The sequence below is a fragment of the Phocoena sinus genome, chromosome 2 (assembly GCF_008692025.1).
Source record: "Phocoena sinus isolate mPhoSin1 chromosome 2, mPhoSin1.pri, whole genome shotgun sequence".
Taxonomy (NCBI): domain Eukaryota; kingdom Metazoa; phylum Chordata; class Mammalia; order Artiodactyla; family Phocoenidae; genus Phocoena; species Phocoena sinus.
The window spans coordinates 89,564,053-89,705,166 of NC_045764.1; the positions used below are offsets into that span (position 1 = coordinate 89,564,053).

At 48.8% G+C, this 141,114-nt stretch overlaps 5 protein-coding genes and 3 non-coding genes across 15 annotated transcripts; 5 read left to right on the forward strand and 3 right to left on the reverse strand.

Annotated features, from left to right (window-relative positions):
• Nucleotides 1-35,880: 35,880 nt before the first annotated feature.
• TRNAH-GUG lies at nt 35,881-35,952 on the reverse strand. The gene has a single exon. It is a non-coding gene; the product is annotated as a tRNA-His (tRNA).
• A 677-nt stretch (nt 35,953-36,629) lies between these two features.
• On the forward strand, nt 36,630-36,701 carry TRNAH-GUG. Its single transcript has one exon. It is a non-coding gene; the product is annotated as a tRNA-His (tRNA).
• Nucleotides 36,702-38,158: 1,457 nt separating this feature from the next.
• Nucleotides 38,159-38,230, forward strand: TRNAH-GUG. Its single transcript has one exon. It is a non-coding gene; the product is annotated as a tRNA-His (tRNA).
• A 6,588-nt stretch (nt 38,231-44,818) lies between these two features.
• Nucleotides 44,819-64,488, forward strand: SHF (Src homology 2 domain containing F). Of its 6 annotated transcripts, none has more exons than XM_032624907.1 (7): nt 44,819-45,316; nt 53,926-54,067; nt 56,662-56,871; nt 58,281-58,421; nt 59,668-59,839; nt 59,983-60,102; nt 63,721-64,488. In XM_032624907.1, the coding sequence occupies exons 1-7, from the start codon at nt 44,819-44,821 to the stop codon at nt 63,905-63,907; spliced, it is 1,470 nt and encodes a 489-aa protein (XP_032480798.1). In that variant the 3' UTR covers nt 63,908-64,488. The 6 variants fall into 6 exon arrangements, with proteins under 6 accessions (XP_032480798.1, XP_032480797.1, XP_032480799.1 ...); XM_032624906.1 differs by lacking the exon at nt 63,721-64,488 and adding an exon at nt 61,686-61,999; XM_032624908.1 differs by lacking the exon at nt 63,721-64,488 and adding an exon at nt 61,807-61,999.
• Nucleotides 64,489-66,431: 1,943 nt separating this feature from the next.
• On the reverse strand, nt 66,432-85,574 carry LOC116748576 (dual oxidase 1-like). The gene is given in 23 exon segments (XM_032621711.1): nt 66,432-66,893; nt 67,570-67,698; nt 67,849-68,004; nt 69,142-69,300; nt 69,549-69,781; nt 70,192-70,237; nt 70,239-70,346; nt 74,354-74,481; nt 76,264-76,307; nt 76,570-76,632; nt 76,634-76,657; nt 77,474-77,484; nt 77,695-77,885; nt 78,108-78,210; nt 79,246-79,336; nt 80,751-80,847; nt 80,996-81,056; nt 81,438-81,604; nt 81,703-81,904; nt 82,059-82,247; nt 83,014-83,150; nt 83,344-83,442; nt 85,517-85,574. Coding segments are annotated over 23 exon segments (2,619 nt in total). The 3' UTR covers nt 66,432-66,770.
• Nucleotides 85,575-94,485: 8,911 nt separating this feature from the next.
• On the forward strand, nt 94,486-98,886 carry DUOXA1 (dual oxidase maturation factor 1). The gene is given in 9 exon segments (XM_032621712.1): nt 94,486-94,632; nt 94,952-95,009; nt 95,678-95,812; nt 96,067-96,089; nt 96,091-96,281; nt 96,531-96,724; nt 97,425-97,489; nt 97,491-97,623; nt 98,813-98,886. Coding segments are annotated over 9 exon segments (1,020 nt in total).
• DUOXA2 (dual oxidase maturation factor 2) lies at nt 98,710-102,219 on the reverse strand. Its single transcript, XM_032623539.1, has 6 exons — nt 102,073-102,219; nt 100,932-100,989; nt 100,503-100,637; nt 100,030-100,243; nt 99,457-99,671; nt 98,710-99,101 (listed from the first exon to the last, which is right to left on the reverse strand). The coding sequence occupies exons 1-6, from the start codon at nt 102,217-102,219 to the stop codon at nt 98,908-98,910; spliced, it is 963 nt and encodes a 320-aa protein (XP_032479430.1). The 3' UTR covers nt 98,710-98,907.
• A 75-nt stretch (nt 102,220-102,294) lies between these two features.
• On the forward strand, nt 102,295-120,650 carry DUOX2 (dual oxidase 2). Of its 3 annotated transcripts, none has more exons than XM_032622972.1 (34): nt 102,295-102,425; nt 103,341-103,411; nt 103,699-103,788; nt 104,036-104,200; nt 104,799-104,986; nt 105,141-105,342; nt 105,441-105,607; nt 105,989-106,049; nt 106,198-106,294; nt 106,738-106,828; nt 107,103-107,205; nt 107,692-107,855; nt 108,390-108,565; nt 108,767-108,885; nt 109,248-109,385; nt 109,588-109,701; nt 109,900-110,102; nt 110,398-110,583; nt 111,375-111,600; nt 111,680-111,773; nt 113,371-113,558; nt 114,079-114,148; nt 114,572-114,655; nt 115,186-115,364; nt 115,522-115,752; nt 115,913-116,012; nt 116,719-116,768; nt 117,065-117,192; nt 117,444-117,597; nt 118,851-119,083; nt 119,307-119,465; nt 119,817-119,972; nt 120,123-120,251; nt 120,528-120,650. In XM_032622972.1, the coding sequence occupies exons 2-34, from the start codon at nt 103,342-103,344 to the stop codon at nt 120,648-120,650; spliced, it is 4,638 nt and encodes a 1,545-aa protein (XP_032478863.1). In that variant the 5' UTR covers nt 102,295-102,425; nt 103,341. The 3 variants fall into 3 exon arrangements, with proteins under 3 accessions (XP_032478863.1, XP_032478860.1, XP_032478861.1); XM_032622969.1 differs by lacking the exon at nt 102,295-102,425 and adding an exon at nt 102,680-102,915; XM_032622970.1 differs by lacking the exon at nt 102,295-102,425 and having other exon boundaries at nt 103,342-103,411; nt 113,371-113,562; nt 114,062-114,148.
• The last annotated feature ends 20,464 nt before the right edge of the window (nt 120,651-141,114 follow it).

The window sequence follows — 141,114 nt, forward strand, 5'->3', positions numbered from 1 at the left end:
CTGGCATTGCAAGTTAATGAATTTAGCCTTTTTCTGTGAATAGGAAGAGGCAAGAGTCTGGGTTTATTGAAATTATTCCTTTGATATGAACCTTAACAATCTAGGGTCAGTAACCTGTTTTTTTCTACATCCTGAATTCCCTCCAGGTGCGCCATCAGGAGCAGCTGCAGTGGCTGATGGCTTGATGGCCTCAACATCCTTTATTTACTATAATAAAATGGCTGGTGACATTCTTTGTCCACAGCACCCTCTCTTGGACATAAATCTGACCAACATTTGGTAGGCATTTCATGACCAAGTTTGCCCCACTACCCTAGGAAGGCTCACTGCTGGATCAGGTGAGGATTCTGTTGATAGGCCACTCAATGTGCTGGGGTTTCTTTGGATTAGACCCTGTTGATAATCTGAAATTCTCTGGCTCTCTTTTCTTACTAGTCTCTTATAATCCAGGAAGTATTTTCCCTTGTTGCTTCTTCCCATATCTAGAGTTGCTCTATTATAATTATTCTATGTAGAGATAAATATATGATCAACTGCCTCAAGATGTTTAGCCAGTATATTTCAGAAAAAAGTCATAACATTATAAACCATATTTATCAGTTCATTCAGCCCCAGGTAATTAATTCCTATTGATCTGGATGAAGTCATCATGTTTTTCATTAGAGTTTTGCAATTTCTTACCTAGTTCAGTGGTATTGTAAGCAGATAGGCGAGGGGGTCCCCGGAGAAAGAGAACCAGGTATGGCTTTCCTAACATAAGAGAAGCCATTGTGGGCCTAAGTCAATTTGTGGTCTAAGCCTGGCCACAGTGTTTGCCCTTAAACATGTCTCAGTAATTAATGATCTTAAGGGAAGTGAGAGAATACAGGAACAAAGGAAAAACAGTCAAGAAACAATAGTTCAGGGATAAAATAGATCCTAGTTCCTTCTCAAGGGATGTACATAACAATCTGATACATATCTTTGAGTTCTGCAGGAACTAAGGACCCCACCCAGATAGAGGATGGAATGATGATGTTGACCTTTTCTGATTTCAATCAACTGAAGATTGGACTCTGTTAAACTCTGCCCAATTCTATGCTGAATTCTCCTCTGCTCAAGCCCCTTCATGAATACGCGTACACCACCCAAGCCCCTTCGTGAATATGCATGTACCCTTAGCTTAAAACTTCCCCAATTTTGCTGCTTGGGGAGACAGTGCTTTGGAAAAGATCCCTGATGTTCTCTCTACTTGCTGCAAGTAATAAATCCTTCCTTCTCCCAGTCTTTGGCTTGGTTGTATCTTTTGGCTCAAGAGGCAAACACAGTTTTTTGAGTAACAGTATGATCTAAAAGTTATCAGAGGGACTTCCCTGGTGGTGCAGTGGTTAAGAATCCTCCTGCCAATGCAGGGAACACGGGTTCGAAGATCTCACATGCCGTGGAGCAACTAAGCTGGTGCGCCACAGCTACTGAGCCTGCGTGCCACAACTACTGAGCCTGCGCACCACAACTACTGAAGCCCTCATGCTCTAGGGCCTGTGTGCCACAACTACTGAGCCCACGTGCTGCAACAACTGAAGCCCACACGTCTAGAGCCCCATGCTCCGCAACAAGCACCATGAGAAGCCTGCTCACTGCAATGAAGAGTAGTCCCCACTCACTGCAACTAGAGAAAGCCCGCGTGCAGCAATGAAGACCCAACACAGCAAAAAAAAAAAAAAAAAAAAATCTGCAGAAACTATTTTAGGTGGACACACCCAAAACATAATTATTCCTAGAGTGCACATTGAAAATTCTTACCTCATTTATCTTTATTTTATAACTTATGAAAATATCATCATACCAAAGTTAACTTTTTTCTTTATTTTTGCTGATAAACTCTGCAATAGAAATAACATGAACTTACTGACCTTCAGTATACCTAGGTACAATAAAAGTAAGACATGTCTATATTGATTAAATCAACAAGCTTAAGCTAGCTTTAATACCAGATATTAATTTAATATTAATATTTCCTAGATTATGTGAACCTGAAAGTCATTCTGCCCTGCTTCCTTTATATTTAGAAACATTTAATTTGTAAGCACTTACTTTTAAGTCAGTTAGATAGAACTATTTTATAAATTTAGTTTTGATAATATTTTCTGGAGGTAGAGACATCTCATATGTATAATGTACATACAGACATATAAACAGACAAAACTAGAGATCTCATATCTTCACTTTAACACTTAGTTATGAATCAGGTATTACAATATAAACTTACCAGTTTGTAAATAACAGCTGGAATAAGTTAAATTTGTTTACTCAGATGACTAAGGCTTTTACTATTTGTGGAAAAGACTTTTAAGATTTGTATTTGTCCTTGATAAACCATTAAGGAGGCTATGAATCATTTCTGATTTGTAGAGATTTGCAAGACAAAAACAGTTACTTTTCATTCTCAAAAAAACTGGTCTGCCACCTAAATGATATTAATGATATTAATGATATTAAAAGATTGACTTGCCCAGCTATATTTTCTTTAATTTGCCTTTTTGTATCAGTGAGATGATCTCCAACTAAACTGAAAATTAAGAGTTCTGGGAATTCCCTGTTTAGAATCCCAGTCTATTCAACTGACTGCCAAATGTTTCTGAAGAGTTGTTTTATCAAGCCGGTTTTCTCTAACTTAACTGCAAACACAATAAAGAGCTCCATCTTAGTCATTTTCAGAGTGAGACTTCCTTTAATTCCCAATTAAGTAAGTACTTGTAAGTATACGTTTTGTACGTACATAAACCTGGTTGGGATGTAAGTTGGAGGCTGACAATCTGTCGCTCCTTTTTCTTTTAGTTTGAAAGCTTTGTTCCCCATTCCAAAGTTGGTCTGTTGAGAAAAAATCACTAGTGAAGATCCTGCGGTGGGCCAACATACTGTTTGTGAGCTTAACTCCTCTAGGTTTCACTCTAGAGTCCTTTCAGCCTGCCATTTCAGTAAACAAAGGATGTTGAGGCCATCAAGACATCAGCCTCTGCAGCCACCCCAGCGGTGCACCCTGAGGGGATTCAGGATGGGAAAGAACAGGATACTGTTCTTAGGATACTGTTCAAGCCCAGACTCTTGCATCTTCCCATACATAGAAAAGCGCTAAATTCAAAGTCTGGCTTTCTTTAATTAGCAGTAATCTTTTGATGTTCTGACTACCTGTTTTTTCTTTTTTTTTTCTTTTTCAAAAACTCCTATACGTCCTGGCTCTTCCCTTACCTCTTCAGAACAATCCCTCAAAGCTATCTGAGAAGCTATATTATCCTGGGCTTATATCCTCAGTAAGGCTACCGAATAAAACATAATTTTCAACTTTTGGGTTGTACATTTTTTTTTTCAGTCAACACATGTCAATAGTTATATAAATAGTTTAAATATACCAAAAAATACAGAGATTGTCAGATTGGATTTAAAAAAAAAAAAGCAAGGCCCAACTATATGCTGTCTATAGGAACCCATTTTAAATATAAAAACACAGAATAAAAGTAAAAAGATGGGAAAAGACATATCATGTTAACACCAAAAAAAAAAGGCTGGAGTGTCTATATTAATATTAGAAAGGTAGACTTCAGAACAAAGAATATTGCCAGAGATAAAGAGGAACATTACATTAATGGAAAGGAGTCAGTTCACCAAGACTATATCACAATCCTAAATGTGTATGTGAAACCACACAACTCAGATTGGGACTTGAACACACTGTCTTTTAATTGAGGTCACACAACTGGTCTCAGGACTTAACAAAGCTCAGGTTCTTTATGTCTCATCACAGAAAGAATTCAGTGAAAGACTAAGTGGTAGGTAAGAAGTGGATTTATTTAGAGAGATACACATTCCATAGACAGAATACAGTCCCTCTAAAAAGGCAAGAATGGCTTTGGGACAAACACACTCCAAAGACAGAGTGTGGGTCATCTCAGAAGGCAAGAGGCCCCAAAATATGGGGTGGTTAGTGTTTATGGGCTGGGTAATTTCATAGGCTAATGAGTGGGAGGATTATTCCAACTATTTTGGGGAAGGGGCAGATATTTCCAGGAATTGAGCCACCACCCACTTTTCAGCCTTTTACGGTCAGCCTTGGAACTGTCATGGTGCTGGTGGGTGTGTCATTTAGCATGTTAATATATTACAATGAGTGTATAATGAGGCTCAAGGTCCACTGGAAGTTGAATCTTCCACCATCTTGGACCTAGTTGGTTCTAACTAGTTTATGTCACATCTTCAACAGCTATGTCATTCTTTTAAAGGTTGTGCCCTGCCCCCTTCCCTCCTGTTTCATATGGACTAAATAATGTAGCTTCAAAGGATACAAGGCAAAAATGGATAAAACTGAAAGGAGAAATAGACAAGTACAAAACTATGGCTGGAGAGTTTAATACTCTTCTCTAAATAATTGATAATATAAATAGAAAAAAACATGAGAAAACAGATCTAAACAACATCATCAATTTACTTGACCTGAACTATTTAAACATTTCACCTTACAAGTGCAGAATATACATTGACTTTAGGAGTATACAGAATATTCACCAAGGCAGACCATATTCTAGAGGAAAAAAAAAAAACTTGGAATATTTAAAATAATTGAAATCATACAAAATATATTCTAAGGCAATTAAGGAGTTAAACTAGGAATGTTTAACAAAAAAATACCTTGAAAGTCCCCAAATATTTGGAAATTAGACAAGATAGTTGTAAATAACCCATGACTCAAAGAAGTCACAAGGGAAATTAGAAACATTTTAATTGATCAAAAATTTAAAATATCAAAATCCAGGACTTCCCTGGTGGCGCAGTGATTAAGACTCCATGCTCCTGATGCAGGGGGCCTTGCTTCGATCCCTAGTCAGGGAACGAGATCCCACATGCATGCCACAACTAAGAGTTCACGTGACGAAACTAAGGAACCCTCGTGCCACAACTAAGGAGCCCACTTGCCGCAACTAAGACCCAGCACAACCAAATAAACAAATTTGAAAATAAATAAATAAATAAAATTAAAATCTATGGGGGGGACTTCCCTGGCAGTCCAGTGATTAAGGCTTCGCCTTCCAATGCAGGGGGTACAGGTTTGATCCCTTGTCAGGGAGCTAGGATCCCACATGCCTCACAGCCAAAAAACCAGAACATAAAACAGAAGCAATATTGTAACAAATTCAATAAACACTTTAAAAATAGTCCACATCAAAAAAAAAAATCTTAAATCAAAATCTATGGGATGCAACTGAAGCAGTACTTATATTAGAAAACAAACCCACAGCAAGGTCTAAAATCAATTATCTAAAACGTCACCTTAAGAAACTGGAAATAGAAGAGTAAATCAAACCCGACACAGACTGAAGGAAATAATTAAGAGCAGAAAACAAGGAAAGTGAGACCAGGAGAAAAAAAATATAAAGAAGATCAATGAAACGAAAAGCTTGATTCTTTGAAAAGATCAATTAAATTGATAAGCATATAGCTAGAATGGTGAAAGAAAAAAAGAGAAGAAACAAGTTACAAATATCAGGAGTAAGAGGGGACACCACTATAGTTCCTACATACATTAAAAAGATAAGAGAATAATAAAAACAATTCTATGCTCACAATTTCAAAAATTTAAATGAAACAAATTCCATGAGACTCAAAACTGCCAAAGCTCACTTCAGAAGAAATAGATTATTAGCATAGTCTTATATCTATTAAAGAATGTACACTTAAAAACCTTCCAACACAGAAAACTTAGGCCCAGATGTCTTCAAATATTAAAATTCTACCAAATATCTAAGTGAGAAATAAAATATTGCCTGCCATATCTGTAAACAAAGGAATGCACAGTCATCAGCGATTGCAGCCACCTCCAGTGATGAGCTGGTAAGCCCTGAGGGAACTCAGGATGAGAACATACAGGATACTGGCCCCAGATAGCTGAGGTGCATATCAAAGGAATGATTTCAGAGAGCCAGGACTCTTGCATATTCCCATAGAAAAGCGCTAAATTCCCTAACTTGAGATATCTGGTTTTCTTTAATTAACAATAATCTATTGACTTCCGACTATAGCTCCCCCCTCACCCTCTCGGAGAAGTTTCTCAGGGTTAATTGAGATCCTGCCTCCTGGGCTTGAAGTCCTAAGAATGTCCACCAAATAAAACATAACTCTCAACTTTTAGGTTGTGCATTTTTTTTCAGAGGACATAAGGAAGAAATAATACCAGTTTTCATAACTCTTCCAGACTGTAAAAGAGGAGGGAACACTGATGACTCATTTAGGAGGCCAGCAAAACCCTGATACAAAAACCAGATGGTAACATAAAAAAAAAACTACAGATCAACATTCCACATGAACATAACATGAAAAAAATCCTCAACAAAACACTAGTAAATCAAATCCAGCAATACATAAAAAGAATAATGTATAGTAAAAAAGTGGAATTTATCCCAGGAATGAAAGGCTATTCAACATTTGAAAATCAATCTAATTTACCACATCAACGGACTAAAAATGAAAAGCCACATTATTACCCCTGTAGATGCAGGAAAAGGATTTAACAAAGTTCTATATTTGTTTATGATAAAAACTTACAGCAAACTAGGAATAGAGGCAACTTTTTCAATCTGATAAAGAAGGTAAACAAAAAACCCTACAACTAGCATCATTTTTGATCATGAAAAACTAAATAAACTTTTTCTCCCTAAGATCAGGAACAAGAATGCTCTCACCACTCCCATTTAACAACATACTGGAGGTCTAGAGAGTACAATAAGACAAGAAAAGACCTAAAAGACATATGGATTGGAAAGAAGAAAGAAAATTATCTCTATTCACAGACAATATGCTTTTCTACATAGAAAATCTCAAAATATCTACAAACAAAACAAAAACAACCAGAACTTATAAGAGAGTTTAATTAGGCTACAGGATACAAGATCAATAAATAAAATCTACTGTATTTCTACATTCCAGCAATGAACAATTGGAAACTGAATTTTAAAAAGAGTACCATTTATAAGAGCACCAAAAAACATGAAATACTTAGGTTTGTTTTATTTTACTTTATTTTTATTTATTTATATTTTTATTGGAGTAAAATTGCTTTACAATGTTGTGTTAGTTTCTGCTGTACAATGAAGTGAATCAGCTATATGTATACCTATATCCCCTCCCTCTTGGACCTCCCTCCCACCCCTTTCGCCATCCTGTATGCTGAAAACTATAAAACCCTAGTGAACGAAATCAAAGAAAACAAATAATTGGAGACATATTCTATGTTCATGAATTAAAAGACTCAATACTGTTAAAATGTCAATTCTTCCCAAAGATTTTAAATAAAAATTGACAAACTGATTTTAAAAGTTATATGGAGAGTCAAGGAACTAGCACAGTCAACACAATTTTGAAAAAGAACAACAAGATGGGAAGATTCATAGTACTTGTTTTCAAGGTTGTTATGGACTGACTGTGTCCCTCCAAAATTCATATGTTGAAACCATAAGCTCCAATATGATGGTATTTGGAAATGGGGCCTTGGTGAAGTAGTTAGGGTTAGATTAGATCATGAGAGTGCTGTCTTCATGATGGGATTAGTGGTCTTATAAAACGAGGAAAAAAGAGAAGTATCTCTTTCTGTGTTAGCACAAAGGCCATGTGAGGATGCAGTAAGAACATGGCTGATTGCACGCCAGGTAGAAAACTCTCACCAGAACCTGATCATGCTAGCATCCTGATCTCAAACTTCTAGCCTCCAGAACTATGAGAATATAAATTTCTTGTTTAAGCCACCCAGTCTATGGCATTTTGTTATGGCAGCCTGAGCAGATTAAGGCAAAAGCTTATTATAAATAGACAGTAATTAAGACAGTGTGGTATCAGAGAAAGCACTGACATATAGTTCAATGGAATAAAGAGTCCAGAAATAGACCCACAAGTATATGGTGAATTGATTTTCCACAATGTTGTAAAGGCAACGCAATGTAAAAAGGATAATGTTTTCAACAAATGGCACCAGGACAATTAGGTATCCATATGCAAAAAAGAAAAATTAATGTCAATTCATAACTTGTGCCCTATTTTAAAAGCAACTCAAAATGTATCATAGATTGAAATCCAAAATCAGAAACTATAAAGCTTCTAGGAAAAAAAATAAGAGCAAACCTTTGTGATCTTGAATTAGGCAAAAAAAATTTTACATATAATGTCAAAAGCACAATTCATAAAAGAAAAATTAATAAGGTGGATTTCATCAAAATTAAGACCCTCTGTTCTTCAAAAGACACTATAAAGAGAATGAAAAGATACACCACAAATAGGTAGAAAACATTTGCAAATTACATATCTGATAATGAACTTATATCCAGCATATATTTAAAAGTCTCAAAACTGAATATTAAGAAAAAAACAACCAAACAACTTGATAAATGGGCAAAAGACTTAGATCTTTCACCAAAGAAAATATCAGATGGCAAAAAAGCATATGGAAAGATGCTACATCATTAGTCATCAGGAAAAGGCAAATTAAAACCACAATGAGATACCACTATACACCCATTAGAATGGCTAAAACTAAAAAAAAAGAGAGAGAGAGAGAGAGAGGAAAAGGAAAAGAAAGAAAGTAAAGAAAAAAATTGGTCTTCCCTGGTGTCACAGTAGTTAAGAATCTACCTGACAATAAAGGGGACACGGGTTCAAGCCCTGGTCTGGGATGATCCCACATGCCACAGAGCAACTAAGCCCATGCGCCACAACTACTGAACCTGCGCTCTAGAACCCACAAGCCACAACTACTGAAGCCTGTGCACCTAGAGCCCATGCTCTGCAACAAGAGAAGCCACCGCAATGAGAAGCCCACATACTGCAACAAAGAGTAGCCCTGGCTCACCACAACTAGAGAAAGCCTGTGCGCAGCTATGAAGATCCAACGCAGCCAAAATTAAAATAAATTTAAAAAATAAATTATTTTAAAAAAGAAAAAAATGACAATACCAAGTACTGATGAGTTTGCAGAGCAACTGGAATTCTCATACACTGCTGGTGGGAATGATCTCTACAAGAGTATGCAAAAACAAAATACAAAAATCAACTATATTTCTATGTACCAAAAAAATGAATTTTAATGAAAGATACTTTACCATACAATTTTTAAAACAGTGTATCTTCAAATACTTTTCTGTCTCCACCAACTATTCTCTCTTTCTGGGACTCCAATTAGATATATATCAGGCCCTTGAAGATATTCCACAGATCTCTAATACAGTGTTCTCTCTCTCTCTCTCCTCTACGTTTCATCTCAGATAGTTTCTATTGCTATGTCTTCAAGTTCACTAATCTTTTCATCCTCAGTGTGTAAACTGCTATTAATCCCATCCAGGGTACTTTTCATTTCAGATAGTGTATTTTTTTTATCTCTAGAGGCTTAATTTCAAACATATCTTTTTATAATTTCTATTTTTTTAATATCTTCTATTTCTCTCCTCATTAAGCTCATTACTTTCTCCACCTTCTTGAACATATTTTAATACATGTGGGATGTATTAAAATACTTGTTTTAATGATTTTGTCCTCTAAATCTATCATGGGTCATTTCTGTGTTTTTTCTATTGATTGATTTTCCCCCTTGTTATGAGCCTTATTTTTATGCATTATTACATAAAGTAAATTAAAAATTTTTTAAAGTAAGATGGTACTTTAAAGTCAGATGACAGTTAATATGAGTTTTACATAGTTGGGTGCTGTATTTTCTGTATTCCTTTAAATATTTTTGGACTTCATTCTAGGCTGTAGCTAAGTTATTACTTGGAAACAGCTTGAATCTAGCAAGTCTTGTTTTTTTCTGGGTTGTTATATAGGTCCAAAACAGCCTTTAAAGGGACTTCTCTGGCAGTTAAGACTCTGCATGTCCACTGCAGGGGGTGTGGGTTCGATCCCTGGTCAGGGAACTAAGATCCCACATGGAACTAAGATCCCACATGCCGCGTGGCCAAAACAAAAACAAAACAGCCTTTAAACTAGGACTAATTTGGCTCTACTATGAGGCAGTCCTTTTCTGAGAACTTTACTCAGTGCCCTAAGAATTAGGAGGTCTTTCCACTTGGGTTAATAGTTTCCCAGTTCTACGTGAGCTCTGAGGATTTTTCTGCCTGCTCTTTTCCAGTTCATCCTTCTCAGGCCTCATTGGTTTCCTCACATGCATGTCCTTATCAGCTTTCTATTACTCTCTCCTCCTCAGTACTCTGCCCTGTGAATTCCAGCCACCTTGAACTGAACTCTGAACCCCACGAGATCACTGGGCCCTTTTGCACTTCTCTGAGCTACGGCCTGGAAACTCTCTCCAGGCTACTTAAGCTGAGACAATCATAGGGTTCATTTTATCACCCTTCGTTCAAGGATCACCATCCTGTGCTGCCTGCTGTCCAACAGCTGAAAATCATTGTTCCATATATTTGGTCAGGACTTTTTAGTTTAGAATGAGAGAGTAAGTCTGGTCCCTGTTACTCCATCTTGGCCAGAAGTGGAACCCTCTAAGTAATATCTGAGTGCCTACTAATTGTGCTGGATGCAGCCTTAGATGCTGAGCATACAGTAGTGACCCACACAGACAAGGGTCCTGTCCTCTGGGAAGAGGCATTTTAACAAAGGCCTGTGAAGACAAGTATTGGGTTCTATAGCAGGCATGGATACAACTGAAAGGTCTTCACTTCTACCTTCCAGGATTCCAGATCTAAAGCTGTAGCTGCAAACAATAGCAGATTACACTGGAGGGCTGAGCGGAGGGGTAGAGCTGGAGCAGACATCTATATAAAAAAATGTTGCCTGTCATTTTGTAAATAGAATGGTAGTTGGCCAAAACGAAATAGCATTAGTTTAAGAGCTAACATGGGTAACTATAGTGCCCATTCAATAGAATCCTAAATTGAGTTAATTCATGTGAAGTACTTACTTAGCTCAATGCTTGATGGGGGCTGCTTTTCTACTCACTTCAACTCAATTTGGCAAATAATTATGGACAAAACCACAGCTCAGAGTAGTGTTTGGTGCCTTTTCTCCCACTCCTATGCAACTTCTATTATTATTCCTACAGTCTTCTGTCCCCAGATGCAGAATTCTCTCCAGAAAAATCTACCTTATTCAAGACCAGCTACATAATTTGTGGGGCCCAGTGTGCAATGAAAATGTGGCCCTCCTTGTTCAAAAATATTAAGAATATCCAGATGTTGACAGCAGGGTATTAAACCAAGCACAGGACCCTTCTCAGAGTGGGCCTTATGTGACTGCCTAGGTCACACACCCATGAAACCATTCCTGCTCCTGTCTCACCTGCAGACAAATTCCAGTCTCCTCTGTGACGCCCTCAACCATCTGTTAGACAGACAGAAAGGCTCTCCAGCAGCCCAGTAACACAGTTAGCACAAACAAGCAAACCAATCAAAACACTCATCACTCCCAGCTCAAATGCACAGTGCTTCTCCTAGTGTTGTGACACAGCAGGCATTTAATAAACACTGTTGGATAATAAATAATGAAGAAGATGGAAGAAATCATGCCCTAAGGAAAGGAGCTAGAAAAGCTTTGATCACCAGGATTTTTCCGGCACCCATGCAATCTTCCCACGTGGGTTATCTCTTCTTGAGCTCTAAGGATAGGTCTGCCAGGGTTCATACTGTGCTAATGTCATTTAGCAACCTTTGGAGAAAATGCAGAAAAAACTTTGTTTAAAATGAAGAAATTGGGGCTTCCCTGGTGACGCAGTGGTTGAGAGTCCGCCTGCCGATGCAGAGGACATGGGTTCGTGTCCCGGTCTGGGAAGATCCCACATGCCGCGGAGCGGATAGGCCCATGAGCCATGGCCGCTTAGCCTGCGCGTCCAGAGCCTGTGCTCCGCAACAGGAGAGGCCACAACGGTGAGAGGCCCGCGTACCGCAAAAAAAAAAAAAAAAAAAAAAAAAAGAAGAAGAAGAAATTATATTTAGAGGAAAGGCAGAGAACCAACAAACTGAAAATTTCAACTTTCTAATCATTGGCTGAGCTAATGTTAAGAGGATATACTATTATCTTGTTACCACCTAATGAAGAGAACAGATTTGGAAATTATCCTGCTTCCAAGAGGGTGACTGAAGAAATCAAAGTTCCAAGGAGAAGAACTTCTAGGCCCTCCCATTCCTCCCTTGCTCAATTCCATCCAGCCTTGGTGCCAGTCAGGGTCATAAAATAGCTGCTGTCTGGAGGGGTGGAGCAGGTTATCTTGTAGAATCTTATAGATTTTTAGAGGAAAATGGACCTTTAAGATCTTCCTATTAACCACAACTGAACTGACTGTGGGTAATGCCAGCCATCAAGCTGCAAGCAGCTGCCTGGTGAGCATGGTGTAAGGACCCTCTGCTCTGCTGGTGGTGTACTCAGGCCCTCAGTGAACCCGACAGCCTATTACACACCTTCCACTTCATGGAGATGACATCCAGTCCCTCTCTCTAACGGTGACCTTGAGAAGTCTCCCCTCATTCTCCTGTCTTCCCCAAAACCTTTCCACTTAGATGATCCACTGATGTCTCAGCACTAATTGTTCTAAACACAAAATTACAGTTACAAAATTACAGTTGTCTTCTCAGATGCCATCTCCTCCCAAATCCCCTCTGTTACTCACTAGGAAAAGCATTCCTTTTACTTACTTTTCCCCTTCTGTGCCCCCAGTGGTACTTTCCTCACTTGGCCCTGTGTAGAAGTAGTCATGTGTTAGAGCCAGGTATAGAGCTTGAGTTAGAGCTAGGGCCTTTGTTCCCTCTAACCAGAGAGAAGACCTTGTGAAGGAGAAAACAAGACATGGAGTAGGGTGCAAAAGAAAGCATTTAAAGATCCATTTCTTCAATGTCACAATTTTTGAAAGGGTTGACGCTGAACACCAGGCCATGTGAATTACTGGGGACAGTTAAAATGGCAGGTTTACAGACTTCCCTAGCAGTCCAGTGGTTAAGACTCCATTCTTTCAATGCAGGGGGCATGGGGTTTGATCCCTGGTTGGGGAACTAAGATCCCACATGCCCTGCATTATGGCCAAAAGAAAAAGGCAGGTTTAGGGACTTCCCTGGCAGTCCAGTGGTTAAGACTCCACGCTCCCAGTGCAGGGGGTGGGGGTTCAATCCCTGGTTGGGTAACTAAGATCCCGCAGGCCGCACAGTGTGACCAAAGGAAAAACAACAACAACAAAAAGATCTTATTTGGACTTCCCTGGTGCCTGGTGGCTAAGTGGTTAAGAATCCGTGCTTCCATTGCAGGGGGCAGGGGTTCAATCCTCGGTCAGGGAACTAAGATCCCGCATGCTGCGTGGCATGGCCAAAAAGAAAAGTTGCTTTCAACAAGGACCTACTGTATAGCACAGGGAACTCTGCTCAATGTTACGTGGCAGCCTGGATGGGAGGGGAGGCTGGATGGGACTCCCTGGTTGGGAGTTTGGGGGAGAATGGATATATGTATATGTATGGCTGAGTCGCTTTGCTATGTACCTGAAACTATCACAACATCGTTAATTGGCTATACCCCAATATAAAATTAAAAGTTAAAGAAAAAAAGGCAGGTTTAAAGGGGTGGTGATGACTAGTGTTTTCCAAGCACCTCCTTATTTTTTAATGTCTTGTACATCCAACTATGATTTATTTTTTGAAATGTTTGCCATTTTTCATGGAATTCTGCTGCTTTTTAAAATTTTGCCTATGAGAAATTTAAGGTCTTTTTCTCTCTAGCTTTGTCTCCCACACGGGTTCCTTTCTGCGTAGTGAGACACTAAATGTGTGGAGGGTGTGGAAATAGAGGAGGGAGATGATAAATACCCTTCCGTTCTGCAGCACTAGTCTTGGCCAATTCAATGACCAAGTGCTGGATAACCTGCTTTTTCAGTAAAGAGTTTCTAGAAATACCTAATTGACAGATCAACCAAATGTTATCTCACCACAGAAAGCAGAGTGAAAATATGGTTAAATCCTAAGGAATTATAAACTCTCCGCCCTGGTGTTAAGGAATCCTATTCCTAAAGATTCTTTCCCAACATCCTGTTTGTAATTTCTCTATCTCTCTGACTCTACTCCCTTCCTCTTTCATCTCTCTCTCTCTCTCAAACCCCTTCCTCTCTGTTTCCCACCTCTCCTACTTAGACCTTGCAGTGCTTTGCCTGAGAAAGCTGTGATAGAGAGAACTCAAACAGCCTCGGGAATGCCTGCGGGGGGCCTCCTCAGTCCTTGCAGAGTGGAGCTGGTGACTGAGGCAGACAGTGCTAAGGGCGTGTTTGTCACGGAGCAGGTGGATGAGCAGTCAAGGCTTTGTGATGGGAATGGATGATGCTTGTGGAGAACCCAGTGAGGCCCTGTGAGCACGCTCATGTGTTCTAGAGATTCAGCATTAACAACTACCTCCCACAATTAGTCTTACAGGACTGTGACTGGAATCTTTCTTCTCTATTTGCTGAACTTCTTGGGAGACTTTTAGCTTGGGTTTTGATTAGAAAAGTCTGACCTCTAGTATTCCTTATTGATTTATAGTTGGCTAATTATTTTCCATGGTGGACAAAGTCTAGGAAAGTTGATGTTGGTTTCTCACTCGTGACCCTCCCCCTAGATGCTCTAACTATATCCCATTGGTAAAAGTCTATCCTTGTTTAGAAAACAAGTAATAAGAAAGTAATCCTTGGCCAAATTATTTGTTATTAACCACTTCAGGGTTTGTCTCTTTGGGTTTTTGTGTGTGTTTTTTGGTTTTTATGTGTGTGGGTTTTTGTTTGTTTGTTTGTTTTGTTTTGTTTTACTTTTAAGGCAGGATTAGAAAGATTTGGAGTCAGAAGCTCCATGAGCAAAGTGACCTCATGCCTTTGGGGAAAGTATTTAACTTTCTTGAATCTTGATTCTGCAAAATGGAAGTGATGATAACTATATCTGCCTACAAGATTTGGAACCTGCCTACTAAATGAACAAAAGGAAAAGGAAAAAAAATTTGTATAAATGGTAAGATGCTCCCAAAATTTTAATAGCTGAAGTATAAAGATCCTAATATAGATCCTTTGCTTGTTTTTTAAAACTATTTTGCTCACTTATCATATTTCAGGCATTACTCCAAGCCTGAAATGCATTTCATGCATTTTCTCATTTAATCATGACCACACACCTTTGAGGAAAGTACTGTTGCTATCCCAGTTTTCCAGATGAGGAAACTCAGGCTTAGAGAGATGAAACAATCTGCCAAAGTCCCAAAGTAACCAAATGACAGAGCTGAGTTTGCGCCCAGAGTCCTTGCTCTTAAACATGACTCTCTACTGCTCATCCTGCCCTAGCCTCCCATGCCTTCCTCCTCTCTTCCTATTTTCTTTTTTTTTGGCCTTGCTGCATGGTGTGTGGGATCTTAATTCCCCAACCAGGGATTGAACCCGCGTCCCCTGCATTGGAAGCTCAGAGTCTTAGCCACTGAACCGCCAGGGAAGTCTCTCTCTTCCTATTTTCATGCCACCCATCCTTTAAGATCCAACATAGATGACTCCCCGTTTTCCTGAAAGCCTTTGGACTCTATTTCAGTCCCCAATGAATTCACTGTCCTTTTTTACTGCCTGAGCTACTCATATGTCAATCACGTGGCATCGTTTATATTTTTCTCTAATATTGCTGTTTGTCATACTGTTTTTTAAATTGTAGTCCAGAGGGAAAAAAGTTTGTATAAAAGTAGCAGTAGAATTCCTCATTGAGAATTGTGGGGTTTTTTGGGGTTTTTTTAGCAAATTATCTTGAGTGGCTCTTTGGCTATGAAACTCCGTTAGAGCAAAGATCCCAGCACCTAGCACGTAAAAGTTGTGTAAAATTTATTTGTTGAAAAAAATAGAAGCTCCTAGGATATGTGCCTGGATTGTCTGGAGCAAAGGAAAGTGAGAATGTATTTTATTTGAGAAATGTAAAAGCACTTAGCATAGTGCCTGGTACAAAGTAAGCATTCAATAGGTGGTGTGTCTATTTTGTCCTACTTAAGTAATATAGCATGAATTATTGGATCAACCTAGGAGGAGCAGGTAGAAGAGGGCAGGAGAAGAAGGAAATGGAGCAATAGGGTGGTTGCTGGGTCTCTATGTAAAAAGTGGGCCAGTGAGGTCTTTTCAGGGGCAATTAGGGAAAGGGACATTTAACATTTGCTGTACTGAGCTACAACTTCACCTTCCTTCCCTCAAGTCTTCAGTAAAATCTGCTACACATACAACTCGGTGCCAGTGATGCTTGGAGAATTCAGGAAGCCAGATGGTGTTCAGGGCTGCTGGGGTGGAGGTGGGGGCAGGGATATGATATTGAAAAAAAAAAAAAAAAAAAAGGCAGCCCATCCAGCAAAGTTAGAAAATTCAGCAGAAGTGTGCAAACAGAGCCAGAGACAACAAGAAGAGAGGCCCCAAGAATTCTCAGAAATATTGGGAATGATGGTGATTATTCTCACTCTACAGGAGATGGGGGTTCAAGACAATTTTATTTAAATATTAAAGGATGGGGGTTCCCAGTAGGCCAGAGGGCTTTGGGGACATCCAAGTGGCTAACACTTCAATCACATGTATACTGTTATCACTTGGTTTAAGTTATATCCCCTTAGCTGTATTGTAACCTCATTGGAACCTCTCTGAGCATAAATCTTGAAGCATTTCAAGGTGACAAGGTATTGCACTGAATCTGTATGGCTTTTTTTCCTTGCATGGATTACATTCCTGTACATTGACACACTGGATCCTGGCAATAACTCTTTGAAATAGTACAGCAAGTATCAGTGTATATCCCCTATCTTCATAATAGGAGAATGCAACCTTAGTGGTGACTGCCTGGGAGGTCTTGCTGAAGCTAGGCACCCAGGCACCACGGGCCCAGTCCAGACACTGATGAGGTTTTGTCAAGCTCCATGTCAGAGCACTGAATGAGCTCAGTGGAACTTGACAGAGGCCTTTAGGGGGGAGAGAGAAAAGGCTCATACAAAGCATGTCCTAATGTGATTACCAAAAACTCAGTTATTATTAATAAAAATAGTTAACCTTTAGGGAGAGCTTACTTGGTTCCAAGCTCTGAGCCAAGGACCTTTCATGCATTATCTCACTGAATCCTCCCAACCTCCTCCAAGATAATGACTGCCTTTTTTTTTTTTTAAATAAATTTACTTATTTATTTTTGGCTGCGTTGAGTCTTCATTGCTGCACATGGGCTTTCTCCAGTTGCCGTGAGCTGGGGGTGCTACTCTTCGTTGCAGTGCATGGGCTTGTCATTGCAGTGGCTTCTCTTGTTGTAGAGCACGGGCTCTAGGCACGCGGGCTTCAGTAGTTGTGGCACACAGGCTCAGTAGTTGTGGCACACAGGCTTAGTTGCTCCATGGCATGAGGGATCTTCCCGGACCAGGGCTTGAACCTGTGTCCCCTGCATTGGCAGGCGGATTCTTAACCACTGTGCCACCAGGGAAGTCCGATAGTTACTGCTTTTTAAAACCCCTATTTTATAAAAACCAGGACTTAGAGAGGTTAAGCAACTTGCCCAACTTCTGTTAAGTGGAAATCTTAGTTTTGAATCCAGACAGTTGGGTATTTCTCAAGGAGAATCACAAACTCCCAGTCGGTAGGTTTCAAAATTTCCTTGTCTCCCCTAATCAGAGGGTGCTGATAGGAGCATTGTAGCTGGAGCACTGATTCAGCCCCTCAGTTCACATCTCCTCAGGAAGCTTCTCTAGTTACTGATAAAGCCTTCCACAAGCAGTGAAGCAATGAAGATAAGTATAATGGCATTCTCCTGAAGGGAATTAAGGCAATTCTGACAGTAGGGAAGGGCAGGGGGGCTGAGCTAGCTTTGAAGTCTGCAAACTCTGCCTGTGATTTAGTCTGTGCGTCAAGTTCTCAAGAACTTTTCCAGTCCTGTTGACTCCATGGCCTAAAAGAGTAGGACCTGCCTGTGAGAAAGATGGAACAGAGTGGTTGCTACCATCTCCTCGCTTCCCTCCTCTCCTCGCTTCCCTCCTCTCCTCTCCACCTCCGCAAGCCTTTCCCAGGAAACCATTGTGCATATCACCTGAGAGAAGGAGAGGGAAATGGGGTCCAACCTGGGTCAGACGGGGGCGTAGAGAGGAGGGGCCATGTCTGAGACATGTACTAAGGACAGCACAGATAAACAGGAAGCCAGAAAAAAGAGTCTTTGGAGGTAAAGGCCCCTCTCTCTTTTTCCTTTTCTCCATCCTCTGTCTTCCTCCTCTCCAGCCTGATCAAAATCTGTCCTCAGGAAAAGACCTGAGGTTGGCTGCTTCCCTGGGAACCAAAGTCAGGAAGTAACCATATAGTTTCTGTGCTCTGTAAAGGGCTTTGAAGAATGGTGAGCAAATGAGGGAGGTAGACTTTGTCTGATTCAGGATTACTTCCTCGGTGCCTAGATCATTGCCTGGCTCTTTAGTTGTTGACTAAATGAATATTGGAGGCCAGGAAGTCCTTCTCAAGACCCTAAAATTGAACACCTATTGGCCCCAGGCTGTGGACCTGTGGGCCACAGTTGTTAGAGCTTCTGAGCAAATGAACTTCTGATGCTGAGAGATAGGCAGCAGAATGTGTGAAGGGAACACTAAATACTGTATCACTACATGTACCCAGGGTGCCCTTTTAGCTCCTAGCAGAGATTTATAAGCCTCACCCCTGCCTCTAATCCCTGCTTCCAAAATAGTAGAATGCTGGCTCTACCATTGGAGGACATGCCCCCATCTTTCTGGGCACAGAGCAAGGGGTCTGGATTAAGCCTTCCCTGCTGCTAATGTGCTGAATTGTGTCCCTTCCCCACACCCCCCACCAAATTCATATGTTGAACCCCTAAACCTTAATGTGACTATATTTATAGTAAGGAAGTAATTAAGGTTTAATAAGGTCATAAGGGCAGGGCCCTAATCCAATAGGATTAGCGTTCTTATAAGAAGAGACACCAGAGTGGTCACTCTCTCTCCACCATGTGAGGACAAAGCAAAAAGGTGGCCATCTGCAAGTCAGGCATGGAGTTCTCGCCAGAAAATAAATTGGCCAGCACAAATTAATTTCTGTTATTTAGCCACCCAGTCTATGGTATTTTGTTATGACAACCTGAGCAGAACAAGACACCTGCTTCCTCTATAATGCTTCAAGATTTATGCTCAGAGAGGTTCCAATGAGCAGACTTACCTTCTAGGCCCACTCTTACCCAAGCCAAATTTCTTCCTGTTATATATCTTTTATTTCACACAAATGGACACAACACTGCTTTTTCTCACACTCCATTTCTCCTTTGCCATGTCTTAAATATTAAGTCACAAATGAGGCAGATTCTGCATGACAAGAATGCTTTGAAGATCCAGGTATACTATGAAGCCCTGGTGGTACAGAGAGTCTTCTGTCTTAGTCTGTCTTTGTCTCAGGGTCTCAGCATCAAGGAGGTGGGCTGGGCTTAAGATGTCTCCATTAACTCTGGAGCTATACTTCCTGGTTTCAAACCCAGGCTCTGCTAGTTACTGGCGATGAGGCAAAAGCATGTTTGAAATAAGGATGTTAACAGTATCTATCTGAAAGGGGTTTTGTGAGGATTAAATCTAAAAAAGAAAAAGATGTTTCCATTAAAATGATCATGTTACTTTGCGGTAGGAGGATAATATTGTTAACACCCTTCAACAACTTAGTAGGTCACCTGGCTCCTTCTGAAGGGAACTGGATAAAGAGATATATTTAATTGGAGGAAAGAAGGTTCAAGAGCCCTGGGAGGGAGAGTTTAGGAACCAGAGCTGGTGTCTACAAGAGTATGAAGCTAAAATCAGCAAACCAGGTTGTTGACTTGATAGTTTTTCCCCTATTTCCCAGAAGATAGAAAACTACAATAAAGTACTTGATGCTGGCAAAGCATAATCCTCAGCAAAGGTTAATAAACTATTATAAAGCATTTAAGATAAGACCTTAAATGATTAATTGATTATCTTAGAAATTAAAGAACAGGGCCCCAGGGTATGGGACCTGATTAGAAAGTTATACATTTATATGTGGGGGGGGGGCAGGGTAGGAAGATGGTAGCAGGAGGGTACTCTATTAGAATAGGCTGAAGAGGGAGGGGAGGAGTATGTAAGTTGGCCAGAGACAGGAGGTGGGAGAACTCTGTTGACTGACAACTGTACCTGTATCACTGCCATGTCTTGGGGTAGCCATAGTGCTGGACATTAATCACAAAGACTACTGCCCTTTCCACACTGATACACAACCAACTGCTTAGGAGGGCACCTAGAAAGAGACCACTGGAAACATAAGGATTTTTCTATGAAATTGTTAGGAAGTGTTATCAGACTTATTTTCTACATATTTTCCAATCCCAACCTTCTGCGTCATTAAAATGTTGGGCCTTTGCAACCTTGGAAATGTCTTAGGGTCAGTCACCAGCTGTTCTGTAGAATTTCAAGATACTCTGTTGTCAGGAGGAACCAAGATGGCGGAGTAGAAGGATGTGCTCTCACTCCTTCTGGTGAGAACACCAGAATCACAGCTAGCTGCTGGACAATCATCGACAGGAAGACAATGGAACTCACCAAAAAAGATACCCCACTTCCAAAGACAAAGGAGAAGCCACAATAAGACAGTAGGAGGGGTGCAATCACAGTAAAATCAAATCCCATAACTGCTGAGTGGGTGACTCACAAACTGGAGAACACTTATACCGCAGAAGTCCACCCACTGGAGTGAAGGTTCTGAGCCCCACATCAGGCTTCCCAACCTGGGGGTCCAGCAACTGGAGGAGGAATTCCTAGAGAATCAGACTTCGAAGGTTAATGCGATTTGACTGCAGGACTTTGACAGGACTGGGGGAAACAGAGACTCCACTCTTGGAGGACACACACAAAGTAGTGTGCGCATTGGAACCCAGGGGAAGGAGCAGTGGCCCCATGGGAGACTGAACCAGACCTACCTGCTAGTATTGGAGGGTCTCCTGCAGAGGCGGGGTATGGCTGTGGCTCACCATGGGGACAAGGACACTGGCAGCAGAAGTTCTGGGAAGTACTCCTTGGCATGAGCCCTCCCAGAGTCTGTCATTAGCCCCACCAAAGAGCCCAGGTAGGCTCCAGTGTTGGGTTGCCTCAGGCCAAAAAACCAACAGGGAAGGAACCCAGCCCCACCCATCCACAGTCAAGTGGATTAAAGTTTTACTGAGCTCTGCCCACCAGAGCAACAGTCAGCTCTACACACCACCAGTCCCTCCCATCAGGAAACTTACACAAGCCTCGTAGATAGCCTCATCCACCAGAGGGTAGACAGCAGAAGCAAGAAGAACTACAGTCCTGCAGCCTGTGGAACAAAAACCACATTCACAGAAAGATAGACTGGATGAAAAGGCAGAGGGCTATGTACCAGATGAAGGAACAAGATAAAACCCCAGAAAAACAACTAAATGAAGTGGAGATAGGCAACCTTCCAGAAAAAGAATTCAGAATAATGATGGTGAAGATGATCCAGGACCTTGGAAAAAGAATGGAGGCAAAGATCAAGAAGATGCAAGAAATGTTTAACAAAAACTTAGAAGAATTAAAGAACAAACAAACAGAGATGAACAATACAATAACTGAAATGAAAACTAAACTAGAAGGAATCAATAGCAGAATAACTGAGGCAGAAGAATGGATAAGTGACCTGGAAGACAGAATGGTGGAATTCACTGCTGCGGAACAGAATAAAGAAAAAAGAATGAAAAGAAATGAAGACAGCCTAAGAGACCTCTGGGACAGCATTAAACACAACAACATTCACATTATAGGGGTCCCAGAGGAGAAGAGAGAGAGAAAGGACCAGAGAAAATATTTGAAGAGATAGATTATAGTTGAAAACTTCCCTAACATGGGAAAGGAAATAGCCACCCAAGTCCAGGAAGCGCAGAGAGTCCCATACAGGATAAACCCAAGGAGAAACACGCCGAGACACATAGTAATCAAATTGGCAAAAATCAAAGACACAGAAAAATATTGAAAGCAGCAAGGGAAAAATGACCAATACAAGGGAACTCCCATAAGGTTAACAGCTGATTTCTCAACAGAAACTCTACAAGCCAGAAAGGAGTGGCATGATATACTTAAAGTGATGAAAGGGAAGAACCTACAACCAAGATTAATCTACCCAGCAAGGATCTCATTCAGATTCAATGGAGAAATCAAAAGCTTTACAGAGAAGCAAAAGCTAAGAGAATTCAGTACCACCAAACCAGCTCTACAACAAATGCTAAAGGAACTTCTCTAAATGGGAAACACAAGAGAAGAAAAGAACCTACAAAAACAAACCCAAAACAATTAAGAAAATAGTTATAGGAACATACATATCGATAATTACCTTAAACGTGAAAGGATTAAATGCTCCAGCCAAAAGACACAGGCTTGCTGAATGGATACAAAAACAAGACCCATATATATGTTGCCTACAAGAGACCCACTTCAGACCTAGGGACACATACAAACTGAAAGTGAGCGGATGGAAAAAGATATTCCATGCAAATGGAAATCAAAAGAAAGCTGGAGTAGCAATACTCATATCAGATAAAATAGACTTCAAAATAAAGAAAGTTACAAGAGACAAGGAAGGACACTGCATAATGATCAAGGGATCAATCCAAGAAGAAGATATAACAATTATAAACATATATGCACCCAACAGAGGAGCACCCCAATACATAAGGCAACTGCTAACAGCTCTAAAAGAGGAAATTGACAGCAACACAAAAATAGTGGGGGACTTTAACACCTCACTTACACCAATGGACAGATCATCCAAAATGAAAATAAATAAGGAAACAGAAGCTTTAAATGACACAATAGACCAGATAGATTTAATTGATATTTATAGGACACTCAATCCAAAAACAGCAGATTACACTTTCTTCTCAAGAGCACATGGAACATTCTCCAGGATAGATCACATCTTGGGTAACAAATCAAGCCTCAGTAAATTTAAGAAAATTGAAATCATATCAAGTATCTTTTCTGACCACAACGCTATGAGACTAGAAATGAATTACAGGGAAAAAAACGTAAAAAACACAAACACATGGAGGCTAAACAATACGTTACTAAATAACCAAGAGATCACTGAAGAAATCAAAGAGGAAATCAAAAAATACCTAGAGACAAATGACAATGAAAACATGACGATCCAAAACCTATGGGATGCAGCAAAAGCAGTTCTAAGAGGGAAGGGTATAGGTATACAAGCCTACCTCAAGAAACAAGAAAAATCTCAAATAAACAATCTAACCCTACACCTAAAGGAACCAGAGAAAGAAGAACAAAGGAAACCCAAAGTTAGCAGAAGGAAAGAAATCATAAATATCAGAGCAAAAATAAATGAAATAGAAACAAAGAAAACAATAGCCAAGATCAATAAAACTAAAAGCTGGTTCTTCGAGAAGATAAACAAAATTGATAAACCATTAGCCAGACTCATCAAGAAAAAGAGGGAGAGGACTCAAATCAATAAAATTAGAAATGAAACAGGAGAAGTTACAACAGACACCACAGAAATACAAAGCATCCTAAGAGACTACTACAAGCAACTCTATGCCAACAAAATGGACAACCTGGAAGAAATGGACAAATTCTTAGAAAGGTATAATCTTCCAAGACTGAACCAGGAAGAAATACAAAATACGAGCAGACCAATCACAAGTAATGAAATGGAAACTGTGATTAAAAATCTTCCTACAGGGCTTCCCTGGTGGCGCAGCGGTTGAGAGTCCGCCTGCCAATGCAGGGGACACAGGTTCGTGCCCCGGTCCGGGAAGATCCCACATGCCGCGGAGCGGCTGGGCCCGTGAGCCATGGCTGCTGAACCTGCGCATCCAGAGCCTGTGCTCTGCAACGGGAGAGGCCACAGCAGTGAGAGGCCCGCGAACCGCAAAAAAAAAAATTCTTCCTACAAACAAAAGTCCAGGACCAGATGGCTTCACAGGTGAATTCAATCAAACATTTAGAGAAGAGCTAACACCCATCCTTCTCAAACTCTTCCAAAAAATTGCGGAGGAAGGAACACACCGAAACTCATTCTATGAGGCCACCATCACCCTGATACCACAACCAGACAAAGATACTACAGAAAAAGAAAATTACAGACCAATATCACTGATGAATATCGATGCAAAAATCCTCAACAAAATACTGGCAAACAGAATCCAACGACACATTAAAAGGATCATACACCATGATCAAGTGGAATTTATCCCAGGGATGCAAGGATTCTTCAATATACGCAAATCAATCAATGTGATACACCATAGTAACAAATTGAAGAAGAAAAACCATATGATCATCTCAATAGATGCATAAAAAGCTTTTGACAAAATTCAACACCCTTTTATGATAAAAACTCTCCAGAAAGTGGGCATAGAGGGAAACTACCTCAACATAATAAAGGCCATATAAGACAACCCCACAGCAAACATCATTCTCAATGGTGAAAAACTGAAAGCATTTCCTCTAAGATCAGGAACAAGACAAGGATGTCCACTCTCACCACTATTATTCGACATAGTTTTGGAAGTCCTAGCCACGGCAATCAGAGAAGAAAAAGATATAAAAGGAATACAAATTGGAAAAGAAGAAGTAAAGCTGTCACTGTTTGCAGATGACATGATACTATACATAGAGAATCCTAAGGATGCCACCAGAAAACTACTAGAGCTAATCAATGAATTTGGTAAAGGTGCAGGATACAAAATTAATGCACAGAAATCTCTTGCATTCCTATACACTAATGATGAAAAATCTGAAAGAGAAATTAAGGAAACACTCCCATTTACCATTGCAACAAAAAGAATAAAATACCTAGGAATAGGGCTTCCCTGGTGGCGCAGTTGTTGAGAGTCCGCCTGCTGATGCAGGGGACAGGGGTTTGTGCCCCGGTCTGGGAAGATCCCACATGCCACGGAGCGGCTGGGGCCGTGAGCCATGACCGCTGAGCCTGCATGTCCGGAGCCTGTGCTCCACAATGGGTGAGGCCACAACAGTGAGACGCCCATGTACCATAAAAAAAACAAACAAAAAACCTAGGAATAAACCTACCTAGGGAGACAAAAGACCTGTATGCAGAAAACTATAAGACACTGATGAAAGAAATTAAAGATGATACCAACAGATGGAGAGATATACCATGTTCTTGGATTGGAAGAATCAATATCGTGAAAATGACTATACTACCCAAAGCAATCTACAGATTCAATGCAATCCCTATAAAATTACAAATGGCATTTTCTACAGAACTAGAACCAAAAAATCTTAAAATTTGTATGGAGACACAAAGGACCCCGAATAGCCAAAGCAGTCTTGAGGGAACAAAACGGAGTTGGAGGAATCAGACTCCCTGACTTCAGACTATACTACAAAGCTACAGTAATCAAGACAATATGATACTGGCACAAAAACAGAAACATAGATCAATGTAACAAGATAGAAAGCCCATGGGCTTCCCTGGTGGCCCAGTGGTTGACAGTCTGCCTGCCAATGCAGGGGACACGGGTTTGTGCCCCAGTCTGGGAAGATCCCACATGTCACGGAGCGGCTGGGACCGTGAGCCATGGCCGTTGAGCCTGCGCGTCTGGAGCCTGTGCTCCGCAACGGGAGAGGCCACAATAGTGAGAGGCCCACATACCGCAAAAAAAAAAAAAAAAAAGATAGAAAGCCCAGAGATAAACCCACACCTATGGTCAACTAATCTATGACAAAGGGGGCAAGGATATACAATAGAGAAAAGACAGTCTCTTCAATAAGTGGTACTGGGAAAACTGGACAGCTACATGTAAAAGAATGAAATTAGAACACTCCCTAACACCATATACAAAAATAAACTCAAAATGGATTTGAGACCTAAATGTAAGACCAGACACTAGAAAACTCTTAGAGGAAAACATAGGAAGAACACTCTTTGACATATATTACAGCAAGATCTTTTTTGATCCACCTCCTAGAGTAATGGAAATAAAAACAAAAATAAACAAATGGGGCCTAATGCAACTTCAAAGCTTTTGCACAGCAAAGGAAACCATAAACAAGATGAAAAGACAACCCTCAGAATGGGAGAAAATATTTGCAAACGAATCAATGGACAAAGGATTAATCTCCAAAATATATAAACAGCTCATGCAGCTCAATATTAAAGAAACAAATAACCCAATCCAAAAATGGGCAGAAGACCTATATAGGCATTTCTCCAAAGAAGACATACAGATGGCCAAGAAGCACATGAAAAGCTGCTCAACATCACTAATTATTAGAGAAATGCAAATCAAAACTACAATGAGGTATCACCTCACACCTGTTAGAATGGGCATCATCAGAAAATCTACAAATAACAAATGCTGGAGAGGGTGTGGAAAAAAAGGAACCCTCTTGCACTGTTGGTGGGAATGTAAATTCCCAGCCTCTAATGAGAACAGTATGGAGGTCGCTTAAAAAACTAAAAACAGAATTACCATATGATCCAGCAATCCCACTACTGGGCATATACCCAGAGAAAACTATAATTCAAAGAGACACATGCACCCCAATGTTCATTGCAGCACTATTTACAATAACCAGGTCACGGAAGCAACCTAAATGCGCATCGACAGACGAATGGATAAAGAAGATGTGGTACATACATACAATGGAATATTACTCAACCATAAAAAGGAACGAAATTGGGTCATTTGTGGAGACGTGGATGGATCTAGAGACAGTCATACAGAGTGAAGGACGTCAGAAAGAGAAAAACAAATATCGTATATTAACGCATATATGTGGAACCTAGAAAAATGGTACAGATGAACCGGTTTGCAGGGCAGAAATTGAAACACAGATGTAGAGAACAAACGTATGGACACCAAGTGGGGAAAGCGGCGGGGGGCGGGGTGGTGTTGATGGTGATGAATTGGGCGATTTATACACTGATGTGTATAAAATTGATGACTAATAAGAACCTGCTGTATTAAAAAATAAAATAAAATTCAAAAATAAAAAAACAACTAATACTAAACTTTCTTTGTGTTATTTGTATGGAAATATGTTAATATAAATGTTTCAGACATTGCATGAAATTCCTAAAAATCTTATATGTTCTGGTATAATGTTATAAGTCATAATTTTAGTTATTACTTTAAAATGTATATCTCAGAAATAACTAAATTTCCTTGTCAATTGCATTATTATGAACTTTCATCGAATCTTTAACCATGGTCATTTTTAAGTCTTTTGTCATTTACAGACAGTTCTGGGTGTACTCTGATGCTTTTGCAAAAATGTTCCTATAAAAGGGTTTCATCTTCAAGGAATTCGTGGAAAAGACTCTGACAAGTACAGGTTTCTGGTAACTGACTATACTGCTGAACTGAATGAATAAGCATTTTCAGAACTCTAATGGAAAACTGATGAATTCATAAAAGTGCTAACAAGAGATCAAGATGAAAAATGAATTAATTACATGGGACTGAGTGAACTGATGAGGATGATTATAATTTTTGTGACTTTGTTTGAATTTTAAAAAAATGTGATGTTAAAAAAAAAAAAAAAAAAGATACTCTGTTGTCTAGTGGCTGAGCCTTCATTGCCTTGCTGGTTTCCAGGAAAGCAGGCCCCTAAATCGCTCAGCACAGACCCAACAATTGTTTCTTTAGGGCCCATTAAAAATTGCTGGGGTTTGCCCTGCCAAAATAGCCATTCATATATATCTGAATAACTTATGAATATGGTTTATATATAAATAAAGCATTCCAACAATTTTCTTTTCAAGAGTCATGAAATCTGTACTAAGGCCTTCTGAGACCCAAGCAAATTAATGATAGTATTGTTAAGGAAACTGCCCACCCTGGCCAGGCACAACAATAAAAGATTTGCTTAAGTCTCCCACCTCAGGATGCTTGAAAAGAACACACAACCAGTGAAGGGTCCAAAATCAACCCAGGGAAAACCCACGAGGGGCCAAGAAGGGGAGGAGACACGAGTCCATAATATGTCTTGCCAACCTCCCAGAAACCCTCACGATGAAAACCATTGTGACTGAGAGATGCGCGCACCACCAGGAAGGGCCCTGAGCCGGACCAAATGAAGGCACAAGCAAGATGATTGGCCAGAAATGACGTGGAAAGCTAACCCCGCCACCATAAAACCTGAGACTGCAAGTCACAAGGCAGAGCAGTTCTCCTGGGTTCCCTTATCCTGCTGCTCTCCACTTGAGCGCCCCTTTTCAATAAAATCTCTTGCTTTGTCAGTACGTGTGTCTCCTCGGACAATTCATTTCTGAGTGTTGGACAAGAGCCCACTCTTGGGCCCCTGAAGGTGTCCCATCCAGTGACAGGATGACACTAGCAATATATACAAGGACAGAGATTTGTAAAATTCAGTGGTAAGAAGAAAAACAATTTTATTCTGGACCTTTTAGTTAAATCATTGAGGTGAAGAACGAATATAAAGAACCTTCATCTTTAACAAAGGACCAGCCTTTGTTAAAGAATCAGAAACCCCTACTCCTTTTGGGGCATGTGGTTGTGAGCTGTTGAAGCAACCTGTTAAAGGTAGAGCCAGCTTCAGTTTCCTGAGATTAAACCAGGCTGAAACTAGGTTTACAGACAGCACAAAAGTCAGGTGCAGGGCCTCTTGTCTCTGTTGTGGAGCTACGCCTTGGGGAATTATGCCTTGGGTCAGTTATTAGCTGTCTCCTATAACTACTTTGTTTAGGGTAATATTATTTATAGAACCTTGATTAGATAAAGATTGAGAATTATAAAATATTTAGGTATTCATCCAGCCCAACTCCTTCATTTTACAGATGGGGAAACTGAGGAAGCTAGTCTCTTCAAGGCTATTTGGACTTAGACTAACACTCTCCTCAAAGTTTTTCCAGTGTCTGCCGAGTTCTAAAGCCACTTTCACATTCTGGGTTTTTGTTATGGCAGCGCCCCACCTCTGGTAACAAAATCTGTATTAATTATCTATCACAGTGTAACAATTACCTGAAAATTTAGCAGCTTAAAATGACAAACATTGGGTATCTCACAGTTACTTAACTCAGGAATTTGGAAATGACTTAGATGAGTGGTTTTGGTTCAGGGTTTCTCATGAAATTGCAGTCAAGATGTCAGCCAGGGCTGCAGTCATCTGAAGGTCTGGCTGAGGCTGGAGGATCTGCTTTCAAGGTGGCTCACTCACATGGCTATTGGCCAAAAATCTCATTTCTTTAATGGCTGTTGTGGCAGAAGACCTCAGTTCCTCACCTCGTGGGTCTCTCCATGGGATTGCTTGAGTGTCCTCTTGACATGGCGGCTGGCTTCCTTCAGAGCTAGTGATCTGAGAGACAGCAAAAAGGAAGCGACATGCACTTTATGACCTCATCTAGAAAATGAAACACCAACACTTCTACTTCATTCTATTTGTTTGAAGGAGTCACTAAGTCCAGCCCTCAGTCCAGGGAGGGAAATAAAGCTCTACCTCTGGATGAGAGGAGTATCAAAGAATTTGTGAACATATTTTAAAACCACAACAAGTTCTCTCAGAGCATTTGATATAAAGAGAATTAAGTGGAAAAGGAGTTCTTAGTAGCTTTGATGATATGGTAAGAAAGGAATTCATCTAGACTCAGTCTGAGGCTACTGAACCAAAGAGCAGTCATGACACAGAAGTATTTTGACTCTGAAATTTATGAGGAAGTTGGGAAAAGTAAGGGTCAAGTCAGTTTGTTGCAACCTGTGCATGTGTTTCTCCCTCTTAACTTAAAGTTACATTTGAATTTGCATATCCACATCTCAATACTAACAATATAGTACATATACATAAGGGTAACACGGATACATCTATTTTCATACTATTTGACTACTGTAATTCTAGAAAATATTCCACCCTTGATATTAGAGCTTCTCTCAAGCTTCACATTCATTCCCTTCATCCAACATGTCCATCCCCTCTGAGCTCAAGAGGAAACACGTTTGGGTGTGATGTGAGGGAAGAGCCTCTCCCCCTAGATTAGTCCCCAAGCCCCAACGTCAACCACCAGACCAGGGGGCTGAGATCCTCTTCTATCTCTCCTTTGAATTAAGACTTTTGTCAATAATTACCCATTTACACCTCACCTTTCTAAAAGGAAGATGCGATTATGTCCCTTTTCTGCTTAGAACTGGAGATTTAAATGGTCCCACAATGCTTATAAGAGAGCCTCTGTGCATAGAACTATATCCAATCTCCTGGGATAAACCATAATGGAAAAGAATATTTTAAAAAAGCATGTCTCTATGTGTGTAACTGAGTCACTCTGCTGGACAGCAGAGACTGCCACAACATTGTAAATCAACTGTGCTTCAATTAAAAAAAAAAAGCCTCTGTGAATTCCTGACACTCTATCATAGCTGCACTATTTTGGAGAACAAGCATATAACTTTCAAGGGATCCCCAAAGCAATAAGTTACCACAAAATGTCAAGATCCACCAGCCTCCAGGGCAAAGGCCTGTCTCAATAGGGGCAAGAGATTCATCAATTTGGCTCCACCCTTGCTCTCTATTAAGAAAAAAAAATGTTTCCTGCCGTTCCAGTTCTACAAGGATCAGGCCATCAGCTACTGCAGTTGCCCACTGCCAGTGTGCCCTTAGGGGAATTCAGGATGAAGAAAAACAGGAAACATTCTATGCTTTGGGTACACTGGCCTTTAGATAGTTAAGATGCATATCTAAGAAAAATTTTCAAATGGATTCAGATGCTTGTATTTTCCCAGACACAGAAAAGCACTAAAGTCGCTAACTTGAGATACCTGTTTGTTGTAATTAGCAGTAATCTTTTGATGCTTGACTACGTTTTCCCAGCAAAAAAGTTTATATATATCCTGGCTCCTCCCTTACCTCTTTGGAGCAGTTCCTCAGAGCTATCTGAAAGGCTGTTTCCTGGGCTATAGTCCTCAGTAAGGTCCTCAGATAAAACTTAATTCACAACTTACATTGTTCAGATGTACAGAGTACATCTCCATCCACTCTCCCCTCCATATCTTATGTCACAGCTTTATCTTTCCCTATGCTGTTTGTTCACACTTCCTGGCCTTTGTTTCTGCCTTTCTCTCTGCCTAGAATACCCTTTCCCCTTCTCTGCCAGGAAAACTACTCTGCATGCCTTGGAACCCAGCTCAAATGTCATATCCTGGAGGAATGAATGATTTAAGTTCCAATATACTTTGTATGTATATAGCTGTAATTACTTCTTCACTCATCTGATTAACCCTGCACTGACATGATCTCTAAGAATGTTTTATTCGAATTTGTATCTCCAAGGCCTAGCACAGATCATACTAGGGACTACTATTTGTTAGGTGGGTGGATAGGAGTTAGCCTGGACCATTGCCTGACAGAACAGGGACCCTTCTCCCTCTGAGCATTTCTCTGCAGAACCACTACAAACTGAGGACCATCTCTTCTCAGTCTGATGCTTTGCTCTCCAGGCTCTGTAGTGAGCTTTGTACTTTTAGATTTCACTGACCAGTAAAATTTCAAAAGTAATTTTGGAGACCAAAATAGGATTGCCAGTTTTTAATTTTTTCAAATTTAAAGACTTTAAAAAAATTATTATCTTTTTCAAAAGTCACTATAACACCTCAAAAGTAGGAAGACCATAACCTTAGCCTAGAGAATAGTTCTTTGAATTAAACACATTTAGCCTTTTGAAAAGCCTACCACATCAACCTTATTTTTTCTCATTCCATGATGAAAAATTCATCCCTGTTTTGTCAGCTCTAGAATGTTTGGAAACCACTGATTTTGACCTTTGCTTCTGAGAGGTGGCTCCTGCAATCTTCTTGACTCAAGAATGAGTTTTAGGCCTCATGACAGGAATAGTCCTGTAGGATCTTCCCATGGCTTTTTCTTTTGTGGGTGTAGAGAGAAGTACCTGGGAAGAAGAGACCAACTAATGTATATTGAGCACCTCTATGCTAGTCACTTGGCACGTATATGAGGTGCACATCTCAGTTGACAAACTCAAGAACGCAAAAAATATGCAATTTTACTTCTTTGCTTACCAAATTTATTATCTATCCAAGTACGTTCGACCTAGTGACAGAAATACGTCTTAATTCAGGGTCCCCTCCTCCCTTTCTTTCCCTAGGGGTTGCATCTCTGATCCAGGGGACTGATTTAGTGTGTCAATGGGGCTGGATTAAACTTCCCAAGGTCTTAAGCACTGAAAAAATTATGTTGCCTCATATGTAACTGAAATTTTTTTAAATAATTATTTTATAGTTTATTTTTTCCCAACAAGTTCTGGGTTTTTTTTTTTTTCTCCTGAAATTGATCACTTCACTGCTTTTTATTCATTCAAAAAATTTACTTATTTCTTGGGTGGATGTTTTGTTTTCCTTGTGCCCTTGGCAAGTTCTTGACTTACCTATGGGGTCATCTGGTCCTGCTCATTGGCCCTCAGCATCCACCTGCTTGTATTGGATTATATTGCAGGTCCACGCAGGTCACCACGGAGTCTTCCTCACGCTGTCCAAACAAGACTGCCTCATATCTGAAGGCTCTTTATGACACATGTGGGCCACTCTGGGTGAGAGTTTATCTTTTTAGTGTAAAACTTCCATCCCTATTAAAAGGTAACACTTACTATTATCAGTCATCTTACTTTGTACAGACAAAGGAGCTGATGGGGTACATGGGTAGATAACAGGCAGGGAACAGGATGACACTATATCACGTTATTTTCCATTGGCACACGTTCTTTTGTTTATTTTTTATTTAACATTCCTTTCTGATTACTGCACTAGACTATCGGTCTATGAGAACAACCAATCTGTCTTATTCATTACTATAACCCCAGAACATAGAACAGTGCCTAGCACATAGTAGGCTGTTAGTAAATACTGTTGATCAAATGAACGAGAATGAATGAGATAAGGACAACACAAAGAGGTAGAAGGGGATCAGAATGAGGGTGCTGGAATTGCTGAAAATAAACTTCAATTATTTTACAATTCTGGAAGTTTATGTTAGCTCTTCCTTGGAGAGTCTCCTTCCATTGCAGCAAGAGATGTCTCTTCTACAGCATTCCTTGTGTTGTTTTCTGGCTGTTGCCTGTGGACTAGCATTTTCTTTCAGCTGGAAAATAAACTATTTTGGGCAAAAAGGATCATATACAGCTTTGCAGCTCCCCATGAGGTACAGCACTTTAAGAGCTAAAATATGCTAGTTTACTGAATGAATGAATGACTGGAACTTGAGTCCTAAATATCCAGAGACTCCCTGAGGAATGGGCTCAGTGTTATAGGGACTAAATCCAAGGTGGTACCTTCTAGACTAAGTTTTATCCAGCCTCAGCATTCTACATCCACTTCCTGGGGTGCAGTACCTCCTAGTGGAAGTCCAGGGCTGCTGCCTCCTTCCTAGATGCTCCCAAACATGGGCCCTCGGTGTCTCCCTCCCAGAACTCCATCTTCTTCTCAAAACCTCAATGTCACCCTCATCAATGAAGCCCAGTAGACGATGAGGCCCAGCAGACTCAGGCAGGTCCTTTCTAGTAACCCCAAGTACTCACAAGGTAAATAATGAAGGGCTGCATCAGAGCCAGATAGTTTTCTAGAGCAGACCAGCATCTCAAACTTTAAGGTGCAAATGAATAATCTGGAGAGAATCTTGTTAAAATGAAGGTTCTGATGCAGTAGTTCTGGGTTGGGGACCAAGATTCTGAATCTGAACTAGCTTCCGGGTGACACCAAAGGATGCTGGTCCAGTCTGTACTGCACCCTTGTGGTGACTGGCAGCTACAGCAGTAGCAGCTCCCAGATGTACCAAGTCTGACCAGCAAGCCACGGGGTTGATCATTTAAGTAAACGCTCTGAAGCTTATGAAGTACATTTCTCTCCTTCAAGGTTTGTCCCTTGAAGGTTTGCCTGCCTCTTGCCTGGTGCTGAGACCCTAGAGAAAAGCTCCGACCTCCAGCTGGAAGGGTTAGGGGAAAGGACACATTCCCTGAATCAGAAACTGCAAAACGTGGTTTAAATCAAGAGGTCAAGGGGAGGGAGCTGACTGACTGCTCAGAGGGTGTCCCAGAGCAGCAGTCTCTCATCCCAGGCCAGAGTCTCTAGCTCTCAGCTTTGTCAGCCTGGAAACTCCATTTTGTCAGTACACCCAGAGATAAGCAGACTCAAGGGAAATGAATCATACCAGCCAGACTCTTAAGAGTCTAAACCAAATGCCAACAGTAAGAAGAACAAACGTCAACTAATCAGAAATTTGTTCAGAGCAATACTTTCCCTGCAGGAATGTCTACGTGGGCTGGCAAATCATTACCAAAAGTCTGTTTGGGGGCCTGAAATCAGAGCAAGGGGAATCGAGTGAGCGACCTGAGAAGAGGATATTATGACATTTTGATAGCTGGATGCACCCATCTCCATGGATAATTGCATACCTGCCAAGCAGAAGTTAGGAGAGCACCTTCCCCTTCTGTTACTCTTCCTGCAACTGGGAACTTTCTGTTCAGATTTCTTTAGTGCATTCCTGCCCTCAAATACACTTCAGTTGCCTTGGATGGATGTGGATGGCTAGAGTGGGTTACCTCCATTGATGTATGTTTGTAGTTTTTATTTTCTTGGTTGACTGTTTTTACTCAAAATACTCTTAGGAAGTGATTGCCCCAGAATTTCTCCCCAGATTCTGAGAGCAGCTCATTGCCCAGCACTGAAGCACCAGCAGGAGAGGAATGGGGGTTGGAGGGAGGGCCATCAGAGAAAAAGCTGGATCCTTTCCTTGCTTCCCACCCTGACATCTTATTCTAGGCTACAGATTTTAAAAAACTTCAGTACAGTTATTTGGTAAGCGGTCAGAGGAACAGAAGTTGTCACATTTCTGTTGGCTGGTTCTTTTTTTGCTGGTGATGTTGATTTTCTATACATATAACACTTAAATCAGTGTCCAAAGTCTGGCAATTTCTCAGGCTCACCTTCCTTCATTCTATTCTCTCATGGTCTGAGCTGTCCTGTCGGGTGGCTTTAAAGTCATCAAACTTATGGAAGTGGGAGTGGGGAGACCTGGAAAATTATAGCCCTCCACAGTTTCTTGCTTTACAGGCTGTTCAGTAAGCCTTTGTTGACAGACTGTCAGTAAACGGAGCACAACCCCACTGCAATGTCCATCTCTCCCAGGAATGCTTCCTGACTTGCTGTGCCACCCCCAGGTTCCCTGGGAGAAGCTGGAGAGGCTCATTGCTCACTGAGTCCTATCTCATTCCCTCCTTGACAGTGATACAGCCGCTGCCAGCCACCTGAGAGCCAAATCCAAAACATATTTCCATTTTTGCCTAATGCCTAAATGACAGACCTAAATTTGTTGAGTCTAGATTTTTTAAGTGCTCATAAAACAAAGTAACAAATAAAATTTGCTCTAAACCTGAGGCAGATTAGGAAAAATCCTCAACGAGAATAATCTCACCCAGGAGGCTGTGGAGATGGAGGCCACAAAGTCCTCTTTCGCACCGTCATAGTGGCTACGGGAACCAGCACCTCCAGAGCAGTCAGTTTTCACTCGTCACACTGTATTGTCTACTCTGCACTCTTCTAACGCTTAATAAATGTTTGCACAGTATTCCTATAATCCCTGCACTCCAAAGTATTGACGTTTTAGCGAGTGTGAGAGCTTTTTAGAAAACCCAGTAGATGACTTCACCATTGACAGGGGCCAAATGAGGAAAGATAATGAGTACAACACGGAATAACCTCCCCCAAATTAAACAATCATACGGGAAGGAAGATGACGATTGGCTGATTCACTGAAGACCCTGCGTTCACCCTTTGCCGCGTTATAATTTCGGCCCTGACCTAACGTCAAGCAGCAGCTGGGGCCTAACCGCCGAAGAATGTGGCTTCCGGAATCTAAAAAGGCGGCCCTGCCGTGCCATTGTTCCCACAATGCCGTGACTCGGATTCGAACCGAGGTTGCTGCGGCCACAACGCAGAGTACTAACCACTATACGATCACGGCGAGCTACTGGGACGCCACGAGAAGCGGATCATTGAGTGTCGTCCTCGTATAGGTGGCTGCCGCTCTCGCCTTCCCAAGCTGCTCACTGTCGACCAGGCTCCTCTGGCCCTGGCGCCCAGCCCGAAGTGGAGTAGGGGCGCCGTGGACGCCTGGCCGAAGTCTCTGCTGGTCGTCCGCACGACCCGTGAAAGAGAGGACATGAAAGTCCTCTGCAAACTAAAGGACTCCTAGGAGGCCAGGCCTACGTCCGGGACTCTCACGCAGCCTGTACGAATGTGAGGCCCGGGGGTCGCCCGAATGGCGGCGCTGGGCCCCTATCACACCCACCGTGCCCTGGCGCTCACGCTATCTGAATGGTCTCTTGCTAGGAATGGGGCCGCCTCTTAAATTCCACAAGAAGGAAAATCAGTTCGGACCCAGCCGCACAACTTCCTTCGAGATGCGGAGTAAAGGGAACTCGCAGAAAACACACGCCTCGGTAATGAAGCAGTGGGATCTGGCGGCCCGGTGAGTGCTTACGGATATCTAGAAAGCAAGCGAGCAGTGCGCCTGCGTCCCTTCAGGGAGCGGCGAGGTTAGAGATGGGCGGGAACCAGCAGTGACATGGCAAAGGGGCGGGGCCGTAAACAGAGAAGAGCTTAGGCGAGAAAAAAAAGCGCACCGGTCCCCAATAGCGCGCCGTGATCGTATAGTGGTTAGTACTCTGCGTTGTGGCCGCAGCAACCTCGGTTCGAATCCGAGTCACGGCATTGCGAGAGCAGTGGCACGGCAAGGGGTCGGCTTTTTAACGCTCTCCTCCATTTTTATCTTCTGTTTGTAATAACTTCCTTGAAAATGGATCCCAATCCCCTTGTGACAGTTGGAAACAATGTTTACGCCAGGTCTAGCTAAATTGGACTTAGGAAGCATATAGGCTTCCGCTTACCCTGGCCTACGCACGTTATCCTGCCCAGCCCAGACAAAGCACAGAACACTCACAAGGCCAAGAAATGTTATAATTGACATATGTACCAATGTCCATAGCAACACTGAAAACGGGCTCCCAATAATAGGAAGAGAACGCTTCGCAGAGGAGGTGACCTTTGAAGTAGCTCTTAAAGGCAGAAAGGGAATTTGTCAAACAGCCAGGATTGTCAAGCAACCAGGATTATCTCGTGTGCTAAGGGCTCCAAAAGAAACAATCATAATTCCTCTTTGTAAGTCTTCTCTCTTCCCCACCACGCCCACAGGCCCTGGTCTGACAGGTAGCAGGCGCCTCTCAAGGACTTGTTGAGTGAATGAAAGCAAGTAACTAGGGAATGGGAAACGACACTGAGGGAAGGCCACAGGATGAGCTGGACAAATTTCCCGCAGTCTCGGGGGTGGGGATGAGAGGCGGAGGAGTGAGAGGATTCTATTCGTGTTTAGCAAGATCCCTCTGGCGGCTCTGAAGGGGGGCAGTGACTAGAGCAGACAACACTGAAGAGACCGGTGGTCTCTCTGCATTCACTTGTTAGAACCAGGGGTATGTTCTCATTTTAGCAAAAAGCCACTGCCTACTGTGGACTCGGCCTGGTTCTAGGCGCCATGGAGACGAGAGCACTGAGGTACAAGAAGAAAAATCAGACCCAGTCCCTGCTGCGCCCAGGGACGCAACAGAGGAGGGCACCGGGTCCGGCGGGAGCCCTGCGGAGGGACGAGTCAGGGCCGTCGCGGGAATAAGAGAACAAGGAAGCGGGTGCTGGAGGCGGGGAGAACGGCAGGGTGTGTTCACTGAGTCCCTTCTAAGTGGACTGCCCAGTTCTGCGGGCATCTACATTATCCGTAGAGAGAAGCCCTGAGGAGCGCACCCCGGCAGGTTTGGAGTCGCTGGAAGGGTCTCCGGGACAGAGGAGATGGGCGTCCTCCAAGGAATGAGAGTTACACAGCTTGTGAACACTCAGCTCCGGCCAGTCCCGTCTATGGATGCCCAAGTGGTACCCCCTAAACTTTTACATGGAACCCACCCTTTCCCACTGCATCATCCCCACCTCCCGTGGCTAATGGGCCAAAACAGGAGAGAACCAGACCAACTGACAAGAGAGCAATGCGCCTGCGCATTCTCAGACCCGGCCTTAGGCCGGAACCCGCCCCATAGGTGGACCTTTTGGTGACGTGCAGAATGGGAAGGCCTTTAACTGTTGAAGACGACAATGAGAAAGGGCCGCTGACAGGTCCCCGGTAGCTCGCCGTGATCGTATAGTGGTTAGTACTCTGCGTTGTGGCCGCAGCAACCTCGGTTCGAATCCGAGTCACGGCATTGTGGGAACAATGGCACGGCAAGGGGCTTGTCTTTTCTAATTCCTTTTTTTCCTCCCCAGCCCATAACACTTTGTATAAATCGTGACTCATTTTTTAAAAATGAAACGCTGCATCTCTCTCCTCTGAAAACTGAAACACCTCTATGATCACCACCTTCAGTAATTCTCATTTAATTATCTGAATACAGCTTTAGATCAAACAGTTGTAACCCCTTACCTCCTGAAAATAAATGGAAAATCAGTGTCTAAATCATTCTCCTACACCAACAAAACAGCGCCCCTGTGGCCTTGCGATTTTTTTCCTTTTCATACATTTATTTTAAAAAATGGTGTATTCATTATCAAATAGAGAATACATATGCACAAGCCAGTGAAAAGTGTCTCCCTCTCATTGTTCACCCTATCTACCAATTATTGCCAGTTTCCAATATATTTTTCTGTGGCAGTCTTTGTATAAATAAATATTTATATATGTATATATGTAGGCAAATATATTCCCCCCTTGCTTCTTGCATAATACAGGTGACCTCTTCCCTTCCTCCTCACCCTCAGAAGTCGGACCTGAAGTGTTAGATTTGCATTGGTAGACAATCTCCCTTTACAGGAAAGAGTATACATACCCAGGGGAATCTCCACCTGATCCAGTCCTTTTTCTCCCCAGGCACTGGCTCGCAGCTAGGGAGGGTGGGACACTATTTGGGATGATAAGATAAGGGAAAGGAATTCCTTACTGTGCTTGTAAAAAACTTTTGGGGGCCTGGGCTCTGCTGGGAATCAGCCCTATTTTTATTTCAGGTTGGAAAGTCAGGGAAGCCTCCTGGGTTTGGAGTTGGGAAGAGGGACTAGACTTGATAGTTCATTTGGAGACCCTCCACTTCCATCTCTTATCTTATTGTCAGGATCCAACTTAAATCACAAACCACTAAAGTTAGAAAATTCAAGTTCATTGAAGGCAGAACTGAATCCTACTATACTTGTGTTCCAAGAATACAGCCTCTCCATAAATATTTGAAAAGAGGTTGCTTGAGTCCATAAATGAGAGAAGTGGCCCGGTTTTCTTTATGGTTGCATCTGAAGTTGTATTCCTGCAACACGGAACCATGTTTTGTTTTGTTTTGTTTTGTTATACATTTATTTATTTATTTTTGGCTGCGTTGGGTCTTCGTTGCTGCGCGTGGGCTTTCTGTAGTTGCGGCGAGCGGGGGCTACTCTTCGTTGTGGTGCGCAGGCTTCTCATTGCAGTGGCTTCCCTTGTTGCGGAGCACGGGCTCTAGGCGTGAGGGCTTCAGTACTTGTGGCTCACAGGCTTAGTTGCTCCGTGACATGTGGGATCTTCCCGGACCAGGGCTCGAACCCGTGTTCCCTGCATTGGCAGGCGGATTCTTAACCACTGCGTCACCAGGGAAGTCCCCTATGTTATTTTTTAATTTTTTTAAATATATTTTTTAAATTAATTTATTTGGCTGCATCAGGTCTCAGTCGCGGCACGCGGGCTCTAGAGCGCGGGCTCAGTTGCCCCACAGCATGTGGGATCCCAGCTTCCCGACCAGGGCTCGAACCCTCATCCCCTGCACTGGAAGGTGGACTCTCAACCACCGGACCACCGGGGAAGTCCCCCCCCCCCCGCCTTGTTATTTTATATCAGACAAATAGAAAACACGGCCCAAATGAAGCTCCATTTACATGCAAAATCTCTAAGAACAGAGTGCATATATGAGTATACTGGGATATGTTTGTCCTCTCAAGGTTGTGGACAGAGATGGACCCAAGGCAAGGCTGGAGAGCAAAGCCAAGGGCCAGACTTAGAAGACAAAACCAGAAGGAATGGGAGCTCAGGATGGGACTGGGCATTCAAAGTCAAGCAAATAGAAGGGAGGGACACCCCACTTAGTACCCAGTAAGAAAAGTGAGCTCTAAGGTCTAAGTGTTGGAACATGCGAAAATTTAGGAGGTTAAGGGAGGAAGAGAGGATTTGCCTTAAGAGAAAGGAGAACAGTGTCATTTTAAGGAAAGTTTGGGAGAAGACAGTTGCAAGCACAGAGGAGGTCAGCAGACTCAGGTGCTGCAAAGGAGAAAGAGGAATGAGACAAAATAACTGGGCTTAACATTTAGAAGTCGTTGTTGACTTTTAAAACTTTCTATGAGAGCAGATGGATAACGTGTATCAAGAGTAAGAAAAAAATGTACACTCTTTGCCCCAACAACTCCACTTTTGGGAATCTTGTCAAAGGAAATAATCCTAAACTTGGAAAAGTTATCCACATAAAGATGTCTGTTACAGTTATTTAGAAGGGAGGAGAATGGAAATAGCCTAAATGCTCAACAAATAAAGTGATGAGCTAAACTGAGGTATGCTCATTTGATGAGATATTAAATTGCCATTTTTAAAGTACAAAGTCAGTTTTAAAGTACCATTTCCAACTAAAAGGAGTAAGACTCCCTTAAAAAAATGACTGGTTACATTTTGCAGCAGGGTAAGTACAAGTTGAGTCTGGAACATCTTGTGTGAGAATGCAAGTAAGTGTTTAAAGATTGGCGAGACCAAGTCAAAAGAATGCAGAAGCCTCTTGAAGGGGCTCCTGCTGGCCCAATTTGGGACAGTTTTGAGCATCAAACAGAATGATGATGGTAATGGATTATATCACATTGAATTTTTTTCAAAAAAAGAGTTTTTGAGACCATGGGGAGGGGGGAGAGGGAGGGAGGAGGAAGAGGAGAAACTCTTCTTTACAGAAATGAATGCCAGATAACAAATGCAGGGACTTCCCTGGTGGCGCAGTGGTTAAGAATCCGCTGGCTGCCAATGCGGGGGACGTGGGTTCGAGCCCTGGTCTGGGAAGATCCCAGATGCCGCGGAGCAACTAAGTCCGTGCACCACAACTACTGAGCCCGTGCTCTAGAGCCCACGAGCCACAGCTACTGAGCCCGTGTGCCACAACTACTGAGCCTGTGCTCTAGAGCCCACGAGCCACAACTACTGAGCCCGTGTGCCACAACTACTGAAGGCTGTGTGCCTAGAGCCCATGCTCCACAACAAGAGACGCCACCACGAAGCCACCGCAATGAGAAGCCCGTGCACCACAAGGAAGAGTAGCCCCCGCTCCCCACAACTAGATAAAGCCCGTGCACAGCAACAAAGACCCAACACAGCCAAAAATAAATAAATAAATAAATAAATTTAAAAACCCACAAATACAGAATGACAGAGTCATCATTTTGTGATCCCCAGTGTAATAACAAATGTAAGCACAGATCATCAATGGAAGCTAAAACCACTGGGTAAAACATGTTGGGAGCTAATAGTCTTAGGTTATCACACCACAACTTACTTTGTGAAATTGTGAAATGGAGAGATCTGATGGATTCCGACTTAACCAAGTGATCAAGCCTAGCATCACCAATGAAGGACAAATGTGCACTATTGGCTGGCCCGCCAGTGTAACACACTAGAAAGTCCACAACATCCCTCATGTAATGGTCTTTTAAAAACTGTCTAACCTGAATCTAATCATGAGGAAACTATGGAAAAATCCAAAATGTACGACATTCTACATGACAACTGCCCTGGACATTTCAGAATGATCAATGTCATGAACAACAAACTAGCAAGAAAAAAATGGGGAACAGTTCAAGATTTAAAGAGATTAAAGAAACAAACAAGTGCAACAGGGGAAGGAACCTTGATAAATCCTGAATCAGGACAAAAAACAAACAAACAAACAAAAACCCCAACTATATATATATGACATTTGGGGGGAAATGGAAAAAAATTAATGTAGACTGCATAATAGACAATACTATTATGGTAATGGTCTAATGGCCCCATGCAAGAATTCCTTATTCTTAGGGAATGGCTGCTGAAGTATTTAGAGCTGAAGTATCATGATACCTGAAACTTGCATCAAATGGTTAAGGGGAAAAAAGTGTGGAGGGATAGAACAAATGTGGCAAAATGTTAAAAAGTAGTGAATCTAGGTGAAGGCTATACAGATTTCCACTGTACTTTCTTTGAATTTTTCTGTAGGTTTGAAATATTTTGAAAAAAAATTGGAAGAAAATAAAGCTTACATAATAAAAATGGGGAAAATATGCAATGTTAAGTGGAAAAAATAAGGACATAAAATTGTGTATACCACAATTATAGCTATATAAAAATACGAACAAGAGGAATGATCTTTATTCATTTCAACATTTGTTAAGCTCCTGCCACATGACAGGCTCTGCACTAAGTGATGGGAACACCCCCGGCTCCCTTTCAGAATCCTGAGTCTATGGTACAATGCTTAACATGCTTAACTGCAGGACTTTGGATATGGCAAACTCCACCCAGGTCGTAGAGGAGGCTTGCCGAGAGGGCCTCACCTCTGTATCCTTGGTTCCTAGCAAGCTTCCTGGCCCCATGAGGTGCTCAACAATGCCTGATTCCAGGAGCACACACTCTGGTGGGGGAGGAAAGTGCATTAACAGATAGTTTAAAACAAGAGTAAGTTCATGGTGCACATAAGGTACTACAGCTTTTTAATTATCATTTAAACTCTACCCTTATGATATCCTCCCCACTCTTCATGTGACTTTACTTCCTACCCTTCCACACTATGAACCCACCCCTTCTTTATGGTAGGCTGGTTCCCACCTCAATCCCTTCACTCAACTCATGCTGACCTCCTGGCTTGGAATGATCTTTCACTCCTTTGCTTCATCTGTCCAAATCCTACCCAGCTCAGGTCTACCCCCTCCATGAAGCCTAACTATCTTTTGTGTAGACTTGATTGATTCCATTCCTCTGAGCTGTCAGCAGCTTAACTCCATATTTCTTAAACATATGTGGCTTCATTTGACATCTACCATGGTAAGCACTTTACAGTTTTTAAATCCTGTTCCATCATTTCCATCATTTCATATCTATCATTTCCCCTAATCCTCACACAACAGTCATCATGCCCTTTGCAGATATAAGGCAAGTGAAAATCAGTGGCATTGAGTATCTTGCCACTGATCCTCAGAGATCTGGTTACAGCCCACAATTATTGTTGTCAGACACCTGGTGATTGAGGAGACCCTCCAATATGCATCAACTGGACAATTCTTCTAGAATTATTATCTCTATGTCCAGCTTTGTTAGTCAATTTTTTAAGCTGCACATTTTTACGATGTGCACGTTATTTTCTCTATTATACCTCATGAAACCAGACACAATATCAGATACTTCAGTATCTCCTACAGTCCTGCTACTCAAAGTGTGGTGGGAGGGCCAGCTGCATCTGTATCACCTGGGAGCCTATTGGAACTACACTGGGACCCCATCCCAGCTAGACCTACAGAATCAGAAACTTCAATTTAACAAATTCCCCAGGAGATTCGTGTGCATATCGCAGTTTGAAAAGCACTGTCCTATAACACCAAAGAATATGCACAAAGCAGAAACTCAACAAATATTTTGAGACCTGGGGCCCTGGGAATCCTAGGGTATTCTCAGTTTTGCCATCACATCCTACGCTGCTCCAGCTTTGAGCTCCCTTCCCTGTGGGGCCTCTCGTGGCTCTTCGCTCCCCCACAAGACAGATATGAGTCTAAGAGTGAGGGAGACACTGAGGTAGTGCTCAGAGGGATGCTGGTGAGGTGAAGCTGCTACCTTTCCATCAGAGTCAAAAGCAAATGTTGGCGTTGGCCTCAGGGCTACAACATTCCTGGGGAGAAATTGGTTTTATTTCTAAGACAAAAATGCTTGAGCATCCGAGCCTCTGGAGGATAAGGGGTTTATGATAGACAACACTGGAACTGTTTCTAGACTTGATTTATTGACTTGTCTGTTTCTATTCTGTCACTAAGCTGATTGGCAATGCAACCTGGGACTTGAAGGGATTCCTGTGTATATGCTTGCGCTGCCATCAGGGCCGGGTGGGAGGCGTTTGTGCAAGGGCCGTTTGCCTGTGAGGAGGGCGTGTGTGGAAACCACTCGGGAGAAGTGGGTGCCTCTAGGGAGGTGACTGTCTGTGATGTGAGATGTCTACCTGGAGTGGGTTCGAGTATGTGCACAGAGAGCAGTTGGATGGGAGGAGGTAGGTGGGGCTCCGAAGGCAGCACGCCGGAGCCGGTAGTTCCAGACACATCTTACAGAACAGCCCCTGTCTCGCCCCCACCCCACCCCAGTTTTTCCTCCCAGGATATTATTTCCCAGTTGGGAGGCCTTGGGGAGGGTAAAGGAGGGGCGGAAGGCGCCGGAGGGCCAGGAACCCCGGAGTCCGAAGACTCGCGAGGTGGGAGCTGGCGAGGGGGAACAGACGTGCACAGGTGCGCCCCCAGGGGGGCGCGCGTGGCGACACGTGGAGGATTCATCCTCAGTTCATCCTCAAGAGTCGCATTCCCTGCCCTAGGGTCGCCACTTCACTTCTCCATCCACACAGGCTGGAAGCCCCCACCCGCTCCTCTCCGCCGGGCGGAGGGAGGTCGCCTCCTTTAGGTAGCGGAACCCCGCCCCTCCCTTGTTACTGACGAGCCCCGCCCCCTCCCGCCGCCCCGCCGAGCTCCGCCCCCGCCCCGCCCCCTGCCCGGCCACAGAGCTCCCCATGTTCAGTCTGGCTGGCCTCATGTTACTGAGCGGAGCTTCTCCTGCCGGCTCCGGCCCGGGGCCGCGGGCGCAGGGGAGCGCGGGGGGCGGCCCGGCTGGATCGCGCCGGGGCGCCGGAGGTGCGGGAACCGGCCCAGGAGGGGGCGGCAGCGGCGGAGTGGCCAAGTGGCTCCGGGAGCACCTGGGCTTCCGCGGGGGGGGCGGCGGCGGAGGTGGGGGCAAGCCGGCGCCCCCGGAGCCGGACTACCGCCCCCCCGCACCTTCCCCGGCCGCGCCCCCCGCACCTCCCCCGGACATCTTGGCCGCCTACCGACTGCAGAGGGAGCGCGACTTTGAAGACCCTTACTCCGGGGGGCCGTCCGGCTCCGCTGCTCTAGCCACCCCTGCCGTTCCCGGCCCCACGCCGCCCCCGCGCCACGGCTCGCCACCCCACCGCCTTATTCGGGTCGAGACCCCTGGCCCCCCAGCGCCTCCTCCCGAGGAACGGATCTCTGGACCACCCGCCAGCAGCGACAGGGTGAGTGCCACGCCGGTCGGGGGGCTGCAAGGAGGAGAGGTGGTCGGAGGTCTGGGGCTTTCGAGAGGGACAAAGGTGGCCTGACCGGGGCCGGGCCCCTTGGCGTCACGGTTCCTGGCGGACACGATCTTAGTCCCTGACCCCGGGGCTCGGAGCCTTCATCCACCTTTGTTCAGATTCTCGACCTTCTAATTTGGGACGTGCGCCCCAAACTCTGCCTCTTTCCCTTATTATAGCCCCTGAACTAGTGACCCTCCCCCTCCCAATCTCTGCTCTCCTCATCGCAGACCCCGGAGCCTAATCGGGGAGCCTTTTTTCTAACGGGATTTGAGCCCGTTTCTCCCCAGTTTATGGCCTTTCAATCCTCTGGGAGCAGCAGCTCACTGCCCTTTGATCTCTGACCCCTCCCCCTCAGGGCAGAGCCAGCACCCAGCTCCACTCCTTCTCCTGTTAAAAAAGCCCAAGCATCCTTGGAGGTGCTGAAGCCCCAGGAAGGAGGTGAAGGCTGGCTTTCTCCCTGTGGACACGGCAAGAGCTGGCCTTTGCCTTACCCATTGGGACGGGAGCCGGGTGGACTGTTGTTCTCAGGAAGCCAGAACAGGCAGTATGCAGCTCTTCACCAAGGATGCTAACCACTGAGGTCCAGGCAGGCCCACTCCTGCACTCCTTCCCTTATCCCCCCAGGTATGCGGACAGTCAGTGCTCAGAACCTGTTGCCCAGAAGGGGCTAAGCAACTGAACCCACTCCTCCTCTCCTCTTGGCCTCCTGCTCCCTGGGTCCATTCTGAGGGTGGCTAGAGCTTTTTGCGGATCTGAAGGCTTGAGGTAGAGAGGCGGGCTGGGCATTTACTGTCTCCAAGAACATCCACTGTGGCTCAAAGGCCCCTGGTAGAGAAGACACCCCCTGCCCAACCTCAGTGCGGCCTTATCCCTCCCTGACAGCTGAAAGTCATCCCCAGGTCCCTGTAGTCCTAAATTCTAGGACGATGACTTGGTCGGCTGCCCTAGCTCTATTGTCCCTCTTCACTTACCCCTGGGAGCTTGCTCTGGGGCTGACTCCCCTCTCCTCAGCAGAGAACACAGTTTTCTTTGATTGGAGAGCAAAGTTGCTGTCTGAATCTGTTGGCTCCAGGGCTGAGGCTTTCAGCTGAGAGTGCGCGACTGTTCTGCCTGATTCTTGGGTAAGAGAGATGTGTCAGGGTCAGAGCAGAAGCCTCAGGAATGTGAATTATTTTTCCCCTAGTTCCTGCCATGGGGCATGGCTACCCATCCTGGGCCAGGACTGTTCGCCTGCAGAAGGAGCCTATGCTTTCTTCACAGGTCCTTAGGCTCCTCTTCCTAATTTTCCCCGATGGTGGTGGTGGCAGTGAGGCAGAGGAAGCATTAGGCTTTGTTCTTACTATTGATCAGTTAGTCTCCTCCTCCCTGACCACTGCCTGCTGGCATGTGGGCCTGAACTGTCCCTGGCCCTCCTCCTCTCTGTATTGTCTTGGAATGGCATAACAGGCTGCCCACCAAGCCGTGGGCTCCTCCAGGACAAGGGCCTTATCCTCATATTGTGTCTCCCAAGGGCCTGACACACTGTTTGGCATAAAGAGGGGTGGTGCATAAATATCAATAAGTCCTGAGTGGTGACTCTCCATTGCTAGGGTGACCTGAGGGTCAGAGACTCCCCTAACTAAAGTTCCCCTTGTACACTTCCCCACAGAGACCCCAAGGAAGGGGCTGTGCCCACACAACCATGCAGAAGCCCACAGCCTCTTCTCACCAAGGGCATCCATGCCTCTCCCTGGGTCGTCTCTGTGATCTGTGGGCTGCTCAGACCTTGGGGGCTAAGAGGTATCTGACTCCTTTGTCAGCTGCAGGGACAGGAATGAAATCTAGCAGGATTTCCTAGAAGCCACACAATCTGTGATTTAATGAGTGTGTGAGAAAGACTCAGTATGCCATCTGAGCTGGCCCAAGGGCAGGGATGCTGACTGACCTGGGGGCTCCCACCATTCAGAGAGAGCAGCTCCACCTCTTCAGGAGCGGAGTTTGGATCTTCTCAGGAAGAGCCCAGACTAGGTACCTGAGCCCCTTAGCCTAAACCCAAGGGTCAGCACCTGCCTGCAGAGCTCACACAGGATTGTGCCTGCTGGATGGTGAGCCGGCCTGGCCCCTGAGGCCCTGCTGAGCTGGTGTTCCTGTCCTGTGTGGCTGCTTTCTCCTTAGTCTCAGTTCCCCCTCTGCTTAGCCCTGCAGGTCCTCTTGGCTTGCTGCTTTTGAGTCTCTTCCTGAGGTGAGATGAGGCTGGGGACCAGGTTTTGCCTTGGGCTGGCTCACTTCTCTCCTTCTGCAGTCCAGCAGCTGGTGCTGGGTAGGTCAGAACCCTCTGAGAGGAGCTGGATCACGAGGTTTGATGAAATGGGTGCAAATGCTTCTGTGATGAGCCAGAGAAATTGAAGGGGAATGAGCCCAGTGGATGTAGGGGCTGGAGAGAATAGGCCTCAGACAGGACCCTGAGAGGCCTGGGGGCTCAGGACCATTAGCCTTCTCCCCGTGCAGGGCTCTGGCTGCTGGCCCACCCTGAGAACCACGGCTGCAGTTGGCAGGGGTGCAAGGGTGGCCATCTGGGCAGGCCTGGCAGGGCAGGTGTGGGAGCAGCAGGCAGGCAGGGCCTCGCCATCTGGCTGCAGGAAGACTCCCTCTTGGTACTGGGCCCTGTCTGGCCATCAGGCTATGCTCTGGCAGAGGGGCTAGAGAGCTGTGCCTTCCCTTGCTTTGCTCCCTTTTCTCAGACCTTCAACAGGAAAACCCTGATCTAATTAGGAAAAGGGGATGGGGATGGGAGAGGGGCCCTGGTTGGATGAAGCTTTGAGTAGCCTCTGACCATCTGCACAGTGTGTCCTTTGCCTCCATCATGCCAAGATATGTGTGTGAGAGAAAGAGACAGAGAATGACAGAGTGAGAGAGCAAAACAGAGAGACAGAGGTGATGTGAACACTAAGACAGTCAGGCACCCTGTATGAATTGAAACTAGGGTTCTTGTTCTTAGCTCACATAGGGGCTTCTAGGGTTCAAGAACCTCCAGAAATACTGTGCACATATTTGGGGGCATGAGCATTTTTCTGGGAAAAGGCTCACAGCTCTCAGATTCTCACTGGTGTTCACAGGGCCCGAAATATTAAGAACTTTGAAGAATAGATACTGTACCTCATAGATGGTTTTCACATGGACTTGGATCCTCTGGGCCCAAGTTTGGAAACGAGTGAACAGACAGGCGAGAAGAAGAAAGTGAAGGATACATTCCAGATGTCAGAAGATGAACAAGACATGCCTGCCCTGGGATTAGGAGGGCAGGTAGGGGCCCTCCCTGGCCAGTGTTCATTGAGTGTTTTGAGTATCATTAAGTGACACTGGCCTAGGCACTGAAAGAGACTCACCACCTAGAAGACCAAGTCCTTACCTTTTTTGAGTTTGTTTCCTTCTTTGCTTTAATTTTCTTTCATATGACTTGTGCAGAGTCTAGAGGTCTGGTTCGTTTATCTCACACATGTCCTTGGGTCCCCTGATGGAGGAAAGGAGGAGGGTTCCGGTCAAGGGATCAGAACTTTGTGGCCTGTGCTGTTGTTGGTGCCACTGCCTCTGGTGCTTCGAGGAGGGCTGAGGCCCGCAGGCCTGTCCACCCTATCCACTGCTGCCTCCTCGTGCTGCAGCACTCCCTCCCTCTGGAAGACAACTGCGGCTTGTTTGCTTGGGCAGTGACTCAGTGACACCGCAGCCCTGGTGCTCCACCCTTTGGGAGCCAGGAACAGCCGGGACCCTGTGACCCTGGATGGAGCAGCTGGCTGGGGCCCGGGACTTGGAGGGCTACCTGCAGCCTAGGTAGCCTACTGCAGCCTACCCTACTTGGAGGGCTATCTGCAGCCTGTAGGGCTTGCAGAGCCTGGGGCTCAGCCGTGTGGCTTCATAGCACCTCAAGGTGCTTCACTCTTTGGGAACTTGTTTTGTGTCTGTCACTGTGAGCTCTTGGAGGATCCAGGAATTTGTCCTTTGTATTTAATAATTGTGGACATTTACTGAGCCTCCACCTTGTATCTAGTACCATTTGAAGCAGCTGATGTGTATTAGACCAGTTGATCCTTACAACAACCCTATGAGGACAAGTCTGTTATTATTCCAGCATTACGAAAAGGGAGACTGAAGCACAGCAATGTTGAGTCACGCTTGCATGGTTTCACAGCTAGTTAGAGAGCCGAGGTTCCCAGCTGGGCAGCCTGACTCCAGACTGGCTGCCAGCTCGTGTATGGGACCTTTGCACGGGACCTTTGCACCTGCTTAGAGAAGGCCTGCAGAGAGAGGAAGTATCCACTGAGCATTTGCTAATGAACCAGGGGAAGGAGGCTCTTAAGGAAGGAATGAGAATTGCATTCTGTGCTGAGTTCGCCATTTCCTGAATGCTGAAGGCCAGCACTTGCCACCCAATCCCAAAGTGGCCTCAGACATGCCTTATAAGGGTCTTAAAAGGTTTGGTAGCATCAATTGCATGTCTGTGATGAATGTTTTACAAGCATGGCATTGCTTTGTTATTAGAAAAGGATAATAACAAATTTGTTTCACGTGAAGGAGTTTCCCTGGCAGATAAAATTGGGAAGGGCATTCTAGTAAGTGGGAACAGAAAGTGCAAAAAGTTCAATCTTGAGGAAGGTAAATATCAATAGTACACCATTTCCCAGACTGACAGACTTTCAGTGGAAAAGGGATTTCATGGTTAAATAGTTTCGAGAAATGCTGAATTAAACAAAATTAAGTTAGTCTTTTGGTTGCAGGACTTCTCAGAGCCTTTAACATGCTAAGGTATATTTTAAATCTACAAATAGAGGAGAGAAGATGCTACATTTCCCAGTTTTTCCAGAAAATCTGTGGCAAGGCAGTGAGACTCAGGAGACCTGGGTCTCTGTCTTTCTTGTCTCTGCTACTGCAAGCTGTGCACCCTGGACAAGCACCTGAACTCTGGGGTCTTAATGCCTGAATAAAAGAGATTATCATCACGGCAAACATTTATGGAGCACTGACTCCTCCTTGCCAGCCTCTGGGCCAAGGACTTTTTACATTCATTGTCCTCTACCCAGTCCTATGAGGTAGGTGCTAATACCATCCCCATTCTACAGATTAAAAAACCAGAGGCTTCCAGACATTAAATATAAACTAAAGAAATGGAGAAAAGGGACAGTGGTAGACTTTGGGTACTTTGCAGAGCCCAAATCCCGTGACATGTGTCTCCTTTGCTCCCCTGGCCTCAAAAGCCCCACGGGTGGGGTCAGAAACTCGTAGCAGGGCCCAGCTGCAGAGTGGAGGGTTCAACCAGATGGTGGGCCTGCCAGCTACCTCAGGAGAGGCCTGGGCAGGAAGGAGAGGCAAGGCCTGACAGCTGCTTTGGGAGGAGCACTGCCCCATTGAACAGGTGCAAGACCAGGGTCCTGGAGGTACCCTGCCACCCTCCTGCAGGAGTGGAGGGAGCCACGGGGCTCTCTGGGCAGAGCTACTTACCTACTAGTTTGGAAATATTTTAGCATTTCAACAGTGTACCAGAGGATGTGCCTAAATATCAGCCCTGGCTTTAGGTGCCTTCCCTGCCAGTTCCTTCCTTCTGCCCTTGAGCCAAAGGCTTTGATCCCTATCAAATGTGGATTCTCCTGACAGGCTGCTCCTACAGCCCCTACTGGTCGGTCAGGTCAGAGTTAGGATGAATGGGGATCTGAGAGTCTGTGTCACTCCAGAAGATGGAGTCTGGGTAGAAGGAGGCCTTTCGAGCATCCAGTAAATGCGCACTGAGCACCTACTCTGTGCCAGGCCCTGTGATGGATGCCGTATACAACAGTGAGCACGGCAGAGTCAGGTAGAGGGCCCATAAACAAAGTAAATCATGATAGCGCAAAGGTGTCAGAAGCCTACAGGGGCAGCTTCCCCACGCTGAGCAGTTTTGCCTCTTCACGTGACCTAGAAGCCACTGGGAAAGCAGGTCTGGTCTCTGACACGTCCTCTATGTCCAGGTCGGGTGCCCGTCCTTCCCAGCAGGTGTCTCTGCTGCTGCTCCCGACCCGGCCCCGTGGGTGGCTTCTCTAGGCGCCCCAGCCCAGGGCGGAGGCCAGGGCTTCCTGGAGCAGGGTGTGGAGCCAGGAATGGAACAGAGGAGCCATTGAGCTGCCCACAGAGCTGCCACCTGGGTGCCCATGGGCCCTGAGCTGCCACGACTGGCCCAGGACTCCAGTGGGAAGGGCACTGCCTGCAGCTCTGACTGGGCTTGCTAAGGGAAGGCAAGGGGGGCTCTGTGGAGTTGGGGAGGGGGGCCTGGGCCAGGTGCTTCTACTTATTGAGCAGCTTCCAGGGACTCATACCCCATGTTTGACTCCCCAGCCAGATTCATGCTTCCTCCTCTCCTGAATGAACAAGGCAAAGTGCTTCCTTTGTCCATTCTTCCTTCCTCTTTTATATGAACTGATTTAACAAATATTTACTGAGCACTTTTAGGTATTGGGAATTTAGCAATGAACGTGGTTCCTGCCCTCAGGAAGTTCACAGTCTGCAGGAAGACAGATAATAAAACAAGTATTTACTACACAGTGTGTTGATAGCCCAGCACAGAGGCCCTAACCAGACCTGGAGGGAGAATGGAAGGCTTTCTAAGGAAAAATAATCTGATCCAGGTAAAGGGAAAGCCTTTGAGATAAGAAAGAGATTATAGAGCTTTCAGGTAACAAAGTAACCTAGGGTGGGTTGAGAGAACCCAAAGAGCAAAGTGGAATCTTTAAATCCCTTTAACTTTGGACTTGTTCTTTTGGCACTGGAGAGCCATTGCAAGGTTTAAGGATAGCACATTTGTTGATTCAGTTACTGTTAAGTAGCTGCCACTTATGAGTGTAAGGCTGGGTGCCGACCTGGGTGGGTACCCAATGGGCTGGCTCCAGAGCCCCTTGGTCAGGTGGGTGAGACTGTGGGTGCCCGTTGGCCTGGGGTGAAGCAGCTTGGGGTAGGAGTGGATTCCTTTTCTGCACTTCCTGCAGGAAGGGGGACTCGCAGAGCAGGGTGGGGGGCTTTAATGAGAAATAGGCAGTGATCTAGAAGAAACATTTTTCTAGTGCCCACTGTGAACCAGGTGCTTACTGGAGCTGGAAGGACAGAAGTGACAAGGAGCCCCAGGCCAGTGGATGCTCTGGTGGAGGTGATGGGATGATCTGAGATGGTGGTCTTCTCAGAAGCAGGCAGAGATTCGAGGGAGGTAAAGGAGCTGGGGGTCTTGACTGGAACAAGGTGAAATGAGTAGGAGCTGAAGAACCGATGCATGAGATGGTAGGAGCTGTTGGGACACTCTTGAGACCCCTAGAGGGGCCAGTGGGGGTTCAAGGAACATGCAGAAGGGGTCTCTGAGGTGGGAAGTTTTCTTTCTCCATTTCCGCCTTGGTAGGGGTCCCAGGTCCTGTAACCCAGGACAGGTGGTCATCCCCACAGCCTCCCTGCCCAACTGTCTCCCACAGTCCTGATCTGGACCAGAACCAAAGCCTAGACCGAGAATAGGGGAGAGGCAGGAGTGGCCCCTTCCCCATGCCGCAGGCCCCAGAGCTACCTCTTGTCAACGCCTGGCAACCAGGTGTGCAGTGTTCTCCTGCCCCAAGGTGCAGTTAGCGTGCAGCGGGCTGTGCTCTGTCTCTGCCTCAGCAGGTCCCCCCACGCCTGTGCCCAGCTTGGAGAAAGGCTTTCTTGTCCTCAGCTGTGCCCCACCCCGAGCACCTTAAGCTCCTCTGCAGGGTGTGCGGCTTGCAGCCTGGGATGAGGAGGGCCAAGACCATACCTTTTCTGTCCCTGTCCTCCAAGAGCCTGGGGGATTTCAGCAAGGCCCAAACCCTGGCTTTCTCAGGGCTATCCTAAGGTGGTCTCTCTCCCAGGACAGCCAAGATGCCCAGTGGTAGCAGACTGGCAGCATGATTTTGCACAAAGGGCACAGGTTCCAATCCTGGTTTCTCCACTTATGTGGAATGGACTTGGGCATGTTGTTCCCTACCTGCCCTGAGCCTCCATTTCCTTAAAATGGGAATAATAATTCCCACATGACATTGTGAAGGATGTTGTGAGGATAAACCAGTGAACTGTGGCATAAACTCAGTATCTTCCTTGAAGGTCAGCAAACACTTAATTGTTTAGCATCTGGGAATGCAATGCTAGGCATGGACCAAGCTAATCCCTCAGTTGCCTACTGTTCCCTGCTTATTCTTTGAACTCCAGCACCTTTATAACCAGGTCTCTGAATTAATTCCCTCTGTTAGGCCACCTGGTATAGGCTCTGGTCCTGCCTGGACCCTGAATGAGGCAGGCCTTAAAGCCCAGAGCCTCATCCTGTCCATTTAGCCTAGGGAATGGGCCAGAGGCACAAAATTAACAGAAAAGAAAGATGTACCATTCTGTTGGCAGCCTACTGGGGACCCCTGCAAAGGAACAGCCAGAGCTTCTCCCCATCCAAGCTCCTGGGCAGCCTGCCCAGGACTCTTGCTCCCATGGACAGAGCATCCTGGGGAGAAGCAGAGCTGTCTCTCAGACGTCTGAAGCTTGCTCCCCTCACTCTCTTCCCAAAGCTAGCAATTCTAGAAGACTATGCGGATCCGTTTGATGTTCAGGAGACTGGTGAAGGCCCAGTAGGAGCTTCAGGAGCCCCAGAGAAGGCCCCCGAGAATGACGGTTACATGGAGCCCTATGAGGCCCAAAAGATGATGGCCGGTGAGTGATGGAGTTTGGGGTGGGGGTGGGGTTGGGGGTTGCTCCCTGAGGCTTGAGTATCTGCAGAACAGGCTCTGGGACCCACAAGTCTAAGGACTGATTCCTTGGTCCCTAGAAAATATGGAGAAAGCCTTTGCTGGGTCTTTGGGGAGGGTGGCCATTGTCTTCAAGATAGTCATTTTGGAGAAGAAGCTGGGACTTGTGGTGCCTGAGACGTGAGGTGCTAGAGAAGGCCGTACAACCAAAGGGCAGACAACAGAAGCATTTGGGATAGTCACGAATGACAAGCTAGTGGTGTGGGCTGGGGTCATTGATCCCAAGAAGAGAGTCACTAGCTTTAGGGAAGGTGATGGGTCTGAAATGATGGGACCTCGAAGCGAACATCTATGGCAATTGGAAACACATGACTAGAAATGCAGGTGCAATGCACATGAGATTGGGCAAGTAGTTCAAGAAGTGAGGGCAGGGAGAAGTGAATGAGACCTGGCCCTGGGGAACAGATGTCAAGAAAGCATCCAGGGAAAGGGAACAATGTGGGTGATCAGAGAGGAGGACAGGGGTGAATCAGTGTAAGCCAAGGCCCCAGGGAAGGATGAGAGGAAGGTTTGTTCAGGGGCAAATAATCTTAGTGCTGGGCATACAGGAGAGCTAAAATGAGAGAGGCTAAGAGGGGGTAATGCAGGTCTTGAAGGCTCAAATGAGGCATTTGGACTTGCTCCAATAATGGGAAGGGAGCCATTATGGATTCTTGAGCAAGAAAGGAACAGGATGAATGTGGCATTTTTAGAGGATTACTGAGGCTTTGGTGTACAGAACACCCTAGAAGAACTGGGCATCAGAAAGATGAGTTAGGGGGCTTCCCTGGTGGCGCAGTGGTTAAGAATCCGCCTGCCAATTCAGGGGACACAGGTTCGAGCCCTCATCTGGGAAGATCCCACATGCCGCGGAGCAACTAAGCCCGCGCACCACAACTACTGAGCCTGTGCTCTAGAGCCCGTGAGCCACAACTACTGAAGCCCACGCACCTAGAGCCTGTGCTCTGCAACAAGAGAAGCCACTGCAATGAGAAGCCCGCACACTGCAACGAAGAGTAGCCACCACTCGCCGCAACTAGAGAAAGCCCGCGTGCAGCAACACAGACCCAACTCAGCCAATAAATAAATTAATTAAAAAATAAGAAAGATGAGTTAGTAGGCTATCGTGGAAATTGTTGAGGCTTTAAGGGACCAATAATTAACACCCCTTTTTTCCCCTCTGACCTTAGAAATAACTGAGGAATAGGATTAAGGAAACAGATGGAGATAGCAATGCCAGCTTTATTACTGATAAAGTTGATTGGAGAACATTACTTAGCTATGTCACCAGAATGACATAGCTAAGAATAAATACTTCACCACAGAATTAAACTTGCCTACTCAGGCTTGGGCAACTCAGGACAGCTATAGGCCCCTGCATGGGGGCAGGAGGAGAAAGAACCAGAATGTTCTCTCTCTGCAAGTAGGCAAATCTGGGAAAGAAAGGAAGCTTCCACTGGCCAATCAGATAAGCTGTTCTCCCTCCCTGGGAGAGGTGGGTGAGGGAGCAGAGAGCAGTAGGGAGTGTCATTCCATGGAGCCCCTGAAACATGAGCCTGTAGATTGGAGGTTCACCCTAGCAGTAATCTAGACGTGGAGAGTTGAGGGGGAGAGTCATCAGGTATTGGCACTGAACACATGGGATTCAGAGAATGAAGGAGGGCCAGGACCAAGGAGAGCACTGTAGTAGACAGAAATGGAGAAAGTGAGAGGGCGGCTACTGTATTTAGATGAGAAGGGTGTAGACCCCCAGGAGGTCCATGAGTGTCGTGGAATTGTATGTGAAAATTCGCACATTTTTCTGGGGAGTAGCTCCATAGCTTTTATCAGATTTTCACTGGGTCAGTGATCCCCAAAAGAGGATCACAGAACAGACTAGAAGAATTTTTGGGGAAAGCAGTGAGTTTGAAACATCAAAGTGAAACATTTTTATGGCAGTTGGAAACATATAGATGCAAAGGGTGCCATGAGACTGGAGAGTGAGAGCAGGGAGAAATGAATAAGATTTGGCCCTGGCGGACAGAGACCAAGAGAGGATCCAGGGAAAGAGACCAAACGGGGGTGATGGGAGAGGAGGACAGTCCGTGAAAATGACTTGTCCAAAGGGGACAGTTTCAAGGAGGGGGTGGTCAGCAGTACCTGAGCAACAAAGAAGGATTTTCTGATTGCAAAATGACATAACTTGGGACACAAGGAAATAAATGGATCTGAGTAGCAAGGAGATGGACCCTGCCTCAGTTTCCTAAATGTGTAAGCCTCAGCTCCCTAGCCCTTGTTGGCCACTGCAGGATCTTTTTTCTGTCTTTCACTCTGGTGCTTCTCTGCCCCTGCCTCTGTTGGGTCCCATGCTTTTGGAACCCTAGAGGTGTTCTGAGGGTGAGGGACCCCAGATGTGTGGTCACTGGGCTCCCCCCACAGCCAGCATCTCCTCTGAAGGCTTGTAGCTGGGGAGCGCTACTGGGGGCGCTGAGCCAGGCAGCCAGGACTGCTCACACCTTCCCTCCTGCCTTGCCCTGGCAGAGATCCGGGGCTCCAAGGAGACAGCAGCTCAGCCCTTGCCTCTGTATGACACGCCCTATGAGCCAGAGGAGGAGGAGGGGGCCACACCGGAAGGTGAGGGGGTCTCCTGGCCCCGGGAGTCCCGCCTGCCAGAGGATGATGAGAGGCCCCCTGAGGAGTATGACCAGCCCTGGGAGTGGAAGAAGGAGCGGATTTCCAAAGCCTTTGCAGGTGAGTCCTGGGTGGAGAGGGCAGGTCTGCTGAGGCCTTTGAGCAGCTTTCCAGGCTCAGGGGGATGGGAGGAGTGGACTTGGGGTGGGGGTGGGGGGCAGGAGCTGGGCTCAAGGGAAGTGCAGTTGAGTTGCACCATGGAGAGTGGTGAGTTGGGCGGTGTAGACACAGAACTGTGTGCAGGGTCGGGGATGACTCCCTGCATCACCACCTCTCAGAGGCCAAGAGGCTTGAGCCACTTCCATCTTTTGGGAGGCGGTGTATACTTAAAAATAAAGAAATTCCAAACAAAACGATAAAACTTGTGGCATATGTTAAATACGTACACGTAACAAAGGAAAGCATTGACACTCCAGACAGTGAAAGCCCACTGTGTGTATAGCCTAGCCCCAAGGGTATTTCTCAGGAGCAGGAACCAGTGGGGAGAGGGAGAAATCATCAGGTTTCTCCTGTACCAAGCACCCCAGTGTCCATCCCAGGCCCGGAGTCCAACATAGAGAGGGCCTGAGTGGGTGATACAAGAGCCTGGTACAAGAGCCTTGTTCAGTGAGAACATAAAGGACTTCAGTGCCGTTAGACCTCATTCCTACTCCCATGTCTTCCTCAGCCCTCCTTGGGCAAGGAGCTCATCCTGGAGCTGGACCTGGCTCTCCACTCTGTCCTCCCCACCCCGGCAGCCAGACTGGGAAACCATAGGTTCCTAATTTGTTTCCCATAAAGCGTGCACCATTGAGGATGGGCCGTTTATCTCCCGAAGTCTCCTCGGAGAATCAATACTGTTTGAGTTGCTTAATGGAAAAATCTATGCTCCTCATTAGGAAACCTGTTAGCAGTCCTGCAGCCGCCAGTGGCATGGCTCTCCTAATTCTCAAGGCTCAGGATTGAGGGTGTGGTGGGTAAATTTCAATAAAACATCTGCTCTGGCTTCTGAGTTTTCCTGACAGCCTGAGGCTGGGCTGTCTCGGTCTCGCTGCCCATGAGTTCCCAGGCTCCAGGCGAAAGGGGGAAGGGAGGCAAGGTGGGGCGTGCCAGGATGCTGTGTGGGTGTCCAGGTATGATGCTGGGGAGTATGGGCAGCTCCTGGTCCTGCTTTTCCCTCCCTTCCTGGGCCCTTTGGGCCCTGGAGGCTTGTGAGAGGTCAAATAAAGGGGACCTGTGGGGCTGGCAGAGCAAGACCCTGTGTCTGGCTGTTTGCTCCTGGAGCCTCCCACCTGCCATGGTGCGGTCAGTGTGGCTCCGCCCAGTCCTCTGAGAGTCCTGTTCTTCCCTCAGAAGCTGCCCCTGCCTCTGCTCTGACCCTCCTCCTTTCTAGGCTGTCCTGTGTCCTGGCTCTGGGTTTTGGTGTCTCAATCTCTGCCTCTGTCTCTGTCCCTGTCTGTCTCTCTTCTCCTTGCTGCTACTGGCTCCAGTTGACATTAAGGTCATCAAAGACCTACCTTGGCCTCCACCGGTGGGACAGCTGGACAGCAGCCCCTCCCTTCCCAACGGGGACAGGGACATCTCCGGTCCAGCCTCACCCCTCCCTGAGTCCAGCCTGGAGGACGGCAGCGGTGGGTCCTTTGGGGGCTTCTGGCCAGGGTGATGTGTCCTCTCAGCCCTCAGGCCCTGTGGATTGGGTTGGAGAAGCACAGAGGTGGGGCAGAGTTCAGAGAACCCAGGAGGAATCCCTCTTGCCCTGGAGGAAGATGGAAGGGACAAAGTACAGGTTCCTCCCTCCCCTAAAGGGGTGGGGAAGGTATCTCCTGAGGGAGGCCCCTTCCAAATATCTTTCCCCCCATGCCGTAAAAATCCACTATTCTAAATTCAGTCTTTTGGGCAGAGCTCTGCCTGACCAGATCCCTCAGCCGTGCAAACAACGCCTGAGGCAGGGGTGATGCTAGCACAGGAAGTTAAAGGAAAGGTTTGATCTTTGTATCTGGTGACTGGAAAGACAATGAGGGCTTGAAAGTGCTAGGCGGCGAAAAAAGACACTGAACACTTCATCTACTTTCAGTTTTACCCAGAATGGGCAGCCAGGGATGTGCTTGCATCTGTGCATACGCACTCCTGCATGAGCACCTGTTTGTCCATTTGTGCGTGGGTGTGAGTGGGTATTTTGTAAATACAGGCTGAAGGAGAGTCTCTGTCATCTGTGCATGTGTGCTCGTGCCCATTTGGCTCACTGGCTTCATCCCTCCCTGGGCAGGCTCAGCGGTCATGCCTGTCCCAGTCTGGGAGGCCGGAGCTGCCTCTGCTGGGCTTCTGTGGGTGGGGGAGGGGAGCCTGTGGGCCGCGACCTTGGGGGCGGGGGAGGGGCGGGCTGGCTGGCGGCTTTGGGCAGGATTAGCCTGTCAGGATGGCACCAAGGAGAGTCAGATAATTGTTCTCAGATCGATAAGTCATTTCTACAGAACGGCTTGGCAGGGTGATTTGGAGAACGGTAATGAACTCTTGAGGAGGAGAAAGAAACAATATTATCAGCACTGAAGCCACCCTGAGGGGGATGGAATAAGGGAAGGCAGTCAGCTCCTCCAGAGGGAGGAGCTTAAGTGGTTTCTCATGTTGCTGTCTTCCCTCTCCTGCCATGGTGTGGGGACTGGGAGGCCCTGTGGCACAGGAGAGCTGAGCCCCCCCACCCCCACCCAAGGATGGACCTAGGATACTGTCCCTAGAGCTGGTCAGGCTCATGAGCACGCCCCGCCCTTCCAGAACATTCCTTTGCCCCCTTTTGGCTGGAAATGGGGATGGGGCACTGGCTAGTCTATAGGGCTCTATCTCTAGGGTCCTCAGAGTCTATGACTGGTATGTCCCCCACAGCCCAGTTTGAAGGATCTGAGAAGAGCTGCCTGTCACCTGGCCGGGAGGAGAAGGGGCGGCTCCCTCCCCGACTCTCTGCAGGGAACCCCAAGTCAGCCAAGTCCCTAAGCGTGGAGCCCAGCAGCCCCCTGGGGGAGTGGACAGACCCAGCACTGCCTCTGGAAAACCAGGTGTGAGTGTCTGTGTCCAGCTGGGGACTCTCCCCTCCCTTCCCCTCCTGGCACCAGCTTGCCTGCAGGGGACACCCAGAATGGGTGGGCCTGGACAGCGAGGGACCCAGCAGAGATGCCCCCCCTTCCTCTCTCTTGTCCTCAGCTGGTACCACGGGGCCATCAGTCGAACAGATGCCGAGAACCTGCTCCGGCTGTGCAAAGAGGCCAGCTACCTGGTGCGCAACAGTGAGACCAGCAAGAACGACTTCTCCCTGTCCCTCAAGTGAGTGGGGCCTGCTGGCTGGTGGCTTTAGGCAGTGAGCCTGTCAGGATGACTCCAAGGGGAATCGGTGGGAGGATAACCAGCAGGACAGGAGGAGCCGCCAGTATCTCTCCCATGCCCAGCCAGGCTGGGGAGAACTTCATCCCCTGTGAACATGTGCCGACTCTGTGCCAAGCCCTGGGCATCTGGAGAGGTCTGAGGCTCAGCCCCGGCTCCCAGGGGGTGCAGAGTCCATTGGAGAAGCAGTCAAGCTATAGAGTGCAGCTTAGAAGGGTTCTGTCACTTTCTAGCTCTGTGGCCTGGGGCCCCCTTAACCTCTCTAGGCCTCAGTTTCCTTATAAAATGGGGGAATAATCATATCTGACTTACAGGGAAGGATTAAATGAAATAAGCACTTAGCATAGTGCCAAGTGCTTAATGAATTATCACTATCATCATTATTAACGGAAGCCCAAGATGTTCTACAAGTACAGGCGAGGAGATAGGAACTTTGCCTGTGGGACTCAACAGGGTGAGATGGAGGCTGGGTGCTGGGAGGAGGATGGAGCAGTGGACACAAAGCTGTTCTTGTTCACTCTGAAGAAGAGGGCAGAAGATCTGGGTGCTAGCGGCTGACAACTGGGCTTTAAAGGGTCCTGGAAGAGGCAGGGGAGGCAGGGCTCCTCCTCCTCCTCCTTAGCCTTCCACTCTGGGCACAGATACAGAGACCAGCATCAGCCTCCCAGATTCTACTGGCAGGATGGCTAGTCCTCTCCTCAGTACCTAGGAGTTCTGCCTGGTAGAACCTGCACCCCACATAGCAGCCTGTCAGAGTGCTGTGTCCATTCACATCCCCCATCATTACTGGGGCATCTGTACCACTTCCTGTCACATCTTCTAGGGGGCATTAGAGTACAGGTACACCCCCACTTAAGACATATCCAATATATGGAAATTTGGGAGTATTAAACAGATACACTGGAGGATAATTATTCAACTTCACTGCAAGATAATGGAAAAAATGCCAGACTATAGTCAGATAACCTGAATTTCATTCTTGGTTTTAATAAAACTAGCTGTGTGGGGCTTCCCTGGTGGCACAGTGGTTGAGAGTCCACCTGCTGATGCAGGGGACACGGGTTCGTGCCCCAGTCTGGGAAGATCCCACATGCCGCGGAGCGGCTAGGCCCGTGAGCCATGGCTGCTGAGCCTGCGCGTCCGGAGCCTGTGCTCCGCAACGGGAGAGGCCACAACTGTGAGAGGCCCGTGTACCCCAAAAAAAAAAAAAAAAAAAAAAAATAGCTGTGTGACCTTAGCCAAATCACTTAACCTCTCTGGACCTCGGTTTCTACCTTTGCAAAATATGTCAATGGATACCTCTTAGGTTTCTTCCACCTCTTATGCTGGGGGAGTCTGCAAATTATAACATCAAAGGAACATTTAGGAAAAATTCATTTGTCAAAAATTTGATCTACATAACTTCAGAATGTGTATTGCTTTAAAAATTATAGTTAAGATTCATAGAGCATCTACTATGTGCCAAGCAGCATACATACCATCTCCAAACCAGCTACCGTCCTGCAAGATCAATCTCTTTTTTATAGAAAGAAAATCGATTCAAAGAGGTATGTGACTTGCTCAAGGCCACCAGCTAATAAAGTGCCCAGAGCAGGATCTGAACCCAGCTCAGGCCAACTCCAAGAACCACACTGTTCCATTACACAGCTCCACCCCCCATCAAGTCTGGTATGGTCCAAGGCAAGAAGAGACACGAGCAGAGCAGAGCAGAGCCTGGGCCCTGCCTTATCCTGAGGAGTGAAAGGGGGAGCCCGGCGTGGACACCGCTCCAGCCCAGGCTGATCAGGCCCTGCCAGCATCTGTCTGCCAGAGCCTCGTTTACATATAAATGGCTTCTCTGAAATACAATTATGGTTTCTCTTCTCTCTGTAATGGAAGGGCTTTCACTGGTAATTAAACAGCTTCCTCCAAAAGCCATGCCAGCCCTAGCCCTGCTGCCCAGCTAGTCCCACCTCAGTTCCTTGAGGGTCAGGCAAGGGCTCTGCTGTGTCTTAATGGACCCTTGGGACTTTGTCCCAGGAGGTCAGTTATCCAGGTGTGGAGGCTGAGCGCTCAGCTGCCAACTCAGTTCTCTGGCCACTTGTTGCCCTTCTTGGCCAGATCTGTCCCTGAAGGAGAAGATACAATGTACAGTTTTCAGGAGAGGGGATTCTGTCAAGTGGACTGTGGGGAGGGGCTGTCCCCAAACTGTGGAAGCACAGGGCCTACCCTGATGCCCATAGCCTTGGGTCTGGGATTTGGCATAGGGCAGACAGGGGAGGGCAACCACTCACTGCCTCCCCAGGGCCTGCGTGGTCACTGTCAACTTCAGCCGTTATCTCGGCCCTGCAGATGAAGGATGGTCCCACACCCTGACACACATGCCCAGGCTTTAGGGAACTGTACCCTGGGGGCAGGGGAGGGAAGGATGGTGTTAAGGGCCTGTTTTTTTACTCCCATCCCTTTCCTCTTTAGTCTCCCCACTCTCTGTGCTTTCTCACTTGTGGCCCTAGTGAAATGGGACCAGTCAGAGCCCTCTTTGTATACAGACAGGGGAAGCAAGTGAGGGGGTTTGCCAGCCTCACCTCTCAAGGGTGGCAAACCTCATGAGAAGGCAGCCCCCTCCCCAGTCCTACCTCCCACACCAGCTTCTGAGCCCGGCTCTTGTCCCCAAGTAAGCTCTGACCAGCAGAAACAAGTACTCGGGCTTCAGGGCTCTCCCGAGCATGATTTCCCCATTGCCTGTTTGGAGTTTCAGACCTGGGGCCTGGCCGACCAGGCCTGTGGTAGTTTGAACAAACGTTCTTGCTGGGAGCTGGCCAGAGCTCTGAGCAGCAGGGTCCTTGTCTTGTGGGCAGAGCTGGGCACTGATGCTGATTTCCTGGATTGTGGTGGGGAGATGGGAGAGGCAGTGGAGCATGTCCTCTCTGAGGGAGGGGATGGAGCTGCAGCCTCACAGATGATGTCATCCCAGGCAGAAGAGCTGGATAGATGAGCTGGGGGATTGGCCCAAGACCCAGTTAGCAGGAGGGTGAAGGGATGTCCCCAGGACAAGGCAGCTGAGTATTCCCAGATTTGGGGGTGATGTCCAGCTCCCTCTCTCCCCTAGTCTCTGCAAGAGAGCCCCAACCAAGATTCACCTGGTTGGTTGTCGCATGTGTCCACCCACTGTCTTGCCAAGGGTGTCTGTGTTCACGAGGCACCAGGAGCTCCCCCCACACAGATGTCCTCCCCCACAGCTCAAGGAGGGGGAGGGTAAACTGGCCCTGGTCACACAGGCTGGGGGGGGTGAGTAGGCTGAGGCAGGAGCGACTGGATCCCAGGGTTGGGGGGTGGTGCTGATAGCTTGTTCCCACCTGCACATTCTTGGCACACCCAGTGCCCTCACCACAAAGCAGTACCTACTGCTGCCTACTTACAAAAGCCCCTACATCCCCTCCCTGCTTCCTGGACTGACCTCCACCTTCCCTAGTTGCCTCCACTCTCAGCTGGCTTGGAACAACCATGTTTGCAGCGGGTGGCGGGGTGGTAACGACGACCGGAGAGGGCCCCACTCACCAGGGTCTCCCCTCCTCTTCCCAGGAGCAGTCAGGGCTTCATGCACATGAAGCTGTCCCGGACCAAGGAACACAAGTACGTGCTGGGCCAGAACAGCCCGCCCTTCAGCAGCGTCCCTGAAATTGTGCACCACTACGCCAGCCGCAAGCTGCCCATTAAGGGGGCCGAGCACATGTCCCTGCTCTACCCTGTGGCCATCCGGACTCTGTAGGTGTGAGGCCTGGGCATTGTGACAGATCTGGACCCAGCCCTGTGCTCATCCCCTGGCTGAGGGCTGTGGCCCTTCCTGGGCCACATGATCTCTCAAACCTTTCTTGGCCCTCTCCCTGGAATCGAGTGGCAGCTGGAGATTCCTTAATTTATTCTAAAGGGAAGGACTACTGGAGCCTTGGAATAAGCGGTGGTCTGGAGCTGAGGATAGAGGACTCCCTGGGGAGAAAGGATAGCCCCTGGAGGAAGGGATTTCAGAATCGCTGATCTCCTGAGGAGTTTAAGGTAGACAGCTCCAGCCCCTTTCTTCCCCTAGGGCAGAGGTGGCGACCTCCACCCTCTTTACCCAGGGGTGGAGGGGTGGATTGGGAATGGAGCTGGACGCGGGCCTTCGGGGTGTTCTAACCACCTCTCCGCCTACACCCCCAAACCACCGGCGGGCTCCGCCGGAGTCTGGTGCGGGGCTTCGGGGAGACAGACCCCTGGGATGGAGACGGCATTGGGGGTGGGGAAGGAGGGGAAGGGCTCGGCCGGAGGGAACTTGTGCAGGCCCGGGGCCGCCCCGGCTCCGGGCCAGAGGCAATAAATAAACCCAGTCCTGCCAGGCACAGCCGCTTCCGCGCCTCCAGCGCCGCAGCTCCCTCCCGCCCCTCCTCCCCTCCGCCTCCTCCCCTCCAGCCCCCCCCCCTCCCTGGCTGACAAGGGAGGGAGTTGAGCGAGCACAGATTCTGTTTATAAATCAGCTCTGGAGCGGACACAGGCGGCTGTGAAAAGCACTTTCGAAGCATCAAGTTCCTTCCTTTGACGAGATGTCAAAACATCCCCCCTCGCCCCCGCCCCGGCTCGGGCACCAGAGCCGGCCTGCCGCGCGGCGCCCCCTCCCCGCCGCCCCGACGAGCGCGGCTCCCAGAGAGCGCATCTAATTTCCTGCCAACAGCCATTTGTCTGGGAGGAGGGGAGCCACGGAGAGACAAAGAGGCAGCGCGCCAGGCGGGAGGGAGCGGGGCGCCCCTGCCACGCGGAAGCCGCGCGCCGGCGGAGGCGGGAAAGCTGGCGGGCCGACTGCGTTTCCTTTCCACAGGAAGCGGGGGCCTGCCGCGCCTCCCGCGGCCTCGGGCCGATGGGTCCGACCCCGAGACCTGAAGCCGGCCAGCCCGGGCCCGGATCTCCCTCGTGGCTGTGGCGCCTGGCGGGGCCGTCCGCGCGCGCCCCCTGATGGCCGCGCCTCTACCGGAGGGGCCACACCGCCCGGCCCGCGGCCCTAGCGGCCCCCCAGCCCGCGCCCGCAGCTGGAACCCGCCGAGGCCTGGGGCCCAGTCCCCGGGGAATACCACCGGGCCGCCAGGCGGAGCTGCTGTCAAACCACTCCAGGTCCGCCCTCCCGCTCCCACGAGCAAGCTGAACAGAAGCTCCCAATGACCGATGACCCGCTGAACTAACATCCTTGGGACGGCTGCCCAGCCTGAGAGCCTCCTCCAGAACGGATACCTGCAACTCCCAAGCGTGGTGTGAAGCACGGGAATTTGGATTTTCTAATCCAGTGGCTAGTTTCTCGAAATCGAGGATATGTGATCTGACGAATGCAAGAATTCTGTGGGGACAGTGGAAAGGATCACTTGAAATTGAGTCCTGCTTCAAACATTCCATCATAGAGGTTGCCCTATGCTTAAGTAGACTTGGAGGGCATTCAGTTATTTTGCAGATGAGAAAACAGAGGCCCAAAGAGGTTAGGTGATGTGCTCACCAGTCTCCTTGCTGTCATCTCACTACACGGAAGACTCATACAGGCACTCATACAGGTGCTCCACCCTCCCATGGCTCAGAGGACCAGGAGTAACTGAGGTCCTGGAGCAAGCCAGTGAACTCTGGCTCCCTGTAGACTCCTGCTGTGTCTTGCTACACTGCTCCCTTCTTTGTGCCCAGCCCACCGTCACCAGAAGCCCTCACACCTCCCTCTGCCCCTCCTGACCAGGCCTCAGGAGCCCCACACTAGCTGCCCTGAGAGGCCCTCTGTCAGGAAAGGTGCCCCTGAGCAGGGGAAGGGGTCTCTAGCTGGGGCGCTTGGCCTTGGAGGGGTTTCCTTAGTCAGTGGGTACAGGCAAGCTCAAAGAGAACGTGTGGACCAGCCTCGGTGAGCTGGCTGCGTGAGGACCCCACCCTGCAGCAGAATAAAGAAACCCTAAGGCAGGAAAGTGGCTTATTTATAAAAGGCTATTAGAGCAGGAACAGGAGAGAAGAGCTGAGGAGCACTGAGGCCTGTTGGGGCAGGTTTTGACTACAGTACACGTTTAAAAAGTTGGCAGAAAAGATCAACTGTGCTGTTAGAATGGGGTGCTGAGGGGGTCCTGTAAATTGCTCTCTGTGGGTCTACCCTCTACCCTCTCTAAGGCATTTGCCAGCCCTTTTGACAGTGGGGAGCTCAGAGGAGGGGAGATTTGGGGGAAGGGGTTTTAGGATGCCAGCATCTGTGCTCCCACTTCATCCTTAGGCTCACAGTCCCCTAAACACACACACACACACACACACACACACACACACACACACACAATTTTTCTGCTCCAGTCTTTTGATTTTTTTTCTTATTTTGGAAAAAGAGGTGTCACTTTGCCCCAAAGCAGTAATAGCTCTCCTACCTCCCAACCTCTAGTCCCCACACAGTGCCTTGCATTTCTCCAGGCTGAGACCTTTCGGGCCTTGGAGTCCCTGAACCCGCATGAGGTGACTAACCATGGCCACCTGGACCAAGGTTGGGAGGTGCGAATGGGGAAACGGCTGAGGGATTCAGAAACAGGAAAGCTAGAGGTGAGGTATGGGGCCAAACCTCTGCTCAGCTGGGCAGTGGGCAGAGGCCCTGGGCAGGAGGCCTAGAAGTTCTCATGATGGTGGAAGAAACGAATCCCGTCCTGCCTGTTGATGAGCTGACAGGCCTTTTCCACATTCTTGGTCATGCCACGGGGGTCACAGCTAAACACCCCGATCTTCTGGACCTGTTGGAGGAAGAAGTGAAGGCTAGCTCAGTGTTCAGAGGGAGGGCTAGCTTCATGTTCATGTTAAAGACCAGCAAGAGTCCTTGGTGAGGACCATTCCATGTTCCTGATGAAGGTTTGCTTCGTACCATGCATGGTGAGGGCTGCCTCAATGTTTATAAAACTAACCCAATTTTGGTAGACTTGCTCTCTGTGCGTCCAGCCTTTACCGTTTTCCAACGCATTTGCTAGCTTCAGGTGCAAGATCAGTGTTTCCAATAGGGGCCAGGTTAATCAATGTCCAGGTTGAGGACAGTTTAGTGTCTCATTGAGGGCTAGCCCAGTTTTTATGAGAGTGTGGCTAGCACAGTGTTCGTGGTGAAGGTTAGCTTGGTGTCCAGGGTGAGGGCTGGACAGCATTAGTGGTAAGGATAATTCTGAGTCTATGGTGAGGACCAGCCCAACCACCGAGGCTTTCCTTCTGGACAAGGCATCACGGCTTCAGAGGTGGCAAGTCCCTGCTGCCTGATTCCTCCCTTTGCCCCTCAGGGTGACCCACACCTCTCCCCTTCCATTCCATTACCCCACCAATATCCCTGGGGGTGGATTCTCCTTCCCTTATGGAGCAGGTTTGGGAGCTTTGCTCAGACTGCAAACAATAAAGGTGAAGAAAACCTGAATATGGGGTGGGACTGACCTTTGGGTGGACCTCCTGCAGAGAGTCGAAGAAGGGTTCGAAGCGGGGTCGGCCAAAGTGGGTGATGGAGCGCAAGCCCGTGAACAGACTCCGGTTCAGCACTTTCTGGAAGTGCCGCTCACAGATGTACTGGGGGAGGGAGGAGAGGAGGAAGGTCACAGCCAGGCAGAGCCAGGGTCAGCTCCTAGTCCAGATGGCGGTCCACCCACCTGCCTTGGCCATCCTTACCCTCAACCCCCATACCCACTGAGCTGCCCTGCCTGGCCGGCCCTGACGTACCAGCATGGTGGTCCTGAGGTCAAACTTCTCAGCCAGCTGGGTGATGTAGATGTGTACGGACACCAGGTCCTGGTGGTCATTCTCCTCCACCTCCCGGATGATGTCAGCCAGCCACTCAAACTGCCGCTGGGTCCGTGTCACCCAGATGAAGTAGATCTGGGGACAGGGTTACAGCTTGGGACCCAGCTCATCTCAGGCTCCCTACACCCCAGGAATCATCACACCAATAGAAGTCTTCTGGTCTCTAGCAGCTTGTGCCTCTCCCCAGATAGCCTGGGGAGGTGGAAATGTATGGGGCCACAGGGCCGTGCTCTGAGGCAGAAGATGGCGTTGCCCCAGGGCACAGAGCAGTGGAAGTGAGCAATAGCCTGGGGCCATGAGAAAGGAGCCTGTCAAGTGAGCTGAAGGTCTGTTGGGGTGGGAAGCAGCTTTCTCTTGCCGAGCCTGACCTTCCACTCCCTCCAGTGGGCCCTGCTCAGGCTGCTAGGCTCCCAACCTACAGGCTGCCCAGAGGCAGAGGGTCCCGCTAAGGGGTATGTCACAGAACAGCCTCTGGAAAGACCCAGCTGGCTGCCTGGAGTGGATGGGCATGGGCTCAAAGAGAGACCAGGGGAATGGAAGCTGCCCTGGGGGGTACCCACCTCCAGCTTCTGATGGGGAGAAACGGGGCTGTGTGAGTTAAGAGGCAGAGACAGAGCTGGTATGGACGGAGGGGCAGGGGAGCTGTCTGTCACCCTCTGAGTGCTGACAGCATACAGGCCGGGCCTCTGCCCGCTGCATTCCTGTGGCCCTGACTCACCTGCCAGGCCCAGAGAGACAAGCAGGGGCCTGCCACCAGGGCCAGGGTGAGGCGAAGGGGCCTGGTGTGGAGGGCCCTCAGGGCCTGGGCTGTGCTCCTAGAGCCATCCAGGCCCGCCAGCCCTGCCTTGCTGCCTCCCCTCCTCTTCCTCTTGAGAGCAGAGCCAGTTTCACTTGTGCCCCACCCCAAGTATGCCCTTCCCTCTCCCGACCCGACAGTGCTTCAAGTGCTGGCTTCCTCTCCAACGCTGCCTGGAGGGACTCTCAGAAGCACATCCTACGTGGGGCACCCCCTAACTGAGGGAAGAGCCTGGAAGGCATCAGCAAAACAATTCTGTCCCTTAGGGTCCAGGAATACCCTGAGTCCCTTGGGGTCAGGCCAACTCAGCCTTTCCCAGACCAGGGAGGCCAAGGACAGAGGCAGGAGACAGGTTCAGATAGACACAGTGATAGGGAACAGGGGGCCAGGGACTGGTGGGAGGAGGGGACACTCACCTTCCTACAGAACACTTGGCAGCTGACCAATGACTTGAAGACCAGGTCTTTGAGGATGGAGGCAAAGGGTGTGACCCCAATGCCCCCTCCCACCAGCACGGACACCTCAAACTTACGCCACTCCTGGTGGCCCTCTCCAAATGGTCCATCGAGGTACAGCTGCAGGGAGGGGAATGGGTTTGAGTTAAGTTCGGCTACCACCATAGTTCTGAAGCCAGAAATGGGAGGCAGGGAAATGCAGGTAGGTGTATGGAGTGGGGAGTAGTGGGGGGCTTGTAGCATCATCTGGAAGAATCAGTCTCTGGATAGGGGAAGGGAGGAACACAGTGGGGAGTCTGGGGCAGCAGGACCGAGGCCTGCTAAGGGACTGTGGGAGCATGTGGTGCGTCCAGCCTGGGTCTGGGCACCTTTGGATGTTGGGCACAGCTGTCACCCGTCGGGGGTGAGTAGATCTCCCTGAGGCGGGTGGTCCAGGGCCCTGCTGCCCGGATGTGCAGGCTAAGCGTGTCCTCGTGGGGCGCAGAAGTCAGGGTGAAGGGGTGGCACTCTGTGGTCCCCAGAGCCAGGCAGGCGATCCACACCCGCTGTCCTGACTTGTACTCAAAGCCTTGGGGCCACCAGAACTCGAGGCGGGGCACTCCTGAGGAGGGGAGGTGGGTGGGAGGTGGCTGTCCTGAACCCAGCAACAATGTGACCCCTAGAGAGTTCCCCAACCTGCAGCCTCAGCTCTGCTTTTGGAATATGACAGAGGAGGCCTCCCGCCATCAGAGGTCATTACTCCCCTCAGGCCACGTCTACCCTGAGCGGGTGCTGGGCAGCACTGGGGTTGGTGGTCAGCCTGGCCTGGGCTCCTCCTCTCTCTGTTGTGAGAGAGACTCAGGTCCCCTGGCAAAGAGCTTCTCTTACCAGCTCCCTCATCCCTACCACCTCAAGGACCCTGCTAACTCCACTGGGCCAGGCCAGGAGATTTCAAGGTCCAGGCTCTGCCCCTGGCCTGTCAGCTTCCTCAGTACCACCAGCCTGCTCCCCTGACAGCCTCTATGTTGGTACCTGAAGGCAGCAGCTCCGCTTTCACCACACTGATCTCCACCTTCTTTCCGGCTCAGGCTCACCAGCTTGTCCCCCATATAGATAAGTACTGGGACCAGGAAGATGGTGTGGAAACGGGGCAGCTGGATCAGAGCGAAGCTGCCATGGATGATGAGCTGGATAGAGCAAAGAGTATAGCTGAGATCCAAGCCACACTCACAACAGGGTCTGACCCCTGCATCCTTTCCCAATTGGCCCATGCAATTCTCACCTCACCAGGTGCCATGTTCCTTCCAGGCTCCAAAACTTAACCTCTCCCAACCCATCCTCCAAAGCATTTATGTTAATGAGACTATTTGCATCTTCCTGACACCATCCTAGACCAAGCCACCTGCACTCATGCGGTAGCCTCCTACTTGGTCTTCCACTGGGTTGCCCCACTGTGATCAATTCTCTCCAAGACAGCCAGTGTGACATTTTAAAGTTTGTTTTATCATGTCATTCCCAGCTCAAGAGGCCTTAGATGATTTCCCATTGCACCGCAAGGCCTTGCGATGTTCTGGCCTCTACCTGCCAGCATTTCCCCCTCCCTGTTCTTCAAACACCGCACGTCCTTTCTGCTTCAGGACTTTGCACCTGCTGCTCCCTCTGCTGGGAATGCCTTTCCCCTACTTCTTCCCATCCATCTCACTTTTCAGGTCTCAGCAGAAATGCCACCTCCTCAGGCCTTCACCCAGCCCTCTCTATCCCTTCTCCCTGTTAACTCCCTTCAGAGCATTGTCGTCATCCACGATACTTGTGTTCCTTCATCCATGGACATGTTTACTGTTGTTCTCCCCACTGGACTAGAGGGGTAGGGACTGTGTCCATTTCATTTGCCATGACACTCTCAGCTCCAATCAGTTTCTGCCTGGCATATGGTAGGTGCTCAGTAATTACTGAGTTAATGGAAGGAGTTTCCCCAATTTACCCTGTCCCTTTGGAGACTAAGAACACCTAACCAGTCCTCCTTTTCCATGAAATAACTGACAGGTATTGTCCAGCTCCGGTCCTTTCCCCAACAAGCTGGTCTAATGTGGTCAGACACGACTTGCCCCCTTCTTCCCACTTGCTTGGTCCTGAGTATGGTCAGCCTGGCTCCCGCCTCCACATCTTCTCAGGACCTGCTCACAGAAGGCTCACAAGTGACCAAACCCCGAGGTCTCCCTTCAGACTGCATTCGCTCCCGTGCTTGGCAGCCTGTGGCCCTAGTGACCACCCCCGCCTTGCCACTTCTGTAACAGTGCTCTACTGGTTCTCCCTCTTTCCCTCTCAGGCTGTTTACTTTCTATCTCCTGCACTGGCTCTGCTCCTTCTCCCACCCCCAATCCTGTGTGTTGCCCAAGCCTGATTTCCTCACCCTCTGCTCTTCTCTTTCTATGATCTCCCACCTGGCGCAGCCTCTCAGCTGAGCCACAGCCCTTCAGCTGCAGCTGCAGCCTGCACAGGTCCGCCATGTCCTGCCACCACCTACTGCCCTGTTGGCCACTCATAGCCAGGCCCATCTCCTCTGTGCCCCGAATATTCTACCATCATTCCCACCTCTGCACCACTGTTCGTGCCTTTCTTCTTCTTCTTCTTCTTTTTTTTTTTTGGCCCAACCAGGGATTGAACCTCGACCCTCGGCAGTGAAAGCACAGAGTCCTAACCACTGGACCTCCAGGGAAGTCCCTCATGCCCTTCCTTCCACCTGGAATGCTCTTCAGTTTCCACTCTGCCCTGTCAAACCTTAGCTTATCTCTCCTTAAGCTTAGCACAAGTTCCACCTTCTCCCCAAAGTCTTCTCTAACCAGTTTGGCCCAAACGAAACTCCCTTCAATGAGCTCTTCTAACTGACTGACTGGAACACTCAGCTCAGCAATTAATCCTGTATTATCTGTTCATTTTGATCATTTCACATGCATGGCACTTATCTCTGCAGCAAATCCTCAGTTCCTGAGGGCAGAGCTTAGAGTCTCCCCCTCCTCTGCTGGGCCTAGCACAGAGCAAGTATATACTAGACCCTCAACACATAACAGTTAAAGTGAACTCTGGTTCCTCATTCAGCTCTCCATTCCTCCAGCTGAGTGTTACCCAATTCTTGAAACTTTCCCCACAGAGCTAACTCAAACCTCCTTGGGCTCTTCTCTCAATTGGCTCCAGTTTTCCCAGGTTCCTCTTTCATTAAGGAGCCCACGCCCACCCCCAAGGCTTTCTGAGAATCCAACCAGGCTGAGAACAATGTCAAGGTGACTTCATACTCCTTTGTTTATACACCTTGCTTGGTGTTGGCTCTACCTTTAAACCACAAAGCTGCTGCAGGGTCATGGTTGACTGAGGAGCCTGGGGAACAGCCTGCCAGCTCCGTTTCTGCTGTGCTAACTCCACCCTCTACAGCCTGGATCAGGAGCCTGGACACCCTTCCCCACAGTCTGTGCCACACTGGGGTCGTTTACTTGTAACTTCTCTTTCTGCCAGAGGTCAAGTGGCCATACCTGAGATAAACAGGAAGGCAGCAGGTGCTTTGACTCTGATCTCCCCCCAGATGAGATGCTCCCAAGCTGCAGGGGCTAGGACTTCCCAGCAGAGTGGCCTGCACCTTTCTGAGCTGCTAACTTCCCTTCTGGATCCCCCAGTGATCCCCACAACTGGGGATAAATCAGAAACCGGTCTTGGTCTCAGGGTACCAGGCTGGCCACTCTTCTGGGTCTCCCATCTAGTTCAAAAAAGCTGCTTTATCACCAGAAACAAGACCATCATTTCCACCCCTAACAGAAACAGTAACCCAGATGCTAGGGCTCTACCCATTATCAGGAACGTTGGGAGGGAGGCATAAATTAGCCACAGTTTCCAGAGAAATTAACGTCAGTTCTAGGAAACGTCCTAAGCCCAGGCTGGATAGTCATCTTCAGAAGCATGAAGTGCTGAGCCTCAAGCAGGTTGGAAGCAGACCCTCCTACCTACCAGTGAAGACAGACTGCACCCCAGCACCAGCCTGACCCAGGCAATGATGGCCTTTCTCCCTTGTCTCAGGACAAAGGAGACCCCTGTGTGCAGTTCTGCCTGGAGCCAGGTGACAGGGCAGCCATCTGGGCTCTGCACTTCTTGAATGCTGGCAGCCAAGCTATCATCAATGGGGACATCAGAGCATTGGGACTTGGTTTAACTCCTCAGCAAGGCCCTCAGGGTGCCCTTCGGGGAAATGCCTGTGTCTGTGAGAAAGGCAGGCCAAGTAGAGCCATGACATAGGGGCACAGATCAGAGTCATCTCTGGAAATAGCCAGCTGAAGCAGCTGAGGACAAAGCCAGGGAAAGGTGAAAAGGGAACAGGAGAGAAGAAGGGAGGGAATGTGAAGGAACGGAGGCAGGGGCCCAGGTTAAGAAGGAAAGGGGAGAGGTGGAGTCTTAAAAATCCATTTTAGGGGCTTCCCTGGTGGCGCAGTGGTTGGGAGTCCGCCTGCCGATGCAGGGGACACGGGTTCGTGCCCCGGTCCGGGAGGATCCCACATGCCGCGGAGCGGCTGGGCCCGTGGGCCATGGCCGCTGGGCCTGCGCGTCCGGAGCCTGTGCTCCGCAGCGGGAGAGGCCACAGCATTGAGAGGCCCGCGTAACGCAAAAAAAAAAAAAAAAAAAAAAAAAAAAAAAAAAAAATCCATTTTATCAACAGTCCAATGAAGACATTTTGAGCAAGTTCATTAACTTTACAGGTGGCATTTAGCTAGCTGGATGGATGTAGCTAACACCCCAGAAAACAGGATCAGAACAAAAGTGGCAGAACCTATTTAAGGTAAGTTTCTCTTTAAGAAGGTGACGCTCCCTTGAATGCAGACAGTCCACCCAAGAGCCCAAACCACCACCCAAAGGTAGGGAAAGACTGACTGGGCAGAAATGATGTGGGGTGTCTGGAAGGAATGCAGATCAGCCAGGTAAGGCTGCTACTACAAATCCCATGCCAGGGAGTCAGTCTTCCAAGTGCCGCATATTGGGTCAGCCTACCTGAGAGCCCCATACTATATAATCTCCACCTTTTGAGAGAGATACGGAGAAGTGAAGAGGATACTTGAAATAACTAAGGGGATGGAGAACTGATGTCTCAGGCATCACTGCCTCCCTGGGAACATCTGCCCAGACTCCGCTGGCCTGGTTCACGGCCAAAAGCCCTCACCAGCACGTAGAGCAGGATGTAGAGGTGGTGGGTCAGCCAGAAGCCCCGGAAGCCGCGGCGCTGGAAGTGGTGGGAGGCGAAGACGTACATGACGGCGAGAACCAGGAGCAGCATGACCCCCGTGAGACCTGCAAATGAACATGGGGTGAAGGGCAGAGGCGCAGGGCCTCACAGAGGGGGCTGTTCTGAGGCTGCCAGGGTCCCCTCTCCACTCCACAGCTCCAGGCAGGGGGCGGAAAGCCCAGCATCTTTCCCTCTTCCTCTCTCCGACACCACTGATCACAGGTACCTTTCATCTCAACAGATCCTACTTGTCCTTTGTGGACCTTGTCATGATTGTTATTTTTCAAGCACCTGTGTCATTACTTGTTTTATGTCTGTCACTTTCTTGACTCTCAGGTCCACAAGAACAGGGACCAGGCTAGGCTAGTTCACCACTGCACCTGAGTGCCTAGTGCAGGGCCTGGCACACCATGGGCCTTATGGACACGTGTGCTGAATGAATGAACGTACAGGGCAGCTGCTCTGAGCCCTCTGGGTGGAACTCTGGACATTGTAGGCCCTGCCGTCAGGGAGTCAAGGCTTGGCCAGCATTCCAGCTGCACTCTGCCTGGCAGCCACAGCACCAAGCAAGAGCGCTGGCCCTGTTAGTGAGCGAGTGGGACCACACTGTCGCTGCTCATCACCAGAGCCCCCGTGGATCTGGCCCAGACCTGGTGGGAGATCCCTCCTCTCAAAGGGGATCCCAGGCTAGGGGTGCACAGGAGGGCAATACTGGAGCCATTCCAGATAACGGCCCCTCAAGTGATCAAGGAGGAGAGAGGCAGAAGTGAAGAAGATTAGAGCCCTGTAGTGTGGAAAAGCAGAGGTTAAGAAGGGATCTAGGGCTTCCCTGGTGGCGCAGTGGTTGGGAATCTGCCTGCCAATGCAGGGGACATGGGTTCGAGCCCTGGTCTGGGAAGATCCCACATGCCGCGGAGCAACTAGGCCCGTGAGCCACATCACAACTACTGAGCCTGCGCGTCTGGAGCCTGTGTTCCGCAAGGGGAGAGGCCGCGACAGTGAGAGAGAGGCCTGCGCACCGCGATGAAGAGTGGCCCCCGCTCGCCGTAACTGGAGAAAGCCCTCGCACAGAAATGAAGACCCAACACAGCCAAAAATAAATAAATAAATTTATAAAAAAAAAAAAAAAAAAAAGAAGGGATCTAGCCACAGCCTGTAAAGTCCTGAATGGAGAGAAGGGCATAAACGCGGCCTCAGCCAGTAAACCCCAGTGTGCAGAAGTTAGCAAGCACTCTCTGAAGTTCAAAGCCAATCGTTTTAGGATTTAAAGAAAAATAAAAAACAACACGCTGTGTTTCACAGAAAGGACTATAGAAAACGTGTTACCCCAAGGAGGGAACAGAGTGAAAATATAAATAGCTTCAAGAAGCATTTGAATATATTCACAGCTAATAGCTCTAAAATGGGTGATGATGGGGAGTTAGGAATATGCCCCTAAACAGCTCTTGTCAAGACAGACTACAGAATGGAGGGGGAGAGGGGGAGGGGGTGTCCACCAGGCTCCACAAGGAGCCTGGTCCCTCCCCCATGCAGCTGGGGCATAGCATTCCTCAAAGTCACTGTCATGGTAGGTGTGTGTGTCGGAGGTGGAGGGGTGCACTCCCATTCCTCAGAGGGAGGGACTAGCTCAGAACTGGGGCAGAAGCCCAGCTAAGCTCCTGAGAGAAGGCCTGGAATACAGAGTCTCCTACTGCCCAGGAGCGCGCTCGGGGCAAGGGCAGAGCCTGGCTCACCGTGAAGGCTATGAGGGCTGAGTGAGAGCGACTGGGCTGCCTGTGGCAGATAGAACCCAGAGCCTGGAACTCAGAGCCAGGCCCAGAAATTCACGGAGCAGAGAGGGCTCTCACCTGGCATGGTCTGGAAGAACCACCAGTAACACTTCTGGGGGGAACTCGGACCTGAGGGTTAGGGAAAGCAAGGACAGATCCTGTGAGGAGATGTCTGGGACCTCCAGAAAGGATCCTCCAGAGGAAGCGCCCCACACCAGTCACCCTTTCTGTGACTTGGGATTGGGGACTCAGGCTGGTCACTGTCCTGTAACTTGGAGGGTGACACACTCCTCTGAACCAAGAGAATTTCTGCAAAGAATTTCACCCCCTTCACCCCCGAGCCAGGCCACACACACGCGCGCGCGCGCACACACACACACACACACTCACCCGTTGTCATGGAAGAGACCAGGTAAGAGGCAGGAAAGGACGCTGAGCAGGCTGATGGTAGACATTCACCACACGGCCTGCACTGTGTTAAGGCTAAGGAAGACCAGACAGGGTGGGGTTGAGCCTGGGGCCAGCCCACTGGGGATGCTCAACCCATTCAGCCCAAGCTCCAGGACTCCAGCCGGCCAGAGTTGGGGGCCTGAAAAAGGACCCTAGGGATCTGGACTTCTATTCTTTAATAAACCTCCTGTTCCTCCCTTGCCCCATATACACACCATCCATGAAAATAGCCACATGCGTCTGAAATTATACCATTAGAAGTTCATTCCTTTGGTTTCTCTCATAGAATTACGTGTTTTTGTTTGTTTGGCTCACCAAGAGGCTTGTGGGATCTTAGTTCCCCGACTAGGGATAGAACCCGGGGCCCTGGCAGTGAGAGCATCCAGTCCTAACCACTGGACCACCAGGGAAGTCCAAAGTTAAAGATTTGCTACCTTTGGCATAGCTGGTGATTCCTATCTACCTACTGATTTTATAAAAGGTTACAAGTCTCATGTACACATCACTTCTTTATAGCCTTTCAATTCTCCACTTTCCAACAATGTTATAAAATAGCAAGGGCAAACACAATAAAATAGGCACCCACGTGTAGAAACAATGCTGTGCCAAGATGTTAAGGCAGCCAAGACTGGTCTGTTGGCTGGCAGGCAATGCCATTTGTCCAGCCGGTAGCTCAGGGTATGACAGAGGACTCCTCAAAAGCAGCTCGAATATTGGTGCATGAAAGATAGCTTGTTCCTGAGTCAAGGACCTTCTAAACCCATTTAGGGAGTTGTTGGGAAGAATACATGAGATGAACTCTATTAAGTGCCTGGCATGCAACAAATGCTCAATAAACATTCGCTGGATCTGCACAGTCACAGAGTCTAAAGCCTAATCCTGCTGGTCTGGTAACCTCTATCCTGGTGTGTGATACTGGGAAAAGCGACCCGTGTGAGCCCTGCCCCTCTCACCAGGTGCCTGTCTCTGATGCATGTGTTTCGCCGCCCATCTTCCGTGTCTCAAGCCAGTGTGCCCTGGACCTCCCACCCTGCCCTCTGGGTCCTGACCCCTCCTCACAGTGCCATCACTCCAGAAGAGTGCAGGGTTGACGTCCTGCCATCTGGTAACTGGAGGCAGGCCCAGTGTTGCCCTGGCCTTTGTGTAAGAGGGTAGGCCCAGATCCCGGCCTGGCTGCAGGCAACTGGCCAGGTGGTCTGTGCGGAAAAACTTCAGTGGCCCAGGCAAGAAATCGGGATGAGATACCAAGTCTGAAGGAGCTCCTCTAGCCCATGCCCCAGGCTCCAATCAGCCCCAGGGGGACCTGAGCCATACAGAGGGAGCCATGGTCAGTAGGTCAGAAGCTCTCTTAGCAGCGAGAGAGTGCAGGCTCCCAGCCCTGGGCACCCCTCCCTGCCCAACTCTGGAGCTCCAGCTGAACTTCTTCCCAGGGGCCAGGCATACACAGCCTGCAGGGACAGCCTCAGCCTCACCTCATGCATCCTCAACCACCACATGGTCCTCTCACTCAGTGATCTGGGAGGCCATGCCCAGCAGCAGCGAGTCCACATCTTCAGCTCTTTGTACGTTTGGGTGCTTTTGGGGTGGGGAGAAGAGAGGGGCATGGCTAATGAGGCCAGCGGTTGGGCAGCCAGGCTCTCTCAACCCCACAGTTCATGTCCTGGGCCCACCCAGTCCTGCTATTTGCTCCCAAACTGTGGGGCCATTGCTTCTCTACAGGTTGATTCCCCACTCAGGGTGCGCAATGTCCCCATCCAAAGCTCATGCTGCTAGGACACAGGTCTCCACAAGCACAAGGAACTGAAAACTTTGCTTCTATTTTAGGAAACTCGACGGTATGGTTGACAAAGGCACTAGATCTAGGTCTTGGTCCTTGCTCGGTTAGTAACCAGCTGTGTGACAGGACCTCTCTGAACTCAGTGTCCTGCCCTTAATAAAAAGGGCCTTAGGGATTAATAAAATAAATAAAATAATAAACAGGTATTAGCAGGACACTGAGGTCTCTTTCAGCTCAGCTCCATGACTCTGATTCTATGCTTGCCTCTTCCCTCTTTCCTCCCACCGCCTTCCCCCTTTATGAACACTCTACACAAAGTATCTGATTTTGCTTTAAATTAATGGTCAATGGTCTTTACCCATACTGGCCTGGACAGATGATGCCTGGTAATCTCTCAGAATTCCTTTCTCCACCTTGCCCTCCCCACATGTTCACATTCACACACTGCCCCGGTGTGTCTAACTGGGAAGTTTCCTTGGGGGCCGGGATGGCTGGGGTACTCCATTGCCTACAAGGGACCCAGAGTTGTCAAGGGAGAAGGGAAACCTAGAAGGAAGTGATAGATGTAGAGCCACATCTGCACAGGCCCCTGCTGTGCCTCACACAGCCCTGAGGTGGGCATGGAGGACTGACGTTTGATGGTGTATAGCTACCTCGTCATCTCAGACAGTTGGTAGGGGAGATGGCTGGGGTGCCCCAGGCTGCTTCCTCTACCCCAGCCCATCCCAGCTGGCTGCCTCAGTCCTACTGCCCCCCTTCACCACACACCCTCAGACACAAACACACACACACCACAATACACACACACCCACACATGTGCCCCCAGCCCTGACCTCTCGGCTCCAGTAGCTATTGCAGACCCAGAGAGCTCTGGAGACACTTGAGTTCCTATTGATGACCCCCTGGAAGTAGCAGCTGGCATTTCTGAAATGCAAGGAGCAGGTTAGTGGTGACCGAGGCTATGAAGCCCCAATGTCAGGCATCAGCTCTGGTGTCCAAGGCTAGAGCCAAGGGTCCAGGCTATTGCTTCCTTGAGGTGGTGTGTGGTCAGGGTAGGTCCTAAACAACCTGAATTTTTGGAAGCAATAAAAAATAAAAATAAAGAAAACATCAGACCAAACGTCTAAAAGTGTATCCCTTATTTCACCATGTTTCATTCTCTCTCTCTTCTCTCTCTCAATAGAGAAAGAGACAGAGACAGATAAACTGTCAACTGAAAGAAAAAATGCACAACATAAGAGTTGTGAGTTTCAATTTTATTCAGGAAACTTCCTGAGGACTATCGGCCAGGAAACAGCCTCTTAGTAGCTCTGAGGGGACTGCTCCAAAGAGGGAGGGGGAGAACCCAGTATGTATAGGATTTGGGCTAGGGAATGGGTGCAGTCAAACATACATTTCTGTAAAAGGTTACTGCTAGTCACAAGGATCAGATACCTCAGTAAATGGTTTTTGTGTTTTTCTGTGTATGGGAAGGTGCAACAATCTGGGTCCATTAAAATTTTTTCCTGAGATATCTCTAACTATCTAAGGGGTTTGTTTTCCCAAAGCACTGAGTGTCTTATACTGTTTTTTGTCCTGAATTCCTTTTCAGGGTGTACTGTTAGAAGGCGACTGCAGTGGCTAATGACATGATCCTTGTAGAGCTGGACGGTGGGCAACATTCTTTATATATCTTCTTATATATGTAAATTAAAACATTTTAAAAAGGATTATTAATCGTTCTTTTGAAATTACTTGTCTATGGATAACTCAATTACTACGATTTCTTGGCCATCATAAGCCATATCCAGAAATTGGTCCAGAGTAAAAATAATCTAATCCATGAACTGTTTTAACTTATAACGCAATTGTAAAAAAAATAGACTGCATGCTTTTATATACTTTTAATTTAATATGTATATTTTTAAGTTTATTTTTCATTATTTTGGAGTCAATACTTTTCTTCAGCTCTCACACATTTTTATTGTAATTCCCTCCAAAGGCTTATAAGCCCCACTTCCTGTCCTTATAGCTAAAAGTATCCCCAGTGTAGTGTCAACACCTGAGGTTCAGACCTGCGGGCTTTGTGACTCACCCTCTGAACCTCAATTAGCTCGTCTTTAATTGGAGGATTAATATCTAAACCAGCTGCAGAAAAGTGGACATTAAGGTGCTCAAAAACCACAATGATGTATCATTTTAAACAACTGTTGTTCTTCTTTCCCTCCATATTCACTGTTCCCTGGGGAATGGGCACAATTCTGATTGATAAGCCTGTCCTGAGGTCTCCTGAGGCAGATTTTTCTCAATATACACCTCCACCCCTCCAAACACACAAACATCTGAGCCCCTCCCTCACCTCATGTAGACGCCAGGGGGCACCATGGTAGAGAAGAACTGCTCAGAGGCCGCCAGGAACTCCGGAGAGATGCTGGGGTCCAGGAAAGGGCGGTACTCTGTCCACAGGGGTAAGAAGAGAAATAGGCTCTTTACCCTCACACACTCTCGTCACACGAACCCACCTGTCTTCTTTGTCCTATGGATCCTGACCCCCTCCCCCTCCCCAAACCCCCCTCAGCCCAGGTGTTCCCCAAACTCCCTCACCTGTGTAATTCGGCGGTGCTTGCTGCAGGAAGCTGGGCAGCCACTCATACATCGCGATGTTCTGAGGGTCAAGAGAGGGGGAAATGGGAGGCCAGCGCTGGAGCAGCCAGGCCAGGAAGGATCTGAGCTCAAGGAAGGCTTAGGTGTGAGACGAGGACCAGGCAGGGGCAGTCACGGGAGAGACACTCAAACAGGAGAGGGGCGGAGGTTCCCGTTGCCCACGAGGAACGAGGGCAGGGGCGAGGGGCAGCTAAATAACAATCACGAGAAAACCTCTGGTATAACTAGCGCTTTGCCTCCTTATCACTCTCAGGGGCTTTCCCTAGACGGTAGCTGTCTGGGGAGGGGTGTTTCTGGGTGGGCTTGTCCAAGGATGGAGGGCTCTGCGGGGCAGCGGAGTCTCCCGGGGACAAGGACGTGGGGGCAGGGCCGCGCGACCGACCTGGTAGGTGGCGATGACCCTCTTGCGCGCGTGCTGGAACAGCTCTTCGTCTCCCCAGAGCGGGTGCTTGCGGGCCAGCTTCTCTGCCCACAGGTTGTGGTAGCGGAACCAGAGCAGGCCCAGCGCCTGCAGGAAGGGCTCGCGGTTCCCTCGCTCCGCCCCGAAGGCTGCCCGCGCGGTGGGGACACAGGCGAGGAGTTGAGCGCGGGTGGGCCCGAGGGGGGCGCACCTCGCCGGTCCCCCGCCCGCGCCCCCGCCGCCTCACCGTACAGCCCCAGTGACCCGCGCCGTCCCGTGGCGGGGTCGGGCGCAGTCCACATGCGCAGCGGGTCCTGCGCGTTCCGGGGGAAGGCGGGGTCGGGCCCCGACGCCAGCCGCCCCCCGGAGAAGCTCCGCAGCTCGTCGCTCCAGGAGTGCGAGGAGCCATAGATGGCGCTGCCGTCCAGCCAGCCCGTCGCCTCGTTGGTCTGTGGGGACAGCGGGAGGCTGAGCCGGGGGTCGGGTGGCCGAGGCGGCTCAGGGCGGGCGAGGGCCGGGCGGCCGTTGCGTGTGGTGGGAACCTCTCCACAGCTGCCTCAGGTCCCGCCCCACCCAACCCCCCCAGCCGCCTGCCCCGCCCACCAGGTCCCGGGGGTTGCCGGGGCTCTGTCCGGTCTCGGGGTCCCAGCGGCTCCTCTGGAAGGGCAGCACCACGTCCCCGCTCTGGTCGCGATCGAACACGGGGTCTCCGGGCGGGATGTGGATGCTGAGGAACTCGGCCGGGCAGCTAGGCTTTTCCACGCTCACCAGGTCCGAGAGCACGTGGTAGCCTGCCCGCAATGGAGGAAGGCGTGGGAGGGCCAGCTGAGAGCCGCTGAGCAGTCTATCTAGACTCCCCACCCGCTTCCCCTGAAGCTTCAAAAGACTCAGAAGCCATTATGGTCAAGCGTAAGCCTTGACCTCCCCACCCCTTCCTAAGCCTTCATCCAAACTGTTTTCGTTGTAAGTTTGGTCTCCTTGGTAACTGGGAGGTGCCCAGTGAATGTGCCTAAGCCGTAGGGCTGGCAGCACCGGCTCCAAAATGCAGCCTGCCCAAAGGGCCTGCCAGACTCAGTGGGACACTGGACACTGGATAACAAGTGTGGGCACCATGGATGGCCAGCAGGAGCTGAGCATTCCTGCTGGGAGCCAACAACCCACAGTCACTGCAGTCAGGCCCACCTGGCACCCCCATTTTGCTGGCCTACCCCCCAGCCCTCTTACCAGAATCAGAACCCTGCCCTGAACCTGTCCTAGGAGCCACAGGGGCAGAGTGAGAACGGAGTCCCCCCAAGAGTACCTACCAGATTATTTCCATGCTCCTCTAACCCCACTCCCATCAACAACTCAAGGTGACGCAGATTTATGCCTCCCCCAAGCAGACGTTCTCCCCCTGCTCCGACCCCTACCCCACCCCATTGCCTCCTCTTCCATCTCTCACCCCTTCTCTCAGACCCTCCATCACTCTCTCCCTTCATTCCCTGACTTCCCGCCTCAGACACAGAGGTGTCCAGCTGACCCCACTGGCTTCCCTTCCCCAGAGGTTGAGGCTCTCGTGGAAGAACACTCCCAGCACTGTGCGGTTTCGCAGGGAGCCCTGCCCTGCGGGGCCCCTCATGGCTGTGTTGCTAAGTGCCCGGCGGTTGGGCAAATGAGGCTCTCGGAAGGGCTGGTACACACCAACTGCATAGCTGGCTGCAGCCGAGAGCCTAGAGTAGGAGGGGTAGGGGCAAGGATGAATCCTCAGGGGGCTCCCTAAACTCTCTGCCAGGCTCCTTTCCACACCACAGATCCTAAAACCTTAGGAATGGGTGAGCCTTTGCTGGTACCTGCCAGCCCTTGCCCCTTAGCGGTGGCTACCTCCCTGACCCTGGGGCTCCATCTCCACTTGGCTCTCACCTACCTTTGCTGCCCCATCTGTGCTCCATGAGGTTGTTGTACCACCCATCAAATCGCTGCACCTCCCATGAAATGGGGTTCTGAGCTCCTGTGTGAGAACAGAGGGAAGGGGCAGCTGAGCAAATCAGTGCATGAGAGGACAGGCCAGCAGCAGAAAGTGGATACCCAGCACAGTGCAGGAGGTAGGGTATGGAGGGAGTTTACCCAGGGTATGTCCAAACTCAAGCCCAGTCTTTAAGCTGCTCACTGGACAACTATGGCAGGGACCACTAAAGTGGTGTAGCCAGTGTGTGCTGATAAATGGCCTCAGAGAGGAAGAGGAGGGTGAAAGAGAACAGTGGCGGTGGCGCAAGGGATGTAGGAGCCTTCTACTGCCCTCACACCCCAACTCCCTGGGGGACAGGACAGAAACGGTTCCCAGCCCTAAAACATCATACAGTGCAAGAGTCAGCCACGCTTCCACCCAGTGAAGGACATGTCATTCTGTGACTCACCCCTGGGCAGGGGAAATATGGAGAGGGGCTTGGCTCTCTCGTTGAGCCACTCTCAGAGCAAGGGTGTGGGCCATGGGGCTGTGGCTTTGGGGCCTATTGCTACCCCTATCTTTCCCCCAGTTTCTTGGGTGAGATCAGGGACTGACTGGTCATGTGGATAACCTTGCTGCCTCCTCTTCTGGGGCATCATGTTCCCCATATGATTCCTCTATTGACCCTACTTTATTCTCCAAAAACTAGGGTCTAGGAGGAAGCACTCAGCTGTCGAGGAAAGCACTCAGGCAGTGGGGGCAGAAGAAAGGGTCTAGAATCAGTAGTGGAGCAAGGATCCTTCTGGTCAGTAGATCAGATGACCAGCCAGAGTCCTTTCCCCAAACTAGGAGGCTACAGGGCTTAGGCTCCCTGTCTGCTCACCTCAGAGAACAGAGAAAAGAAAAGGACTCTCATCAGCCAGAGAGAGACCCATTCCTCCGGTTGTCTCTCCACTCAGACCAAGGACAGGATCTCAGAGCTACTTTCCTGCCCCGTGCCCTGGGAGCACGCACGTCAGCACACGTCATACATACACTCGCCAGGGGGTCTGAGAGGGTAGATGACTCAGGCCCTGATGTTTGAGCAAAGAGCTCAACTAAGGATCCAGGACATGGGGCAGGAACTAGGGCAGCCACATACATGTGGTCTCTAAAATAAGATGAACCGGTGGCAGAACAAGGAGGCCGCCTCTTGCATAGGGTATGGGGGAGAATACCTCTGGGAATAAGAGGCAAGAGCTGGGGAAAAAAAGGAAAATCCACGGCCAAGGCAAGGAGAGGACTGGGAGGAAAGGGAACGTGAGCAGCTTTGGCAAGGGAGAAACTGCACGGGCTGCCTCACCATGCTGTCACCTCCAGCCAAGACCAATCACGCCACAGATTCTCTCTGCTTTCTCCTGGTGCATCCCCCACCCCTGATGATCAGAGACTTGCTCTCTTAACCTAATTTGTGGCATCTTAAGCTCACTTTTCTCCTCAGAGACCCAGACTACAGAGAATGGCCTCAGATTCTAATAAGAGACTGTCCAAAGCTGAAGTAACAAATGCTTATGGATATATATATTTTTTTAATTTTAATTTTTTTGCCATGCCATCAGTTCCCCGACCAGGGATTGGATTCAGGCCACGGCAGTGAAAGCCCAGAATTCTAACCACTAGGCCACCAGGAAACTCCCGGATCTTATTGATTTTTGTTTTTGTTTTTATCATATTGTGTTAAAACACTGGCGACTTCCCTTTAGCTTTGGGTCCAGTCCGATACCAAGATCCTTTATTGTTTTGTGTGTCTAATCAGTCTTTTCCTCTATGGGGTGTCAGGGGTCCTTACTGCGTGAAGAAAGAGAGAAGACAGAAGAGATAGAAAGGGCCCCCAGTTTGTAAGGAATAAAACAGGAAGTGCTGACACGCAGATGAAGGCTCCCGAATTCTGTGTATTTGGGGAAATTTTTCATTCCATTATCCATTCATCTAGTCAAGAAGCTTGAAATGAGCACCTACCATGTGCAGCGTGCTGGATTAGCTAGGGACTGACTAGGGATACAGAGGTGAATATGACACAGCTTCTGTCCTTGGAGGACCCCAGAGGATGCTGGGTTCCTCTGCTCCTAGCTGTGCTTCTTCTCCAATCTGTACTCACCCATGGGCACCCATGGCCCAACCAGGAGTGTCCATGTCAGAGCCGAGTGGAAGCCCATGATGAAAATGTTAATAGGGCTCAGTTGTTAGAACACCCTAAAATGGAGACCCTAGAAAAAAGACAAAGGACAGAGAGAATGAGCTCCAGCAGTTCAGGAGAGTCAGGGCCTCTTGAGGCCCCTATGAATCAAGGCCTGGGACTGGGCCAAGACCCGAGTGTGTAGCAAATGGCAGGAGACTGACTCTCTCCCAAGAATCTTTCATTCACTCAACAAACACTTGATAAGCACCCACTACATCGCGGGCACTGACTTGGGCACTGGAGATTAAGTGATAAACAAAGCAGACAGAAATCTCTGCTTTCCTAGACTTTACTTTCTCAGATTAATTGGAAACCTTGCTTTGACTCAGCTTCCTGCCGTGTGTGTGTGTGTGTGTGTGTGTGTGTGTGTGTGTGTGTGTGTTCCTTGGACAGAGTCTTGCTTGGGGGCCAGAACACTGGGTTGAGGCCAGGATACTGTGCGGCTGACAGTCCACTAGTGTGATCTTAGGCAGGTCACTTATCTGCTCTGGACCTTGGTTTCCTCTTCTGGCTATGGGAGTACACATGCCTGAACTGTCTACCTCCTAGCCTGGTTGCCAGAATCAAATGTGAGAATGAGGTTGAATTCCAAGCAAGAAAAGTGACAGATGTTATGTAAATGTGATATAGAGAGGGTAGGCTGGAGCTTGGCTTCTCTGGGCAGACTCAGAAAGGATGCAGCCCCCGGTGCTTATGTGTTTGGGGCTGGCTTTCTGCTCTCTCTCCCAGGCCAACAAATCACCTAGGGATGACAGGGAAACAGAGGCAGCAGGGGACTCAGGCTGGAACTCCTGAGTGGCGCAAGGAGTGCCTAAGGCCAGTGAAGACCTCCTAAAGGCAATATGGAGAAGGGGGTGGGGTGTGGCTGGGGAACTGTCTAGCAGAGGAAGGTAGGAGCTCAGGGAAAGCCTCATCCCTAGCCAAACCCTCAGGGCTCCTGGACAGGTTGTCGTCGTCTAGTCACAGAGGAGGGAACCCAGACGATGATCTCCTCCCCGACTTGACATCTCCCATTAAACAAATGAAAAATATGTAGGCCCAGCAAAATTCAAAAGCTCAGCATTCCACTCACTCCACCCCAGTGAAGGGCTTTGGATGGTTAAAGGCAAAAGGCTGGACATGCTGAAGTGGCCACAGTGGTTCTTCCCTGATCCAGGATGTCTTGCCCCTTCCCCCCACCACTATGTCTTCAGGAGTCTGGGCCCCAGCCAGGTGTACCACTCAACCAGTAAAAGCATGCAGTGAGCTTTCAGGCCAGACTGTGGGGAGAAACTGAAGGGGAAGGTGGACACGCTTCATAACCACTCCTTTTGGGTGGGTAGCCACAACCATTTACGCAGCATCGCTGGTTCCGTAACTTCCCAACAGCCTTGAAAAGAAAGCACAGCCTCATGACAAGGCAGTGAAGCCCCCGGGGCTGTGGTAGAACCAGGAGGGAACACAGGTTGCCTGGTTCTTTCCCCACATGGCTGCTTTCCAGGCCCAAAGCCCTAGTGTGGTGACCCTGGGCTAGGGAAAAGATGAGTCAGCTCCATAGGTAGTCCAATGTGGTCCCAAGGGAGGGCTGAAGGGGAAAGCCTGGACTCTAAATGCCCAAAGTTCCCTTTTTGGCATGATGTGCTGGAGGAGCTCCAGAGAGAGCCCCTAGGCCCAGGCAAACTAGGCCACCCAACATTCCCAGGTCCCAAAGAATCCAGTCTCTCCAAACAGTCGTTGAGGGGGGTGGGGGCGGAGGATAGGACCTCACAGGCTCATTTTAGCCGCAGGTTAAGAACGGAGGCGCTGGGGGGCCAAAGCTAGAATTCCCCTTCCCTCAAAAACGTGGCGGCGCTGGGGCACACGCCACCTTAGTCACCTTCCCCGGAGCGCCCGGGCCTGCGGGCGGGGAATGCCCTCCTGGGTCTGACCTGTGGCCGCGGCGTCTCTCGAGCGCGGACGGCGGATTGTCTCCCGCCGGGCTCACAGCTGGGCCCGCGACTTGCGCTCGGGTCCGTCTCCCTCTCCAGCTCTGCGCCGGGGCTGCCGGGGCTGGGGGGTGAAGAAGGGACCACACACGTCCCAGTTCTCAGGCGGGACGAGGCGAGGCGGGGCGGGGCGGGGTGGGGTGGAGCGGAAAAAAGCGAGCGCGCCGGGAACCGCCGAGGGGCTCCGAGGGGACCCGGGCGCGCAAGGTGAGACCGCACGGGCTCGCAAGGCTCAGATGGGGTGGATGTCCAGTCCGTGGCGAGGCTCGGCTAATGCGGCCGAGTGAACGGCGAAAAGGGCAAGTCCGCCTCTACCGGTCTGCTGGGGCTGGCGAGAGGGCAGAAGAGGGGGAGAGGGTGCGAGGAGACGGGGGAGGCGTCCCCCAAATCCTCTCCACGCGGGCGGATCTGGGCTCTAAGACCAAGAGGATCGGTCAGCGTCTGCAGACCAGGCCACGCGTTCGAGCAAGGCATCCGTCCTAAGACCCTTTAAGAGTCCGTGGTAACACCCACCCCCCGGAGGTCCTCGTGAGATCTCGGGGGTCTCACCGCCCTCGAGCGCCTCCCGCGCCCTGCCGGACCCCGGATTGCATCGCTAGGTTTGTGCTAGAACTGCCCGGGGTTGTGGGCAAGGGGCGAGGAGAAGCAGGGGTCCGAGGGATGGCTGCGTAGGACACGATTCTCGTGCACCCGTCCTTTTTCTGTCCCAGGCTGGGTGGGGGCGAGCGCAGCGCCTCAGAGCCTCGGGTGCGGTCTGAGTAGGTTGAGGCTACTTGGAGTAGGGGGCTGGGGGAAGGGCGGGAAAGCATCCCGGACCTGGTTTGTCTGGTCATAGTCTAGTACTTAAGTGAGTTAGAAGAGTGGGGGTTGGAAGAGAGCCCCGCCAGGAGAAAGGGCGTGCGTTTTGGGCGACAGAAAGTCCAGACCTGGTTCCTTCTCTATCCCATCCCCGGGGGCGCTGCGTGTGAGGTTCCACCACGAGGAGGAGAGCTGCGCGTGCTGCGAGGCACGCAGTGTTTAGAAGAGACGAAGGTAGGAAACAGCGGTCCGGGTTTGAGTGGCGGGGATGCGCCTGCTGGGGTCTGTGCGGTCCGGGTGGGTTTTGGAGGGTACCTTGAAGTGTTGTCCCCGCCCCGGCCCCTAGAGGCGCACTTCCTGCATCCGCCCAGACCAAGTTCAGACCTAGTGGGAGTTCAAAAACAAAGTATAGTGAGAAACTAAGAACAGGCAAACAAACAAAACAATAACAACAAACTTAATAAGGTCCCAAGGTTTATCTCTGCTTAACTGGAGTCTAGATAGTTTGACTGGCGTGATTCAGCACCCCAAGGCTCCTCACACACCACAGCCCTTGTTAGGGATTCCTACCCCAACGTGCTTTTCAGATCTTGTTCTCTTTCTCCACTTAACTCCCACTTCGGTGCAAAAGCACACATACACACGTCCACACACCTTCTTGAAGAAAAGAGACTGGGACAGGAGTTCTGGACAGGGTCCCCTTAGCCATCCAGAGCCGTAAACTTTGAATGGGGTCCACCCTAACCAGAGAAATAAACCATCACATTCTAGTAGGTCTGTATCACCAATAAGAGCTCTTGGCAACTCCAAGAATGTCACCCACTCCCCCTTTGTAGAGAATTAGTAGTCTTTATGGGTTCTAGAAGAAGGGGAAGGCAGTCAGGGGAAGACTTCAGGAAGAAATCCCTGTGAAGTTACCAGAGGCCACAGCGCATTAAGAAAGTACATAAGAACTTTGAATGCTGAAGTCTGGAGCTTGTACTAGGCTATATTTCCTTAAAAGATTGTAGCCTTATTTCTTGGCCATCCCTCATACACACACAGGAACCCCACTTCTCCTGTGGTAGGTAAGGAATGGGTAACTGTATCTGAAATGCAACTGAGTATGAGAAATGCTTTAGTATTTCAAGGGAGTTCAGAAAGGGAAAAGGTGTCCCTTACCTCTCCAGGCCAGGTGAGAAAGGAGAACCCCCAAAGTGTAGGGATTGGCCCACCCTGTGAGAAAGCACCTCAGTTTTGTCACAGGAGCCTCTGATGCAGCGTTTTTGTGTCTAGAGGTCTGTTACTGGGAACTCCTTCCTTCTTGTGTCTGTATTTCTGTTTATATGAACCTGCAGGTGTATGTCTGACTGTATCCTGTGCTTATTTATATTAGTATCTATTTATATCAATATAACAGTCATGGTAGTCAGCTAGGGGAGAAGTGGTGGAGTGAAGATTGACATGAGATTTCTCTCAGATTAGAAAAATTCTACTGTCAGACCCTCCTTGGCAAGCCAGGGAGGAAGATGTTCCCAAGGGAAACTACAAGCTTTGTAGGAAAAGCAGGATTATTGGGTGTGGGAACTTTTCATTTCAGTCCCACCTCTTCATGCAGGAGGCCTCTTAGCTTAATAATTAAAACCAAATTAGGATCAGGGTCAATAAAAATTAACTTTAAATTGGGCAATGTAGATTAAAGAAGACCTAATTCATTAAACTGAACAAGAAGGAATTAAGGTAAATTTTATTCACCAACTGTCTTTTTGCTTTAGTCAATTTTAATGTTTTGGAGAATTGGAGATAAGTTAACATGCTCTTCTGTGCTTAAGATACAGAAACCCTTTTGTTAGTGTTTCTTTGAATCATCATGTTAATAGAGATGAGCCATTCTTATAAAATATTTTATAAGCTCTCTTTGAAGTAAATGCAGGTATAATGCTAATACATGACCCTGATCAAAATAATTGCACCTTTATTATTTGCCTATGTTGCAATATTTGTTTTTGAAATTCCAGCATATAACATTTACTCTTACTTGAATACTATATATTCAGACTTGCTTTATCTTCCTATATTAACCAAGATATTCTACATTTTATAGCCTTTCCTAAATCATATAGCCTTCCATCAAAATTGTAACGGCTTCAGTCTAGGTGTCATAAATAAAAAATTCTTAGACCAATAAATATCTGCTTTAAAATAAGTATCATTGGGACTTCCTTGGTGGTCCAGTGGTTAAGACTCCACGCTCCCAATGCAGGGGGCCCGGGTTTGATGCCTGGTCAGGGAACTAGATCCCACGTGCATGCCGCAACTAAGAGCCTGCATGCTGCAACTAAAAAGATCCCACATGCCGCAACTAAGACCCGGCACAGCCAAATAAATAAATAAACAGTAAAATAAAATAAATATTAAAAAGATAAGTATCACTATCACATCTTTTACAAAATAATTTAATCCTCAGATTCTTACTTATCTCCAGCTGGAGTTGAAATTTATGTTTCAGATTCAATTAAACATGAACATTCATGCTTTGGAGACTCCAGCTGTTGGAAGAGGCTTTCTGAAAATTTTGTGAAAGCACTAAAAATTGACAGGGTTGGTCAAATCCCTTCCTGTCCAGTCCTTAGCCCTATGTTGGTGATAGTTAATGTTGAATGATTATGATAGAGGGCAGTGAGGGAGCACAGCTCCCTCTTGTGTGCAAAACAGAAGATGCCTCTCGCAGGGATAGGGACCCGTTCATTCATATATTCATCCATTCCATCCACAGACTGATTGGTAAGTATATGCTGCATGCAGGGGATGCAAAGATGAAAAGACAAAGTCGTCGCCCTTTAGGAGATTAGAAGCTAATGGGTTCTAAACGTTCAAACAGAGTGCAGTGTCATTATTGTGATTGTGAAGGTATGTTCAGAATGCCGTCAGAACATTAGAGGTGGGAACACCTACACTGGCCTGATGACGTCAGAGGAAATTTCACAGAGGTGGTAACACAAGCTGAGACTTGATGGGTGAAGAGTTTGCCATGGGAGTACGAGCATTCCAGAGAGAGGAAACAGCATATACAAAGGCACGAAGGCTTGAAAGAGCGTGTCAGATTCAGGGAGAGGCCAGTAGTTTAGTATGGCTAGAGATTAGATTGCACAAAAGATGGAGATGGAAGTGCAGGTGGGACCAGATCACAAAGGACTTTGCATGTGATGGTGAGAAGATTAGATTTAACCCAGAGCAAAGACGTGAAATGATTAGATTTGCTTGTTAGAAGAATTGTTGTGGCACCGGGCCAGATAGGATGAGGCTGAATTAGGGCAGAGGCAGTAGGGAAGGAAATGCTTGGGTGATTTCAAGAAATATTTAGGAGGTAAGATGGTTCAGCTCTCTGGCTTATTTGATTGATGAGGTGATGACGCCACCAAAGAGACAAATAAAACAGAAGAAAAAGCAGAGTGGAGACCGTGAATTCAGTTTGGGACCTGTTAAATCCAAGGCATCCTTGGAACAGCCAAGTGAAATGTCCAGAGGATAGCTGGCCCTTTTGTGTTTGGAGCCCAAGTAGGGGGTCTACGTGGAGACATAGATTTGAGAAGCCTCAGCCATGGGAATGGATGAACTTGCCGAGGGAATCGTGAAGAGCGCTGGAAGAAGAGAGTCAAGACAGAATCCTAGGGAGCATAAATGTTTAAGAGGGGAGAAAGAACTAGCAAAGGAGCCACAGAAGGATTGGCCAAAGGCAGGAGACCCAGGAGAACGTGGTGTCATGGAGGCTCAGGGAGGAAGCCTGAAGAAAGAGGAATTACTACAGAGAGATCAAGAATGATGAAAAGTGAAAATTTCCCTTTAGATTTAGCGCTTGGTAACCTAAAAGAGAGAAGTTGGGGATGGGAAGAAGCCAGATTCACTGAGGAAATAAGGCAGTGGACATACATAGACTATTCTTCTTCCCAAAAGCCTGGCTGTGAAAGGGAGAGGGTGGCATAAGATAGTAGCTGGAGGGGACCCAAAAGGTCAAGAGAAAGAGTTCCTTTTCTTTGTGTTCTTAAGATGGGAGAAATGTAAGCATATCCTTGAGAGAAAGAGCCAGCAGAGAAAGAGAAGCTGAAAAGTCACCAAGAGAAAGGGGGAGAACTGATGAGAAAGGTGGTGGTGAAGGCAGGCAGGATTGGAGTCAGAGCCCAAGAAGAAAGGAGATACATATTCCTCTGGAATGGGAGAGTTGAAGAGTTAAGGAAAAAAAGCAAAACTTCATGTTAAAACTGAGACGGCGTTTATTTCACTTGCCCAAAAGACAGAATTAAACATTTAAACTGTCTCTTTATCTCTGCCTGATACCATGCTACTCCCCAGAGACAGCACAAGGAGGTGCCCAGCCTAGAAGGAGAGAGAGACGTTGGGAGCTCCGATGTGTCATAGAGAATCACAGAATTTAGAACTAGAATGGGTCCTGGAGATCATCATATCCAACCGTAGAGGAGGAACCCAAGAAACAGGGAGGTTGTCATTTGCCTGTCCAGTTATAAAATCAGTCAGTGAATGAGACTTTCCTGTCGGTCCAATGGTTAAGACCCCAGGATTCCAATGCAGGGGTGCAGGTTCAATCCCTGGTCTGGGAACCTAGATCCCACACTCCGTGCAGTGTGGCCAAAAAAATTTAAAAATAAAAGAAAAAAAAATCAGTCAGTGAAGAACCAGAACTGATTCCTGCCCAGGGTTCCCATCAAGAAGGATTGGTGAAAGAGAGAAATGGAGTAATGAAATGTCCCCTCCTTCCCAATCTGGTAGCTTCCATTTATTAATATTATTCTGTTCCAGGTACTATTCTTAACACTTTACAGACACAATCTTGTTTCATATTCACAATGACCCTATGAAGTAAACATTATCATCATCCCTATTTTTAAAATACACCCAAGTCTCTGTAACTTGAAGAGGCAAAGGCAGAATTCAAACACAGAGCTGCTAAACTTCTAAGCTTATTCTTTCACTGTATCACTTAACAAGACACTACCTGGTCAGACTGTAACTTACAGAGCCTCCTGGGTACCAAGGCCCCAGTACAGATTATACACAGGGAAATGAGCAGAGCTGGGTTCGTTGATTGTAAGATGCATTTTTTTTTTTCACATTTTGACATCTCTGAAATTGAGGTGTGTTTCACCAGCGATGGCTGTCATTGTTTAATTGGCAGTGTTTTTTCCTCTTTCTTTCTTTGTGGTACTTAAAATAATGGCATGTCTTGCAATCATTCTGTCTGGATTTAACAAAGCACAGTAAATTTAGGTGCCATTTCCCCAATATCCTGTCTGCAAAGAGACAAACTAGAGCCAAAATAGCTCTGAGATCAGGGGACAGACAGAAAAGAGCTAAGCCAGGGTTTGACCTGAAATGAAGCCTAGGAACTTAAATCAAGGAGGAAGGCTGCTGTTGATGATGTGTGGGGTAGAAGGACATCTGGCCCCAGCACTGTGCCCTAGTGGAGGGCAGGCTCCTTCAGTGCCTATTGAGGTGAGCTCAGTTCAGCTCGATTGCTCTCGAGTTGCCAGAACAGGAGCCAGAGTGCCCGAGAAAGCTTGTCAGACCAGCCTGGGCAGTGCCAGGTCTGGGAATCAGCCCTCTGATGATGAAGTTGGATTATATACTTAGCAGAGCTATCTTGCCTTTGTTCTTTGGGGAGTGAGAAGGAAAGCCAACCTTTTTGTATCTGTACCATCTTTCAGCCTTATGCCTTCTCTTGACAGAAAATATAGCTCTTTCTATGTTCTGTGATCCGTCTGCTTGTGCTGGAGGCCTGAAGGAGATAAAAGAGAATTACATTTCTTAAGACAGTCCCAGAGGAAGCAGAGAAGCCTGGAGGGTAGTGGTGGCACTGGTTTAGGGGACCTGGGGGTTAGCAAGGGAGCATGGAGTGACAGAGACTGATTGCCAAGACCCTTATTCTCTCACAGCTAAAAACACGTGGAGATGGATGGCTGAGGGGTAGCGGAAATGGCAGTAACAGTGGCGTCTGGTGAGCATCAGAGAAGAAGGGTCTGGTTTATTCTCTGCTGGATCTCTGGCCCCAAGAACAGTGTGTGGCACATAGAGGGCACTCAGTAAACACCTGTTGTTGTAGAGCATCCGCCTCCCCTGAACAACCCCACCAGAATGGCTGCTTTGGGACACACATTCCCCTTCTACGCTGGCCCCAAGCCGAACTTCCCAATGGTCACCACCTTGGCCATCATCATCACCATCTTTATGATTTCACTGGTCACCTTCATCATCATCCTGCCAGGCATTCGGGGCAAGATGGTGAGAAACAAAACCAGCCCTGGAGACCCCAGCCCCAGAGAGACCTCGGCCTCGAGGTAAGGGGGCCAGACTTTCTGATTACAATCAGATTCAGGAAAGAGATTCTAGTCCCGAGAAAGCGTCACCCACCCTCCCAGCAGAGAGCTCCCTGCTCATTGATTCAACAGATAATTACTGAGTATCTATTATGGGCCAGACACTTTGATCTCTGGTGACCAAGTGACCTCAGTTCTAGAACACACTTCCCGAGTCTGGAAAGAGAAAGGGTGGATTTGGAAGGAGGGTGCTCCATCCTAAACCCGCCCACCCTGTGATGCAGAGGCTGTTCTGGATCCTGCGAGTAGTGACCAGCTTATTCATTGGAGCTGTGATCCTGGGTAAGTGTGGAGTGTAGCTGACTTGGGCAGCTGCCTGCATCCCATCTCTTCTATCCTGGCTCCCTCACAGAGGCTCTGCTTCAGGGTGGGCTTCCAGACCTCCCTACCCACATGCCTCCCTCACCCTGGCCTTATCCCCTCACATCTACCTTTGCCCTGACAGGTGCAAGCCTCCTGGATACATCTCTCCAACCTTCCTAACATATTTATTCAGAGGAAAGCAGGTCAAAATGAATGCCTTTGGGGACAGGGTCTGCGGAGGCTGGAGGGAGAGAATGGTGGAGGGCTGCTTGCTTTGCTTTGGGGATCAGGCGATAGGAAACATAGAAAGTCTCTATGTTGAAGCTCTCTGTGTTTGCCCAGCATGGTTTATTATGTTAATGTTTCCTGCCCCAGCTGCTTGAGTAGTTCTCCCTATATGGGGGCAGGAAGGGAGGACAGGGGGAAGAGGATTATGACCAGGGGAGATATTAGATTCTGACCCATTTATTCATTTATTCATCCCATACCTATTGTTGGCAAACTTACCATGAGCCAGGTCCTAGGCGGGTAAATGGATACACAACTATGAGCAAAACTGACATGGTCCCCTTGCAGCTCTCCCTCTGACTAACCCAGCAATGCCCAGACCTCCCTGAGTTCCTGAACATCAAACTCCCCAACCCCAGCCATGAATTTCAGTTCTGAGTGGTCTGTGGGCCAGGTCAGCACCAACACATCATACAAGGCCTTCAGTTCGGAATGCATCAGCACCGCTGTGGGGCTGCAGATTGGGCTGGGAGGAGTCAACATCACGCTCACGGGTGAGAGGGGGCTCTTGCCTGGGAGGAAGGGAAAGCCTCTGCTCTGCGGCTTTGGGATCTATGTTGGGTGTGGTCTAAAGAGCTCTAGGATCCGGGCCGGGGGAGGTAGGAAGGGAAGTTCTCAGGCCTCAGAAGCTGCCTTCTCTCACTTGAGACCAGAGCCTGGTCCTCTTCCAGTGTGATAAGCCTCTGCCCAGGTAAATACCCACTCTGGCCCTCGGGTCCCTGCTGGGCACGGCTGCTCCATTCCCCAGGGACCCCGGTGCAGCAGCTGAACGGAGACTGGCTGTTACAACAAGGAGTCCACCTGGCGCCTGGGGGAGAACTACGCCGAGGAGTATGCCAAGGCACTGGAGAAGGGGCTGCCAGACCCCGTGCTCTACCTGGCCGAGAAGTTCACCCCACACAGCCCGTGTGGCCTGCATGGCCAGTACCGCCTGGCGGGACACTACACCTCGGCCACACTGTGGTGAGGGTAGGACGGAGGCCCTGCTGGCCTAGACCCAGGAGTGGGGTTCCTACCCATCTCTCCCCCACTCATGTGGAGACCCCTAGTGGGACAGTCTGGCACCAGTCACCACGGTGCTTGGTTGGGAAGCCCACAGGCAGGAATCCCTACCTCACCTCTTTGGGGTGTCCTCCACCTGGGCCCCTCCAGGTAGAAGTTCACCCCAAACAAGGTAGAGGTGCCTGGGCCAGCCTTCCCCTGGCTCTCCAGGGTGGCATTCCTCTGCTGGCTGCTGGCGGATGTGATGCTGTCCATGCCTGTGCTGGCCACGGGTGTCTTCCAGCTGTTGGGACTGCTCTTCTTCTCCACGGCCATGTCACTCACCCTGCCCTGTCCCCTACGCTTGGGCACTGCCACACTGCACACTCACTGTGGGCCTGCCTACTGGATCACATTGACCACAGGTGACGCCCAATCCTGAAGGCAGGGATGGGAGGACTCAGGGCTGGGGCCCGTCAGGTCCGTGGGGTTGAGCGTCTGCCTCCAGGGACTGAGAGGCACTTCTGGGGACCTTTCCCCTCTTTAGAGCCCCCTCCGTCTTAGATCCCTCATCGCTGGGTTTCCCCTTCTCAGACCCACAGCCCCTCCCTCCTCATATATCCCTACTCCCCTGTGTCTTATCTCTGTCTCTGTCATGTCCCTCATCCCTTAACGCTCTGTTCACCCAGCTCTTCCCCAGATCTTACGATCTCATGTCCCCCCTTCCCTCAAACACTCTTCTCTGTGTCCCCCATTCCTAGAACACTTCTCTGTGCCTATTTCACATAGCCTTAAATTGCCCTGCAGTTTTATTGTCCTCTCCTGTCCTGCCCTCCCCCCAGGGTTTCTCTGTTTTCAGAGTTCTCTCTCTCTCTCTCTCTCTCTCTCTCTCTCTCTCTCCTGGGATGTAATTGAAGGAGCACTGGGTTTAGAGTCCAAAAACTCAGAGCAACAGAGCCACACCAGCCATATGACCCTATGCCAGTCACTTCTCGGAGCCTAAGTTGCCCTGAAGCAGGGACGATATAGGCTTCCCGTAAGAGGGGTCTTAATGCTCTTAGCAGAAGATGTCCTTGCGAAGGTGTTACTATCACTAAGGCAGGATACTTGTTGCCTCATCCCCAGGCCTGCTCTGTGTGCTGCTGGGCCTGGCCATGGTGGTGGCCCACAGGCTGCAGGCTTTCTTCAGCCACTGTGGGAGAGGACCCTGTCCTGGAGTGGGATCCTGAGGAAGGGGGACTCCTGAGCCCTCGCTACAGGTCCACAGCTGACAGTCCCGAGCCCCAGGACATTCCTCTGTCAGAGGCTTCCTCTGAGGTGCCCTGTGAGGAGTCTGACTGTGCCCTGGAAAGTTCATCTCCCTGGTGGCCACCTGGACTTCCAATCTGGCTCCAGACTTCACTGGGAACCCCCCCAAAACACCACCAGAACTGCCTGCAGGATGGGTTGTATCAGGTTCCCAGCCCCAATGTGTAGGTGGAGTAGGAAAAGAGGCTCTTCCTATTGATGTTAAAACATGAAACAAAATAAAAAGCCCTAAGGCAGATGTTGGGGCTGCCATAAACCCTGTTGCCATGCGTGATGAGACCAAGCAGGGGCTGCCCCTCCTTCTGCCCAGCTACCCTGTCCTCCCTTGGGGCTTTGCCTCTTCGAGGTGCCATTTACTGAAACCCAGCTCCACCCACATGATGACATACGTGTACGGGGGGCTTACAGTGCGATTCTCCCGTGTTCCCTCTCATCCCTCTGCATCTCTCGTTTTCCTTTTTCCTGGCTCCCTTTTGTTCTCCCTTCACTTGCCCAGCTTGTGTGATCTCTTGGTACAATGAACGCACTGCGAGGGAGGAGAGACCAAACTTCTTGTTCTAGATCTAATATTAACCGATTGTGCCCCATCCTCTCTGAGCTTCAGTTCTCAAATCTGCCAAATAAGACTGTGGGACTTGCCAAGGACCTAAAACAAACAAACAAAAAATCCCGGGGTTTACAGCTTTATGCCTTGCTGACATTTACCTCGGCCCTCAGACACCACCCCTTTAATGAATAAAGTGAAGCTAGTGAATAAACTCCAAAATGCCATTTCTTCTTAGCCCCCTCAGCTGGGCCAGCAGAGGGGGATCCCACAGGGCCAGCGGGGGTGAAGGTGCGGGGGAATGACCTGCCTGGTCACTGCTACCATCCACTTGGGGTAGCTCAGGAAGATGCAGGCTCTGATTGTTCTTCTCTGGGCTCACTAGAGGGCACCCTCTCCCAGACCCTTTCCCGGGTTACTCTGCCTTCTTCAGACACAGAGAATCCGGTGTCTGTGGCAAAGCAGAGAGAGAGGCTGCCTCCAACCCAGGGAAGTCTCCCCAGAGCTCGTATCCCGAAAAGCCTTGAAAAGCCATTGAAAATAATGGGGGAAAGTTTAAAAAAAAAAGAAGAAAGTTTATTTACAGCTCACCCTGGGAGACTCTTACCCGGGTGCAGGCGGCACATCTGAGGCCACTGGCCCTTTCCCCCCGCGCCCCCAGCTCAGTGCCCTCCCGGAGCTCCCCAGGCCCGGTGGGCACTGCTCCCCGGCCTGCGGGGGACCAAGGCAGAGTAGGAGTCCGAGGTTGAGTCCCTTTCACAGGTTAGTACTGATGGTTAAGTCTGAGCCCCAGAACTGCTTATGCAGTGGGTTGTTGAGGATGAGAGGAGAGCTCCCTTTCGCCTGACTTTCGAGGCCCTTGACGCTTCCATCCAAGAAGGTGCGAAGAGCGCTGGTCCGAGCGTAGTGGAGACTCAGCACCGCAGCTCCGAGGAGGAGGCACAGGATGCCTGCGTTAGCGCAGTCGCGGGTAAAGAGGGCGGTCAGGGCTCCAGAACCCGGCCGCCCGACTCCATCTATTGGAAGTATTTGCGTTTCTTCCCCAGACACACGCACCACGGAAAGACCTCTAATATGGCATACATGATACACGGGTTCGCACGCCACTGGGGCAAGATACCGAACCCTTCCGAACTCCCTTCCCCTCCTCTGTAAAATAGGCACAACAGTGCCTGCCTCTACGAACTACTGAGAGGGGCAAATTAGATAATATATGTGAACTCATTATGCAAACCGGAAAGTGCACGCTGGAAAAATCTCGTCTCTGCCCCCAGACACCCGGGGGCCGGTTCCCTCGGTCCTCACCCGTGGCCAGCGTGATCCAAAAGGCGGCACCGTAGTGAGTGGTGAGCTCGGAGGAGCCAAGGCGGAGCTGGCAGAGAGACACGCTGGAGATGGAGGCGAAGGAGAAGACGGAGAAGAGTGCGAAGGCGCCTGTGATCAGGAGAGCCAGGCCTCCGTAGTGCGGGACCGGCATGGAGAGCAGCACGTTGGAGAGGAGCCAGAAGCAGAACGCCACCCTGCGGGGAGGGGACCAGCGGAGCTGTGAGCCGGATTCCCCCAGACCGCTCGGGTTCCCACGGGCTCGCCTCCCCTACCTCCCGGCCCCAGAACAAAAGCCCGGGGCTGGGATGGCGGAGGCGCAGGGAAACACTGGAGGGGAGTAGCCGGCGCCCAGCCATTGCTGGGTCTCTTCGGATTCCCACGGTCTGTACGGACCTCGTGACCATCTGCCCGCGAGGCGACAACTCTCACCCCAAGCGCGTCGGTCTGTAACTGTAGCTCACATCCTCCGGCTCACATGCCCCCACCCCGACCCCCGCCACACACACGCACGCGCGCGCGCAAGTACGCAAAGTGTCTTCTTTCCGCGCTCACCACAGCGTGGCCGAGGCGTAGTGTCCCGCCAAGCGGTACTGGCGGTAAACCCCGCAGGGGCTGCTCGGAGTGAACTTCTCCGCCAGATAGAGAACTGGATCCGGCAGCCCCTTCTGCAATGCCTCCGTGTACGCCCCAGCATAGTTTTCGCCGATCCGCCAAATGAACTGCTCGTTGTAGTCGATGGTCTCGTTCAACTGCTGCACTGGGTTCCCTGCGGAGGGCGTCGTCGTCACCCGGCTGCGTACAGCGAGGACCGGGCAACTAAGCGGATTCGGATAGGAGAGTGAGAATCTTGAGAGAAATAGGTTTGGCAGCGGTTGGGGAATACACAAATCAATGAGAGCCGAAAGCTATTCTATATGAGCTTGTGGGAGCTGTCCTCACGGGTCCTCCAGCTGCCCCTGCCTGCCACACACCCCCAACCATGGTGTCTGTCAACCTCAGGAGTTCACTTCACCGCAGCTCCTCACCTGTGAGTGTAACATTAACGCCCTCCAGGCCCACGTGCAGACCGACGTGGGCTCGGACGCGTGCCGCACTGAAGGCCTTGTAGGATGTATCGGTGCTAACTCTGCCCACTGACCATTCTGTGCTGAAGTGTACCGCTGTGGGGAGAGGCAAACCGTGGGGGAGGGGAAAGGTTAGGGAGAAGATTGGGGAGACGGGATTGGGAGGGTGGTGATGGGAGTTGGGACACTGCACAGAGATGGGGGGGTCTAGGAGTCCAAAGGGATATACACGGTAAGGGTGGAAGAGTGGGCAATAGAAGGAGCCCACTAGAAAGAGAATGGGAAGAGGGAGCGGGAACCCATCCCCAGTTCTCCATTTTCCCAGGTGTCCTCAGGCCACCTCCTTCCTCACCCCGGGTCCTCTCCCCCTCCGCTGCATCACACACTCACCCACAATTTCTGCTCCTATGAACAGGCTGAGGAGAACTCTCACTAACCAGAACCAGCGCTGCAGGAACAGGAAACGGGTCAGGCCTGGGTACTGCCCAACCAGACTCCCCAAGCTCTCCATTGACCCCATGCCACCCGGGCCTTTAGTGCTTCTGCAACTTCCCTCTCTTGCCCACTTTTCCCAGTTACATTCCTGACCTTTAAAGGCTGAAGGCAAGTCATGCAAGTCCCTCTGAGCCACTGGCATTTTCTAATGTTTTCTGGCTGCATGATTCTGCCTCCCAGCCCCATTTTCCAGTCCACCCTACAACTGGGCTGTCTCTATCTGCTGCTCTCCCACCACCTTCATCCCCTTTCCTCTTCAGCCCTGGTCCCACCTCCTGCTTGGGTCACTGCCATGATGAGGCTCAGTGAGTCCAGAAGTGCTAGGCAGGCAGCGGTCACCTCCCTCAGGAGAGGGAGGCCTCAAGGTCTGGTCACCAAGTAGAGGAGGTGCGAACACAACCTCTCAGATATTACTAGGTGTGCCAGTTTCCCAGAAAACAAACACAAGACTCAGGGAGGCTAGGTCCTCCTAGACTTGAAAAACAGACAACTTAGGCTCTGGGAGAGGAGGGAATCTAAGAAAAAGTGCCCAGTCTGCTACAACTTCGAAGAAATTTCTGTGGAGAAATCTCTGTCATTAGGATGGGGGCTCCCACACACATGACTCAACCCAGTGCACAGGTGAAACACAGCAGTATGAGTTGCTGGTTTCTGTCCTCTTGGCCAGAAGGTCATCACCTGAGGTCGGGATGGGAGTGGGATGGGAGTGGAGGTGCAGCCTGAGGAGAGGCAGGAGACCCCTGCAGCATGTGAAGACTAGAATTGGCCCCAGGATTACTGGGCTGGGCACCCACTCTCTGCAGCAGCCTCCTGAATGTTCCAGCTGGGGTCAGCCTCCGGATGTCTTGTATGGGACCTCTCCCTAACCTTGGGAAGGGGTGCTTGCTGGGCCGGACTTCTGCCTATGCTCCACCTGTCTGGTTCAGTGCTTCAGTGCATGGAAGATCTTGCCGCTGCCTTAACTGTCCTATCCTCCAGAGACATGCTGTCCTTGACACCCTCCACCCCCAGACCTAAACTTCTAGTACCCCCTTACCGAGTGGCCACGAATCCCGGGTAAGATGAGTAGGAAGCTGGCAGCCAAGGCCAAGAACACCAGAATGACAATGAGTAGCGGGACGCTGATGCCGGCGGCATGCCGGGGCTGAGGGTAGAAGGGCAGCACACCGTTCCACAGAGTCATGATGCAACCCGGCCGAGCTGGGTCTGTTCCAGTGGGGAGAGCGGTCACTGGTGTCCGAGCCCGGATCCCACTTCCCTTTACCCCGTTCCCTGCGTGCGAGGACTGGACTCAATAGACAAGTCAAGTCTGAGCACCTCGGCTTGCCCCCAAGGAAGCGCAGCAGCTAGCTGCCCTCAGGCGCTCTGGGTTGGCCGGGACGGAGTTAGGTAGGTGGGAGGGCCAGCTCTGCGTGTTCGCTCTGCGTTTGGAAGTCGCACAAGACCTGAAATCCTTTTTATAGCAGCCTGGGCAGGGTGCCGAGCTGTGTCAGGGCTTTGCAGCCAGGTCCCAGAGGGATGAGGTCATGCAAACGAGAGGCGAGAGGCGGAAGTTGCTATGCAAATGAAAGGATCCCCACCTGTATAGCAAGAGGCTCTTGCTATGCTCACATCTGGTGCTGTTCTGGCCTGAGTGGACACCTGCACAGCTGGCCTCAGAGGACCCAGAGAGGAGGGTGAGAATGAAGCCAGGGAGGCTGAGGATCTGCGGAGCTGGGGAGGAGTGGTGGGGCAGAGGCAGAGAGCAGAGCAGAGAAGCAAAGATTCCAAGAAAAAGAAGACTTCTGACCCCGATGGGGGCCCTAAGCCAGAGGTCTGAGTGGGACTTGGGACCTGATCTTCCCATCCCTCGTGTCCATGCACAGGCATTCACTGAGGGGTACGAGGGACTGCAGGTTCCAGATTCCCAGCTCACTAGCCACGTTCCTTTCCCTGCCTCCTCCAGGAGAAGCAGTTCCTGAGGGGTAGGACTCAAGGCTTTGTTCGGGACCTGGGAGGCTGGACGTAAAGTCCTGCCAGGGACTAACAAGCCCCAGAGGATTTGTGCCTCCCGGGTTCCTGTGTGTGATCAGGGTTAGTTCTTCCACGGGGTGGAGGGTGGGGACCAGTGTCACTGCCTTGAGGGCTGCTTATGCCTTTAAAAAAGTGCCCCGCAGGTGCGGGTACTTGGTGACGTTTCTAAAAGCTTCGATCCAGAAGTGGACACGGCTGGCGTCTCCTCCTCCTGTGCCAACTGTCGGTGTGGGGGACGCCTGCTCCGTGTCCCTCACGTACCACCTCCCACCCTCTTGGCCACAGGGTCAGCATGGTCCGTGCAAGGCCAAAGGCCCTGGTGCTCCTGGGAGCTCTGCTGACTGCACTCCTGGACCCAGCGGGTAAGTACCAGGCGCCCCTAGTTCGGGATGTCTCCTAGTTTCCCTTGGGAGTTGGGGAAGGGAGACGTGCAGGCAAGCGGCTTCCTGAGGCTGGAAGATCGGGTGAGATGGCTGAGCGGCTCAGCCAGATGGGAAACTTCCTGGCGCAGCCTGGACGCCGGGCGAGTATCGCCACTTGGGTCGGGTTGGGGGCGCTCGGCGGGCTGGAGAAGCACGGGCCGAGGCCGTCGGGTCCCAGAGGGGTCGCAGGGAGGCTAGCACTGAGTGGACCACCCTCTGACCCACAGGAGGCCAGGACTCAGTCTCGCTGACCTGGGAAGTGCAGCGCTATGACGGCTGGTTCAACAACCTGAGGCACCACGAGCGTGGCGCTGCCGGTGCGTCCCGTGGTCTGGGGTGGGGAACGGCTAGTGGAGGGCAGGGTCTCGGGAGACCCGGCGCGGAGAAGCCGAGAGAGCGAGCCGCCAGCCGCCCGGCTGCCTGCGCCGCGAATTCCTGTACACCCCTGGGGACAGAAGAAGGGGTCTCGTCAGTGGGAGTGGGGAGTTGGAGGGAGGAGTAGAGCGAGGTTCGTGGGCTTGTTGGAGACGGAGTGCTCAGAGCCCCGCTCCCTGCTTCCCACAGGCTCCCGACTGCGGCGCCTTGTACCAGCTAATTACGCGGACGGCGTGTATCAGGCTCTGGGGGAGCCGCTGCTGCCCAACCCGCGCCGACTCAGCAACGCCGCCATGCGGGGCACAGCTGGGCTGCCATCCAGCCGCAATCGCACAGTGCTGGGGGTCTTCTTCGGTGAGAGCAAAGTGGGAGAACGCGTCTTCGGTGAGGGTTGACCTGGCGCTCAGCTCAGAGCCTGGGGAGAGGGGCCCTGAGGACTCCCTGCAAGTCCACAGGAGACCGATACAAGACCCCGAACCACTTCCTCTCCCCACCAAGCCTCACTTCAAGCCTTTCTTCCTCTTGGAGGGATTTGGGGGTGTTGATTCGGGGGTATTTGCTCTCCTAATCTTTCTCTTATCACTGACTACAAACCCAGGAGTGCCACTAACCCTCATTATAGCTTTTAGAAGCTGATTCCCCTGCCGCCCCTCTCCTGTTGTGATTATATCTTCTTTCCCCCGAAGAGGGAGGGAGAGGCAGGATCTGTTAGGAGAGGGGGACTGGCTTGGAGGAGTCCTTACATTAATTATATTATTTTGATTCTCCCAACAACATTATGGGGTGGGCGAGGAGGGTACTATAACCCCACTTTGCAAATTAGAAAAATGTTTTAGAGCTGGTGGCACGGAATTTGCCTTGGAACATCTGCCTTTAGGCTCTTCAGAAATTGGCGTCAGCCTTGGCGGTGGGGAGTAGCAATTCTCACCAGTTTGCCCCCCGACGCCCGCAGGCTACCACGTGCTCTCGGACCTGGTGAGCGTGGAAAAGCCTGGCTGCCCGGCCGAGTTCCTCAACATCCACATCCCGCCCGGAGACCCCGTGTTCGATCGCGACCAGAGCGGGGACGTGGTGCTGCCCTTCCAGAGGAGCCGCTGGGACCCCGAGACCGGACAGAGCCCCAGCAACCCCCGGGACCTGGTGGGCGGGGCAGGCGGCTGGGGGGGTTGGGTGGGGCGGGACCTGAGGCAGCTGTGGAGAGGTTCCCACCACACGCAACGGCCGCCCGGCCCTCGCCCGCCCTGAGCCGCCTCGGCCACCCGACCCCCGGCTCAGCCTCCCGCTGTCCCCACAGACCAACGAGGCGACGGGCTGGCTGGACGGCAGCGCCATCTATGGCTCCTCGCACTCCTGGAGCGACGAGCTGCGGAGCTTCTCCGGGGGGCGGCTGGCGTCGGGGCCCGACCCCGCCTTCCCCCGGAACGCGCAGGACCCGCTGCGCATGTGGACTGCGCCCGACCCCGCCACGGGACGGCGCGGGTCACGGGGGCTGTACGGTGAGGCGGCGGGGGCGCGGGCGGGGGACCGGCGAGGTGCGCCCCCCTCGGGCCCACCCGCGCTCAACTCCTCGCCTGTGTCCCCACCGCGCGGGCAGCCTTCGGGGCGGAGCGAGGGAACCGCGAGCCCTTCCTGCAGGCGCTGGGCCTGCTCTGGTTCCGCTACCACAACCTGTGGGCAGAGAAGCTGGCCCGCAAGCACCCGCTCTGGGGAGACGAAGAGCTGTTCCAGCACGCGCGCAAGAGGGTCATCGCCACCTACCAGGTCGGTCGCGCGGCCCTGCCCCCACGTCCTTGTCCCCGGGAGACTCCGCTGCCCCGCAGAGCCCTCCATCCTTGGGCAAGCCCACCCAGAAACACCCCTCCCCAGACAGCTACCGTCTAGGGAAAGCTCCTGAGAGTGATAAGGAGGCAAAGCGCTAGTTATACCAGAGGTTTTCTCGTGATTGTTATTTAGCTGCCCCTCGCCCCTGCCCTCGTTCCTCGTGGGCAACGGGAACCTCCGCCCCTCTCCTGTTTGAGTGTCTCTCCCGTGACTGCCCCTGCCTGGTCCTCGTCTCACACCTAAGCCTTCCTTGAGCTCAGATCCTTCCTGGCCTGGCTGCTCCAGCGCTGGCCTCCCATTTCCCCCTCTCTTGACCCTCAGAACATCGCGATGTATGAGTGGCTGCCCAGCTTCCTGCAGCAAGCACCGCCGAATTACACAGGTGAGGGAGTTTGGGGAACACCTGGGCTGAGGGGGGTTTGGGGAGGGGGAGGGGGTCAGGATCCATAGGACAAAGAAGACAGGTGGGTTCGTGTGACGAGAGTGTGTGAGGGTAAAGAGCCTATTTCTCTTCTTACCACTGTGGACAGAGTACCGCCCTTTCCTGGACCCCAGCATCTCTCCGGAGTTCCTGGCGGCCTCTGAGCAGTTCTTCTCTACCATGGTGCCCCCTGGCGTCTACATGAGGTGAGGGAGGGTCTGGCTGAGCATCACACTGGCAGAGGTGAAGAATTAGTGGTCTTGTGGGCCTGGGGCCTTTTTTACACTCCTACAGTTTCATGGGGGAAAAGAAGCAGAATTTGGTGCCCTGAAACAGCACCCTGGGGTAGGAAGTTCAGTCTTAACAGGAAAATCTCCCCATTTCCTCCTAATGGCTGAACTTCAGTTGTTGAGAGCAGGATTTGTCCAGCAGCTGGGTCACTCTCTTCCCTCCTTCCCTTCCTACCCTGTGTGGACAAAGAGCAACCTCTACCTTCAATCCGCACTCGTTGCCAAACCCCTGCCATGTTCAGGGAAGTTCCGAGGACACCTCTTAGTACTGGCCAGGCCCCCTCTGAATCCCTCACCCCACTCAACCCCACCTCAACTTCTCTGAATTCTCTTACTGCATCCTTGATTCCCCATTTCAGAAACACCAGCTGTCATTTCCAGAGGGTCCTGAATGAGGGTTTTGGCAGCTCCCCAGCTCTCAGAGTCTGCAACAGCTACTGGATTCGGGAGGTCAGCCTGGGGTCAAGGGCAAGGGGAGGTGGGTCAAGGTCAGTCTCATCACACAGGCTGGGAAAAGCAACAATTCCAGTTCTTAGGTGTTGCAGCTCCAGGGTGGTGGGAGTTGAAGGGTAGAGTGATCAGAAAATTATCTGGGGACAACAGCTCAAGAGAGTCTAGGACTGGCCAAGGGCCCTTTATCCTGAGGGGCTGCAGTGGTCCTGAGAAGGACCTGGCTTTAGGGAGGGGCCTGAGAACCTACCTTGAGTGTGTTGTTTTTTTCCAGAGCCCCAATCTGAACAGTGCCGAGGCAGTGAATCATCTGCTGCTGGGAATGGCCTCCCAGATTTCGGAGCTGGAGGACAACATAGTGGTTGAAGATCTGAGGGGTAAGCACTGGAGGCAGAGGGGATGAGGGCCCGGAGGTCCGGGAGCCTGGGGACCCTTCTGGGTTAAGCATCAGGCAGACCTAGGGTACCTATAAAGCAGGAACATAGATAAACACACAGCAAACAGCCATTAGAAGAAAACAAGCTTTATTCTAAATTACCAACATCTGAGGATGTGGGGGAAGGGTGGCACCACAATCTCTGGTGCTTAGGTCGCTAAAGGTTTTTGTCCAGCCCTATGCTGAGGTTAAGGAGGTGGGACGGGGAATTTACTGCGTGGTGACTAGAATAGTCCTGAGTCTTAGGGGAAGAGTTTTGCCAGAAAAATTGCCCCTGGTCACACATGATGACAGTGACCCTGCACCAAGGCAGGGCACATGTCGAGGAGTGCTGAGTGTGGGTAATGCCAACAGCCCAATTCAAGGCTGCTGGGCGAAGAAGTGTTAGAGGGACTGAGCCTAGAGCCTGGTCCTCTCTCCTCCTCAGATTACTGGCCTGGCCCTGGCAAGTTCTCCCGCACTGACTATGTGGCCAGCAGCATCCAACGTGGCCGAGATATGGGGCTGCCCAGCTATAGCCAAGCCCGACAGGCCTTGGGGCTGGAGACCCCAGAGAAATGGAGTGACCTCAACACCAGCGTGAACCATCAGGTCAGGAATAGTGATGATGATAATGGCAGCTAAAGCTTTCTTGTGGTGATACTGTTCTAAGTCCTTTACACATGTAACACATTTAATCTATGTCAAGAACGTTACAGAGTAGAGGCCATAATTATCGCCATTTTACTGATGACATAATTGGTAAGTCAGTCTTGGAAGCAGGATTTAAATTCAGCCATCTGATTCCAGAGTATCCTCACCACTGCATTGTACCATTACTGCAGAGTGGCCCCTGGGTTGGGTGCCATTGTCCTATTCCTGCAGGATCTCGCCCCATGAGTTGGGTGACCCTGAAGCTGCTGATCACTGGGGATAGGCAGTCTGGGTAGTGACGCACTGGTCCTCCCACCAGACTTGTCACCACCTGAGGAGTGCTGCCTAGATAGAGGACACTTCCTCAGGCCTGAGCAGCAAGCCAGGCAGCTGATGGGGTCCTGTGTTTGAGGGATGGGGCAATAGTGGCTGCCCTCCCAACACAAAACCGTATCCACGCTCACACGCCCCTCACTTCCTGTGTGGCCCCAGGTGCTGGAGGCCACAGCCGCCCTGTACAACCAGGACGTGTCCCGGCTGGAGCTACTCCCCGGGGGGCTCCTGGAGAGCCATGGGGGCCCTGGACCCCTCTTCAGCACCATTGTCCTCGATCAGTTTGTGCGACTGCGGGATGGCGACCGCTACTGGTTTGAGAACAGCAGGAATGGGTGAGGCCTGCCTGGGTTCCCACCTCAGACTCTACCTCGGCCTGGGCCCCAGACCCTCTGCCTGTAAACAGCACCTGGATGTCCCAGCACCCCTCCCCAACCCCTCTCGATCTCTTTTCTCATCTGGGTCCCTGGGCCTGAGTTTGCTGGAGACCTGTGTCCCCTTCCCATCCCAACAATTCCTGGCTTTCTCTAACTTAGGCTATTCTCCACGGAGGAAATTGCAGAAATCAGAAACACCACTCTTCGGGACGTGCTGGTGGCTGTCACCAGCGTGAACCATAGTGCCCTGCAGCCCAATGTCTTTATTTGGCAACAAGGTGGGTGGCCTGGGAGAACACAAGCAATGGTGGCAGAGAAGAGACAGAGGTTGTGTGGGGATCACTTGGTGCTGTCCAGGGAGCTGGGCACCAGGCAGCTCCTTCTGTGTTAGTCTGGGAGGCCTGCATTAGGCCACCTCCCCCAGTAGAGACTAGACTGGTTTGCAGGCTGAACCTTGTGGTCAAGTTGGGATAGATGCTGAGAGATGGGATGTGGAAGAGGAATTTTTGACGGGAACAAGTTCCAGGGAGGAGGGTTTGGGAGGGAGTGGGTACCTGGTCCTTTATAGGACAGAAGGGAAGGCTGCCTGGCCAAGGAGTGGGATCCTCAGGCCCTGAGATCTTCTGTGTCTTTCCCTCAGGTGCACCCTGCCCTCAGCCCCGGCAGCTCACAAGTGAAGACTTGCCCCCCTGTGTGCCCCTGACTGTGACTCATTTCTTCGAGGGCAGTGGTCCTGGTTTTGGCATCACCATCGTGGCTCTGTGCTGTCTCCCCCTAGGTGAGCCCTTTACCCCTTCGCCCATTTCTCTTCTGGCTCCCCTCCTCCTCACAGACTGTCCCTGCCCCTCATTACCTAGGTACATTTGAAGCCAGGCTCAAGGGGCCTTGGGAAGGGAGGGGCGGCAGCCAAAGCCTCAGTGAAGCTGTAGGCAAGGCCGCGCCCCCCCCCCCACCCAGTGTCTCCTTCTGACCCCCTTCAGTGAGCCTGCTTATCTCTGGGGTGGTGGCCTATTTCCGGGGCCAAGAGCTCAAGAAGCTACAAAAGAAAGGCAGAGAGAGTGTGAAGAAGGAAGCAGCCAAAGATGGAATGTCAGGTGAGATGGGGCCAAGGGGCGGGAAGAGGGAAGGGGACAGATCGGGGGGGCGGTGCTGGGAGAAAGAACCAGGTTACAGATGTGGGGAGAGAGCCAGGCTTTGGAGGTGCCTGCTCAGACTAGCAGAGTGGAGCTAGCCTGAGGGCAGGGGCCTGGGGACCTCTGCTGAACCACTCTGCCCCATTGTCCCTTCCCTAGCGATGGAGTGGCCGGGACCCAGGGAGAGGAGCTATCCCATCACCATCCAGCTGCTCCCAGACAGGCGTCTGCAGGTCCTGGACAGGCGTCTCTCTGTGCTCCGCACCATCCAGCTGAGGTCCCTGCAGCAGGTCCACCTCATCCTGTCCAGCAACAGCGGACGCCGCACCCTGCTGCTCAAGATCCCCAAGGAGTATGACCTGGTATGGCCCATCCTGCCTCCCCAGCTTGGGCTGCCCTTGCACATCTCCCCTCTCACGGCAAGTCCTCTCCGGCCACCCCGTCCTCAGCTACAGAGCTCAATTGTAAAGGCTGATGCTGGGAGGAGCCACTCCTTTCAGAGGTCCCCAGCCCCACCACACTCTCCCTCTGATCCCCTTTGAGCCTCTCACCTGGCCCCAGCCGGGATGGAATGGGGGACAGCTTTTTTCTCCATCCCCCAACCCAAGACCCTCTGAGGGGAGGCTGAACCAGAAGCTTGAGCCTTCCTCCCACCAGGTGATGCTGTTTAACTCTGAGGAAGAGCGAGGCACCTTCGTGCAGTATCTGCAGGACTTCTGTGTGAGCTGGACTCTGGGCCTTGATGTGGCTGAGATGAGTGAGAACGAGCTGTTCAGGAAGGCTGTGACCAAGCAGCAGCGGGGCCGCATCCTGGAGGTCTTCTTCAGACACCTCTTTGCCCAGGTGCCTGACTGTGCCTTTTGGAGGCAGGACCGGGCCCAGGGGTTGAAGGGACCCTGGGCTGGACAGGACCCTATGTGGGGTGATCTAAGCTTCTGCTCTGCGGGCTGGAGATTTCAGTTTCCTCATCTATGAAACAGTGATTAAAATAGGATCCATCCCTTTAGGTTGCTGTGAGGATTCAGGGAGATGGTCTACATCAGTGGTTCTCAAAGTGTGGCCCCTGGACCAGCAGCAGCAGGCTCATCTGGGAATTTGTTAGAAATTCAAGTCCTCAGGCCCTTCCCCAAGACCTAGGAAATCAGGAACTCTGGGGTTGGGGCCCACAAGCCCACCAGAGGCTTCTGATTCACTCTAAAGTTTGATAAACACTGTTCTATCTACAGGGTTTAGCCCAAGTGCTTGCTTCATTATAGGCATTTAACAAATGGTAGTTACATGTATATGACTTTTAAAATCAGGCACATGGCAGCCCTATCTGAATTGGCAAGAGAATGTATCTTTAGCCCCTTCCTCCCTGTCCACTTAGTGTCTGCTGCAGCTTCTGTCCCCAGTGTAGGCTCTCTCACTTTGCATTCCCAAACCGTGCCCTTCCCCATTCCCACCCCATCCCCTGCTACAGTCACCCCCTCTGCAGGAAAGCAGAAGCCCAAGTCAGAAGTTTATCTAATGACCGTGAGCAGCCACCAGGACTCACCCTTTCTGAGCTGGACTTTGGGGAGATGTGAGAGGTCACTGAACTGCTCCCAGCCTCACCTCCTTCTCTCCTTCCCTCTGCTGCTGCCCGAGTGCAGGTGCTGGACATCGACCAGGCAGACGCCGGGACCCTGCCCCTGGATTCGTCACAGAAGGTGCGGGAGGCCCTGACGTGTGAGCTGAGCCGGGCCGAGTTTGCCGAGTCCCTGGGCCTCAAGCCCCAGGACATGTTTGTGGAGTCCATGTTTTCTCTGGCCGACAAGGACGGCAATGGCTACCTGTCCTTCCGGGAGTTCCTGGACGTCCTGGTGGTCTTCATGAAAGGTAGGGGGATGGTGGGCCATCCCAGGAGTCAGGTGTCTTTCAGCAGAGAGTTGACGGGCATCCCCCTATGTCTTGCCAGGCTCCCCAGAGGACAAGTCCCGCTTGATGTTCACCATGTATGACCTTGATGGGAATGGCTTCCTCTCCAAGGACGAGTTCTTTACCATGATGCGGTATGGGGTGGGCCCCTCCAGTCCTGAGACTTCCTGATATTTTAAACAGGAAAACAGGTCAGGTCAGAGGAGGGTAGGCGAGGAGGTTATGAGTCCATCTACATTGAGAGGTGGCCTAGGTACTATATCCTAGACGCTCAGAGCATCCAGCTTCAGAAGTTTATCTGGCCAGGCCCCTGCCTCCAGGAGAGTCTGTATTTGCAGTGCCAACACCACCAGAAAATTCTCCCTAGTTACAAAGGACAACCAACATCAAGATGACCAGTAACAAAGCCCACTAACCCCTTCTGGATGCTTTTGGGTCTTCGCTAACTCTTCAAATGCTGTGCTTTACACAGTGAGATAATGAATCATGGAGGACGGATGCCCTGGGTTACTGCCAGTATTAATCACCAGGACAGGCAAGAGGAGAAACATGGAAAGTTCTTCTATATTCCAACCCTTCTCTCTTCCTGCTTCTTAAGCCATTTCTGGTTGTGGTATGCCGATAAAGACCAGTTTTGAGCTCACAGACTTATTCCTGAAGACCGTGCTCCACAGCTGCCTACAGCTCTATAAGGACAGGGTTCATATCTCTCTTTGTTCCCTGCTGAATCCCCTCCTCCGCACTGTGATTGGCACGTAGCAGGCATTCAATACGTAGTTAACTGAATCAGATGAAACAAATAAGTAAATGAATAAACAGAATGCATAGAACAGCCCAGACCCTTTTAACTCTTCTACCCCTGTAAGCCTCCTCATTGCTTTCAGCTTTCACCTTAACTGCCACATTCTTTACAGTCCAGATACCACAACTGGACGTGGGCTTCTGAAAGGGCTAGGGCGAGGCGCATTGCAGTTGTCCCTCGCTGGGCGTGCTGCTGCAGGACCCTCTAGGAGACGGTCTCTGCCCCCAGGGGCTGAGGTCCACCTCCTTGGCCTGTACTCAGTGTGGCTCTTGCTCAGTCTCACCCTGAGCCAGTGGGATGATGTGTTTTTTAATGTGATGGCAGTGCTTGCTGTGCCATGCACACAAAGGTCTTTTTCTGCTGGACTCACACAAGCTTGCATGTTTGTTTGCTTTTGTCCCAAAGCACAGTCTAAGAAAAGAGTTATGGCCACTGTAGCTGCCACTGTGGGTGATGTCACATTGGGTGCGGAGATACTCCTGCCTGTGCCCCAGGCTGTTGGCACAAGAAAGCAGCAGCCAGTGCAGCTACATCTCCTCTCCCAACCCCCCGCTGGACCATGAACGGGGTGCCCAGCGGTGGTGTGGGAGGTATCAGCATAAGAGCCTGCCACATGAGAGAGCCATGGCACACCTGGACAAGTCCCTACACTAAGTGGACATTCATCCCAGCTGTAGATGCCCCCGTTTGGGGACTGCTTTCTTTAACTGGTCAAGGTCACTTTGAATTTTGTTCTGCCTTTTGAGCCCTTGGCCACCCCACCCAGCTTAGCGTCAGCGGCAGGCTGGATGAATACCTTTTCAGTGCCATTTCCTGGGTCACTGGTAACCACATTAGATAGGCCGGGGCCCACCCAACCCAGCACCTGCCTGAACCTGACCTTGCCGGGTGACAGGCTGCATTCGTCTCTCCTCCCTCCCCCTGCCCAGGTCCTTCATCGAGATCTCCAACAACTGCCTGTCCAAGGCCCAGCTGGCTGAGGTGGTGGAGTCTATGTTCCGGGAGTCGGGCTTCCAGGACAAGCAGGAGCTGACATGGGAGGACTTCCACTTCATGCTGCGGGACCACGACAACGAGCTCCGCCGCACCCAGCTCTGCGTCAAGGGTGGAGGTGGAGGTGTGTGAGTTTGGAAGGCGTCAGGAATGGGCGTGTCTTCAAAATGAGAGTTCCTGGTGCATAGCACTCAGGTCTTATTTCTCTTTTAGTCCTTGGTGCCTAGTAGAGAGCCAGGCACGTGTAATCAAGGGCATCACATACACCTGTGCAATTTATACACCAAGATACCCACTGAGGGGTCAGGGCAGGCTGAAGTCCAGCTACATTCTACACACCAACCATGTGCATTGGTCTGGGGTGTGTCTGGCCAGAGGAAAAGGCCCTATTTTCTCTACACAAAGGACCTGCAGGGTTGCATCCGCCTGGAGGGGGGCCCCTTTTCTAATTGCACTCAGTTGCCACATTGTCTAGCAGTGGCCGCCGCCCTGTGTACAGTGGGTGCTCGGTGTGGGCAGTGAGGGGAGCAAGGCTGGCGAAAGAGATGGGGACATGACCAAGTCACTGGCAAGTGCCACGGCAGCCTTCCTAGGACAGTCTCCTCCCTCGTGGGGAAGCCCGTCCAGCTTCTTGTTCTCCCCAGGTATTGGAGACATTCTTAAACCAAACGTCAGCTCTCGAGTGTCATTCATCACTCGGACTTCTGGGGAACGGTGAGTGGGAATGGGGCACTGGGAGGTGCCCCGGCTGGGTCCCCTGCAGAGAAATGAAGGAGTAGGGCTGGTGGAATCAGCCCCTGGGCCAGACATTTGCTCTGAAAGTAGCTTTCAGCGCACGGTTGTTCTAGCCCAAGTTCCAGCTGCCTCACACACATACCCCTTACTGCTCAGGAGCCTGGCTCTCTCCCTGCCCCTCCAGGACAGAATCATTCTACAGAACATGTGATCAGATCATGTTCATTCCTTCTGTCTTGCCTTCTGCCTGGCTTCTTTCTGACCGGTTTTATGGGCAGGTTCTGTGGACAGAAATGAGTCCCAGGATCTATACCCTCCCACACCAGCCCCAACTCTGACTTGGCAGTTCTTCTCCTGGCTGCAAAGACAAGGGGAGAATGAAACCCATTTTTCTCTTCTCAGTTCTTGCCCTCAGGGAGTGGGGCTCCCTGTCTCAGAAGCCCCAGAGTTGGGAGCTCCTGGGTTGAAGAAGAGGTTTGGCAAAAAGTAAGTGTTTCCCAGACCCTTGACCCAAGGAGACATGGGGAGAAGTCTCAGGGTCTCTGGTCTGCACACACCCCCACACACAAATCCTGAGACTCATTCCAGGTGTCCCTGACCGGATTGGCAGGCTATTGAGTTAATGACTCTTCAACCTCTTCCAACCTCTGCACCCTAATCTTCAGGCAAGGGGCCTGGCACTCAGATGCAACACCAGGCAGTGAGGGGTCTCCTGGCTCCTGCCTGCTTTGGGCACAGCAGTGAGGCCTGTGCAGGGAGCAGGAAGAAGGAAGCACAGAACAGAGAGGAGGAAGTGGAGATGGAGTCATGGGGAGATGGAGGAGTGGGTGGAGAGGGCAAATAAAGCTGAGAGGTAAAGGCTTGGCAGAGTGGGATTCTAGCCCCCAAAAGCTTTTTCTTTCATCTGTTGTGGCCCATCCTGACCGCTACCAGATCACCAGGTCTCCTTCATAGGGTGGCATTTAGGGGAGGACAGGGTGCCCTGATCTCGGGCCACCTGCCTCCCATTGCTGCAGGGCAGTGGTGCCCCCTCCCCGGCTATACACAGAGGCGCTGCAGGAGAAGATGCAGCGGGGCTTCATGGCCCAGAAGCTGCAGCAGTACAAGCGTTTCGTGGAGAACTACCGGCGGCACATCATGGTCGTGGCAATCTTCTCGGCCATCTGTGCCGGACTGTTTGTGGAGCGTGCTTACTGTAAGGAGAGTTCCAGGTTGTGGGCAGGGGGAGGGGAGATGTGAGAGCCTTCTGGTTGTTATTCTTGATCCTCAGGCGTCTGGATAGGGGAGCCCAGCTGTTCTGACTGGGGTCCAGGCTTCTGTGCTGTGCTGATCCACCCCCACTGTGCCCCCAGACTATGCCTTTGCCTCGCCACCCTCGGGCATTGCAGAGACCACCCTCGTGGGCATCATCCTGTCGCGGGGCACGGCGGCCAGCGTCTCCTTCATGTTCTCCTACATCCTGCTCACCATGTGCCGCAACCTCATCACCTTCCTGCGAGAGACCTTCCTCAACCGCTATGTGCCCTTCGATGCAGCCGTGGACTTCCATCGCTGGATCGCCATGGCTGCTGTCGTCCTGGCCAGTATGTGGCTCCTGGGCACGCTCGCCACTGCTGCAGTCCCCTGGGTCGAGCTGTGGGGGAGGCAGTGGGGAGACTGGAGCTACTTATACTTCCTGCTCTCCTGGGGGCTGGAGGTAGAGTTGGCCCTGGAGGCGTCTCTAACAGGATGTGTCTCTTTCAGTTTTGCACAGTGCTGGCCACGTGGTGAATGTCTACATCTTCTCAGTCAGCCCCCTCAGCCTGCTGGCCTGCATCTTCCCCAGCGTCTTTGTGAATGATGGGTCAGTTTTGGGGAGGGTCCGCCTTGGGAATCCTGGGGCAGGCCTCAGGGTACAACAGAAAAGAGGTAGATGGCCCTAGACCCTCCACTCTCTCACTAAGTGAGGGCGAGAAGCTAGCATCCTTGGGGAAGCTGAGAGATGACTTCCTTGCCCTCAGGAAGGAAGCAGGCCGTAATTGGCCAGGAAAGGAGTTTGGGAGATGAAGTCGGAGCCTCTTTCTCACGTGTACCTGACACATAGCTTGCTATCTCAGCCTGCTGTCCATTCACTGGGCAAATATTTGTGGAAAACGTCCTGTGTGTCCATCCAGGAGCCAAAGAGTAGGGATGCCAAGATACATGCAGTCGTTCAACAAATATTTATTGAGCATTTACTCTGTGCTGGGCATTGTTTGAGCATAGGGATAGAGCATGGAGGTAAGCTCCCTGCCCTCATGGAGCTTACAGAATATGAACCAAGCACTTCAAGGAAGCAAAGGTCAGCTGCAGTAGGAGAATTCAAGATAACACAGGAGGAAGAATTGCTTTGAGATCAGAGGGTGGAACTGCAGGAGGCTGGGTGCCATGTTCTTTGGAAGGACCCTTGGCCATCTGGGTTGAGGCCCAGTAACCTCCGCATTCAAGGCCGTCAGGAACAGAGTCACATTGCAACAGTGGTGGAGCCCCTCCTGCCCCAGCCTGAGGCTCTGGGTGTCTTTGTCCTACAGGTCCAAGCTTCCCCAGAAGTTCTACTGGTGGTTCTTCCAGACAGTCCCAGGTAAAGAGTAGACTGTATGTGGAGTCTGGGGTTTCTGTCTGAGGACTTTTGCTTTTGTCCTCCCTCATCTTTCCATGAATACACACTTGTCTATAGTGGTCATAGGATCCCTTTGCAGCCTCCAGCACAAGCCTCAGCTCCAGTTTCTTTGGGCAAGCTGTTCTGGGAGCCAGGGAGGGATGAGAGAGGTCAGGGAAGAAGGAATGGGGAAATGCCCTCTGGCATTCTCAGCCCAGGCTGAGGTCCCGAGGCCAGGGCCTCTCTGACCCTGTCCCCGCTGCCCCCGCTGCCCGCAGGCATGACAGGGGTGCTCCTGCTCCTGGTTCTCGCCATCATGTACGTCTTCGCCTCCCACCACTTCCGGCGCCGCAGCTTCCGGGGCTTCTGGCTGACCCACCACCTCTACATTCTGCTCTACGTGCTGGTGAGGGACTTCTCTGGGCAGGGCCAGGCCACAGGGCAGAGATGAGCACTCATGATGTGGGGAGGGAGCAGGGTGAATTGGACGTGAGATCTCAGACCGAGACCCCAGATCCAAGACCACAGCCTATGGAGCCTATGCCAGCCCCACCTACCCTGCCCAGGCCCAGGGCCCAGGCAGGAAATATCTGGGTAGGGTGGGTGCAGGAAGGGGGCCAGCTGGGCCTGAGCTATACTAACTGGCCATGTCTCCAGCTCATCATTCACGGCAGCTTCGCTCTGATCCAACTGCCCCGTTTCCACATCTACTTCCTGGTGCCAGCACTTATCTATGTGGGGGACAAGCTGGTGAGCCTGAGCCGGAAGAAGGTGGAGATAGGCGTGGTGAAAGCAGAACTGCTGCCTTCAGGTACCAGGCCTGGCCTGACCCTCGGTGGGGAGCATTGGAGGTCAACTCATGGGACGTGGGAAGACAGCTCCCCAGGCCTCCTCATCCCATTGCTGCCTCTGTTAGCCTCTCAGGGACCCCTGCAGCTTTCCTGATGGAACCACAGCCCCCAAAAGAGCTGTGCTTAGTTCCCAGGAGGACTTACAGACAGTGAGAAGTGACTATGAGAAGAGGAGGCTGAAAGTGCATTCAGAGGGGTTTAAGGACAAGAAAGACCCGCGCTTGTGTGGCCTGGGTGCAGGGTGGGGAACCATACATCCCTCTCCCATTCCTTCACTCAGAATAACCTCTCTTCAGAGACAGATAAATGGCCCAGACTGCAAGAGTCTGTTGTCGATAGTCAGTGTTGGCCAGAGTGGGGATTCACATCAATGTAAAGGGTGGTGGAAGATGACTTAAGTGACAAGGGGCCAGCTAACCTTCAGGACTCACATAGTAAGAAAATTAACCTCACTTCAACTGTATTTCAATCAAGATTATTTAAGAACAAAGTCTCAGCATGGTATTAGCATGCCTTCTGCATCCTCCAGTACTTGCGAATCTCCTTTTTCCACAAAGAGAGAACAAGCTTGAGGCTCAGCTATGGTCAGGCAACAAACAGTATCCAGCTAAAATTTGATAAAACACGGTACCTTCTGTTTAGACCACATGATCCTTAGGCAAGGCAATGTAGGGTGTTGGTTAAGAGCTTGGCCTCTGGAGCTAGATAGAGCACATGATGCTGGTTTTCTACTCACCTTAGTGACCTAAATGTTCTTCTCAAGGTAAATTGAATTGAAAAAGTAAAAGTCAATTTAAAGAAAAATGTTAGATAAATGATAGTGCAGCAGGTGTGCTGATATGGCCCACCATAAAGGTAACCCTCATATGGTGGAGGTTTGGGAAACACTGAGATGGTACCTGGGGAGCCTGAGGTCCCCTGACCTAGTAGGCTGGTATCCAGGACAGTGGTATCAGGCCTGGACCCTTAGTGGGAAGAAGCAGCAAAGAGGAGGGGAGGGGCTGGAACAGGAGAGCAGAGAAGCCCGGCTCTTGAGTTACCCAGGAAACAGAGAAGGGCGCCCTCCAACTCCCAGCCCCAGAAGACATACTCGCTCAGATCATGTTACTACTCCCTGTGCCTCAGGTGTGTGGAGAGGACAGGGTACCTGCCAGTCCTCAGGTACCAGGAGCAAGCCCTCTGATCCCTGCCCCTCCCTGCCCATGACCCCCAGGAGTGACCCACCTTGAGTTCCAGCGGCCCCAAGGCTTTGAGTACAAGTCAGGACAGTGGGTGCGGATCGCCTGCCTGGCTCTCGGGACCAACGAGTACCACCCCTTCACCCTGACTTCTGCGCCCCACGAGGACACGCTTAGTCTGCACATCCGGGCAGCAGGGCCCTGGACCACCCGCCTCAGGGAGATCTACTCACCCCCAACGGGTGACAGCTGTGCCAAACATCCAAAGGTGCCCATCACTGGGAACCACTTTTGGGGTTCTGGCATTGATAGAAGGTCCCCACCCTTCCTGACCTTGGGATAAGATGCTCCAGCCACCCCAAAGCCAGACTGGGAGAGGGCTGGGGTGCCTCAAAGAAACTAGTTCTCCCTGTCCTCCCCATCCCCCTCCATTTCTAACCTCAGAGCTGGGGAAGGGCCAGGCTCATCTCATCTTCTTCTTCTGTTGGCAGCTGTACCTCGATGGACCATTTGGAGAGGGCCACCAGGAGTGGCATAAGTTTGAGGTGTCTGTGCTGGTGGGAGGGGGCATTGGGGTCACCCCCTTTGCCTCCATCCTCAAAGACCTGGTCTTCAAGTCATCCTTAGGCAGCCAAATGCTCTGTAAAAAGGTGAGTGTCCCTCTCCCATTCTTGAAAGAAATGGGGACAGACAGCCTGAGTGTGTCCCCACATCCCAGCAGAGTAGCATGATAAAAAGCCCCTGGCTCCTAGGCAACTGGTTCTGCTGGGACCATTCATACCCAGTTGCCCAGATGGCAAACATTTGAGGGAGGGTAGGAGGTGTAGCCAGAAGAGCCTCTGCTGGGATCTGTGGCTAAGAAGCCTTGGATCAGGCCTGTGGGTCCTGCCAGAGGTTTGGTGCCTGTGGGGGGTCCAGGGCTTCCCACCATCTCAGTATAAGCATCTGGGTAGAGGAATCTTGAGCTGAGCTGAGTCAGAGCTTTAGTTGTGTGTCCCCAGATCTACTTCATCTGGGTGACACGGACCCAGCGGCAGTTTGAGTGGCTGGCTGACATCATCCGGGAGGTGGAGGAGAATGACCACCAGGACCTGGTGTCCGTGCACATCTACATCACCCAGCTGGCTGAGAAGTTTGACCTCAGGACCACCATGCTGGTACGTCAGGGCCGGCCAGGCAGGGCAGCTCAGTGGGTATGTGGGTTGAGGGTAAGGATGGCCAAGGCAGGTGGGTGGACCGCCATCTGGACTAGGAGCTGACCCTGGCTCTGCCTGGCTGTGACCTTCCTCCTCTCCTCCCTCCCCCAGTACATCTGTGAGCGGCACTTCCAGAAGGTGCTGAACCGGAGTCTGTTCACGGGCTTGCGCTCCATCACCCACTTTGGCCGACCCCCCTTCGAACCCTTCTTCGACTCTCTGCAGGAGGTCCACCCAAAGGTCAGTCCCACCCCGACCCATCCTTCCCCTGCCAGGACTTCCTGGCCCTCAAGCAGCCTGCAGCTGGGTACTGAGCAGAGGACCTCAGGATGGGGTCAAGCATTGGAGAAGGGCTTCAAACCCCACCCCCTGCCTCCCCAACTCAAGCCGCCTTTTCAGGGCCTGGGGTCAATGCCCTGGTCATTCCAGCCAGGCTTGAGAAGCAGCTCCCTCCTGGGGAGGAAGCCCACAGGCCTCTGCTTCTCTGCAACCACTGTCCCCACACACATTTGACAGGTGAGGAAGATCGGGGTGTTTAGCTGCGGCCCTCCAGGAATGACCAAGAATGTAGAGAAGGCCTGTCAGCTCATCAACAGGAAGGACCAGGCCCACTTTGTGCACCACTATGAGAACTTCTGAGCCCTCCCTCCCTGGTTCCTGATCCCTCCGTGGACCAGCCCTGCCAGCAGTTTCTGTCAGAATTCACCTCAGGCCTCAGCTGGAGAGCTGGAAGAGCCTCTCCCTCATTGCCCCATCTGTCCTAGGCTCTGAGAAGATAGAGGAGACCCTTCTAGCTTAAGCCACAGCAGGCTGTGGCAGACAAAGTGGGGAGGGGACAGTCCCTGCCTTGTGACAACTATGGAGGTGAAGAGATACAACCGCATTTTCCTCTGATAGGTCCCCATGTCTGTTTTCCTTCCAGAAAATCAATGTATTGCTTTGGTATTTTCTTGGCCTAGGCATTTGAGGGAGGACAGGGTGGGGATACCTGGTGTGAAGAGAGGGTTCAGAGTGAGAATCTTCTCAGAGCCCAGCTCAGAAGTTGCGATGCTAAACCTGGATGGCCTGCCTGCCTCAACTCAGTCTCGGAGGCCTTTTCCCTCCAGCTCTACCCCCCAACCCATTCCTGCTCCTAGAGGATCAGGAACCCTGAGGAGCAACCAGCAATGCCCGCTGCCCTCACCTCTTGGCTGGCCCTTCTCTTAGCCTGCTGGAACAGCCCCCCAGCTCTGGTACCAAGGGAGTCCAGCCTCTCTGCCAATCATCCAGAGTTCCCACTCAGCTCCCCTCCTCCATAGGACTTGGATGACCAACTGTCCCAGTTTGCCCAGGACTCTCCCAGTCTTGGCACTGAAAGTCTCTTGTCCTAGGAAACCCCTCAGTCCCAGGCAAATCCAGGCAGTTGGTCACCTTCCACAGGAGCCAATCTGGGACATCACCTCCATACTCTTGAAGACCCTTCCTTTTCCTTCTTCAACTGGCTCTTTCCTCAAAAGCTAAGCTGTAATTAAAAAAAAACAAAAGGTATAATTTGCATAAAGTGTACAAATCTTAAAGTTACCATGTACTACATATGTTACTACTACCCAAATCAAGATATAGAACATTTCCATCACCCCAGAAACTTCCCTTGTACCCCTTCCAGTCAGTCTCCCCAAGCCTTAGAAGCAACCACAGATGTGATTTTTTGTTATCACTCCAGATTCATTTGGTCATACTGAATGTACTCTTTTGAAACTGGCTTGTTTTACTTAGCACAATGTCTCTGTGATTCATCCATGTTGTATATATCAGTAGTTTGTTCCTTTTTATTGATGTGTCATATTCCATTGTAGAGATTACCAGTTTATCAAATCTTCTGTTAATAAACATTTAGATTGTTTCTAGTTTTTGATAATTATGAATAAAGCTGCTATGAACTTTCTTAGGACTTATCTTTTGGTGAACATAATGCACTCATTCCTCTTGGGTATGTATCTAGGGGTAAAATTGCTGGGTAATACCATCCTCCAGCCAATAGGACCTCTGGCAGGGAGAGTTTCAGCCCATCTCCACATTCCTGCCCCAGGCTTCTGTCCTCATTGGTCATACTCTACCTCTTCTGACAGGTCAGATGCCTTTAGCTCCCTACCCTCTGTACTGAAGGAATCTCTCTGACAGAACTGGAAGGGCACCAGATCAGGAGCTAAGAGACCTGGATACGAGTGCCAACTTTGCCTATATGTAGCTACCGAGGAAAATCCCTCAATTTCTCTGAGCCTGTTTTCTCATGTATTAAAATGTCTGTGTGGGTATTAGGAAGACAGATAGTGATACTGGCCCAGAAAATTATACAGATGAGAAAATTTATGAGAATATATTATACAATTGCAATGTATTTTGATTATTAATCTACCTATTTCCTAACAGCATCAGGCCTCCAGGCCTCCAGCCCTCCTGCCCCTCACTGGGTCTACAACCAGTCACTAATCCCAAACTCCAGCCCCTTAAGTCTCAGCCTTAGCTGTATTCCCAAATCTGGCCCATCAATTCCTTCCTTGTTCCTTTCTAAAGACCACTCAAAATATTTATCTGTCTCATCCTAATTCATCTACCCTTGCTAGACCAGATGATATTAACATGGCTGTCATGATTGTCCATAATATTCTCTACTCAGCCCTATCCTCCCTACCATTCTTGAGCCTGAGTGAGGGTCTCCTGAAGACTCCATGATCACTTTTTCCCAGAGCCCAGACAATGTCAATTGCCTGTCCAGCTGGACAGAAGGATGTGCCATTATGATCCTGAGTAGCCTCAGGTGGCTCTTAGGCTGCCTGGCGTTGACTCCAAACCCCAGCCAAGTTCTAGATATCAGCTCTAAACATGTATTCATATGATCTGGCTGCTATCCAATCTTGCTCAGTTTCCAGAAACCCACTTGTTGCTGTGATAAATGTCAAGGACTTGCAGAGAGGATAGAAGTGTTTTCAGCCTGGTCATTCACCAAAACCTCAGTGGGCCCCACCCTTCCTGGGACTTTGTAGCCAAGTCTTCTTGGGAAGTGGATCGAAAGGCAAGATCAGGCAGCCAGCAGGTGATATGCCTTTGGACTGAGAAAATGAAGTCACTGCACAAATGGGTATAGGGGAGAGGTTAGACTCTGGAAAATACGTAAACATGGGAGGCCACAAAATGTCTCATAAAAAGAGGACTAGGGAAAGGTGACTCAGAAAAACTTCACGGAAACTGTTATGTTGACAGTGAGAAAGAAAGCAAACCTTTTCTGCTCCAGGTCACAGATGTAGGTCTCAGGCCCTAGGACAGAGCCCAACCCAAGCCCTGCCTCATAGACATAGGAACGTGGATGAGAACGGAACAGGGATGGAAAAGGAATCCGGTGGGATTAGATGGAGATAGGATTGGAGATGGAGAAGATGAGGATGAGACTGGATGGAAGGGCTTCAGGGTCTGGTGGGAAGGGAGTGCACAAGGATGGGGAGGTGCTGAGACCGAGCTCTAGAAGAAAGAAGTGAAGGCTAGCTCTTTGTTTTTTTCTCGAACTTTCCAGATCCAGCACCATTTGAGAGAGGAGAAAGTTGATAAGATGTGGCAACCTTCCCACCCACTTCCTAAGAAGTTTTGAGTAAGAGGAGCCAATCTAGCATAATCATTAAGAGTGAGGGCTCTTGACAACACAGCCAGAAATAATAAATAAATATATATATAAAAAAGAGTGAGGGCTCTTGAGTCAAACTGGGTTTGACCTGAGTCAAACTGGGCCACCAGCTGGGTGACTCTGAGCAAACAAAGGAGCTCTCAGTGCCTCATGTTGCTTCTTCATAAAGGGGGGAATAACATGAGTATCTGCTTCTAGGAGTTTGGGAAGACCCCAATGATATAATTCAATTCAATTCAACAAATGTGTGCTGAGCATCTATTCGATCCCAGGCGAGGTCCTGCTCCCATGAAACTTACCTGTTAGTGGGAGCAAACAGACAAGAAACAAGTAAAAGAAAAAAAGGAAGATAATTCCAGATCATGATAAAGAACTTTGAAAATAATAAAACAATAATCTGATAGTGAGTCACTAAAGGGGACCCTTTAGATAAGATGATTAAGGGAAGGCCCCTGAAGTGACTCTAAGATATTAACAACTAATGCACACAGAGCTTGCTGTGTGCCCAGTGCTATTGTGAATGCTTCATATGTATTAACTCACTTAATCTTTAGAACAACCTATGCAGTAGATATTACCATTCTTCCCATTTTATAGATAAGGAAGCTGAAGCACAAAGAAGGCTTAAATAACTTGCCCAATATTGCCCAGAATGTAAGTTGAGAGGTCTAGATTTGAGCCCAGAAAGTTTTAATCAGAGACCAAGCCCTTAACTACTGCTTTATCTTGCCTCTCAAAAACAGGCTGCAAGTGTGCAGGCAAAGATAATGTATGATAGCCTTTAACTGTGCCTGGCACTTCATAATATTATTGTTGTTGTCATAGTTATTATTGTTATTAAGAGAAATTGAGGTTCCGGGAGGCAGAGCTCCATATTCTGAGGAGTTTGGAGTGTTTGGGGCTTGAGTGATGCTAAGTGGCGTGTTCTGGCTGTCCTGTGCTGACTGCTCCCTTCCCTTCCCATCTCCCCAGGAAGGGGGAGGAGGAGGCCTGCCTTATCCTCTAGGGACATCAGGCCCCCAGATCATCTGGAAGTCATTCTATCCTGGCCTTTCCTGGAATGCAACAAGGAGAGCTGACCACCTTCCCACCCAGTCTCCAGGAAGTTGTAAAGGGTCTGGGAACTTCTCCAGCTGACTTCTCAGGAATTATCTTCCTCCCTGGAAGGAGACTTCAGATGAATTGTAACATGAAGGCATTCCCTTTTCTGAGAGTGAGAGACTGGCAATAAAGTTCTAGGAGAAACTGCCCAAAATGCACTGGATGCTGGGTCGGGACCTCGGTTCTGTTTCCAGCCCTACTACTAAAATCATTGTGCGACCCTAGGGAAATCACCTGAGTTCTCTGGGCCTCAATTTCCTCACCAAGAAAATAAAGGGATTAGGCTAAGACCCCATCCAGACCTAAAATTTTACTGTTCCCCTCTGCACTCATTATCCTAAATGAATGGAAGTCCTATATTAGGAAAACAGCTTCTTTGGCCTCCCATCCAAGGTTCAATTGGCTAGGGGAAGGAAACTAACATTTAAAAATTTGTATGTGTTTTAGATCCTATACCACATTTACATAAATTGCCTCATTTAATCTTCACAATAACTCTTTGGAGAAGGTATTGTTGCTTTCATTTTACAGAGAAGGCACCTGAGGCTCAGAGAGCAAATTGCCCATAAACATCCAAGAAGTAACAAGTAAAATCAGGATTTGAAGCCAGGTCCCATGAAATCTCAGAATCTCTGCTCTTTCCATCCTGGTGCCTCTAATGGTATAGAAAGAGAAGGCAATCAATAAGCAAACTATAGCATGGCGACTCTAGTTAATAATACTGTATTGCATATTTGAAAGTTGCTAAGAGAGTAGATTTTTAAAGTTCTCATTACAAGAAAAAAATTGTTTAACTATATAAGGTGACAGATATTAATTAGACTTAACTGTGGTGATCTCAGGATACTGGATCATTACTTTGCACACCTGAAACTAATATAAATGTTATATGTCAATTATACCTAAATTAAGAAAAGAAACAAACATTTTCATAATCTGTTTCTCATTGTTAATTATTCAAATAGTATTTATTGAGCAACTGCTGTGACAGATCACGTTAGAGCCCACAGGACCCAAAAGGAATGCAAGATGTTGGGTTGGCCAAAAGGCTCATTCCGTTTTTTCCATAAGATGGCTCTAGTAGCACTTAGTTGTCTTTAACTTCATTTGAAACAATTTTGTTAGATTGTATGTGACAGCTGTCATGTCAGCGTGCATTTAAAAAAAATACATCAAAATTGGTGAATTTTTGTGTAGCCATTTTAATATTGAAGATGGAAGAAAAAAAAGCAACATTTTTCAGCATATTATGCTTTATTATTTCAAGAAAGGTAAAAACGCAAAAAAAGATTTGTGTAGTGTATGGAGAAGGTGCTGTGATGGATTGAATGTGTCAAAAGTGGTTTGTGAAGTTCCATGCTGGAGATTTCTCGCTGGACAATGCTCCATGGTCAGGTAGACCAGCTGAAGTTGATAGCGACAAAATGGAGACATTAATTAAGAACAATCAATGTTATACCACGCCGGAGATAACCAACATACTCAAAATATCCAAAGCAAGCACTGAAGATCATTTGCACCAGCCTGGTTATGTTAATGATGTTTGGGTTCCACATAAGTTAAGCGAAAAAAACCTTCTTGACTGTATTTCCACACACAATTCTCTACTGAAATGTAATGAAAATGTTCCGTTTTTAAAACAAATTGTGACAGGTGATGAAAAGTGGATACTGTACAATAATGTGGAATGGAAGAGATTGTGGGGCAAGCAAAATGAACCACCACCAACCACACCAAAGGCCAGTCTTTATCCAAAGACGGTGACATTATATACATGGTGGGACTGGAAGGGAATCTTCTATTATGAGCTCCTTCCAGAAAACCAAACAATTAATTGCAACTATCAATTAATTAATTAATTGCAATTATCCAATTCCATTAGGATAACAGCAAGATCACATGTTTCTTTGATCACCAGGCAAAAATTGTTACAGCTTGGCTGGGAAGTTCTGATTCATCCTCTATATTCACAAGACATTGCACCTCTGGATTTCCATTTGTTTCAGTCTTTATAAAATTCTCTTAATGGAAAAAATTTCAATTCCCTGGAAGACTATAAAAGGCACCTGGAACAGTTCTTTGCTCAAAAAGATAAAAAATCTTGGGAAGACGGAATTATGAAGTTGCCTGAAAAATGGCAGAAGGTAGTGGAACAAAAGGGTGAATACGTTGTTCAATAAAGTACTTGGTGAAAATGAAAAATGTTTCTTTTATGTTTACTTAAAAACCGGAGGCACTTTTTGGCCAACCCAATATATCCCAGCCCTCTGGGAGTGGAAAATTAGCCCAGCTCTGGGGAAAAAGTGCAGTAATTCATCACACTTGCAAGCACAGTGCTTGTTCAAGGTCCGTCTTTCCTGTTATGCTGTAAGCTTCTAGAGGGTAGGGCCTGGGCCCTTGCTGTTTCACTGTTGTTTCTCCACTGCCTAGCAGAGTGCCGGGCACAGAGCAGATTCTCAAGGGCTTTTTGGTGCACAAGTTACATTACACAATAAGTAATTGATTAAATGCCAAGATGAGTGGGAGAGCCGTGAGGGAGTTCAGGAAAGGTCTCTGGAGGAGGGAGCTAAACCTTTAAGGATAAAGGTCAATTGTACAAACTCATCTCTGGGCTGGAGTCCACATTCCACTGGTCCAGACTTGAGCTATATTCCCCTTTCACAATCAGACCTTCCTAAAGATGGCATCTTCATAAGGAAAGAACATCTCTGAATTCCTATTACCTTCGGATCTACTGACATCCAGTGTGATATGGCTACCTCGTCAGTGTCAGTGACCCCAATGAAGGATTGTCACCTTATGACATCACTTTATAAGAAACCAGAGCCTTACCTGGTATGGGTTTAGGAGAGGCTGACACTCTTGGAAGGCACAGACTTTTGGGGATGTGATGCAATGGCCCCCAGATGAGGAGGGGAGGCAGTTACGGCTGTTTTCTGGGGGACAGGAATGCCATTACCTGGAATGGCTGAAGGAGGGGGTCAGCAAACAAAGAAATGGAGTTCCCCTCTGAGTCAGGCCCAGGACTAGTTCCCTAATATGCTTTCTCACTTAATTCTCTCAGCAACCCTATGAGGAAGTCATAATCTGGATGTCCAATGGGAAGGGAGTAGTTCAGTAAACTACACAACCAAATGGAATATGATCTGAAAGACTTAACTGAGGTCCTGTTTAACAGCATGAGGTCTCATTAAATGGTGTATCAGATACGATATCGTGAGAACCACTAGGGGAGTAAATAGGGAGGTTTGACAGGGTTTTTTCGACAGCTATATAATACCAAGGGCTGAGTAAGACTGGGGAGGAAACACTTAAATCCACAATTCTCTAAAGCAAGATTAAAATATAACTTAATTGTTCATAGAAATTAATAGCAGGAATGATCAAAAGCATTCTGTTAAAGGTTTTTAAGGTAAAAACCAGTTTTAAAAGCTAGAAAGATGAGGTAATGTTCTCCTCTGACCTAACTTAAAAGGATCCAGAAAACACAAAGTCCTCTACAGAAATCAAATATGGGAGAATGGAAGCAAAAGAATTATGTAACCAAGGCAGATCCAAGGGATAATGAAAGACAGACACCATAATCAGAGGCATAAATGAGTACTAGCTGAATTCTTCTGAAAATGGAAAGGGCCTTGACTCGATTCAAAAACAGAACTCAGTGTCATGGAGTCCACAAAACACGGCTAAGACCAAAAGATGCAGGCATGCAGAACTAAAGGGAGGACTGCCAATGACTGCCCAGCTGTGAGAGGTTACTCCCCTAGTCATCAGATAAAGCACATGATTTACTTAAGAAGACCAAGAGATAGCTCAAGGATGCAAACAGCTCATTTCTCAGAGCCAGTGGTTCCACCCCATAGTCCTGAGACTTCACAAGTGATCATTGGGCCCATGATGTAACAGATCACCCTGCCCAGGCTGCCGGGGGTCTTCTAGGGGTGAGGGTTGAGGTTGTAATTGAGCTTGGGTGGCTCCTTTCCTCTCCCTGCTCCTGGGAACTGGCTGCAGCCAAAGGATTTCTGGGAATGGAGAGTGTCCTCTGCCTTGGGAGCCTGTGCCACTGCTTATGCACTTCTGCATTTGAGTCTGAAAGCTACAGTGAGTTTTGACATCCTTATTCATTTTCTTAAATTTCTTAAATGATAATGGTAAAAACTTTTTTCGATCAATAGAGGAATTTATACAGTAAAAAAATGAAAGTCCTCGGGTTCCCCTACCCTCAAACACCACAAAACCCCCAAATCCTCTCCTCCAGAGTTAACTACCACACATACTCAAACATATGTATGTATGGGGGGGCATCTGGAGCAATTATTTAATCTCTGTACCTCATTTTTCTCAGCTTTAAAATGGGGGAAATACTAATCCCATGGGGTTGTTGTGAGGGTGAAATGAGTTATCTGGCATTCTCAGAAAAGGGCCTGGTCCATAGTTAGCACTCAGAGGTTAGCTGTTATGATTATTCCTTCATTCTTTTTCACAGCAGCTTAGTATCCTACTGTACAGATGACATTACTGAGAGAGGTTTTACTGTCCCCATCACAGATGCCCAAGAACACACACAAATTAAATGGCTCTACTAAAATTAGTGGGGGGCTGGGCCCAGAACCTAGGATTCTGCCTGTGGCCCAGAGCTGTTCTTATCATACCACAGGGTCCCCCACAAGCCCCCTTAAGGCCAAAGAGGTCTGAAGGGGGCAGCTGGTCTCACTCCTTGTCCCCCAGTGAGATCCAGCTTGGTTGCCCCATCTTATTTGGACCCCAGGCTGTCTCTGACGGGTTTCCACAGTGAATCATGCTGAGCACTCCCAGCTGCTCTGGGGTTAGCTCAGGCTGATTGGCAAGAAGGCAATGGCTCAGAGCTGAGAGTAAGATCAGGCTGCTTATCAGGCTACAGACATTTCCAGAGCTCCCTCTGTGTATGCCAGGCACTGCACCAGCCACTGAGGGATACCTCCATAATGTAGGTGTGAGGCACAGCCATGGCCTCAGGGAGGCCCTGTCCAGCAGGGTCCAATCACTTACTTAGGGCTTCTGGGTACAGGGGCTCCTCTGGGTGGTCACAGGGGCAGAGCAGTGCAGGCAGATAACAGGGAGCTCCTGAGAGCAGTTACCTGGTCCCCACTTCTCCTACCTGCCTGGCCTCCACGTCTACCTCTGGTGCTATCTCCCTTGCCCTGACAGGTTTATGGAAAAGCAGAGGCTACTGAGTCGTGGACAGGCTGAGCCTTTCCTGTCACCCTGAGAACTTCTTTGAAGCACCTTTGCAGACTCGAGGCTCAGAGCTAGAAAAGTTTTGGGGATCATCCACTCTGCTCACTTACCAGCTGAAGAGAGGTTTGGTGAGGAAGGGGCAGGGGTACAAGCACTTACTGAGCATAATCACGGTGTTATTCACCATGCTAAGGACTTAAAAATCTCTTTATTCTGCCCCTGTGACAACACTGAGGTAGGTATTATCTTTCCCACTTAAAGAATGAGGAACCTGACGCTTGAAGAATTTGAGTTGCTCAAAGTCATAAGAAAATGGAGTAGCCTAACGTGTACTTACCTCTTTCTTACGGTAAGTACAGGGAGCCCAAGATGTCCAAACACCCCACTGGCCTCTTCCTTTATTGCCTCTTCCAAATGCAGGAGAGCTTTTCCTCTAGTCAGGCCAATGACAAGATGCATATTGGATAGACAGAATACTCTTCCTCAGCGAACCACCTCAGCAATGTCTGTCTTACCCCTGGAAGATTCACTCCCTTTGGAACCCTATTCTGGGAAAGGCAGTATGGGTTTAGGGACCAGTAAACAGAGCAATGGTGTTCCTCAGGTTCTAGTTTTTTTGGGTGTACAGCAAGATGTGGGAATTTTGTATGTGGTAGCAGGGGAAGCCAATCCCAGGGTGCTCAGGAGAGCTCTGACTAGAGCCTGTCTGTCCCTGTGCTGTACTGAAAGCTCAGCTCTTTTTCCCCAGAACAAGCAGCCCCAGTCTACAAAGGTCACAGCTGAGTCACTTTCTTCACCCTGCCCTAGATTACTAGTTCCTTTTCCTCTGAGCTTTTTCCTCATTCACTCCCTCTAAGGTCATATGTTGTGCTTCATTCTGCTTACTGATAACAGTTTATCCAGAAGTCCCTTAGAATCATCAGTGCTTGATGAGGACTATCAATGTTGGTAGTCCTATCTCATCCCATATAATGGGTAACAAGGGAGATGATTAACTTTCGTGTTCCTTAAAGCACATGGCACAAATATGCAAGCACGAGAGACCTTCAAGATGGTGGAGGAGTAAGACGTGGAGATCACCTTCCTCCCCACAAATAGATCAGAAATACATCTACATGTGGAACAACTCCTACAGAACACTTACTGAATGCTGGCAGAAGATCTCAGACTTCCCAAAAGGCAAGAAACTCTCCACATACCTAGCCGTGTAGCTGACCGGGTCTTGGTGCTCTGACCAGGTGTCAGGCCTGTGCCTCTGAGGTGGGAGAGCTGAGTTCAGGACACTTGTACACCAGAGACCTCCCAGCTCCACGTAATATCAAATGGTAAAAGCTCTCCCAGATATCTCCATCTCAACACTAAGACCCAGCTCTACTCAACGACCAGCAAGCTACAGCGCTAGACACCCTATGCCAAACAACTAGCAAGACAGGAACACAACACCACCCATTAGCAGAAAGGCTGCCTAAAATCATAAGGTCACAGACACCCCAAAACACACCACAAGACACGGTCCTGCCCACGAGGAAGACAAGATCCAGCCTCATCCAACAGAACACAGGCACCAGTTCCCTCCACCAGGAAGCCTACACAACCCACTGAACCAACCTTAGCCACTGGGGGCAGACACCAAAAACAACCCAAACTACGAACCTGCAGCCTGCGAAAAGGAGACCCCAAACACAGTAAGTTAAGCAAAATGAGAAGACAGAGAAACACACAGCAGATGAAGCAGCAAGGGTAAAAACCCACCAGGCCAAACAAATGAAGAGGAACTAGGCCGGCTACCTGAAAAAGAATTCAGAGTAATGATAGTATAGATGGTCCAAAATCTTGGAAATAGAATGGAGAAATACAAGAAACATTTAATAAGGACCTAGAAGAACTAAAGAGCAAACAAACAATGATGAAAAACACAATAAATGAAATAAAAAATTCTCTAGAAGGACTCAATAGAGAATAACTGAGGCAGAAGAATGGATAAGTGACCTGGAAGATAAAATAGTGCCAATAACTACCACAGAGCAGAATAAAGAAAAAAGAATGAAAAGAACTGAGGACAGTCTCAGAGACCTCTGGGACAACATTAAACAGACCAATATTTGAATTATAGGGGTCCCAGAAGAAGAGAAAAAGAAAGGGACTGAGAAAATATTTGAAGAGATTATAGTTGAAAACTTCCCTAATATGGGAAAGGAAATAGTCAGTCAAGTCCAGGAAGCGCAGAGAGTCCCATACAGGATAAACCCAAGGAGAAACATGCCAAGACACATATTAATCAAACTGTCAAAAATTAAATACAAAGAAAACATATTAAAAGCAGCAAGGGAAAAACAACAAATAACATACAAGGGAATCCCCATAAGGTTATCAGCTGATCTTTCAGCAGAAACTCTGCAAGCCAGAAGGGAGTGGCAGGACATATTTAAGGTGATGAAAGGGAAAAACCTACAACCAAGATTACTCTACCCAGCAAGGATCTCATTCAGAATTGACAGAGAAATTAAAACCTTTACAGACAAGCAAAAGCTAAGAGAATTCAGCACCACCAAACCAGCTTTACAACAAATGCCACAGGAACTTCTCTAGGCAGGAAACACAAGAGAAGGAAAAGACCTACAATAACAAACCCAAAACAATTAAGAAAATGGGAATAGGAACATACATATCAATAACTACCTTAAATGTAAATGCTCTAACAAAAAGAAATAGACTGGCTGAATGGATACAAAAACAAGACCCGTATATATGCTGTCTACAAGAGACCCATTCAGTCCTAGGGACACAAACACACTGAAAGTGAGGGGATGGGAAAAGATATTCCATGCAAATGGAAATGAAAAGAAAGCTGGACTAGCAATTGTCATACCAGACACAATAGACTTTAAATAAAGACTATTACAAGAGACAAAGAAGGACAGTACCTAATGATCAAGGGATCAATCCAAGAAGAAGATATGACAATTGTAAATATTTATTTATCCAACATAGGAGCACCTCAATATATAAGGCAAATAAATGCTAACAGCCATAAAAGGGGAAATCAACAGCAGCATAATAATAGTATGGGACTTTAACACCCCACTTTCACCAATGGACAGATCATCCAAAATGAAAATAAATAAGGAAACACAAGCTTTAAATGATGCATGAAACAAGATGGACTTAATTAATATTTCTAGGACATTCCATCCAAAAATAACAGAATACATTTTCTTCTCAAGTGCTCATGGAACATTGCCCAGAATAGATCATATCTTGGGTCACAAATCAAGCCTTGGTAAATTTAAGGAAACTGAAATTATATCAAGTAACTTTTCTGACCACAACGCTATGAGACTAGATATCAATTACAGGAAAAAAATCTGTAAAAAATACAAACACATGGAGGCTAAACAATACACTACTAAATAACCAAGAGATCACTGGAGAAATCAAAGAGGAAATCAAAAAATACCTAGAAACAGATGACAATGAAAACAGGACAACCCAAAGCCTATGGGATGCAGCAAAATCAGTTCTAAGAGGGAAGTTTATAGCAATACAATCTTACCTCAAGAAACAAGAAACATCTCAAATAAACAACCTAACCTTACACCTAAAGCAATTAGAGAAAGAAGAACAAACAAACAAAAAAAAATCCCAGAGTTAGCAGAAGGAAAGAAATCATAAATATCAGATTAGAAATAATGAAAATGAAATGAAGGAAACAATACCAAAGATCAATGAGACTAAAACCTGGTTCTTTGAGAAGATAAACAAAATTGATAAACCATTAGCCAGACTCATCAAGAAAAAAAGAGAGAAGACTCAAATCAATAGAATTAGAAATGAAAAAGGAGAAGTAACAACTGACACTGCAGAAATACAAAGGATTATGAGAGATTACTACAAGCAACTCTATGCCAATAAAATGGACAACCTGGAAGAAATGGACAGATTCTTAGAAAAGCACAACCTTCTGAGACTAAACCAGGAAGAAATAGAAAATATAAACAGACCAATCACAAGCACAGAAATTGAGACTGTGATTAAAAATCTTCCAACAAACAAAAGCCCAGGACCAGATGGCTTCACAGGCTAATTCTATCAAACATTTAGAGAAGAGCTAGCACCTATCCTTCTCAAACTCTTCCAAAATATAGCAGAGAGAGAAACACTCCCAAACTCATTCTATGAGGCCACCATCACCCTGATACCAAAACCAGACAAAGATGTCACAAAGAAAGAAAACTACAGGACAGTATCACCGATGAACACAGATGCAAAAGTCCTCAACAAAAGAGTAGCAAACGCTATCAAACTACCACTGGCATTTTTCACAGAACTAGAACAAAATATTTCACAATTTGCATGGAAACACAAAAGACCCCGAATAGCCAAAGCAATCTTGAGAAAGAAAAATGGAGCTGGAGGAATCAGGCTCCCTGACTTCAGACTATACTACAAAGCTACAGTAATCAAGACAGTATGGTACTGGCACAAAAACAGAAATATAGATCAATGGAACAGGATAGAAAGCCCAGAGATAAACCCACGCACATATGGTCACCTTATCTTTGATAAAGGAGGCAAGAATATACAGTGGAGAAAAGACAGCCTCTTCAGTAAGTGGTGCTGGGAAAACTGGACAGCTACATGTAAAAGAATGAAATTAGAACACTCCCTAACACCATACACAAAAATAAACTCAAAATGGATTAAAGACCTAAATGTAAGGCCAGACACTATAAAACTCTTAGAGGAAAACATGGGCAGAACACTCTATGACATAAATCACAGCAAGATGCTTTTTGACCCACCTCCTAGAGAAATGGAAATAAAAACAAAAATAAACAAATGGGACCTAATGAAACTTCAAAGCTTTTGCACAGCAAAGGAAACCATAAACAAGGTGAAAAGACAACCCTCAGAATGGGAGAAAATATTTCCAAATGAAGCAACGGACAAAGGATTAATCTCCAAAATTTACAAGCACCTCATGTAGCTCAATATCAAGAAAACAAACAACCCAATCTAAAAATGGTCAGAAGACCTAAATAGACATTTCTCCAAAGAAGATATGCAGATTGCCAACAAACACATGAAAGGATGCTCAACATCACTAATCATTAGAGAAATGCCAATCAAAACTACAGTGAGGTATCACCTCACACCAGTCAGAATGGCCATCATCAAAAAATCTACAAACAGGGCTTCCCTGGTGGCACAGTGGTTGAGAGTCCGCCTGTCAATGCAGGGGACGCAGGTTCATGCCCCAATCCGGGAGGATCCCACGTGCCGCAGAGCAGCTGGGCCCGTGGGCCTGCACGTCCAGAGCCTGTGCTCCACGAGGGGAGAGGCCCGCATACTGCAAAAAAAAATAAAATAAAATCTACAAACAATAAATGCTGGAGAGGGTGTGGAGAAAAGGGAACCCTCTTGCACTGTTGGTGGGAATGTAAATTGATATAGCCACTATGGAGAACAGTATGGATGTTCCTTAAAAAAACTAAAAATGAAACTATCATATGACCCAACAATCCCACTACTGGGCATATACCCTGAGAAAACCATAATTCAAAAAGATACATGTACCACAATGTTCATTGCAGCACTATTTACAATAGCCGGGACATGGAAGCAACCTAAGTGTCCATCGACAGATGAATGGATAAAGAAGATGTGGTACATATATACAATGGAATATTACTCAGCCATAAAAAGAAGCAGAACTGAGTTATTTGTAGTGAGGTTGATGGACCTAGAGTCTGTCATACAGAGTGAAGGAAGTCAGAAAGAGAAAAACAAATACCGTATGCTGACACATATATATGGAATCTAAAAAAAAAAAAGTTCTGAAGAACCTAGGGGCAGGACAGGAATAAAGACGCAGATGTAGAGAATGGACTTGAGGACACAGGGAGGGGGAAGGGTAAGCTGGGACGAAGTGAGAGAGTGGCATGGACATATATACACTACCAAATGTAAAATACATAACGAGTGGGGAGCAGCCGCATAGCACGGGGAGATCAACTCGGTGCTTTGTGATCACCTAGAGGGATGGGATAGGGAGGGTGGGAGGGAGATGCAAGAGAGAGGAGATATGGGGATATGTGTATATGTATAGCTGATTCACTTTGTTATAAAGGAGAAACTAACACACTAATAATAAACTAATTATTGTAAAGCAATAATTGTTGTAAAGCAATTAAAAAATAAACTAATAATTGTAAAGCAATTATTCTTCAATAAAGATGTTAAAAAATATGCAAGCACACTTGAAAATCTACATTGTTAAGCTATATAAGCAGAGCATTAAATATATATGTGACAAGAGATTAAAATAGCAATATGATGATTGTATTTTAATCACTCGCTCAGAAATTCCTTAACAGTATTATAAACTGTCCATCTCTAGGGTCTGAGAATCCAAGATTTGCATCTTATTAACTATTCCAATTCATTCTATACCACATTGATTTGAATATATAAGAGAAGCCAGAGGAAAAAAGGAACATTCTATATACACCACCCTCACTTCCTCCTAATGACTTCCAGTATAAGTTTTTTTATGGGGTCCACTGCACCACAGTAATCCAGCCACAGTTCCCCATGAATCCTATGCCAGCCCTTTACAGGGGCTGTTTGTTCTCATGTCCTACTAGAAGCAACCACTGTGTTTACTAATAAGAAGACTAATGCCTGAAGAAATGGTGACCTGTCCAAGTTATAGATGGTGAGGCCGAAGCCTACAGCTTTCCCAGGGTTGGCCTGAAGCCAGAGAGCCAGTGGCTTCATGGTCCCATCTCTGAAAGCTCTCCCACTCCCCAGCGTCCTCCCACATTGAACATGGACCGGGGCACACCCAATCTCAGATTTTCGTAGATAGTCTCAATATTTTGTTTTCTTGTCTAACCAAGTCACCTTTAAAATGTGTATACTCTTCAACCCAGCTATTGTTATTATAAAACATAACTTCATGAAAGAATAAGTCAGAAGTACAAAAATGCATGTACAAGGATAGTCATTGCAACTTTATCTTAAGCCCCAAACCTTGTAGACTACCCAAATATCCAAACTACTGTGATTTGCTTTATAAATAATGGTACATCCATACAGTGGTATATGGTGATATAAAATGATGATGTGTGACGTAGTTATGGGAGTGGCCAAGATGGTGGAGTAGGAAGACCCTGAGCTTACCTTCTCCCACAGGCACACCAAAATTACAAGTATTTACAGAGCAACTATTAATGAGAAAGACCTGAAGACTAGCAGAAAAGATCTACAACTAAAGATATAAAGAAGGAATCACAGCAAGATGGGTAGGAGGAGCAGAGATGCAGTATAGTCAAGTCCCATACCTCCCAATGGATGACCCACAAATGGGAGGATAATTACAATTGCAGAGGCTCTCCCCAAGAAGCAGGGGGAACCCCACATCAGGCTCCCCATCCTGGGGGTTCTGCATGGAAAAGACAAGTTCCTAGAACATTTGGCTTTGAAGGGCAGCAGGGCTTACTTTCAGGAAAGCTGGAGGAAATAGAGACTCCACTCTGAAAGGGCACACAAAAATCTCACATGCTCCAAGACCCAGGGCAAAAGCAGTAATTTGAAAGAAGCCTGGGTCAGACCCAACTGCTGATTTTGGAAAGAGCCTCCTAGAAAGGCAGGAGGCAACTGGGAACATATTGGCAGCAGCAATTTTGGGGAGCTCATTCTACCATGAGGACACTGGTGCTGGCAAGCGCCATTTTTGAATCCTCCCTCTAGCTTATTAGTGCTAGCCCCACACACCAGAGGGACTAGAACCTGGACCCACCCTCCAGTGCACTAGCACTAGACCTGGGACCACTGGGACCCTGCAGGAAGCCATTGGGATCAGGCCCCACCCACCAGTGAGCCAACACCAACTCTGGGACCTGCAGGGCCATGCAGTCAGGGACCGTGGGACCCAACTCTGCCCACCAGTGGACCCACACTAGCCTCAGGATAAACCTCACCCACTAGCAGGCGGACACCAGCCCAAGGACAACCATAGCCCCACAGCCTGCTGTGTCAGGACACAGCCCCCCACCAACAGGCCAGCACCAGCCCCAAGGCTCCCTGGGCCCTGGCCCCACCCACCAGCAGGCTGACACCAGCTCTGAGCACCTTGGGCTACTCAGCCAGCCATTCCAGTATCCAGTCCCACTCACCAGTGGGCCAATATCAGCACTGGGACATCCCAGACCCTGCAGCTAGCCATGTCAGGAATTGGCCCTGCCCACCAGCAGGTTGACACTAGATCTGGGATACCTGGCCCTGCAACCAGCCACCCCATCAGGACATGGCTCCTCCAATCAGTGGGCCAGCACTAGCCCTGGGACTCCCTGGGGCTCCACAGCCAGTTGATTCATGACCCGGATCCATTCACTAACAGTTGGCAGCCTCCGCACAAGGCAGGGCATAGTAGCCAACTGGACTAAAGTCCAGCAACACCTATCAGACCACCCATATTAGTCAGCCTAAGGACCCACAGAGTACAGCTAGAGAGTACAGTTCTGGTGACCAGAGGGGAGTGCACTGCTGGGACACCAAGGATGTCTCCTACAAAAGGCCACTTCTCCAAGATTGGGACACATAACCAACCTACCAAATACATAGAAATAAAAACAGTGAATTAGCCAAAATGAGGCAACAGAGGAATGTGTTCCAAATGAAGGAACAAGATAAAACCCCAGGATAAGAACTAAGTGAAGTGGAGATAAGCAACCTACCTGATAAAGAGTTCAAGGTCATAATTAAAAGATACTCAAAGAACTGAGGAGAAGAATGGATAAACACACTGAAAAGTTTAACAAAGAGTTAGAAAATATAAAGAAGAACCAGAGCTGAAGAATACAATAACTGAAATTTTAAAAATACAGTAGAAGAAATCAACAGTAGATTAGATGATATAGAGGGACAGATCAGCAAACTGGAAGACAAAGTAGTGGAAATCACTCAACCTGAACAGAAAAAGGAATTTTAAAAAGTAAGGACAGTTTTAAGAGACCTCTGGGACAACATAAAGCATACTAACATTCGCATTATAAGGGTCCAAGAAAGAGTGAGAGAGGCAGAGAACATATTTGAAGATGTAATAGCTAAAAATTCCCCTAAACTAAAAAAGAAAACAGACAGCCAGGTCCAGGAATCACAGAGTCCCAAGTAGGATCAATGCAAAGAGGCCCAAACCAAGACACATTATAACTAAAATGGCAACAATTAAATATAAAGAGAGAATCATAAAAGCAGCAAGGGAAAAACAATTAGTGACATACAAGGGAACTCTCATAGGATATCAGCTGACTTTTCAGCAGAAACTCTGTAGGCCAGAAGGGAGTGGCACCATATATTGAAAGTAATGAAAGGGAAAAACCTATAAGCAAGAATACTCTACACAGCAAAGCTATCATTCAGATTTGAAGGAGAGACCAAAAGTAAAGCTAAAAGAGTTCAGCACCATGGAACAAACTTTACAAGAAAAGTTAAAGGGACTTACCTAAGTGAAAAAGAAAAGGCCACAACTAGAAATATGAAAATTACAAAAGGAAAAAGCTCATTAGTAAAGGCAAATTTAGAGTAAACGTATTAGATCAATCACTTATAAAGTTAGTAGGATGGTTAAAAGACAAAAGTAGTAAAATCGTCTATATCCACAGAAGCAGTTAAGGGATACACAAAACAAAAAGATGTAAAATATGATGTCAAAAACAGTAAACATGAGGGGTGGAGAGTAATAATGCAGGATTGTTAAAAATGTTTGTGAACTTGAACTTAACAGATCAGTAACTTAAAAAAAATAATCAGGGCTTCCCTGGTGGCGCAGTGGTTGAGAGTCCACCTGCCGATGCAGGGCACACGGGTTCGTGCCCCAGTCTGGGAAGATCCCACATGCCACGGAGCAGCTGGGCTCGTGAGTCATGGCTGCTGAGCTTGCACGTCCGGAGCCTGTGCTCCACAATGGGAGAGGCCACGACAGTTAGAGGCCCGCGTACCGCAAAAAAAAAAACAAAAATAAAACAGATAGACTGATAGATAGATGATAGATAGATAGATAGAGATATATAGACTGTTAATTATAAATCCCTTGGTAACCATAAACCAAAAATCTACAATACATACACATACAAAAAAGAGAAAGGAATCCAAACATACTACTAAAGATAGTCATCAAATCAAAAGGGAAGAGAGCAAAAGAAGAAGAAAGGAACAAAAATGAATTACAAAAACAACCAGGAAACAATTAACAAAAGTGGCAACAAGTACATACCTATCAGTAATTACTTTAAATGTAAATGGACTAAACGATCCAATCAAAAGGCACAGAGTGGATGAATGGCTACAAAAGCATGACACATATATATGCTTCGTACAAAAGACTTAGTTCAGATCTAAAGACACACAGACTGAAAGTGAGGGGAAGGAAAAAGGTATTCCATGCAAATGGAAATGAAAAGAGCCAGGGTAGCAATACTTATATCAGAAAAAATAGACTTTAAAACAAAGACTGTATCAAAGACAAAGAAGGATATTACATAATGATAAAGGGATCAATCCATCAAGAAGATATAACAATTGTAAATACGTATGCAACCAACATAGGAGTACCTAAATGCATAAAAGCAAATATTAAAAGATATAAAGGGAGAATTTGATAGTAACACCATCATAGGAGGGGACATTAACACCCCACTTACATAAATGGACAGATCATCCAGACAGAAAATCAACAAGGAAACCTTAAACAACACATTAGGTCAGATGAATGTAATAGATATACATAGAACATTCTATCCAAAAGCAGCACAACACACATCCTTTTCAAGTGCACATGGAACATTCTCCAGGAGGGATCACATGCTAGGCCACAAAACAAGTCTCAGTAAATTTAAGACTGAAATCTTATCAATCATCTTTTCTAATCAAAATGCTAAGAGACTACAAAACAAAACAAATGAACAAACAAAAAACAACAACAGAAAACCCCACAAAACCTCTGGGGAAGGGTGGGAGGAGGGATAAACTAGGAGTTTGGGATTAACATATACACACTACTATATATAAAATAGATAACCAACAAGGACCTGCTGTATAGCACAGGGAAATAACTATACTCAATAT

Excerpts from the sequence above, each read along its gene's own strand:
- SHF (XM_032624906.1), top strand. The coding sequence starts at position 44,819 with ATGTTACTGAGCGGAGCTTCTCCTGCCGGCTCCGGCCCGGGGCCGCGG. Across the intron at positions 56,872-58,280 it reads GATTTCCAAAGCCTTTGCAG|TTGACATTAAGGTCATCAAA; the intron begins GTGAGTCCTGGG and ends TACTGGCTCCAG. Across the intron at positions 58,422-59,667 it reads CAGCCTGGAGGACGGCAGCG|CCCAGTTTGAAGGATCTGAG; the intron begins GTGGGTCCTTTG and ends TGTCCCCCACAG.
- DUOXA2 (XM_032623539.1), bottom strand. The coding sequence starts at position 102,219 with ATGACTCTGTGGAACGGTGTGCTGCCCTTCTACCCTCAGCCCCGGCAT. Across the intron at positions 100,638-100,931 it reads CATAGGAGCAGAAATTGTGG|CGGTACACTTCAGCACAGAA; the intron begins GTGAGTGTGTGA and ends CTCTCCCCACAG. Across the intron at positions 99,102-99,456 it reads TTGGATCACGCTGGCCACGG|GCATCCTGTGCCTCCTCCTC; the intron begins GTGAGGACCGAG and ends GCGCTAACGCAG.
- DUOX2 (XM_032622969.1), top strand. The coding sequence starts at position 102,719 with ATGAAGCCAGGGAGGCTGAGGATCTGCGGAGCTGGGGAGGAGTGGTGG. Across the intron at positions 104,987-105,140 it reads CCAGCAACCCCCGGGACCTG|ACCAACGAGGCGACGGGCTG; the intron begins GTGGGCGGGGCA and ends CTGTCCCCACAG. Across the intron at positions 113,559-114,078 it reads CGTCAAGGGTGGAGGTGGAG|GTATTGGAGACATTCTTAAA; the intron begins GTGTGTGAGTTT and ends TGTTCTCCCCAG.